General features: G+C 32.3%; 13 protein-coding genes across 22 annotated transcripts in view; 3 read left to right on the top strand and 10 right to left on the bottom strand.

Moving 5' to 3' along the window:
* LOC133669722 (tubulin-folding cofactor A) overlaps positions 1-1,272 on the bottom strand; it is a 6,811-nt gene extending 5,539 nt beyond the window's left edge. For both annotated transcript variants that reach the window (XM_062089960.1, XM_062089959.1), the window contains exon 1: positions 1,113-1,272. The gene's annotated coding sequence lies outside the window, so the exon portion shown is untranslated. The remainder of the gene's footprint in view (positions 1-1,112) is intronic.
* Positions 1,273-6,782: 5,510 nt separating this feature from the next.
* LOC133669948 (uncharacterized) lies at positions 6,783-11,216 on the bottom strand. Its single transcript, XM_062090280.1, has 3 exons — positions 10,771-11,216; positions 8,052-8,719; positions 6,783-7,627 (listed from the first exon to the last, which is right to left on the bottom strand). The coding sequence occupies exons 2-3, from the start codon at positions 8,657-8,659 to the stop codon at positions 6,946-6,948; spliced, it is 1,290 nt and encodes a 429-aa protein (XP_061946264.1). The 5' UTR covers positions 8,660-8,719; positions 10,771-11,216; the 3' UTR covers positions 6,783-6,945.
* Positions 11,217-20,991: 9,775 nt separating this feature from the next.
* LOC133670094 (glycine-rich protein A3) lies at positions 20,992-24,029 on the bottom strand. Its single transcript, XM_062090551.1, has 3 exons — positions 23,870-24,029; positions 22,268-22,607; positions 20,992-21,452 (listed from the first exon to the last, which is right to left on the bottom strand). The coding sequence occupies exons 2-3, from the start codon at positions 22,596-22,598 to the stop codon at positions 21,205-21,207; spliced, it is 579 nt and encodes a 192-aa protein (XP_061946535.1). The 5' UTR covers positions 22,599-22,607; positions 23,870-24,029; the 3' UTR covers positions 20,992-21,204.
* Positions 24,030-35,984: 11,955 nt separating this feature from the next.
* Positions 35,985-47,593, bottom strand: LOC133669111 (uncharacterized). Its single transcript, XM_062089136.1, has 8 exons — positions 47,302-47,593; positions 47,170-47,226; positions 46,984-47,059; positions 40,769-40,848; positions 40,576-40,625; positions 40,410-40,494; positions 40,215-40,313; positions 35,985-36,419 (listed from the first exon to the last, which is right to left on the bottom strand). The coding sequence occupies exons 1-8, from the start codon at positions 47,539-47,541 to the stop codon at positions 36,195-36,197; spliced, it is 912 nt and encodes a 303-aa protein (XP_061945120.1). The 5' UTR covers positions 47,542-47,593; the 3' UTR covers positions 35,985-36,194.
* Positions 47,594-48,019: 426 nt separating this feature from the next.
* On the top strand, positions 48,020-52,478 carry LOC133669110 (uncharacterized). 4 transcript variants are annotated; one of them, XR_009833843.1, is made up of 8 exons: positions 48,020-48,233; positions 48,319-48,491; positions 48,605-48,657; positions 49,400-49,496; positions 49,664-49,825; positions 51,331-51,502; positions 51,691-51,966; positions 52,073-52,478. XR_009833843.1 is itself a non-coding variant. In XM_062089132.1 (7 exons), the coding sequence occupies exons 1-7, from the start codon at positions 48,123-48,125 to the stop codon at positions 51,874-51,876; spliced, it is 954 nt and encodes a 317-aa protein (XP_061945116.1). In that variant the 5' UTR covers positions 48,020-48,122; the 3' UTR covers positions 51,877-52,478. The 4 variants fall into 4 exon arrangements, 3 of the variants coding, with proteins under 3 accessions (XP_061945116.1, XP_061945119.1, XP_061945117.1); XM_062089132.1 differs by having other exon boundaries at positions 51,691-52,478; XM_062089135.1 differs by having other exon boundaries at positions 48,021-48,233; positions 49,703-49,825; positions 51,691-52,478.
* A 100-nt stretch (positions 52,479-52,578) lies between these two features.
* LOC133669112 (upstream activation factor subunit UAF30) lies at positions 52,579-54,171 on the bottom strand. The gene is made up of 2 exons (XM_062089137.1): positions 53,815-54,171; positions 52,579-52,922 (listed from the first exon to the last, which is right to left on the bottom strand). Exons 1-2 carry the CDS (start codon positions 54,088-54,090, stop codon positions 52,797-52,799), a joined length of 402 nt encoding a protein of 133 aa, XP_061945121.1. The 5' UTR covers positions 54,091-54,171; the 3' UTR covers positions 52,579-52,796.
* Positions 54,172-57,147: 2,976 nt separating this feature from the next.
* On the top strand, positions 57,148-61,852 carry LOC133670152 (RNA polymerase sigma factor sigB-like). Its single transcript, XM_062090643.1, has 7 exons — positions 57,148-57,523; positions 58,596-58,741; positions 59,210-59,815; positions 60,153-60,383; positions 60,690-60,830; positions 61,009-61,209; positions 61,330-61,852. Exons 1-7 carry the CDS (start codon positions 57,427-57,429, stop codon positions 61,609-61,611), a joined length of 1,704 nt encoding a protein of 567 aa, XP_061946627.1. The 5' UTR covers positions 57,148-57,426; the 3' UTR covers positions 61,612-61,852.
* A 5,425-nt stretch (positions 61,853-67,277) lies between these two features.
* LOC133670123 (chromo domain-containing protein LHP1) lies at positions 67,278-74,825 on the top strand. Of its 5 annotated transcripts, none has more exons than XM_062090593.1 (6): positions 67,278-67,763; positions 68,009-68,034; positions 68,207-68,293; positions 69,658-70,440; positions 74,157-74,255; positions 74,392-74,825. In XM_062090593.1, exons 1-5 carry the CDS (start codon positions 67,446-67,448, stop codon positions 74,212-74,214), a joined length of 1,272 nt encoding a protein of 423 aa, XP_061946577.1. In that variant the 5' UTR covers positions 67,278-67,445; the 3' UTR covers positions 74,215-74,255; positions 74,392-74,825. The 5 variants fall into 5 exon arrangements, with proteins under 5 accessions (XP_061946577.1, XP_061946576.1, XP_061946575.1 ...); XM_062090592.1 differs by having other exon boundaries at positions 74,154-74,255; XM_062090591.1 differs by having other exon boundaries at positions 67,279-67,763; positions 69,673-70,440; positions 74,195-74,255.
* A 5,535-nt stretch (positions 74,826-80,360) lies between these two features.
* On the bottom strand, positions 80,361-81,919 carry LOC133669175 (probable aspartic proteinase GIP1). The gene has a single exon (XM_062089223.1). It carries the CDS (start codon positions 81,842-81,844, stop codon positions 80,471-80,473), a length of 1,374 nt encoding a protein of 457 aa, XP_061945207.1. The 5' UTR covers positions 81,845-81,919; the 3' UTR covers positions 80,361-80,470.
* A 733-nt stretch (positions 81,920-82,652) lies between these two features.
* LOC133669174 (5'-3' exoribonuclease 4-like) lies at positions 82,653-97,338 on the bottom strand. The gene is made up of 23 exons (XM_062089222.1): positions 96,983-97,338; positions 96,787-96,889; positions 96,612-96,688; positions 96,322-96,507; positions 96,115-96,234; positions 95,961-96,023; positions 95,709-95,852; positions 95,041-95,205; positions 92,891-92,968; positions 91,063-91,140; positions 89,413-89,565; positions 89,229-89,294; positions 89,044-89,139; positions 88,496-88,566; positions 87,632-87,760; positions 87,474-87,550; positions 87,338-87,378; positions 87,132-87,206; positions 86,398-86,552; positions 85,416-85,520; positions 85,255-85,330; positions 85,045-85,124; positions 82,653-84,866 (listed from the first exon to the last, which is right to left on the bottom strand). The coding sequence occupies exons 1-23, from the start codon at positions 97,184-97,186 to the stop codon at positions 83,069-83,071; spliced, it is 4,140 nt and encodes a 1,379-aa protein (XP_061945206.1). The 5' UTR covers positions 97,187-97,338; the 3' UTR covers positions 82,653-83,068.
* Positions 97,339-101,401: 4,063 nt separating this feature from the next.
* Positions 101,402-104,636, bottom strand: LOC133670058 (large ribosomal subunit protein uL3c). Its single transcript, XM_062090482.1, has 2 exons — positions 103,912-104,636; positions 101,402-101,862 (listed from the first exon to the last, which is right to left on the bottom strand). The coding sequence occupies exons 1-2, from the start codon at positions 104,462-104,464 to the stop codon at positions 101,573-101,575; spliced, it is 843 nt and encodes a 280-aa protein (XP_061946466.1). The 5' UTR covers positions 104,465-104,636; the 3' UTR covers positions 101,402-101,572.
* Positions 104,637-113,282: 8,646 nt separating this feature from the next.
* On the bottom strand, positions 113,283-121,279 carry LOC133670037 (UTP--glucose-1-phosphate uridylyltransferase-like). 2 transcript variants are annotated; one of them, XM_062090436.1, is made up of 21 exons: positions 120,711-121,279; positions 120,133-120,434; positions 118,655-118,761; positions 118,435-118,525; positions 118,266-118,326; positions 118,110-118,187; positions 117,982-118,032; positions 117,826-117,878; positions 116,875-116,950; positions 116,341-116,410; positions 116,117-116,163; positions 115,977-116,042; positions 115,322-115,354; positions 115,054-115,091; positions 114,894-114,969; positions 114,759-114,815; positions 114,570-114,653; positions 114,380-114,478; positions 114,199-114,303; positions 113,714-113,785; positions 113,283-113,565 (listed from the first exon to the last, which is right to left on the bottom strand). In XM_062090436.1, exons 1-21 carry the CDS (start codon positions 121,068-121,070, stop codon positions 113,539-113,541), a joined length of 1,953 nt encoding a protein of 650 aa, XP_061946420.1. In that variant the 5' UTR covers positions 121,071-121,279; the 3' UTR covers positions 113,283-113,538. The 2 variants fall into 2 exon arrangements, with proteins under 2 accessions (XP_061946420.1, XP_061946421.1); XM_062090437.1 differs by having other exon boundaries at positions 116,353-116,410.
* Positions 121,280-123,639: 2,360 nt separating this feature from the next.
* On the bottom strand, positions 123,640-135,470 carry LOC133669753 (MLO-like protein 1). Its single transcript, XM_062090018.1, has 13 exons — positions 135,066-135,470; positions 134,433-134,692; positions 129,099-129,215; positions 128,924-128,984; positions 128,524-128,618; positions 127,354-127,428; positions 127,157-127,245; positions 126,982-127,031; positions 126,129-126,169; positions 124,576-124,785; positions 124,418-124,485; positions 124,263-124,323; positions 123,640-124,183 (listed from the first exon to the last, which is right to left on the bottom strand). The coding sequence occupies exons 1-13, from the start codon at positions 135,244-135,246 to the stop codon at positions 123,908-123,910; spliced, it is 1,584 nt and encodes a 527-aa protein (XP_061946002.1). The 5' UTR covers positions 135,247-135,470; the 3' UTR covers positions 123,640-123,907.
* Positions 135,471-143,731: the final 8,261 nt, after the last annotated feature.

The following is a 143,731-nucleotide window of genomic DNA, read 5'->3' as shown; positions in this document are numbered from 1 at the left end:
TATATGAAAACAAGTCAGGAGACTCCACATAAAATTTCAGCCCGATCCAACAGTCGGATTGAGAATTATGACTGTTGCTGTAAAACTGGACAGTTACGTATTTTACATCAGAATCCGAATCTAATTGTTTTTTCATTGCCCCAATCGTATCACCCTTGCTAGTTTTCACCATTGCTAGTTTTCAAAGGATGAAAAGCAGAGGAGCTAGGACTTTGTTCTATCAATTTTCTCCTTCTGCTTAGATAGAAGACAGGATAACGTTTTTAGACCATAGAGAGAAGATTTATGAAAAACCAAACACATAAAGATAACCATCAGAAGGGTTTACATGGTTTTAACTAAAGTGGTTTGCCTCCTCAATTACTTTCTTTTCCTTTTAACTGTTTTCCTAATTTTGAAACTCTAGATTTTGTATATATAGAAAGGAGGTCCTAAGCCCAAACTAAACTGGACAAGAACAAGAACGTTGTTCAAAGAAAGAACACTAGACATGAAGAAGAGCAATAGTCACCTAAAAAGAAAAAAAATGTAAAAGATTAATAAACAAGAATCCTGGTGGAGCGTGAGCAAACAATGAAACTATACAACATCATCCGAACATTACATAGCTGAACCAAAAAGTTATCAATAGCCAGGCATTTCGCAACCATCCTAAAGCGGACAACCTAAGCTGTTCCGTGAAGCAATAATCGAACAAAAAGTTTACTCATTTCACAGTAATTCTTCTCTTTTCACATACTAAAGTTTTGTCTTTGTTTACCTGCAATTCAGATCAAAGAAATCTAAACAAAAAGAGAAATCATTCTGTTTACTCATTTCATTTGTTTTAAAATGCAAGTCTGTATAATCATTTCATCTGATGAAGCTCAAACGATTAAACCCCAGTTGTTAAATTAGGAAGCTCAATAATCATGTACGACGTCAAAATGATGAGTTGTGGATCGAATTTTCCATGAGAATAGTATACTATAGCATTAGACTTGTCACGTCCATTAATTAATCTTTGGGTCAAGCTCTGTCCATTCAAAATACATCTCAGCAGCAGAAAGTTCCCAATACTCAATAAACAAAAAGAAAGCAATGCAGAATTCAACAGCACAGAATAAACCAACCTTAGGTGCAGACTTGCTGGTGGTGTTGCTGAATTGCTTCCGCCGGCAGATCTGCTGCTACCGGAGATTGGAAAAGACTGAACACTGAAGAGAGCGAGAGGGGTAGAGAAAGAAGGGAAGATTGCCCGCAGAGTTAACTGAGATACCCTATTTTTTGCTCCAAATATTTAGGGGGCATAAATGTAATTATCTTAATCGGTACTCGGGTACGGTAAAGTAATATCCATACCATATCCGAATCTGATTTTTTCATTTCTGGTATTACCCGAGTCTGAATAGGCGAAAAAACTAATATCCATTTAGGCAAATTCGGATTAGAATACATTGAGTTTGGGTGAAATTGTCATCCCCAGCTAGAATGCTAACGACAAAATCTAGGGTTTAGAAAGCATATTTTTTAAATTTATAGTATCTTTATTTTTTTTTTTATTAAAACCGGTTTGGGTATTTGAGTTTCAGCCTTATGAAATGAAACTAAACTGATTTTTTTTAGAAATTATTAATTAATTTTTTATCATAGTTTTGTTTTTTTAATTTAATTAATTTTTCAATTTTTTTTAATTTAATCGGTTTTTTGATATTTTCCTCGTCACATGAAAAATTCATCTCATAAACTTAGCATAACATAGAAGTTTTATGGGTGATAATATCTTTTTTTTAGCGTACCTAGTTTCTTGTCATAAAATCTCTAAAGATCAGTTAAGGTTTCTAGTGACTATAATATCTATAAGATCAGTTCAGGGTCATGTCTATACTTTAGGACGGGTTTGAGGTTGGGTAGAGAAATATTCACACCTACCCAAACTTGACTTTTTCATTCAAGTAAATTCAAGTCAATATTTATCGAATTCGAGTAAAATTATCATCTCTAATTAAAATTTTAGGGACGGGACCGGGGTTTAGAAAGCAAATTTTTTTAATTTATAATACCCATAGTTCTTTCTTTTTATTTGAACCAGTTTGGATATTTTAGTTTCTGACTTATAAAATTGAAATTGAACCAAATTTTTTAAAAAAAATTATAATCAATGTTTTTTTTATCACTGTTTAAATTTTTCTGTTTAATCAATTTTCTAATTTTTTCAATTTAATCGTTTTCTTGATATTTTCCATTCCCATTGAAGATGCTGGAAAATGCATCTCATACGATTTTAAGTCTTGTACAGGCTCTTGTAGAGAACATGTGCTCTTGTAGAGAACATGTGCTCTTGTAGAGAACATGTTATCATCTGGATCGTCTGAAAACAAGTACTGTGATTCTTGGCAAGGTTGCCAAAAACTTTTTTTTTTACACGACATGAAATATACGTAAACTCAAATCGTAAAATCGCAAGAAAAATATTTTAACTAATTATATGTTGACAATTTCAGTCAAGTAGTAAATAATAATATAACACAATTAAAATAAAAAAAAATAAACAATACAAATGTCCAAACACCTTAAAATACATAATTCAAATAAAAATTCATACACGGTTTAAATAACTTAAAAATACAAAAAGAAAAAAAATAAGATTGAACAACTATGTTTTATTGATAGAGTTTCAGAACATTTTCTAGAAGATAGGTCTTGAAACACAGTGCAGGCAACTAGTGAGATGATACAACATTCTAAGGTATATCACCAACTTAAAAAAAAATTAATAGAGACCAATATAGTGAACCTGTGACAACGAGAACAAAAACATACAAAATGACATCAATTTAATCTCATGCCACCTCACCTTCCATCTTTTTTATGTCAGTAACAAATCTTAGAAATAATGTTCAAATATCCCACCAAGCAAGACATGTATTTCAAGCTCTCTCTGAGTCTTTATCGTCTCTCTTTATAGTTAACAAATGGTTAGTCTAAAACACAGTATTTCTCTCTATATAAGTATTCCTATATCTTATTTTACTCATTTGATTCATCACCATTGTCGCACCCTCGCGATCGGGTCGCGGCGTCGCGGCAATCCTCGATTGGTTTCGGGGTCTTTGTTTTGTTTGTAAAGGAGTAAAGGGAGTCGCCACCTAGTATTATGGTCACTAGGAAACCTAACTGGTCTTTCAGAGATTCTAAGGCAAGGGACTAATTGCGTAAAGGGAAGGTATTAGCACCCCTAGTACGCCCTACCTAAGGTAAGCTGCTTGGTGTTAATTTGGTTTGTCTTATAATTGCTATGGTGTTGGTGTTTTCTAATCCCATCAATTTTCCTAGGTTTGATTCAAACTAAATTTATTAAGATAGAAATCCAAGGAGATTCCATGTGCTTTAAAAGCTCATTTTCCCCTTAGTATTTCAAGAGTTTACGACTCGTAAATCGCAAGGAGGATAGACAAAAATCTAAGGATCCCATCAGTTTTTGGATATTCATCCCTTTGGGGTTTCTTTATCCAAACATTAACGGTGAATAATAACAAGTTATTCCCAATAATATTTTGGATATTCATCCCTTTGGGGTTTCTTTATCCAAACATTAACGGTGAATAATAGATTAATTCCCCCCAAAATAAGATTTTTATATTTTTTGGAATATTGGCCAATACCCTTTGGAGTTTTACAAACATGTTGTAAAATCCAGAAATGCAAGAAAATAATTTTTTATTGTGTTTAAGAAATTCATGCGAAAACACATTTTCAAAACTTCCAATATTTTTTTTTATATAAAAAGAACGTTCAAAACATGTTAGAGTATTAGCCGTATGCAACATACAAGAAAACATTTTTTTGTTTTTTCAGACATATATACATACATATATTTGCAATATTTCATAGAAAAAATCGGGTATTTTAATACCAGATTTGTATTTTCACAATATAAAAAAAATAACAAACCATAAACTAAATACACGAGAAAAACCAACGATATTATTATTATTTTTTTGGACTGGGTCCGGCTCGGCCCATGTGGCTGGGCTGAACCCAGCAAGCCTAGCCGGGTCACTGGCCCAAACCAATGACCCGGTTGGGCACTGTTGCATATTGCATGCGTGAATTACTCACGCATGCACTGCACAGTGCGAAGGTAATTAATTTACCTTCGCACAGTGCCCAGATGCTTTAGTAAATGCAAAACAAGAACAGGGAAAGAAAGACTTACCTGGAGAGGCAGCGGCTGGAGGCGAAGTGGAGGAAGACGACTGGTTGTTGCTCACGAAGGACGCCCCTACTCGCTGTTCACGGTGGAGCCAGGCTTGCAGGCTGTTGTCGCTGCTTGTTTCAGGCGCGGTTGCAGACGAAACGGGAAATGGTGGCCCGTTGGCTGGTCGATATTTCTCCTCTGTTTCTCGTGTTAGTACTGGAAGGGGATGGCTTCTGCTGATTCTGCTACTGCAGCTGAGGAAAGGTGTGGCTTCTGCTGGTTCCATCTGGTTTTGAATGTTATCAGGCGCACGGGGCTGAGCTGAGGGAGAAAAAAAAATGAATGGAGAGCCGTTTCTAGGGGGGCTGTGTGGGCTGTGTTGACAGAGAGGGAAGGCCTGTAAATGGTGTTTACGATGGTTGCAGGCTGGGGGAGTGAGGTCTGGCGAAGGGGCTGCAACCGATAGAGAGAGATGAGGAGGTGGTGACCGGATGCTCTAAGTCGGCTAAAACAGGGGAAGAGAGGCTTGTGTCCGGGTGTCTATGGAGAATAGCAGGTGAGTGAGGAAGAAGAAGGTGAAGGGCGAAAAGCTGGGGCGTCAGTTTTGGTTTTTTTTCCAAGGGAAGGGGGGGTCTGCTTTGTTTTCAAAAAAGATGAGAGTGGGGGAAGGGCTCGGTTTCGGCCGGTAGAAAAAAATAGGTTTAGGGTTTTGTTTTTTTTTCCTGGTTGCCCTAAAATTTTCTCTTTAAAAATTGTACTATGTAAATTTTCTCCTCCTCTCAGCATATGGCTGGATGTTCACTTATATAGAAAATCTCTACACGTTTTATTTAAGGAAATATTGCAATAATTATTGTAGAGATTGTCTTCTATAACCAGCACCAACAAATCTTATATATATGGTATTTTTTTTTATTGCAGTGATTATTTTCCATAACCATCACGAATCAAATCATATATCTATGGTATTTTATATTGCATTAATTATATATGATTCAGTAATTATCTCCTTGACATATTGCTTCTTTAATATTAGCCCTGATGTTCTATGTTGTCGCCACATGTAAACCCTTATTTTTTTATTTTTAAAAATTATTAAAACATGGGTCAAAAATTGGGTAGCAACAACCATCTACCTCTGTCTTCCTATGGTTTTGATCTTCTGATCATGCCTTCCCAGTCTAAAATACATTATAAGGATTCCCTATATCCAAGATCCTCTAATATTGATGTTAGTCTGCTAAGATTGAGAATTTGAGATTTGGGCAACGGGAAAGGGGAGACTGGGGAGTGGGAACTATGTAATGGAGAGTCAGGGGACTCGAATAAAGAGGCAGTAAATTTTTTAATTAAAACTCGAAATCAGTCAAAATCGGTCAAATTCGTAAAATCGGTCCATCAAACTCATAAAATCGGTCTGATTTTACCGATTTTAATCGAGTTTGACCAATTTTAAGTTTTAACTCGATTTGACACGTTATATACATGTTGACTCGTAAAATCATAAAATAAAAATTTTATAATTTTACGAGTTAACTCGCGATTTTAACAATTGTGACTTTTTTTCCCCGCAAGTAGCCCGTTTGTGATGCAATTTTCAAGTTCTATTAATTGCTTCAATGCTTGCTCTGAAGAAGCCTCCTTAGTATGATCAAGTATCAGTACAAAGAGGCTTCCTTGGATTGGAACTCAGTTTCAAAACCCAAGAATTCAATGGTAGGAGGTTCCGATCAAATTTTGAAGTTGCCCGGTGCTGTTTCAAGAACAGAACCCGGATCAAATTTTAAAACCATAGAATCTGTTCACTTTATTCTAGCATTCTTTAGATGCGCCACCATAGGGGGAATATAGGCTTGATGCGAAAATAGTTTGAATTGGAAAAGGGCTCCAATCCCGCAATGGTGGTAATCTATTGGATAATTAAACAAGCTCATATTTACCACCAATTTGTTTCGAAAGTCATCAATGATTTTCCCAGGCATCTATGTATGCTGATTGCTAGTTGCGCAAGGCAGGTTAGATCATATGGATGAAGATTGTGCCTTAACTCTGCCGTTAAACACGACATAGTTCATCTTGGGTCCACAATCTGTGAGACATTTGAGATTTAGCATTACTTGTTCACTTAGACTCGTTACAAGCATTGGAAAATTGAAGCCATAATTCAGTTTGGTTGAGAAAATAGGCAGCTGACTTTTCTTCATTTTGTTTTACTGAAAAGAAAAGGGCTTCCAGGTAGTTGGTGGAGTCCACCACCCTACAGACATTGCTCTACGCCACCTGCTGATTCGGCTACAACTATGGCTACTAAAACGGCAGAGCAACCAATCGGTGGTGATATTTGTGGACAGTCGGCATAAAGATTTTCTACATCTGCAAACCTGCGTTTCCCTTGTCTAGAGCCACAATGTGATGCCCCCTAAAAACTAATCCCTTTTCTGAGGTCAAGCTGGGAATGCATTTGACAATTTTCCTGAAAGAAAGATGGTGTCAAGCTAACCTGAAAAAAGGTTTTCAATGGCGAAGACGCCACAGAGTTGAAAACCCATAAAGCAAGTTATTTTCATAAGCATTAAGTCCCGAAAATGAAGCCTGGGCACAGTTTTCATGTGGCTGAACTTGTACCATATGATTGAGTTGACAATTTCAGGAAAAGGTAAATAAGAGTTCCTGTACATTTCCAATTTTACAACAATGAAAGAAAAAAGAGAGTAAAATAGAGCCATTCTTTGTTCATGAAAACCAATCCCCTTAGTTTGTGTTTTTCAAAAAGAATGGCGAAACCCTTTTCTGAGCTTTCTACGGAAAGGCCTGCAAGCTACAATGCTAAGATCAACTGCAGCTGCAAGTGCCATAAAGATTGCAGCATCCTCCACACATGTTACATGTCGCATGGCCAACTGAACCAATGGCTTGTTGTGCTTCCCTTCCCCCTGCACTCGACAGCTCATAATAAAACCACCAACAATGGGACTAAGTCCTGAAAAATCTCCACTACTTTGTGGGCTTGGTATTGGAGTTGCTGCAGTTCGCAACTGCCTGTCAGTGTCTATGAAAAATTCCCCACCCTTTTCAGCACTGATGAGGATCTCAGACATGAGAACCTCACCACCTTCCTGGCCTTCAGACAGGAGGTGAAATCTGCAGCAAATGGAGTCTCTGATGCCACGTTCACGCCATGCCTCAAGCTTTCCCCATGGCTGCCAGCTGTCAGGCCTGCAAGCATCTGGACGAACAATCAACCAAGCTCCTGGGTTGGACCTAGCAACCCAATCACAACCTGTTGCTGGCACAAAGGGAGTTGTTATGAAGGTTGCCGCAACAGCCGAGCCAGAAAGATCATGTATCTTCACCTTCCACCCCTTCCGTTCTCTTCTTTCTGTTTCAACATCAGCACCATCATCGGAAGTTGACCAATAGGTACTCAAGGGATCTACCTGGGTTACCCTGTCAATTCATAACCATCAAAAGTTTCATTAACGATGACCTAATAATTAGAACAATGGCAGGTGCATCATGTTAAGTTGTTGGACCACTAAACTACAAAGAAACTAATACCAAACCAGAGTGCAAAATGAGACGGTTATCATGGAAAAGAACTGCTCCCTAAATGCTTCACGGGAATCAAATAGGGTACAAGAGAAACTGCAGTTACTTCTGTTTTTTTTTCCCTCTCTTTTTCCCTCTCAAGTTCTTTATAGTGCACATGGACTCTGCACATACAAAGTTGTACTGGCTGGAGATATTCAATTGAGAATCAGCTCCAAAAATCATTGTAGCCAAAGGAATGTGGAAATCTTAGCAATCTAGGAAATGCAAGATAAGCAATTGACAAACATTATGTAAGAAGAGACCACATAATTCATATCACCTGTCTCGACTAAATTTGCAACTGAATATGGGCTGCTTGATTGAGCCCTGCAGCTGAACAATCTGAGGACTCGATGTGGTCACATCTTCAAACTGGAACACATATCTTGGATCAGGATCCAGTTTCACTCTCAAATGAAGTTCAGCTCCAGGTTTTCCACTCTCCTTCTTGTTTTTGCCAATACCTATCCAGCCACTAAAAAGAATCACCGGTTTCCCCTCACCCCATTCAGGGCCTACTTCCAGCTTAAATGTTCCTATCTGCTGCCTTTTGATGCCAACACCACAATGCGATCCCTTTCTCCCTGTGAAAACAGAAATCTCAAGACATGCCTGATTAGCATAAAAACAGCCAGGTGTCAGTAATGCTTTCAGATCCGATTCTTCAAGATAAAAAATTGAGGCAATGCTGTGAATTTCAGGTGCCACTTCAGGTGAGGATAACAAAGGGATCGCTATTGTTTGCACAGGGAAACCTCGAAGTCGTATCTCACATGAACACGGAGAAGAGAATGCCTGGAGTCCAGATTGTGCAGAATTTAAAGTTGTTCCAGAAATTCTCAGCCCAAGGGAGCCTATTGACAACCTGATGAAAGCCTGAGGATCCATTATGGTCACAAATTTTTCTCCATTGGATCAAAAGCTCTATGCATGGCCAGTTCAGGTATTCTGTCACAGTAGACAAGTAACAATCAATCTCATTCTGAGAATAAAATGCAGTTAGTCAATTCTGGAGATAATTGAATGTTATCATTTTATTAAAGAACAGTTTAGTTCTACTGTGCTGCATTTTATATTATCAGCCATGCACAAAGATATCTTATTACAAGCTCAATACGGCTACTCAAAAAGAATTTTTCAATATTCTGGAATTTGTCAATTGTTGATGTTCAATGAGCAGGACAACAATCCATATGCTACATGGAATACAGTCTTAACACGTCACAAAAAAAAGAATGGGCACTCATCATTTGGGATTACCAAGCCTAAGCTAAAATGCATGGAAAAGGATAGACAATTCAAGAAGACAAAAAAATTATTACTTCAAAACCAGGGACGGAAGATCCCAAATGCATAAAGGAACCAAAAGATCAAACCATGATAGATCTGAAATATCAAATATTCAGATTGAAGCAGATTTTAAATTTGCGAGTAAATGAATATTCAAGTCTTCTGGTTAATGCAATTCTTCTCATATTTTAATGTTCATTCTATTAGTCCAGAAAGAGCAACCACGAGAAGCTATCCTGAAGCTTGATTTTCATCAGAAAGGCCTAAGGAGCTCAGGAAAGAAACATAATGAATGTAGGCCAAAAAAATAAAAAAAACATTTACAAACAAACAAGACTAATCCAAAACATCCAAAAAAGTTAGGATTTCCATCTACTATCACATGTACTTTTAAATTGTCAAAACTAGATTAATTCGGCAAAAAAAAAAAGAACAGACAAGGTAAAGCAACATGCCGGCCCTACATTGGAAGTTTCAAGCTTAAATCAACAAATACAAACATATGGAAGAACACCATGTATGGTGTGACCCATTATCTGCTTTATTTTGTGCTCTTATCTGATTCACATAAAGACTTGAGAAAGATGACAAGCATATAAATGGCAATGATCCAGTTGGAATCCAAATCATTCCCCAGGGAATTGATATAATCCAATCACACTTGTAAAACAAAAACTGAGAGAAGAGCTGCCAATTGCTGGTGCCACATTAGATTTTCTTAAACTTGGTGAAATATTGACTAAGATTTAGCTTCAATGGGAAGATCACAAAATCTTCCGATCATTAAAGAGTTCTCAACATTTTACCCTGCTAAGCTCCAAGACTCATATTCCAGCTATTGTATGCAGAATCAGCAAGCTAAAATCTGCTTCCTCAAAATCTACCATCACATGATCATAGTAGTTTCAGAGACAATAAAAACGTCAAATCTAAATGCCAAAAGTTGGAGCGAAAGACTTGCAAGCTTATCCTGCATAACATTTGTCATCTGTTTTTACGGTATGCAAATAGCCTCTTGAAGAATGAGGTAGGATTTTATTCTAGACAAAACATGTCTGACGAGTTGCATGGGATAGCTGAACTCATAATACATACAATTGACACACTTTGTCATAATGTTTTGGTGCAAATAGTGATCCTGAGGTATTTCTAAGGTTTATTTCACAAATCATGATCGAACTTCTAAAGCAGAGCATCCTCAGCACCTAATCTCATTTGAACATTAAATTCAATTTGCTACGCTCTCCTCATCTGCCTCCTTGAAAACAGGAGGGAGGGAGCGAGCAGAAACCAGGATTTGCAACTTCATGATTCAGGGTCTTCAAAATTTAAAAATAAACCTCAACCAAAACCATGAAAAGCTGAGTTCACACATTCAAATCTTGGCATGTAAACCTTAACTCAATTCCTTTACTGCTGTAATTCTAACCCATTAGATTATATCAACAGTAAACTTATACATAGAAAACTCGAGACAAATATGAGTGGAAAATTGGGTAACCCACCAACATAATCCCAACTAACCTGGCCAAAATTTGCACCATCACATAAGTACTTAAGCAAAGTAAAACACACAAGATCATGGAAAGATAGAAAAGCTGAGCTACCCTAACTAAAAACACACAAACAAAGCACAAACCATAACAACATGTATATAGCAAGTAGCACAGCAGATAGTACATGCAACAAAGAAAAGAAGAAAGACCCACCTGAACATTCTTACTTGAAACAGCTCCAGTTGAGCAAGAAACCTGTATATGAAAACGGGATTAGCAGAGACGCACAAAAAAAACAATTTTCAAAGGAATCCCACAATACCCTGTATCCAAAAAGACCAAATTTTTATGAAAAAAAAGAAGCTCCCTTTCTCTCTCTATTTCCAAAAGGCTTCTCCTCTTTTTTCCTCTCTCACTCGAAAAAGCCAACAAGAATGTAACTTTTTTTATATTACTATTATTAGACCAAGTCCAGTTGATAAAAAGAAAAAGAAAAAAACAATAACAACTAGGATGGGAATGGGACAAAGAACAACAACAATAATAAGGCAGTCTGGGATTTCACAAAGACTTTGCACGGATCACGAGGTAACAGACCATGTACAACTCTCATTTCCTTGCCCCCTCTCCTCCCTCTCTCTCTCTCTCTCTGTATATATATATATATATATATATCCAAAGAAAGAGAGAGATTTGCAAAATGGGGTTTCTATTTTTGTTTGCATTAATTTTTTTTTGTTTGCATTAATATGTCCTTATCAAGTGAAGGGGGGAGGTCAAGTGTGAGTTTTGAGATTAATTTGATTTATATCCAGTTTTTTAATTGATACGAAAATAGCACAGATTTGTCCTCAACTGTTTATCCATTTCTCAATTGTATTCCTATACAAAAACATTTTCCAATTAGGTCCCATCCACCAAAAGAAATATTAAAATACTAAAAAAAAATTTATTGTCTTGTTCAAATTCACTTAAAGCCGCTTTAATATGTTTCATAATAATTAATATCTTGAAATTTTGAATATAAAACTTGATTTAATCAAGTTTGAAAACTTATTTTTTTCTAATCGATACTACCTAGTGCAGAAGAAAATAAGAGAAAATAATGTGTAACCTAAAGATACAGACAAATTATTTATATTAAATAATGGGAAAATAACTAAAAATATGGACAATTTATGATAAAAGTTATTTCGGCAGATGCTTTATAGATAAGAAATTAAATCGGGAATTGTTTTTGGTTAGGGGACTCAATTGAGAATCAGGTGAAAGTTCGGGACTAATGTGTACATAAATTAATATGGTTTTTTTATTAATAAAAAAATAAAAGAAAGAAAGGGGGGGTCGTGAATATAGCTGGAAGCAACAGTAGTTATTAGAAGGAAACATTTTCTAATAAGTTATTACTGTAGAAGGCATTTGATTTATTTAAAATGTTTTAGAATAGTACCATAAAACATTTTATATATATTTTTTATTATGTTGTTTGGTAAGTTAAAATATAAAAAATAAAGCATAATGAAATAAAAAAAATTGAATTAGCATGTCGAGCTCGACTAATCCCAAGAATGCATAAGCTCTTAGCAAGGAGTTTTTTATGAGTTTTTCACGAGTATATCATAGTTAATTCAGGGACTCTTCCCATATCTAATGGCCCTCTCCACTTGGCCAGCTATAAAATAATAATGATATATGGTAATGATAAAATTGTAATGATGGTGATTATGATAATAGTGATGATAGAATAAGGTGAGGATATAGTTCTAGTTGAGTGATGGGGTTGCGAGTAGTTGTAACCATACTTATTAAACCCGATCCGAGGGTAATCCGGTCAAGGAGTCAGGTTCTGGGTTTCATGGGTTAACCAGAAAAAATTAAAAAAAAAGTCTTAATATTTCATATGAAAAAATCCATATAAATATAGGTTATATATATTGTAAACAAGGAAGTTTAAAAGAATATTTTAAAAAGTTTTTTATCCCACATTAAAAAGATATTATATAAGCTTTTAAGTTGAAGTATTTAAACAAAAAAAGTTTTTTTATCCCACATTGAAAAAACATAACTTCTTTCTTGGGAACATAGAGTATATATACTAATAAGTTTCAAATCCCACATTGAAAAAACATAACGTTTTTCATGGGAACAGAGAGTATATATGCGAAAGGACTTCAAATCCCACATTGAAAAGATAATGTGTTATCCTTTTAAGTTAAAGTATTTAAACCAAAAATATTTTTTATCCATATTGAAAAAACATAACTTATATATTAATAGGTTTCAAATCCTACATTGAAAAAACATAACTTTTTTCTTAAAAACATAGAGTATATATATTAATAAGTTTCAAATCCCACATTGAAAAAACATAACGTTTTTCATGGGAACATAGAGTATATATACGAAAAGGCTTCAAATCCCACATTGAAAAGATACTATATTATCCTTTTAAATTGAAGTATTTAAATCAAAAAAGTTTCAAATCCCACATTAAAAAAACATAACTTTTTTCATGGGAACATAGATTATATATACAAAAGGGTTTCAAATCCCACATTGAAAAGATACCATGTTATCATTTTAAGTTGAAGTATTTAAACCAAAAGGTTTTTTATCCCACATTGAAAAAATATAACTTTTTTCTTGGAAACATAGAGTATATATACTAATAGGTTTTAAATCTCACATTTAAAAAAAAAAACACTGAGTCTCACCCAGGTTCGCCCTGGTCATGGGTCGACTCGCCGGGTCGTCTGGGTTTGGTTGGGTTGTTGCCCCAGCCAGTCTTTTATTAAACCTGGACCGGTCCAGCCACCGGGTTGACCGGGAGCCGCGTTTAATAACAATGGTTGTAATACTAGTAGTGTAATGATGATAGTAATAGGAGCGACAATATTAGAAGAAACAAATCATACACCATGACTAGAAAGAATGAGATTATTTAAACTAAGAGATTAACTAATTATTCAACACATGAATTTTATTTCTAAGCATCTTATATTTTAGAACCTCATTAATGATAATTTCATATGAACAACAGTAATGAAAACTTCCAAAAGCAAGCAGGATTAATATAAATGAGGAAAAATATTATTACTTATTCTTATATTTTTACATGATTATTGAGATCTAAGTTAACTACATAATTATGTGTGTATATCAATATTTGTGAAATAAAAATCTTATTAAGAATAATATAATAATGTTATTTGGAATTTAACTTGTGTAGTTTTTTTTTTTTTTTTGATGTTTGTCACTAATTGAAAATCTAGTTTTGCCGAAATCTTGTGTGGTTAACTTATTAGGGGAAAACAAACAATAAAGTGTAGTTAGAAACTTATTAGAATCCCGAGCTTCTTGTGTGATAGATGATGTTCCATGAAATACGAAAAGCCTCAGTTTGTATTGTTACTGAAAGTATTGTTTTGCTATTATCTTAGAACATAAAAGACAAAGATATGAAGAATATATTTCATTGAATTTCTTGTCTTGTTTTGAAAGTATAATATTTACTCTAAAATTATTTAAAAAATAGATTTATTTTATATCTCATTTTTATTTTTACAATCAAATATATTTTTGTATATATTTATTTTGTCATGAGATACTAACTAAACACAATCAAATATATAGTCGAGTGATATTTAGCTATAATCTAATTAAATTTACTAATAAGAGTTTTAGCTCCTCATATTTCGGTTTATATACATATATATATATATATATATATATATATATATATATATATATATTAATGGTCCTCTAATTAAAAGCAAAATCATTGAATTTGTGCTTCTCCTTTGTAATTTGACTAAAAAATCCAATAGTATTTATAATTAGACTCATCATTTTTTTCTCACAAAAACTATAATACGAAGACTACACATATCATCTAAAATTTGAAAATATTATATAATACCTTTTATATCCAAAATATGAGATTTTAAAAATATTAAGGCGTTTTTGGTACAATAGAAATTTCTAATATTTAGTAATTTTGTTGATTAATATGAAAAAAAATGTGTTAAATCTTTCCAAAAAAATTTGTGGTTACTATATCATCGCAAGGGACATGTTGATGAGCTAATTAGGATTGATAGGGTGAATTTGAAGAAGAAAAAAATCGTCACCTGACAATTAAAAACCTTAACTAGTTTTTAAAATTTCTAGATAAAAAGCTAGTTATGTATTAGAGGGAATGACAATCATCCTATATATTATACCTAAAATAAGCTGTTTTGTGTTCATTTTAAATGATAATGGATTTTTATTGTGCTTATATGATAAGAGTTTACCTAAACTAATATATACATGAATTTGCTAGTGATGGCAAAATACTATATAACCTAAGGTAGTGATTTGGGACCTGAGCCTGATTATAGGGTCTAATCCTTACTTTTGAAGTACGAGTGTTGAATCCAAGAAGATAACAATTATTAATTAGGCTTTGGCCTATTATTATTATGTTCAAAATGGACCTTGAGGTCGTTCTCACTCTTGATGGCCTATGTGGAATTGCATCAGTCCAATCCAAATTCACTTATTATGTCCAGATGTGCTACTAACACAAAAACAAATTTATGCATAACAATCATGGATATAAACTCGCTTACATTTAATGTGATATCTAAGAAAAAACTTGATTAGAATTTACAATTCCTACATCGATTTTGACTTGCGAGGAATATACAATTCAATAACAGAAAAAAAAAGGAATACAAAAATAAATATAATGAAAAATGGCAACACAAAAATAAATGATACGTTAATATCTACAATACAAAATCATTTATCTTTAATGCGATATTTAAAGAAAAACCTAAATATGATTTTATTTTTGAGTGGTAAGAAAAAAATATAGGTCATCACAAAAAAAAAAAATATATACTAACTTTAATATTCACAATACAAAATAATCTACTCTTAATATGATATCTAAGAAAAGATCTAATTAGAATTTACAATTCCTATCTCAATTTTGAGTTATAAAAGAAATACAAATCAATCATCATGCCAAAGAAAAGACAAATTCACACACGTCAATTAAATGAACAAAAACATATATGTCACATCAAGATTAAATCATTACATTTTAAGTAAGTAATTTTATTTTACCTCAAAAGGTAAATCTTTGATGGCTTTTTACTTTTAGGGTTGCCTCACATCAATGTGGATCCCAACATCTCAAGATATTATAAAAATCAAGCAAAAGCGTAAATGCACATATATATAGACACATATATAAATAAAAATATTGTTTTTACCATTGAAATATCATTTCAGAGCTACTTAGAGGTGATTGAGAGTGTAGTTACAGTTGATTTTCAAAATGTTTTTCACTCGTAAATGCATCAAAATAATATTTTTTTAAAAAAATTATTTTTGACATTAAAATGATTTGAAAACACTAAAAAAATATTAATTTGAAGAAAAAAAATTAATTTTTTTCAAAAACACTTTTAAAACGTAAAAAAAACAAACAAGGTCTAAAATTGAACAAAAATTACCGGGACTTAAATTCAGTGGTGGTACATGCGGTCAATGTGCTAACACATTCGGTCGAATGAAGTGGAGTAAGGAAGAGGGGTGTGTGTGTCTCTAGGTTTATTTTCATGTGCCTTCTAGGTTTGGCTAATGTTAGTATTCTCTGGGGTTGGTTCATATATTATTATTTTGTTTATCTCATGTCCTAATATATAGTGTTGGGGTATTTTCAAATTGAAAAAAATAAAATATAAGAATATTTTACATTCCTTTATTAGAGAATGAGGATCTCTAATTTGAAAAATTTGTGGTGAAAGATTAATTATTATTTTTTTATTTTCTTTAATATACAAAATCTCTTTCTATGATTTTTTTTAATTTTGTTTGAATCTCTAATTCATGAAAAAATAATGCATATTTATTATTTTATTTATTTATATGATCTTTCATTATATTATTTGATCTTTTTTTTTCCTTGCTCGTTAGTTTGCTTCCTCGTCTTTTTTCTTTTTTCTTTATTATTTATTATAAAAAAATAAAATAAATATAAATGCTATGAAATGATTATCTAATTTGAAGGGTAAAACTAATGCAAAAGTTTTAATAATGGTTGATTATCTAGATTTTAGCAAATGGCTACTTACTTAACTAGTGTAATTGTTTAATAGTAAATATATTTTTGGATAAACTTCATGCATCAAGACTAAATCGTTATTCGATGGAGTTTTGTGTAGGCTACCAATACTACAATATTAGATGTAGAAGCGCAGGTATGAACTTGGATTTTGATTTTCCAAAACCATCAACGTTGGAAAAAATGAAGATAACTTTTTCCATATCGATATATAATTTGTTTTTACGTTTAAGATATGTATTTAAAAATAAATAAATTTATTTATTTATTTTTAAATTAATATTTTTTATGTTTATAGATTATTTTGATGTGTTGATGTTAAAAATAATTTTTTTAAAATAAAAAAAATATTATTTTAATATATTTTTAAATACAAAACAATCGTTATCATACTTTTAAATATTCTTGAAATTGTTACTATGAAAAAAGCAAAAGAATCTGCTTTTTCTTTGAAAAATAAAACAATAAAAGAAGACAAAAGAATGTTGTCTAAAGCCACCCAACCCACGACACAAAAGCATGCATGCCTCTGTTTTTTCATGATCCAGTGTACGAAGGAAATGACTTTGGCGGTTTATAGTTTTTTTTTTTTTTAATGTGGGTGTCCGAGTCAGCTTGAACGCACCTAGATTAATTCCACAGGCCCTGAAGTTAACGATCATGTAAGCTTCCAGTGACCATCATATGAGCAACTACAGGGCTTGAACTTAAAACAACAAAGAGAACAAACCTTTTAATCCCAAGTTTTTATCATTAGACCACCATCTAGATGGTTGGTTTATAGCTTTTTATTTCATCGTTCGTGAAGAAATAGGAACTCAAGATCTGATATTTTTCTATGGATGGGAATTTAAAGATTTTATTTTAATCCAATTTGCAGCCTTACTAGTTCGTATTCGGTCAATAACAAGAAGCTTAATTTTAAGAATCAAAATAGATGAGAAAGGAAGGGAGGGACCCATCATTTTCATATTTATTTTAAGTTTATTTTAGCGTTTCAAGAATGTATTTAAAAGAAAATTAAATTTTTTTATACTTTAAATTAATTTTTTAATGGGTTTAGATGTTAATATAAAAAATAAATTTTAAAAAATTATTATCTTAATATATTTTTAAATAAAAAATATTTTAAAAATAACTATTATCATAAACAATAATTTCTTTAATGCGTATTTCGTTCCGTAATAAAATAAAAAATATTCGAATCCATTGAATTTTGTTCAATCATGTCATTAGAGCCTCCATCTAGGAGAGTTGGTTATAGAAATACAAATTCTATTGAAATGTTATTGAGAGATTAATTAATAAATAATCTATAAGGAAATCAAATCCCAATTATCTCATGCAAGCTAGAATTGACTGTAATATTTATAAGGTACATTTTCCAGTTCATAATGGTAATAAATTATAAATAAAACGTAGCCCATATGAAGTGAGTCAACACGGCAGTATTGGCATTTCGTGTACGGTATATATTATTCGATCAGCTACTCTTGTAACCTTTCCCACTGCACAACTAAAAAAACAGTTCTTAAATCTGAGGAGAAAAAACAGTTCTTAAATATGAGGAGAAGTAGTTTTTACTCGTTAGGTTTTGAGTCTGTTTTTTTAAAAATTATTAATTTAAATTTTATAAAATTCAGAATCATCAGAGTTTTATATAATCATTAACTTTAAAGTCTGTAAAATTAATAAAGATACACAGAAGTTAGCTCGAATACTCACGTTAATAAAAAAAACAAATTCTTTTAGAAATCTTTGCCCAGCCATATTATCATGGATATATATATATATATATATAAAAGACATTAAAACAATGTTGTTATTTTTAATTAGAACAATATTAATTTTACGTAGGTCTAGGCATTTCTTTTTGTTTATGCTTCACAATAAGACTGGTATTTTAAAGATGCATCCATCTTAGTATTTTTATTTTTATTTCTTTGATGTTGGTTTCAGAATTTAAGTTCAGAAAACCGAAGAAGGAAACAATTTTTTTATTTTTATATGATATAAATATCCCTCAACCTAAAATAAAAGTATGATTCCTCACCTATATATAAAAATCCATTTATTTCACCAAGAATAAATCCTAATAATTAATCATGGATCAATGATTCTTGCAAACTAAGAAGGATGGAAGTCTCAATTTTGAATTTTATCTTTTCAATTCATTCATATTGTTGTTAAAATATAGTTTTTATATATACACGCATAACACTTGGCATTATGTAACATAAATAATAATAATAATAATAATAATTGAAATTAATTGATTTATGTTAATTAATTTTTCAGAATTAATTAATTTAATAATTATACATGACACCTCCTATCCAATTGTTCAAATAATTTGAATAAAAAATTGTTTTTTAAACTCTTAATTTGAAAAGATGTTATCTTATTTATAAATACCAGTTTGATACTGAAAGAAATTAATTAGAAACAATCTTCTTTTCTCTCTAATTTCTTTTTACAAGCTTTATGTTTATCAGAAATAAAACATAACTTCTTAATAAATTTATAGAAGTTGTTGTTTATAAGTTTTAATATTTTGTTATATTCTGAAAATATATCGCTTTAACTTTGCAATAAACATAATAGTAGCAATTAATACCTTAAAAATGATAATTTTTACGTCTTGATCATCCCTTATGTATAATTATAAATATCTTATACTAATGAAGAGAGATGGCAAATGCAAATGAAAAAAAGAAAAAGAAGAAGAATGAAAAGATTGGACGAGATTGTTGGTGGAGAAAATGTGAGTGAAAAAAAAGCCCTAATTGAAGGAACAGGTGATGACTGGATTGAAGGCCAAATCATGGATCCAAAGAAGAGAAGACATGGAAAATGTTGGAGGTCAAAAATGGCCGCAAATTTCAAGCGATGTGGACAGCCTTCAATTTGCATGTGGATGCATGAGCTTATGGGCCCCATCTATTAAACCACTCTTCCCGTGAGAACATGCAACCACGTCATCTCATCTATCACTACTTTTGTACACTAGCATCGTCACCGGGCCTCTTTTTTTTTTTTGTCCCTTTTCTTTTCATTCAAGTAAATAAATAAATACCTAAGCCATTCCGATGCATTTTTGGATATAAAAATATTCCCAATTTCAAATCCACGTGATTGGGATAAAATCATCGAAGTAGTAATTGAAAGTGAAATGAAACTCAATCATAAAATAATTCAATGTTAAATGAAAAAACTAAAAAAAAAAAATGAATCAACATGCATGAATACATTAGCCCTGTGATTATGAGCACATGATTAGGATAACATCATAGAAGAAAAAAAAAAGCATAAAGTTTAATTATGTAAAAAAAAATTGTTGAATGCTAAAATTGATAAAATCATAAAACATTAAAATATTTGATCTCGTGAGAGTACTAAGTTGTGTTTAATAACTATATTTCTTAGAATATATTTTTGATTATTTAATCAAATGATTAGTTATGGCAATAAAAAGGTAAAAAAACCACAAACAAAAACGAACTAAATCAAACTATGAAGATTAATTATAAAATAATCATATGTTGAATGTTCAAATTAAAACTTTTATTGTTGTTAAAAACAAATCTTTTATCCTTAAAATTTTTTTTGTGGAACTAGAATATCTGTAATAATATCATTTAGATAGATTTCTAAATAAAATCTCATGAGATAGAGATATAGCCATACATGAACATCATTTTCATATTCATATCCATTTGTGATACACACACAATCTAGTGGCAAGAAATTATCTATCTTTGAATTAATGGTTATCTTATTTAGTGGTAATAATTTATGAGTAGTAGAAATTCCTCCTACCAAAGCTTTCAAGCTATCATATATATATATATATATATATATATATATTAAGGAGGGCGTTTGATTGGAGAAAGCATCCAGCAGGTATTTTATTTTCCTTGACCTTCTCTTGTTTGGTCAACCAAACCATGCCATGCACATTAGGGTTGGTGGACAACTTTTGAGGGAGGAACACTGTCCTCCTACAGCTCTCACATGGAATGGAGGAGGCACCATCTTCACCTCTGCACAATCCATTTGATCTTGTTTTCATATTCAACTTGGTCTTGGATTCTCATCTCTTTTGTGTTATTCCAAACAGATAGAATACTGATAGGAAATTCTTCTATATAAAAAGGGAAGACAAAAAATCCAACGAATAGAATTGTCGGATTGCATGAGGTGTTCAAGATTTTTCCTGCTTGTTGCACATCCCATTTATGATTGGCTGTCATTTTATTTCTCCAATTACAGTATGTCCTTTTATTCTAGGCAGAGAAGAAGATGAACATGAAATAGAAACGGGGAATGAAGGTCAGGCTAATTTTTATATACACAGAAACACCATACAGAGCAATTATTATATAATAGGAGTGAGACAGAACTGTATTAACACCCGAACTGAGGGTAAATTCTTTACGAGAATAATAGATCAGTCTCAAAGAGCCAAATCAGTTATGCCAGAAAGCTGAAGCCAGTGTAATATGACAGACTGGTTGCTTTGGAAGAAATCACTTCCATCTCTTGAAGAATTTGCCCTTGTGCTTTCCAAATCCGCCATGCTTCCAGCGCTTGCCAAACTTGCCATGCTTAAACTTTCCATGACCATAGCCATGCTTAAACTTTCCATGACCATAGCCATGGTAACCTCCGTGACCATAGCCATGGGAACCTCCATGGGACATCTGGTGGGCCCCGTAAGCAACTGCAGCAGCAGCAGCACCTCCAGCTAACAATGTCCCCATTCCAGGTCCATGCCCTGTTATAGTTACTTGTTAGCCAAAATGAAAATAAACAGAGTGGCAAGTAAGCACACATTATATAAAAAGCCACATCATTACTTATTCTGAGGTTTGAGGGGGTAAAAATGATTCAATCAATCTAACATTCAAACCAATAGTTGACAAGGACCTGGCAAGTACAAGACATGTTGCAACTACTGTCAATACATGCTCTTTCTAATAAAATACAGAATTTCTTTCAATTGGTAGCAAATCCAACTAGAGAAAATCCTAAAAGGCTATTGAATCAGAGAACTCTTTAGTCGACCCATAGACTTTTCTTTATATATAGAATTATCAACCTCTGTAGAGATGCATTATAAACTACGCTTACGACAAAGAAATTGAGCAACCACAAACACCCCAGTCAAGCTGTCCCTCGATTATTCAGGCATTTCTATTACACATAATTATATAGCTTCCATCTAAGATAACAGGAAAAGTCTAATTAATTAAACAGATGCACTTGCAAATGCAGGTGTAAACAGCGCGCACATGCACATAACTCTTAATGTGTTTACAAGGAAGATATATTCACCACGAGATATATTGGTGGTTGTAAAGATGAAATTTAGGATAAAAGACATAGAGTAAAGACAGAATCTCTCAACCATTCCCCCTTCACTCATACAGCAAGGAGCCTAGGACCATAAAGATCCTCCATGAGTAAAGGTAAGAAACCATAAATTCCTATCAACATTAGACTCAACTACCATGTCATTAACACACCAATTTTTTTTTTAAAAAAAAAAACTGCCTCGAGGAAATTAAGTATAAAGATCACCAAAGATACCTGAATAATGTGAAGCAGATGGGCCAGGGTAACCAGCTGGAGGGTAAGCACCAGGAGGAGGGTAGCCGCCAGGGGGTGGGTAACCGCCAGGGGGAGGGTAACCGCCAGGGGGAGGGTAACCTGCTGGTGGGTATCCTCCTGGGGGAGGGTAGCCTGAAGGTGGGTAGCCGCCAGGGGGAGGGTAGCCTGAAGGTGGGTAGCCCTGTTGTGGATAACCATGTGGAGGGTATGGTGCGCTTGGAGGGTAATGTCCACCAGCATAGCCAGCAAGATTTGAAAACAGTCCCTTGTCTGTAGACTCTTTGTCAGAATTGTCCTTGCCACCTCCCATTTTCTAGTGCTACAGAAATTAAAAGGAATAGTCTGTCAAGACACTTCTAAAAAAGGAATTGCTATGAATGAATCAACAAAACTCCTCAAGAAGGGAGGAAAATGTAGAAATTTAATCACTCAATTCAAAACGCTGGAGGTCCTAAGCCTTTCCTTAAGTTTCTCAACCTTTGACAAATTTCACCGTTCTTACATCCCAATGTTCATACACACAATTAGAGCATACAGGACAAAAAAAAGAGTAAAGGCCCATTCTTTTCCATCTCCTGGAGGTCCTAAGCCTTTCCTTAATTTTCTCAACCATTGACAAATTTCACCGTTCTAACATCTCAATGTTCATACACACAATTAGAGCATAAAGGACAAAAAAGCAGTAAAGGCCCATCCTGTTCCCTCTCCCTCAAGGCAAGTTGTCAAACTGAAAGAGATTAGGTTTAACCAGTTGCCCTTTATGCTCTTTCCACCCACTTTCACTAAAGTTTGCTGAAATCTGAGTCAAGGAACTGAAATTTCAGGTCTAGTTTCAGACCTTGAAACTGTAGTCATTCAATCATGTTAAGAATGGTATATTAGAACCATAACTCAAACCTATATAATTAAAACACGAAAATGCTTACAAAAACACATTCAAGCCAGACATAATGAATTGGAAATAAGATTGTTAACTGGCGAATAACTTCAAAGATGAAAGCTCTCCAATATCATTATTCAATAGGTGGCATGCTATTTAAATTAGTAAAATAATTAGATCCAAGGAGTATGAACAAACGAAAGGGGTCCATCTATGTTATACAAACAGATCATGCATGTTCTAAGCTAAGGTGATATCTCTAACCATTCTAATTAATCTTTGCTCACGCTTCGCATATCAGGCTTGCCAAATATCATCATCTGTTTGTATGCATGGCAAGAAAATCAACAATAACAGGAATACAGTCACATCTCCCAGATGATATTCTTTTCTTTAAAAGAAAAGATATTCCCTTGTAATCACAAGCACATGCATGGCCATGAAATCACAATTCACGACAAGATCATCACCCAAGCACAGTAAAAAGTGCAAAAAGAGAGAAAATTGGACCGAACCCATCAAAGAAAATTGTAAACTCTACCAATTAAACGTAATATAATAAAGAAAATCACAATTCAAGAAAACAAACAAAAAAGAGGAAAGAAAATCCAAGAAACATATCATGAACTTTAAGCAACTGAAAATAAACCAAAAAAATAGCAAATCACAAAAAGAAAGGAGAAACAATAAAGGGTACTCACCAGATATTTGTTTTCCTTTCTCTTCTCTTTGCAGTTTATGAGATGAGAAAGCCCGGGATTTTTTTCTCTTCTGTTTATAGATTGAGCTGCATTGTCATTTACGAGGTGTCTATATCCTGTTTCTGAGTACATCGAAGCGCGTTCCTCATCACAGATCAGGATAAACTTTGCCTCAACTTTCATTCCTATTGTTTTCTACATTTTTCAATTTGATCCCTTTGTAAATATTTGATCAATCCAATCCCTTCTTTTCGCTTACATTCTATTGAGTCCAATACCCGAATTTCATCGAATCAGTGTAGTAAGCCGAGGTGGGATTCTTTAATTTTTCATGTGGAGATGGGAGAGCAAACTAATTGTCAGAGCGATTATTTTTTAGAATTTTAAAATAAATATTTTTGTTTATCAGGGTGAACTTGATTTTTTATGTATTTATTTATCTGAATGGGTTCAATTGATCAAATTATTTAAAAAGGGGGCAAATTAACAAATTTGTTTTTAAAAAAAGAGTGGAAATAAATGAGATATATCTTATCGGTTAAGTATAATTATTAATTAAATAGTACTCGTTGCTTGGCTCCTACGCGTCTACTCGGTGTCTCCGTCTATGCTTTCGTATTTTATTTTCTTATGATGGATAGAAACACACAACCATATATATAACCGACACGCATACGAAGTGGACACTCCACGTTTAATGCGTGTTTGGCGGTGGGTTTAAATTTATTTATTTATTTTTATATATTTTAATATTATTTGAATGTGCTCTTATAAAAATAATTTTAAAAAAAATAAAAATATATTATTTTAATATATTTTTTAATAAAAAATATTTTAAAAAACAAAATTTAAAAATAAAATCAGGGCAAATCTCGTATGGTCCCCACATAGTGATTTCTCAACCACCAAATTTATTAATTGGGTCTCCTATTAAGACACCCTTCCTCGACCATATCTTTCTATTAATTAAAGTAATTAGAGGAGTTGGTATTTGGCTTATTTAATTCACTAGCTTAATTGCCTTCTCTGATTATTTTTATTTCAGTCAGTCAATAAATAGTGTTTACCTAATTATTTTTTTATCCATAACTCTTCTTAATAAAAAGTATGCACTTAATGTGAAAACAAAAAATAATTAATCTGAGAGAAAATTGTATAAACACTTCACGATAAAAAAAAATAAAATATTTTATTCTCATTGAATAATCATGAGAAATCTTAAATAAAACAAGCATATTAAATTTATATATAATTATTTATAAAATAATTGCTAATGTTACCATTAAAAACGTTGAATTTTACTTGGATAGTATAATGTCAAGATATAACTTTTACATTATTGTTATAATTATTTTATTTTAAAAATATATTTATTTTAAAATATTGAAAAATTAAAAAATGGACCAACATAGTCAAGCTCTGGTGAAAACAAATCTAGAAACTTCAATAACCAACCCTAACGCACTTTAATAAGTTTAAAAATTCAAAAATAAATTAAATCAAAATAAATTTTATGAATTATGATATATTATTTTCTAGCATGATTAAAGAACCAAACCATCTTTATCGAATTTTTCTTTGCAAGATAAATCTATTAATATCAACATCCTATTCATTATAGTTATAATATGATTGAATATAAGTTTACTCTCTTTGTTTTTTTTTTATTATTATTTTCAATGACTTTATCTTTTTTTTCTAAATTTTTATATGCTGAAACATGAGAAAATAAATTTTTGTAATTGAAATTTAAACATAAAAATCTATAGGGGTAAAAAATATAAGAATAAAAATTAATACACTTTGTACTAGTAAAAATTACAAAATTATTTTTAATATTAACATAATTTAAAAAATAATTTTTTAAAATTTTAAATAATTATAATTTAAACTATATTTTTAAACACATGAAAAATTAGACGGTAGTATAATCATACACTCATCTCAGTTGTTACGTGATTTCGTACAAGTTAGGACAAATCAAGGTATAATTAAGCAATTTTAACTTCCCGCACGTGTTATCGCACATGCTAAATGAAGAAATTTGAGCGCTTCTACGTTCAAGATTTGGAGAAATTACGATTAGTTAGAAAACAAATGACTATCACGTGCAACAATTAATTTCTTTTCCAATTATTATAAAAAACAACTAAAAGGTCAAGTTAAATATTCATAGATTAATAAATTTTGTTAATATATCTGTTTCCTAGCTGAATTGGTACACCGATTGACATGTTCAAGGTTAGGCAATATTTTATTTTATGTGACAAACGACATGTTGTTTGTGTTTCTTTTCTAAAGAAGGAACTAGATGAATAAAAAAAATTAATGTGTTGGCATGCCCATGTGCTCAATACTTTTTTTTTAATTTTATGGTTAAATGTTGAGTTTTTATTAAATTTTATTATTTATTATTTAATTGATAATTTTTAATTTTTTTATCACATAATAAAAATAAAAAAAAATTAATTAAATCCAATAAAGTCTAAAATCTAAATCATGGGTTTGACGAGTCGACTGGAGTTAACCTAACATTTTTTATCCTTTATTTTTTTTTTAGACCTACTTAGTTGATAAAGTCATCTCAGAGCAATTCACAAATAATTTAATTTATAAATTTAAATTATTTTATGATATTTAATGACAACAATAAAAAGTTTATGATGATATAGATATTATCTTATTACATTAAAAAAATATTAGGTCGAAGCCGCAGCGATAGCTAAGGCAACAACCTAGTTGTAACAACAGGATCTGGTTGAGCAAAGATACGGAGGACCAGATTGATAAAGTTGGTAGTTGGGTGACTCAATTGAGAAACTGTAAATACTTTGGGGACTAGCATGAGGTCTGTCCTGAAATAAAATTAGGGCGTCGTAAACTAGCCGGTAAAGCCACGTGCTTGGTGGGAGATGGTCGCCCACGCTTGACCATGAGTTCTTTTCCTTTTTTTATTTATTTATTGGAGGGGATCGAATCAACTTTTATAAAAGCCATAGTCGTAAAGTACTAAAATTGGATTTCTTTTTTATATAAAATAAATAGCAGTAGTTAAAAAAAAACATCATTTACACTAAATATATCTTTTTACTGTAAAGGATTAATCATTATAATTACACCCATAAAAATATTATTAATTAGAATAGTGTCATGTTTTTTTTGTTTTTTTTTTAATTTTACCCTTTATCAATTTAATTTTTTTAGCTTGTCATTTGAGTAGTTTTTTCTACATTAAAAAAATAATATAATCTAGTTTTTTTAATTAAATGTTGAGAATATTATTATTATATATTATAAGAAGAGAGAGAGAGAGAGAGCTCCGTGCTCCACCTTTCCTTTATTTTATCTTTTTTATTTTTTATTTTTGATAATGATGAAAAATGATTCCACTTGAAGGTTTTTAATTTTTCTTGTGGAGCCTCATGGGTACGTGTACGGTCTGTATGAGCAGACTTTCCAAAGGAATATACTTTACTTTTCTTTTACGTGGCCATGCTGTCTTGTCTTGTCTATCTAATCAAGAAATATACAAGTCCACTGCCGTTCGGATTAAGACTTTTTTTTGTTTATGTAAGAAAAAATAATAATGTAACTTTTGTCTACATATTTTATAGTAGTAAAAAATTGGAAGGGTAAGAAAGGCATGCAAAAAATTTAAACTTTTTATTTTTTTCTTATCAACGCTTTTTTTTTTTACTTGGCTTTTTTTTTAAGAATTTTAGGTTTTTTAGAAAAATTATACTAATTTTGACACGAATGTTTTAAAAATTTTAAAAACAATATATCACTAATTTTTTTGATAACAAGAATAAATCCAACCCAACTCAACCCACTAGTCTAACGTGAATAGCTCAGTAATTCTATTTATTAAAACACTTTAAATAAACAAAAATTTTGTTACCGTCTTGTGAAAAAAAATTCAATAACAACAACAATAATAATATAGATTAATTGTAAAAGAGTTTTTTAACATTTTAAAATTTATATTATAATTTAACTTTTTCCATTTAATTTGCTATATTCTCAATTTAATTTTAATTCTATATGCTTTAATCTATAATTTTTTGGTTTTTTTATAATGTCCCCCCTTCTTTTATTTAATTTTAGAATGTGGCTATATTCTTTATTTTAAAGTTATAGTTTATATTCTAAAATTATTTTTCATACTTCAATAATTATATGGTCGGTTACTATTCTTATATATGTTAATGTTCATATATATAGAAAATTACTGCAATAAATAGAAACAATCTAGAAAATTATATCCAAGGAGATTGAGTTTTAAATGGAATCGTTTGTGACCCCTCCAATCTTTTTAAGAAACTTACTTAATGAAAGTATTATTCACATGATATGATTTTTACATATAATACAATTCACATTGAAATAGTGATTTTTGAATAAATCATAATGAAAAAAAATAAGGTTCGACTTAGTAACCCAATAAAAGGGAATGATTGTTGGTTTTATCTTGCATGGTTTAAATATTTTTATTTATTAAGTTGTTTTATTACAAGTTTTTTTTATTACTTATTGTGGAGCCAAAATATTTATTTATAAATATTATTGGCTATTTTTTTTATGTAGATCATATCATGTCTTCTACTTCTTTTACTTAAGATTTAGTTTTGTCAACCAGTTTTACTTTAATAGTGAGGATCCCACCATCATTTTTTATGTTGCATGGAAATAAACCTACAAAAGTTCAATGAATTGAATTTTAAGAGGTGGAAGCAAAAGATATTTTTCTATTTAGTCACCTTGAACTTGGAAAAGTTCTTGACTAAGGAAGCGCTAAAATTATCAAAAAATAAATCTAACCATACTACCGTGGTGGTTGTGGATGTATGAAATCATACTGATTTTATGTGTAAGAACTACATCTTGAATGAGTTGGATAATACATTTTATGATGTGTATAGTCAAATCAAGAGTGAAAAAGCATTATGAAAAGCTTTAGATAAAAATTACAAAGCTGAAGATGCCGGTGTGAAGAAATTTATAGCAACTAAATTTCTATATTTAAAATGGCTGATTCAAGGATTGTAATGAGCCAAGTTCAAGAGTTTCAGCTCATCTTGTATGATATATATGTTGAAGCTATATCTCTAAGTGAGTCATTCCAAGTGGCTACAATCATTGAAAAATTGTTACCATCTTAGAAAAACTTCAAGAACTATCTCACGCATAAGCGCAAAGAGATGGGAATTAAAGACCTCATTTTGAGGTTAAGAATAAAAGATGACAATAAGTTGTCCAAAAGGAAAGGTAACTCTTTTGGTGCCCTAAAAGAAAATTTTATGGAACAAGCGGTAAAGTCTCACAACAAAAATCAAAAGAAGAAGTTTGTTATGAAAAGGAAAAGATTTGTCAAGAAATTCAATAACAAATGCTTTATTTATGAAAAAACTAAGCATCTAGCTAAAGATTGCAGAAATATGAGTTAGTTTGGAAACCCTAAAAGAAAGATTGCTCAAGTTAATATCATTGAGGTTGATCACCTCACTAATGAAATTTTAGAATTGAGCTTGTCTTATATTGTTATTGAAGTCAACCTGATCAACAATTCTAAGCAATGACGGGTTTTTATTTTTTCTACAAGACATGTATGCACTAAAAAGATGATATTTTCCACTTACAAAGAAGTAGATGGATAAAACATATATATGGAGAACTGATTAACCTCTAAGGCACTAGGTGTTGGAAATGTCATACTAAAAATGACATTTGAAAAGCTTCTCACCCTTAATAATGTGCTGCATGTTGCTGACATTAAGAAAAACTTGGTGTCTAGCTCATAGTTGAGCAAAAATAGTTTTAAGATGGTTTTTAAGAGTAATAAATTTGTATTCACTAAAAGTGATATGTTTGTAGAAAAGAGGTATCTATATGACGACTTCTTTTAAAATAAATCTAATGAACATTATAACTATTGATGAGAATAATAATAAGATTGTCTCTTTTTATTTGCTTGAGTCTTGTGATGTGTGACATGGTAGGTTAAGCCATGTAAATTATAATTTTATGCAAATGTTTATAAAACATTAATTATTACCAGAAATGATTTTTGAAATTTATGTAGAATCAAAATTTATAAAATCTTATTTTCAAACAATTAAAAGAAGTTGTGAACCTTTAGACTTAATTCACTCATATATTGGTGATTTAAAAGTTTGTGCAAACAAGAGTTGGAAAAAAAAGTATTATAATACTTTTATAAATAATTACACAAGACATTGTTAAATTTATTTGATTATAAGCAAAGATGAAGCTCTTGAAATGTTTAAACATTATAAGAATGAAGTTGAAAATCAACTTAATATAAAGATAAAGGTAATAAAAAATGATAGAGGTGAAGAATACGAAGCACTACCTTATGAATTCAATTTTTAAAATGGTATTATCCACCAAACTATTGCTTCTTATTCACCATAATAAAAATATAAAAACCAAACATTAAAAAAAATGATGAATGTTATGTTGATAAGTTCAAAAACATCTCAAAACTTGTGGAGTGGATTTTAACTGCCAATTATATACTTAAAAAAATACCGTATAAAAAATATAAAAAAAATACACCATATGAATTATAGAAAGGTAGAAAACCTTCATACAAATACCTCAAAGTGTGGGAGTATTTTACGAAGATAGCAATACCTGATCATAAAAAGGTCAAGATAAGACCTAAAATATGGATTATGTATTATCAAATATGAATACAATAATAGTGCATGTTGATTTCTTGTACACAAAGCAAGTATTGAAGATACTCATTTTAATGCTATTATGGAATCAAGAAATACTACATTCTTTGAAAATGTGTTTCCATAGAAGGAAGTATGAGAAAATCGTTCACTTGTAATTGAGGTTAGCTCAAGTAATCATCATTAATCAGAAGATGATGAAGTTGAGTTTTGAATGAGTAAAAGAGAAAAAATAACCAAAAAACTTGGTCATGACTTTTTAACATACTTGTTAGAAAATAAAACTCGAACCTACTCCAAAATAATTTCTTGTCTGAAATTTTTATATTGGAAAGAGGCAGTTAATAGTGAACTTGAATCCATTATGAATAATTGAAACCAGTAGATCTTCCTCCCAGACATAAATCATTAGACAATAAGTTGATCTTTAAAAGAAAGAAGTTGATGGAACTATCGATAAATATAAAGTTAGACTTATTGTTAAAGGTTTTAGACAACAAGAAGGTGTGAACTACTTTGACACATATTTATTTGTGCCAAGAATAACTTCCATATTAATTCTAATAGTCATTACAACTATTATTATACATCAAATGGATGTAAAAATAACTTTATTAAATGTTAACCTTGATAAGGAGGTTTACATGAAACAATCAGATAAGTTTGTTATCAATGGACAAGAAAAGTTTGTAAGCTTGTCAAATCATTATATAGTTTGAAACAAGTACATAAACAATGACATAAAAAATTGACAAGGTTATGTTATCAAATGAGTTTAAAATCAACGAAGTTGATAAATGTGTTTAGGTGAAAAACATAGATAAATGTTATGTCATTGTATATCTTTATTTGAATGATACACTAATTTTAAGTACCAATAATCACATGATTAAGTATACTAAAAAAATATTAACTAACAAGTTTGACATGAAAAACTTGAGTGTTACATATGTCATACTAAGAATATAAATTTCAATAACATCTGATGGATTTATATTGTCCCACCAATACTAGAAGGATATAATAATGTTAATTGGATATCTGACACTAAGAATTCAAAATCTATAAGTGGATATGTCTTCATACTTGGTGGAGTAGTTGTGTCATGGAAATCCTGTAAACAAATGTATATCGCTAAATCTACGATGGAATAAGAGTTTATTGCTCTTGATAAAGCTGAAAAGAAAGTTGAATGAATTCAGAATTTCTTAGAGGATATTCAATGTTAGCCAAATCAATGTTAACTATTCGTGTCAATGTTAGCCAAAATCAATGTCAACTATCCGTGTTTATAACGATAGTCAATCAACAATTACAGAGCACAAAGTAGTATATATAATGAGAAGTCTAGGTATATATGTCATAGACATAATATTGTTAAACACTTGCTCTCGAATGAAATTATTTTAATTGACGATGTAAAGGTAAAGAAAAATATTACAGATCCACCACTCAAAGGTTTCTCGAGAGAGATTATGTATAATTCATCAAAAAAATTAGGTTTAAGCCTTTAAAATATGAATGAATGTAATGATGGTAACCATACTTAGTTGATTGGAGCATAGTTTTTAAACCCGACCCGGGGAGTGACCCGGTCAAGAGACCGGGTTCCGGGTTTGCCCTGGTCAACCCCGGGCGGGTCTGTGTAGTTAAACATAAAAAATGAAAAAGGAAGGCAATAATGAAAGGGTGAAGTGGAACCGACAGGGCGTGGGAGAGGGATAAATATGACGTTGTCGGTTGTTTTGTGCAGAGAAAGGGCACTTAATCTCATCGCCATCTCCTCACAAAGTTGATCTTCCATTTTTGGCTTCATCACAAGCAACCAGCTGTCTCTCTTTTTTGAACCATTTGTTTTGTGCAGGGATGAACACGATCTATTGAAAGCCCAGAAGCACAGTCCTTGCTCCTTGACGCCTCCATGAACACGATCTGGTTTCTACATGCTTTAAAACATTAGCTAGAAAGAGAGAGAGAGAGATGTTAAAGACTTGATGGTGCTGGTACTACCTGTTGCCTCTCTCTCTCTCTTGAAACTATGAGTTTCATCACTGTTGCCTCTCTTTCTCTCTTGAAACTTGAGTTTGGTCCCATTTAAGTTACAATTACCAGCTAGAAGGAACAAATGGGAACAGTAGCAGATGAGCAGTGAGTGGAGTTGCCACTTTCTTCAGCAGTAATAGAAAGTCCAAAGTAATAAAGCGAGAGCGCAACAAGGATTCGAAGTTTTTCATAGATCGCCAACGCCTACCCTCGAGATCTCCAAACTCAGATCGCGGACCCAACTTCAAAACACCGGGTCTCGTCCGGGTTTGCCCGGGTCGCCCGGGTCATGGGTCGACCCGCCGGGTCGATCGGGTTTTGCCGGGTTGTTGCCCCAGACGGTTTTTTAGTAAACCCGGACCGGTCTAGCCACTGGGTCGACCGGGTCCCGGGTCGACCAGCCGGTCCGGGTTTAAAAACTATGGATTGGAGATCTTAAAATTTAGGTTTAAATGGAAGACTAAGTCATATAGCATTCTTGGTAGCATTAAAAAATTATTATTTCTTACTTATTTCTATGATGAAATAATTGTTAGCTGCAGTGCGATAAAAGATGATTTGAGCTTTTCATGATTTTCATATCTTGGTACAGTAAGTGGAATATAGTAGAATACTTTTAATGAAAATTACTTATATGAGTGAGAAACGTGACAATTTCTTTTAGAATTTTGATAAAGGCTAAATTCTTTAAAGCACTTATAAATCCAAGGGTTATTCAAGGCCGAAATAAACACAGCAATGAGAACTAAAGAAACCTCTAGTAAAGAACTATATGAGTACCACTGTTTTGGTTTACGTAAAAAATTAAATATTTCAAGACATCGCATTCACTATTTAGCCGAGTAAATTCGATAGTATTTTACCAAGTAAGATTCAAAATCAAAAGCTACTTATTTTGATATAGTAATCTACCAAATCAATATCTCTCGAAGAGTTTACAAGTCATTTTTAAACTATTGAGACAATTTCCATTAATGTGAGGGATTTTTGAAAATTTATTTAGTTAATATAATTTAAACAAATTATAGGTGAATGAAAAGTTAATCTCAATAAACCCTTTGTTTTCTTAATCAAAGAACCCTTGGTTTTATAGATTTAATTCTTGATTTATATTGGCTAATCAAATGTTGATAATTATAGAAATTAATTATTCAACCTTTTAGCTTCTAAAATTCACTATAAGAAGAAGGGTGAATGAAGAGTTTCTAACTTAAGGATTTTAAATTTCTTCACACCTTTTCTCACCTTATTTTTAGTGTTTTTATTTTTTTTATGCTTTGTTTTTTCCCTCAAATCTAGAGCTTAGGTTGATACTTTATTGAGAGATATTTTTTTTTCCTTATTTGGTTCAAAAACTTTGTTCAGAAGTGCATCTAAATTAAATTGGTATTGTTAGAATCTTGTGAGAAATATTGCAAATATCATAATTGCATAAGTGAGAAACAATAAAGCTTTAAAGACAAATGATTCATCATTGACAACAAAAGTTTCATTCCTTTAAAATGCTTCAACAAGTATCATATTTTGTTTTAATTTAAGCATTATTATTTTTATTATCAGCATGCATGCTAGAACTTTGCAAGTTTGGATATATTCTTAGTATGTATGCTAAGATTCTTTTTATTATATGCATGTTTGTTTTGAGTTTTATTTTGCATGTTCACTTTAAGATTACCTTGAACAATCTTTTATGTTTTTTTTTTATAATAAACTAATCATCCTTGCTCACTAGTCTAATATAATACAATATATTTTGACAACAAAAACCTAATTTCTTTTTGTTTTAAGACACTAAACTATATAATCCAACCCACAATTCCCTTTTTTCTATGTATATGAACAAAAAGGAAAAATAGTTATATGGAGTTTAGTCGGTTTTTACTATGAAATCTCTTGTTCGGTGTGGGACAGATTTGCTTAGATGATCTTCTTCTATGGATAAACTTTTTCCCTTTTTCTTCCCAATTCCTTAGAAAAGGAATTGGCCTAGCAAACTTGTTGTCACGTCACATGATACCATACTACACAGTTGATGCCAAGCAAGCTTTAAAAAATCCCACCAAGCCAATAAAAACCTTGTTAACTGGTAGTGTATATCTCTTATAGTTAATTAATTGGTTATACTTGGTTATACGTGACATTGATTTCGTTTATATTAATATATTTAATTTTTAATAAAAATTTTATTTATCTTTAATATTTATCTAATATTTGATTAATGAATGTAAAGTAAAGATAAAATCATTGGGACAACAATATTTTGCAAATGAAATTATAAGGTTATTATAATTATGAGATTCACATTGCATCAAAGTATTGTTCCTAAATGTTTTTAGTTCATGCTCTTTCATAAATTAAGGTACGAGAGATATCTAGAATTAATATGTAGGTGTCTATTAGATGACAAATACACTAAACTAACCAGCATAAGAGTTTCATACGGAGAAATCATCTGTATCTATGGAAAGGTTCACGTGACAATTGTGTAAATGATCCTTAAATTTGACATCACTAAGTTATCTTATATAGATAATGTTACGCTTTGATCCCACTACACTTTATCATGATGAAAGGTAACAAACAAGCATATACCAAGTATACCATGAACTATATAAAAATATTTGAGCAATCAACAGAGGGTTTATCACCCTATATAAATTAGAAAAAAAATATATTTTATATGCTCTTAAATAGTATTGATTTTATTGCGCAAGGTGAAATGAGATTTGAAAATAATTTCAAATCTTATTCATATAATCAATGACTATGGTGCTAAGAACAAACATGATTTGACAAAGCAGACATACTCCATGCTATAATGTCTAAATCAGGACATTGTTGATGAAGAAATAATAATTACACTAAGAAACTAGTTATTGAAAAGTTAAATTAAGTCACTTATGATTTTCTTAAAATTTAGGGGATCATGACACGTTGCTAGACATTATACTTGATCTTTAACTATAAATCAATAATTGATAATAGATTAATTTATTTAATCCTATTTTATTTAAGACTATGATTTATATTTGAGTCAACTTATCAAAAAACTTAATAGTTACGTACATAAGAATAATTGGTTAGAAATCAAACTACGATTATTAATCAAGTGTAACTTGTTTGTAAAAAAAATTTAGAAATCAAGGACTAGAATGTAATTAATACAATTCTAAACCTGAAAAATAATCAAGTAGGGACTTGATTGAATAAATTTTAAAAATTATCCTAAATAATACATGTAATATTATTCATGAGGCAAATTAATACTTTGTTATTTATAGAGTTTTTTTAGGTTTTTCTATAAATAAAATATTATACCTCTTATTTTATGTACTACACGGACAAAAAAGACATGATACTCTGATAACTTATAGTTTGCGATAATTCAACTTTGAAATAATTATTCAAAGTCGTTAAAAAATTTGATCTTTATATAATTTTACTCAAACTCTAAATAACTCTAAATTATTTAACAAAATCTTAGAACTCACAGAAAAATTTTAAATTTATCGTTTCCTTGTGTTTATGGGTTTATGGGTTGAACATTAACTAGTTTGTCAAAACAGCATGCTTCTTAATTATGTCCTCTTCTGGTACAACCTTCTGTAAATTTTCGCTCCTTCAAATTCAGCATGGATTTCTCTTTCACTCCTTATTCCTATTGGATTATCCAGTAGCCATCCATCACTGTCACAGGGTACACTCGGGTCAAGTTCATCGATGTGCAGAAGCGCATCCGACTCCGCATCAAATTGGCTTCTCATGTGCAGAGCCACATCGAGCACATCAGACTGCAAGAAAACCTGTTCAATCATAAAAGCAAATGCAACCCCATCACATGACTAGAACTTAGATATTTGTGGAGTTTTTATAAGAATAAAAACTGGAATGCTGCTAGCATGGTAGACTTTCTTTACTTGGACAAGGTTACTGTAAATCTATGGACAGATGCAGCAACATTTCCACTTACTTCCTAATCTTATATGCTCAGGAAGTTCAACTTTCAATAACTAAGAAGAGGAAAGCTCCAGTATAAGAACAAGAAATTAGGATCACTTTAAATGGTCAATAGCAGAATGTACATGCTTCATCAGAAACCTTGGCCGTGGAACTGAGACTTAAGCAGCACCTGTGTAAAGCAGCAAATTGTTTTTTTAATAGAAATCGTGTTCTTCATCTCATTAATCAATTCCTTGTTGCCCACATAATTACTCTTTATCAATCACTCAATTCTATAATTGCAATTATTCCATTAAGTGTGATAAGATCTTAGTTTATAGTTTATATAAAAAACCTTATATAAAAAAAAATCAAAACTATAATAACCTTTGGGTAGTGGATCACACCATAATAACCTTATATAAAAAAAATCAAAACAAATTATGAATTATAATTCTCAATCAACCCGTGTTGAATGATGAAATTGAAAAAAAAATCAATTAAAAAATAACAAAAAATTAACCAGAGTCAACTCAGGTTATTCCGCTAAACCTACGACTCGAGTCATGAAACCAAAATAACCTTGTAGAAAATAAATCGAAACAAATTATGAAGTTCAATTTCTAATCAACTCAATATTGAAGAATTAAATTGAAGAAAAAACAACTTGAGTCAACCAGAATTAACCTTGTAAACCTAAAACTTGAGTCATAAGACCGTAATAATTTTATAAAAAGTAAATAAAAATATATTATGAAGTTCAATTTCCAATCAACACAACGCTAAAAGATAAAATTAAAAAATAATTGAAAAAATATTGTTGTTAACCCAAATTAACTTATCATACTCCCTACCTGTATCATAAAATTAGAATAATCTCATTGAAAAAAAAACAAAGCCTAATTCACACTAAACTCAAATATTAAATGATAATATATATATATATATATATATATATATATATATATATAAACAAATCACTGTTTCAGGAAACTACAAGTCAATTGCTCGCACGCTACAACAGAAATTTTTTTATTAATGCTATTAAACTCGGTAAGTCTATTGATATATCTTGGTGACCCATTCACCCGATCACCAGGTCTCGTCAAGTCTTAAAGCAAATTTTATGGGAGCTAGCGCAGATGACTCAGCTTAACTTTTTTTTAAGAAAAATTATTTTAAAAACGATATAATTTAACATTTTTTTTATAAAAATGCTGAAATAAAAATATTTTAATTAACCTAGTTAAATTGGATGAACCTACCCATTTAGTGGCCTAGGTCATGATTATAATTGGGTTTTATAACCTTATTTTTTAGAACATATTTTTTAATTAATTAAACTATTATCAAATATATATTTGCAAGAAATGTAATAAAATTATATAGAAAAAATGTATTTTTTTAATCTAATTGTCTTTTCATATTCATGTAAAAATAAATTTACAACAAAAGTTTTTTTTTAATAGCAATATAGTTCATTTAATAAAAACAACAATAAAAAAAGTTCAGAAAAACTATATAGATTTAAAATAAAAAGGAAAAGGCATGTATTTTTAATAAAAAAACTAAAATTTTCAATTCATGCATTTTTTTTTTAATTTTGATGAAAACATATCTTTTTAGGAGTAATATTGTTTTTTAAACAAAAACATGTTATGATCGTGAAAACAAGCTTTAATGAGTGACTCGGCTTAATGTTTTTTAAGAAAAAATATTTTAATATAATTATTTTTTAAGCAAAAACTTATTATGATTGTGAAAACAAGCTTTAATATAAAAACAAAATTATAAATCAATTATTTTTCCGCAACCAGAAAAAAATAAGAACAATAAATTTGAAAAAACTATATAAAAATTTTATAATGAAAAAATAAAGAAAAAGATATTCTATTTGCATTCAAAATTAATGAGAAAATTATTATAAAAACTATGTATATCAGACTGATATATAATTATCCATCAAATAATCTATAGTATTATCGTAAAAAAATCATAATCTTTTTAACAACAATGTCATAATTTTTCTATTAGGAGTACTTTTTTTTCTCATAAAATACAGCAACAACAAAAATAAAGATTTAAAAAAAAAATTCTAGGCATTTGAAATATGTAGACGACATGTATTACTTTAATCTAAACTTTATTTTTTATTTATTAATGCATCTCTCAATTGTTTCAATGAAAATGTTTTTTGAATTGCAAACATGATTTTCTAAACAAAAATCTATCATAATATTAAAAGTGAATTAAAAAAATATTAAAATATTGTCTAAGTATTTTGTATGTGATTGAAGACAAAAGGAATTTAATAAAATATGATAAAATTATGTTAAAAATCTATTAATTTTTTTTAAAAAATAAATTTTATTTTTATTGAATATTCATGGGCTTTTTTTATATTAGGTACATAATAATTTAGAAAAATTGTTAACATTTCCATAAAAATCTACAATAGTATTTGAGAACCATAAAAAAAATTGAATAATAATTGAAATACATTTTAATTTTTTTTAATGTGCATTTAAATGTAAATAAAAAAAATGAAAAATAAATAGAAAGGAAATAGAAAGAAGGCTAGATATTGGTGGGCTTGTCGATTGTTTTTTTTAAGTGACATCCATCTTTCATTATTTTTTTGAAAATAATAATAATATCTACTTGCCCAAATTCCAGTCATAGGTTAGGTGATTGAAAAGAAAAATAATTCAATGACATAACCTTTTTTTTTATATTAAAATAACCATATAAAAAGAAAATTAAAACAAATTATTAAGTTTAATTTCATGTGAACATAACATAGAATAACAAAATTAAAAAAAAAAATCAATTGCAATCATCAATGTTTCTCCTCCTAATACTCCTAGTATACAGTAAAAATACCTTTAGATTTTTTGTTAATAATTGCATGAATGATCGTACAATATGCACAGAAGAAACCAAGAAAAACAAACCTGGATTCAGGTGCACAATCTAGCATGTGCGTGCATACATACATAGACACACAGTCATAACAATACAATTTGCTAAGATAGAAGGTGCAAACAACTCTCTCTCTCTCTCGTTTCCTTCACTCTCCCTTATTTTCCCTACTTGCTCCCCAAACAAACAAACAACTTTCTTCAAGATCATAAGACAAGAATGGACACACACACATACAAACAAACAATATTTGTTGACATTTTGATCTTGTGATCGCATAATTCATTTTCATTACTAAATACGCAGTACTGCCTTGGCTGTTTCATCTACCACCTAAAAAATTATGTCAGAATCGTTAAGACCAAAGTCCTACCAATTTCAAGGATATCATTTCACATCAGCAAAAATGATCAAAAGATGTCCTCATAAATGGCTTATAAATTCAAATCAATACTTTCTCTGAGCAATTTTGGCTTCTATGTCACCCAAGAGAAGAGCAGTACAGTATTTGATTTGTTTTCAGAAATCAGGGTGTTCTACTCTTGTGAGTGTAGTAGATAAATAATATTCTAATTTTATACATCATTGAGGGGAAGGACATATTGTCAAGTTCTCCTTAAAGGAAACAAAGAAACAGTTTCCCTTTTAAAGGAAAAACCATTGATGTTGAAAACTACATGTCAAGCAATTAAGATGTTAACCTTTCATGTAAATGAGTGAATATTTAGAACAAATACCTTCCCTCCAGGAACTAAATGACTGATGACGTTATCTACTAATGTTTTCTGCACAACCCTTCTTTTATGGTGCCTTTTCTTGAAATGAGGGTCTGGACACTGTATAAAATTATTGGTCAGTTACTGTTTTGGCGTAACTCTGAACTAAGTCATCTAGCACGGTATTGAATGGTCCGGTGCCAAGATTTCACTCACCAAAATTGAGACTAGCATCAAGGGTCCAGGATATGAGAGAACCAGTTGTCTGAAAGAAATTGTAGCATTTGCAAACAGGAAATGTCTGCAATAAGTTCAAATTATCCATCATTAATGGCCAACAAAATATGAAGCATGAAGTCCGTTTCAACTTCAAAAGACTTACACGTTAGTAAGAGCCAGCTCTTTTACCCAAAATTCCGCACGCTTGACCAGCTGAAAAGGGATAAAAGCATTACCAGATAAGAACAAGCAGCCATACTTGGAGGAAAAAAGAAAATAGAACGAGTAAATATACATCAAATAATCAGAAGAATTCTGGAGTGAATTACAAGTCATCAAGGAGTTCATTCACATACTTTCTGCCTTATTTCAAGTCCCAAGTAGTTTCCTGAATCAGGATTTCTTTTCGCAAGCCAAATGAGAAATCTGCCACTCCCTGGGAATTTTACTTAGTTGTTAGGTATATACATATTCAAACAGATGTATTCTACTTGTCTTTTGTATTATGACTACCAGTATTATGACTAACAGTAAGAACAAATACAAATACTAATGATAATACATCCACCATATTCTGAAGCCAAGACTATCATTTAAAAACAGGAGCAAGTACTAGAAAATAGCCACTAATGTAATCTAGAGATTCTCAAGGAAGTTATAGACTTAACTTAGAGAAATCTAGAGAAAATTCTCTGGTATTTTATTAAATCTAAATAATAATCTTTTATCTCTATAAAGTAATCTAGACATCCATAATTAAAACTAAAATCCTTTACAGGAAAGGATTCTTAATTAAAACTTACCTAATTAATAGAATCTATTTAGTATTGGAATTCCTAAATAGTAAAATACTAATTAAATTAAAAGTTCTAAACTGAGTAGGAAACAAATAATTAAAATCCAAAATTAATTTAAAAAATAATTAAAACAGGAAAAAAATAACTTCAAACTTCATATGAGATGCTTACGAGTATGGGATGCTTTTGAGTTTCTTTGCGACCTTCTTTTCAAGCTTGTCCTTGTCAATCTAATTCATAAACTTCGGGAATAATTGTTTTACCTCAGTTTCCCTCACTTGAGAAAAACTCATCCTCGAATTATCTATAAAAAATTGAACTCTTCCACCTCAAATGAACAAATACTTGGAATATAATATTGTAGCTAACTTCACGAAGTAGCATGTCTTTGACTATGAACTTTAAAATTTAATTTATGGTACATGTATAACAAAAAAAAACTCATATTTGATGTTATACTTTATATTCTAATGAAATCAACTTGTTGTTCATTCCCACTTGTCTCATGGTCTCCATCAAGTTCATCTTAACCAACACCCTTCACATAGATATATGGTTGTCTAAATGTAATTTTAGGAATAGATCTAACGTAAGGTTGATATTGAGGTAAGTCTCCAAACATGTTTTTCTTCTCTCTACAATTCATGTCTGTGCCTCTCATCAGCGAAAATCGATCTTCTTCATCAGATGAATACCCGTGGTGATACTGACCACGAGGATTTGTATAAACTGGTTTAAAGATAGGGCGGGCATCATCCCCAGCGCATGCCTCTCTTCTTTCTCAGTTCTTGTTTGCAAGCAACCCTAGTACCTTAAACATAGTTGTAAAGTCATCAAATTTGACGTTGATGTCGCCAAACTCAATTTGCACTCTACCCTCTAAAGTTGTTATCACTACTAAATGACAATCTAGCTAATCTCAAGCAACCTCCATCCCCTGATCATTGTCATGAAGATAGTTGTCATCAACTACTCCACGATTCTCTTCACAGTTCGCCAACAATCTGGATGTTATCCTGCTTTGATACCACCTGATGCAGCGTATAAAGAAGATAAAACTAGAATTCTCAAGCTCTAAAGTTACAGACCTAACTGTAGAGAAATCTAGAGAAAATTCTATGGCATTTTATTAAATCTGAATGATTGTTTTTCATCTCCATAAAATAAATTAGACATCCTGCTTAGTGTTATAACATATACTAAAACTGCTTAGTGTTTCACTGTGCAGTTCCACAGTGAAATGCTGAGCTATCTTTTTTTTCCTGTTTTTTTTTTATTTTTTTTAGTTTTTTATGCCTTTATGGTTTTTTTTTGTTTTTTTTTTGTCCTTTTCTTTTAATGAATTTTTTTTTGTTTAATTTATTTTGTTAATGTTATTATTATTTTTTTTAGTTATCAGACTTTCATGACAAGGATCCCGGGTTAACCTGGTTTGACGAGTTAAACCGGAAATTATTTTTTTTTTGCTTTTTTTCTTTTTAATTAATTTTTTTCTTTTAATTTAGTTTGTTAATGTTAAATTTCTTTCTATTTAATTATCACGTTGAGATGTCTTTTTTTTCTGTTTTTTTTCCTGTTTTTTTTTTCGTTTTTTATGCCTTTATGGGTTTTTTCTTTTTGCTTTTTTATGTGTTTTTTTCTTTTAATGAATTTTTTTTGTTTAATTTAGTTTGTTAATGTTAATTTTTTTTATTTAGTTATCAGACTTTCATGACACGGATCCCGGGTTTGACGAGTTAACCCGTAATTTTTTATTTTTTGCTTTTTTTATTTTTAATTAATTTTTTTCGTTTAGTTTAGTTTGTTAATGTTAAATTTCTTTCTATTTAATTATCAGACTTTCATGACACGTATCCCGGGCTTGACAGGTTAACCTGGTTTGACGGGTTAACCCAGTTAATTCTAGGTTAACCCGTCAAATTTTTTTTTCTATTTAGTTATCAAACTTTCATGACGCGAATCCCAGGTTTGACGGGTTAACCTGGGTTGAAGGGTTAACCCAGTTAATTCAGATTTTTTTCTTTTTCTTCCTGTTGGTTTTTTTTCTTTGTTTTTTTCTTTTTAATTAATTTATTTAATTATCACACTTTTATGACATGACTTTGCAGCCAGACCCATATCCAAGGCTCTTGGGTCCGATATTGCAGCCAGACGCACTTAAACTTGAGTCATGAAAGTTTAATATTATCATTAATATTATAAATATTACTCTTGAGTCAAGCGTTGCAGCTAGACCAAAGGCTTTTGGGTATATCTTTACAGAAAGACCCAACACTCTTATATCTTAGCCTTTTTTTGATATTTTTTATGCAAGAAAAAAAAATTAACTCGTGAAGTATGCCTTTGTTTTTTTTTTTTTTCCTTTTTAAGCCTTTTACCGTGGACTACACAATGCAGTCCACGGTGAAAAAACTGATGCCTTTAGTTTCTTTTTTTGTCTTTTTTCTTTTTTAATTATTTTTTTTATTTAGTTTCTTAATAATAAATTTTTTATGTTTAATTATCAGACTTTCATGACACGGATCCCAGATTTGATGGGTTAACCTATTTTGACGGGTTAACCCAGTTGATTCAATTTTTTTTTCTTTTTCTTCATTAGTTTTTTTCTTCCTGTAGGTTTTTTTCTCTTTCCCTTTTCCTTTGTAAATAATCTTTTTTTTTAATTTAGTTCATTAATATTAATTTTTTTTTCTATTTAGTTATCACACTTTCATGACATGAATCTCAGGTTTAACGAATTAACCTGATTTGACGGGTTAACCCAGTTGATTCAGATTTTTTTTTCTTTTTCCTCATTAGTTTTGTTCTTCCGATTTTATCTTTTAATATCGTATGCAGCCCACAGTGAAAAGGTTGATGCCTTTAGTTTTTTTTTGCTTTTTTTTTCTTTTTATGTCTTTCACTGTGGACTGCACAGTGCAGTCAACGGTGATAAGGCTTATGCCTTCTCTTTCTTTTTTTTTTTAATTAATTTTTTTATTTAATTTGTTGATATTAAATTTTTTTTATTTAGTTATCAAACTTTCATGACACGGATCTCAGGTTTGACGGGTTAACCCAATTAATTTAGATTTTTTTTTCTTTTTCTTCATTAGTTTTTTTCTTCTTATAAGTTTTTTTTTCTTTTTATTTAATATTTTTTTATTTAATTTAATTCATCAATATTAAATATTTTTTTCTATTTAGTTATCGGTTGATGCCTTTAGTTTTTTTTTTTTTGCTTTTTTACTGTTTTATACCTTTAACTGTGGACTGCACAGTGCAGTCCACAATGAAAAGGCTGATGCCTTTTGTTTATTTTTTTTCCTGTTTAATTATTTTTTTTCTATTTAGTTACCAAACTTTCATGACACGGATCCTGAGTTTGACGGGTTAGCCCGGTTAATTCTGGGTTAACCCGTCAATTTTTTTTTCTATTTAGTTATCAAACTTTCATGACACGAATCCAATGTTTGACAAGTTAACCTAATTTGAAGGGTTAACCCGGTTAATTCAGATTTTTTTTTCTTTTTCTTCAATAGTTTTTTTCTTCCTGTTGGTTTTTTTTCCATTTTAATTGATTTATTTAATTATCACACTTTTATTATACGACCTTGTAGTCAGACACACATCCAAGACTATTGGGTCTGGTATTGCAGCCATACCCACTTAAATTTGGGTCATGCAAGTTTAATGTTATTTTTAATATTCTAAATATTATTCTTGGGTAAGGCGTTGCAGCTAAACCCAAGACTCTTGAGTATAACTTTGCAAAAAGACCTAACATTTTTAGATATTAGCTTTTTTTGATATTTTTATGCAAAAAAAATTGACCCGCGGCATCGCACAAGTCATGTAACTAGTTCCTAATTAAAACTAAAATCTTTTATAGAAAATGATTTCTGATTAATAGAATTCATCTAACATTAGGATTTATAAATAATAAAATATAAATTAAATTAAAAGTTCTATATTAAATAGGAAACAAATAATTAAAATTCAAAATTAACTAGAAAAATAATTTAAACAAGAAAACAGTAACTCCAGGCTTCATATGAGATGCTTTCAAGTTTCTTTGCAGATTTTTTTTTAAGCTTGGCCTTGTCAATCAGGTCCATAAACTCCTAGGATAATTATTCTATTGTTGTAGGCATATCCTGATCACATTCCTTTATATTTATACTGTATAGGAAGGGGACCACATGGCCCTGCTAATCCTATCAGAATTTCTTTTTCTTCGTTACAATCTTTTTGTTCTTATTCTTATCTTTAAACTCCAGAAGCATCTAATCTACCTCCATCAAACCAATTCTTATAACTAAATGACTGCCAAAAGAATGAATTGAAGAATTGAACATTCAGAAATAAAAGTTTCACAGGGGTTAAAAAATCTAGGAAAAATGTGATTGCTTTTCAGAAGCAAGAAGGCTGCGTTATAAAGGCAGAACAAGTTTTCACCTGGTCCAAAGTGACCTACAAGCTAAAAAAGCATTACCTTGATTAGATTTCATACAATTCTGGTAAAGTTGTTTCCCAATTGAAACAATCTGGATATTGCATAGTGTAACCTGCAGTCTAAGTCAATCTTTGAAAAGACATGGTATCAACTAACTACTGTGGGATGCCATCTCAGAGAACTATTGAGTGGTTCTTTTCTTATTAAGGTACTGAATACACCGGGGTGTTAAAATGTGATTATAAGGGTCACATATACCCAACCTGATGTTGAATAGAGAGGAAGGAAGGAATGAAGCTAAAAGTATACAGCCAGCTTCATCTGGACCTAACAACACAAGTACAGGACCACCCATATGTCCACAATGAAGCATTTAAAATATCATCAAGATTAACTTAGATTTGATGTTCCTAAAAAGTTCTAAATAGTTTCACAAACTAGGACACTACCTTCCAAGTTTTATGCTATCAAAGTCTGAGCCAGGTAAGAAGATTAAATTTCAAAGAGAAAGGGAAAAGTGCATGGTTTCACCTAAAGTTATTTATTTAAGAGTTCTTTCGCATGCTTCCCTAGAGCCTCACACTTTCATCAATCGACCAAAAAATTTGACCTTTTTATTGACTCACAACATAGGGGAGGAAAAGGAGCAGAAAGAAAACCCCAACTACCAAAGTCTACTCTTACACCCAGACATTTTCCACCATCAGATTATGTCTTCCTCCACAGTTTTGAACTCTTGTGAAATTACTCAGTTTTATCATTTATGTACTCCAAATGGCTTTAAGACTCATTTCCGCAACAAGTCAGATAAAATTGGCAAATCAAGATTAGAATAGCAGAGAATCAACAATATGAATGGTAAATGGACTTGCATGAGCCTTCATAATATATATATATAACCATTGTAGCCTACCAAAGGCCTTATTTTCCAAATAATTTCCATGCCTGTCTAATGTTCTTGCATCCAAATTGAATTTTTACCATTTCAAAAATAGAATTCACGGAAGTATGAGACAAATTGCATTTTTCACCATTTCATAACAGCAGAATGAACATATATTCTCTTCCATGAATACCCCAGTGTTCCAGCCACACCATATATCCCATTGACTTTTTCACACCAATTATGATTCATATGGTTTAATACTTAATACACTAATGTTCTGCAACTGAAGATAAGGACCACTAAATGATAACTCTTGTTCCTTCTCTTAGGACCAAGAAAATATCCATTTTAAAAAATTGTCATTGCTTAGATTAGCCAATGAAAAATTAAGTTACAATGCCAATGCTAATTAGCAATAATTACCAGCACATTACAAGATAAAGGGGGACATACCACTTCCAATATCAACCATGAGTGGCAATGTTGGGTCCCTGAAAACATCCTTCCAATCAGGCACTTGTGCAGGCACCTACCAAAATCATATATCCAGCAGTAGTAATTATAAAGAGAGAATACCCAAAGGGTGATTTACAAGAATTAAAGCCAAAACATAAAAATAAACAAGCTCAAATTACTCACAGAGAAAGAGGAACTCAAAGGATTTACATGTTGCCTGATTCTTACATGACCCAATTCCTGCTATAACAACTCCTTAAACAGCATATTCTGGTATGTGAGCGTTAAAGGGTAAAAGAAGAATGTTTTTCTTACCCCAGAAATTTTATCAGAAAGATTAAGGTCAGCATACTCCAAAGCAACCAAGTCAGGGCTTCTAATTTCTTTGGCACCAACACTATCACTATTATAGCAACAACTATGGTGATGATGAGGCTTTGAAGATTTCAGTATTAGACAAGATAGAGCTTGCTTTGCGGCTTTGCGTAGTGGATTAGCTGCTGCTGCTGCTGCAACATGGTAGTGGTGGCAGTGCAAACCAAGTGAAGCCGCCATTTTGCCTGCTTTAGTTACAACACTGACTATCTTTTATATGGCCGGACTCGGGCCTATATTTTAAGATCCAGATCAACTCAGCCCCTAAGAATTTTAATTTCTCTTTGCCTTTTTGATATTATTATTTTAGAAAAATTAATTCTTTTTTTTTTTGTCTTCATGATTTTAAAAATTACATTTTATATTCTTGATGAAACTAAAATTCCAAACTATATGAAATGGCATTACCACTTTCATATCAAGAAATCTCAAAGTGATTTGTTGATAAATAGATGTTGATGCCCAATTATCCTCTTCAGTCTTCATTAGGAAGAAGGACATCCCTAGCCAGTGCAAAGATGTCCCAGCCCACAACTAGAAAACAAGAGGTCCAACCAGCCAAACAAAGCGCCATTGGTTAGTTTTTGGAGACAAAAGCCACACACAAAAAAAAAAAAAAAAGACAGGATCCCATTGGTTATAAATGGTAGAGGATTACTGGTGTTGAGAGTGTGCACATAATCATGCTTGGGCATCACCATTCAACTGTCAAAAAAAACAGCAGTTAAGTAAGTAGTGACCATAATAAACTGTAAGAGGATATGGTTATGGCTTTGGCTTTGTCACCATCCTTTTTCAAACCCCATTGCTCCCCTTCTCCTATCAACCCCATTTCTACCGTTACCACCATCCGGCCTGCTGTCATTCTTCCAGTTACTCTCTCTTTCTGTCTCTATGTATGTATGTATGCACGTGTTTGGAATATAGAGTGCACTAAGTAGTATTCGATTGTTTCAGGGCTTAGGGAACAATACAGGGGACTATCAGAAGTTGGAGGTGACATTGCAAGAGTATGGGGTACCCACAGTTGTAGCTAAGGTGTCAAGGTTTGATTGGCTGAGGAATGCTGCTGGTTTGGTGGATCCAAACTACTGGAGTGGCACTCTTAGGCCTCGGCCCGTTCTTGATTGGTAAGTGAAGTGAATTGAATTACTGGACTTTTGGGGTTTTGAACTGATGCACTGCAATCCAGATTGGATTTTAGAAGTGCCCTTTATTTGTTTCTTTCATATGATGCGTCTAGGTATCTGAAGAGGATTGATGAGGCTGTCCAAGAAGCAAAGGAGCTGGCACAAGGTATTGTCTTTGCCTAGCTCTAATTGGCTACTGCTTGCAATATTGCGATATTTGGTGTTTATGTTGTGCTATAGACGACTTAAATTATTATGTTTTAGTTAATAAGCTTTCTTCTAATTGGCTATTTCTTTTTCTGTTTTAGTTAATAAGCTCTCTTCTAATTATGATCTTCAGCAATCATGGTTGAACATATTGCTTTGACTAATTAAGCAGTGAAATCTTGAGCCCCTAAACATGCATGCACTAATTTACTTGCTGGTCGACCTCAACCATTTTTATAAATAATGTCCTGGGCAGTCCAGGTTGAAAGGTTTCTCTAGAACAGTTGATAAAACCTGCTATCTGAAAGGAAAATTAAGATCAGTGTCCACTAGAAAAACTTCTTGAATATGTTGTCTTGGACGTAGTTACAGAGTGAAAGTTCAACTTCAAAGCAGCATCTGATTGTAATCATCCTTGCTTTTATCAGAAACATTTTACAAAACTGTTAGTATTTAGAAGAGTTTTCAGAGAATCTTGGCCAGATAAACACTTAGAATTATCACGCAAACTACCTGCCGTTAAACCATTGAAGGTTTCTACAGATGGAGAATTTCATTGGGTATTCCCTTTACACTTTGTGTCTCCAATCCCTTTCCTATGTCATTTTCGGCTATAATTCTCCATCAGACTTGCCATTAGATGATGATGCCTCAAGGGTAACTTCATGTAAAACACATTAAAACATCTTATTTCAGGTCAGACTTTGTCCTTGATTGGTCACTCAGCAGGAGGATGGCTTGCACGTGTCTACATGGAAGAATTCGGGCAGTTAGATGTCTCCTTGTTATTGACTCTTGGTACTCCCCACTTGTAGGTTATCAGTTTCATATTTTTATGTTCCTCCTAATGGCTCTTGGATGTGCTCAGTTCAATATCTTGTTAATGTTTTCTGTGCTTAGTTGAGAGATACTTTGTTGATGAATAACTCAATCCATTCTCTTCGCAAGAGCTTAACTTCACTTAGTGTGCTCTTGGTTCGTGTTTTATTTATCTTTCATTTCAGGCCACCTCCAAAAGGCGTGCCAGGGGTCATTGATCAAACAAGGGGTCTCCTTGATTATGTTGAAAAACATTGCATGAAAGCTGTGTATACTCCTGAATTGAGATATGTATGCATCGCAGGGAGGTAAAATCACAAACCAGAACTTTTTTATAGTTTTCCCAAATTACTTGTCTTTTCAAGATTTTCATGGATCACTTTTCTGCATCAGGAGTCTAATTGTTTCCTTATAGTTCACAATAGAAAGAGATATTTCTGTCAGTGCTTGATGTGTCCCTTTTCCATTAAAGAATATAAGCTGTAATATGTCATTATTACCAAGTAACATGAATATTTATTTTCCTGCTGCGGAACCAGGCCTTGAGATTTCACATTTTGCTATGCGGACAAAATGATTAATCTTTCATAAGCCGGGTTCATCTTCTCAAGGAAATGCCGATCCAAAAGTAATATACAAAGAAATTCATCTTATGAGTCAAAATCTGAAAACTTCATCTGTACTTCTCCTCGTTTAAGTCCTTCCACCCATTCTCAAAAGTCAAAAATAACCTATCTCCATTAACTCAGTCTTCAAATTGTGTGTTGAAAGTGGTCTATTAGGAAGCAATTTAACACCAGGAAGCCAAAGAGAGAATTGGAACATTCTTCGTTTTGTATTAAGATCACGATAATATCCTTTCCATCCTCATTATGGGGAACATGAATTTATAGTGCATGGACTACGATGACGATCAAAGAGCCTGTACAAGCTGAAGATGAATTAGATCCTATTTAAAATATGCATTTCTTCGCGCCGCCATTTCTGCTATGCTTTCAGGTCTTTCTTCCAACATATTTCACTCTCAAATAATGAAGAGAAAACATCTTTCTATCACACACCTTGCAATTGGCAGTTGGCACTGTCATTTCATTTTCAAGTGCTTATTGTTCGCCACTTCTGCAATTACTCAAACAACAAGTTCTTGTTATTTCAGTGTCAAATCATGATTTTGAATATCTTCAGTGCCTTGAATAGCAGTTTTTGTGGAATCAGTGAAATCTAATAAGGTACATATTTGATAGAACTCATGAAAGATGAAACACCAAATCTTTTGAGTGGTTACAGGGCAGATGAAAATTTGTGTTTCTTCTGACAGAAAGAATCGCTGATATCTCAATGAGCAGGGCAATGTTAAGAGCATAAAAATCACAACAAATAAAGTGGAAGCTTTGCTTAGATAATCCCTCTTTTCCTTTGAAAGATAAAAGTATTTCTTTCTAATTATCTAATTGATTTTAATTTCATATCATGGCAAAGCTAGTGTAATGTGATTCTGCAGAGTAAGGTAAGCAAAAATTTCTGGTTTACTTCATTTCATGGACAGTTTGAAGGAGTCACATTTACCTAGTTATAGGTGAATCTTACTTGCCATGGCACTTGAGATGGGCATTAGCTCCAAAACATCTGCTTAAATAGCCACTTACGAATACACACACCAAGAAGCTTTCAAGGCAGCGTTTGTCAACGAGACTGTTGGTAACATCAAGGCAGAAATCATTCTATAGAATTTTCCATAATTATGAAACAACCAAACGATATACGCAGTCAAGACAGACGTGTAAAGTTCCTTGAACCTGTGATAAAACTGCAGGTATATTCAAGGGGCCCGCTTCTTGGGGGACTCAAATGTGGAAGCTAAAACGATGGTTCCTGTTGAGAACGATCAACCAACTGCAGAGGCTGTACTTGTAAATGATATGGGCAATTCAACTTCTACTGCACCCAGATTTCGTGCTCGTTTTGTTGGGCAAGGGTATAAGCAGGTAAACTCAATTGCATGGATGGCATATCAACAAATCATTTAGCAAACCAGAGATTCTGTTGCAACTATGTATCTTCTGTAACCTGAGCTGGAAACTACATTTTCCTCGTACTAGCTCTCATCTTGTAATAAGCGAGGAGCAGAATTTTGACTTGGAAGTGCTGATATTGACATGTTGCACTTTGTCAGGTATGTGGGCAGGCAGATGTATGGGGTGATGGAGTGGTGCCAGAAGTGTCAGCCCATCTGGATGGCGCGCTCAACATTAGCTTGGACGGAGTTTACCACTCACCGGTTGGTTCAGATGATGATCTGAGACCATGGTATGGTTCCCCCGCCGTTGTGGAGCAATGGATACATCATCTCCTCAACTAAACTTGAAAGGGAAGACAATGGCCAGTTGAACGCGTAATAAATATCAAGTCATCAACAAACTTGCTAGTACAAAAATTCTTTCGGAGTCTGGTTAGTCGACATAACATTCAATCTGTTTTAACTCTAGCTTTTCTCCTCCTTTTTGTGGTCTCAATCTCCCCTGTTGAACTTGGATTCAATTGCTCCTCTATCTTAGGACATGGATTTATCCTCAGTAAAAGCGAGTGTTGGTCCTCTTCTAGTTTATTTTGATTACTTGACAGCATTTACGGCCCATGCTCTAAACTGCCCGACATCCAGATCCAGTGAGATTACATCTCGTCTGTCCAACCAATCCATATTAATGGGTGGCTTATTGCAGCTCTTGTTGAAGATTTGCAGATTCACGTTTTTCTTACAAACATATCTCGAAGTTGATGTCATTGCCAAACTGACAAGACAACCTGAAGTGTTTCACAAGGAACGAACTTCTTTTACACTTGCTTCAGTCTACTAGATTTTACTTGCAATATAAACATGGCTAGTCTTGTTTGTAGATTTGTGGTATCCTGCCCCACTTTTGCCTGTCATTGCTTCATCAATGGTCTCCCTTCATGAACAAATTTATCCACTGTCAGCATGAGTTGCGTGATTGTTTGTTTGTATTTCTTTGACATCGAGCACGTTATCAGAGTTATAAGCTAAAATTGAAACAAATTGATATTATAAGAAATGAGGAGATATAATAAAACCATGATTGCTAGCCAATTTTACACCATGTCCAGCTAAGAACTAGTTAAGTTGCAATTCAACAAAGATTTTGGCTCTTAACAGAAAGGCCAAATATCAAACATAAAACAAGCAAATGATTCAACAATAAAGTCATCAAGAGCATGCTCCATGAAGAGTCAAACCACCCTCCTAAACCCTAACTCCTGAAGTTAACCAGCCTTTGGAAAATGAGCAGACAGCAACTTCCCTATATCCAAGAATCCAACCTTGTCTCTCCCATCAAATAGGACCTTTAGCTTTGCATCACAAATTATCTCCTTCTTGTTAGTGGGGTTCTGCAGGAAAAAGCAAATTCACATATTTCAATATTTACCTATCAAAGCATCCAATTACATGCATGTACTAGATAAAGCCATTTGTCATATCTATTTTGATTTGAACACTACATGAATAAAAAGTTCATAAAACAAATCCTGAAAAACATATTCCAACAATTCACACAAAGGTACAAGTCCTGATGTTGAATTCATGAGTTCAATTACAGACACACATATACAATCACAAAACACAAGGAGAAAAGGAGACGGTAGGAAGGAGAAGCTTGGTGATAATCCCTTTTAAAAAACAAATGCCAGAAACCACAAGAATCTAGCAAGTTCACAGAGCCACAAATGAATTTCAATCCAAATTGCAATGCCAACAACACCAACAATTAAAAACAATAAGAGTGAAAAGGTCTTGTCTACAAATGCCCCTGATTTTTCAAAACATGCTAGACATCACAAAAGAAATTATTAATCTAATTTTCCTTAAACCGTCACACCATCCACAACGAATTTCACAGGCAGGTAACAAGCATGAGTGCTTTCTTTAAAACAAAAACGATTATAAACCCTAAAACAAAGAATAAACAAACGAAGCAAGGTACCACTAGGGTTTTAAAGATTAAAAAAAGAAAGTGACCCTAGGGTTTACACGATACAACATAAAAAAAAGAACAAAAATCAAAGCTAATCTAATTAGGGTTTAAGAAACACAAAAACACAGACATTAAAAACCCTAATCAGCAAGACCTTTATAGCGAGTAATAAAAGCTCAGGGTTTAACAAAAATACAAAAGAAAAAGGATTTAAAAGGAACGTGAGTAAAACCCTAACCAAAAAAAAAACTTATAAACTGCAATGCTAGGCTCTTAACAAAGATTTAAGAAATGATCAAGAGGGAGACCTGGAGATTGTGGAGCTTGATGTGGGCCCAGATCTTCTTCACAGCCTCAGCTCGAGAAGACTCAGGGACCCCACCTAAGAAGTCACCGAGAACAGGAGAGACAGGGTTTGGCTTGAGTATTCCACGGGGTGTTCCTGGAGTAGTAGAAGTTGCCTTTGCCTTTGGCTTAGGCTTAGGCTTTGGCTTCGCTACCGTGGTCTTGGAAGCAGTAGCAGGTTTGGCTGGAGCCAAGAGTGCCCTACAGGCCTTGAAAACCCTAGATGCTGCAAACGACATTGTCTCTCTCTCTCTCTCTCTCTCTCTCTCTACAGCTCTGTTTTTGAGAGAAGTAAATATAGAGTGTGATTTTCCAAGGACGGTAGCCGGTAGGGGTTGTATAATTAACAGCGACACCTAATTTAGTCCCAAGCCAATATACACTTAAGTACCAATCCTGTTAAATTTATCAATTAGGTCCCAATTGTCTCTTCTTTTTTTAATGTTCATCGACAAATCGATGCCATTTCAGTGCATAAATATGCACACCATCGTGTTCTTTAACTTTTCCATCGGTTTTTATCTAAATCGACACTGTCTTAGTGCATATGTTACCCAAAATTAGACTTTAAAAAAAAAGATTCAATTGCGAAATGAAGGAAATATTTGGGATCTAATTGATAATACGCATAGATTAGGGATGCAAATGATAACGATTATATTTCCTTGGGACTACATTTGAGGTTTCTCACTTTCTCTATTAACAAATACACAGTCCACGAGACGTCGCTGCATCATAGCAACTCTTGATTTTGGATTTATTGGGCTTACCTTTGGGCCGGGTTACTCTGCTTTGTTTTAGTGGGCCCCTTGAATCCAGTCTCAGGTGGAACACAATTAGGCCCATACTAGTGAGACATTAGAGATAAATACAGGGACTTTTTATAACTTTCGCTATTATTGACAAATAATTTATTATTAAGATTACGTGTTTTCTTTAATTTGAAAATATTATTAGGTTTTTTTTTATTTAATTTGAAAATAAATAAACATAAAAAAATAAAATTCATTATCCGATAAAAAAATAAAAATCTATTTACGTATATTTTCTCTATCTTACCCACACTTACTAATTTTACCAAGCATGATAATACTAGTAATAAAATTAGTTGTGAAATTTTTCACAAGTAAAAAATAATAATAAAATTTTGCCATTTTTTACTACATAAGATATTAAGAAAGTAATTATTCAATAGGTACTAAGCTGTACTTCTCTCTTTTATATATATAAAAAAAATCATGAATTATTTTCATGATAAATTCTGTATTTATGTGAAAAACAGGTGTGTGATTTTGATATATTTTGACATACGTATTTTTTTTTAATTAGTTTTCATGGAAAGTAAATTATTTTTTAATATTTAAAAAAGTCATAAAAAATAAATTGAATAATATTTTTTAATGTTTGGCTATGCTATGAAAAATAAGTTAGAAAATAACTTCTTAATATTTTTTTTCAAATTTATCGAACATGTATAAAATATTAAATTTAATTATTTAACTACTTACAATAGAAAAATAGGATATAAAAACTGCAATGCTAAAAAACAAATATTATATTATATTTATTTTATAAAATGTAACTATATAAATATTTTTAATATTATATTATAGACATGTGGTCTCGTTGAATATCTCTTTAAGTAAAATTTATTAATATTTTTTTATTTTAAAACCTCAAAATATTTTTTTTTCACATTGAGAAAGCCAAAATTAGTTAATGGTAAATAATATAAAAATATTTTAATGATTTTTTTTAGATATTTTTTCATTCTGAAAGAGAGGTGTTTTAATAAAGTTACCAATAAGATGAGAGTGAGGAGTCTGAAAGGTTATATATATATAAAAAGAAAAGAAAAACAATTTCATTTTGTAAGGCTATTTTTAAATGAGAAACTATTTTTCTAAAGTTTACCATATATAAAAAAGTAAGGAAAATAATTTTTAAAAAAATATATTTCTATAAACAAACAAAGATTTTATATAAAAAAATAAATTACGTGTAGGCAAGACACGCTATTTATCTAAAAAACATCTTAAAGATTTCATTAACTTTATTTTCAACTCCAAAGCATCATTTAACCAATTTTAGTAATCAAACCCAATCTAAATAAAACTTTATGGGTTTTGATCTAGCTTTTTTTAATGATTAAAGGCTCAAACCACCTCAAATTCTTAATTTCATGATAAATTTGTTGATATTAAAATTGAAGTTTTTGATGGATAAAATATGATCAATAATTTTTTTTCTCTATCCTTTTTATTTTTAATGACTTTATTTGGTCTCTCAACTTTTAAAAACTAAAATACAAGATAAATGAAGTTTTAAAGATAGAATATTAAAATTCAAAACTACAAGAATGGAAAATAAAACAATATTAAGAACCAAACCAAACATTCTGAACAATTAAAAAAAAATTCCAAAGCATTACACATTCCTGCTCAGGTGAGATGATATACATTAAATGAAACAATAAAACTTCTAGTTATTTTAGTTTGTTTTTTTGTTTTAAATTTAAATTTAATTTTAATATGTTATCCATATCAACTATTATCATCCAATGTACAATATATTATTAATCTCAATATGAGCATATTAAAAAAAATATATAAAAACAACACATCACTCCAGTGTAAAAATTCTTGTAATATTTTTTTGAAGGCATATAAAAAAGAGACAAGAATTTTTTTTGAAGGCATATAAAAAAAAGACGTCTAATAAAAAAATTTTAAAAAATAAAAGGATATATAAAAAGAGTGCTTGTTGATATAGTAAAATAAATCCAGTAAAATTTTATTTTATCAAATCAAATATTAATCGAGTTTTTTTTAACATTGCAAGAATCTAATATTAAATTAATCAAAATAAATTATCAAGTTCAAACACAAATCAACTTATTAATATGAAAGAATCAAATTAAAAAAAAATTAAACAGTGAAAAAACTAAAAAAATTAAAAAGAAAAAGAAAGAACACCGTGAAGATCTATTATAATCCACAATGTTTTTTTTTTTTTCTACAGTAAAACCACGAGACGTTTTAGTTTCTTTTCATCAATTTTTACATTGCTGAAACTGGAGAGAGCTGTCTGTAATTGCAGTTGTTTGTCTCTTTTCTTCCACTGGTATGATATAAATTTATCCCCAAGCTTTTAATTTTTTGATATATTAATCAAGTAAGGCTAATTAATATGTTATTAAGGCTAATTAAGGGAATTAAGCATAGACTTTCTTTTTCAAAAAATAAAAATGCCTTCGGAAAGTACAAGTATAAATATATAAAATTGGACTGGTTCATTTTGTCCATGTCTCGCCAGCAGGCAAAGGCAGGAAGCCGCTCTCCCCTTATCCTTTCATGTTATCACCACACTACCAGCAAATAACACCACACCTCACTCTTCGTCTCTCCCTCTCACTCTCTCCATGTTTTAAAGTCCAAAATTTCGAAATAAAGCAGATAAGAAGACAGTTCTTTCATGGACTGTTTCTTTATAGAAAAAACACTGAGTTGAATGATACAAGAAACAGACAGTTGTAATAGTTGTAGCAGGTGGCGGTAGAGTAGTAGAAGCAGAGGATGTCTTGTTTACTGCCACAGTTCAAGTGCCAACCAGACACTTTCTCTATACATTTTAGAAATCCCCAACATCACGGCACCAACCATATCCAACTCCGTGAGTTGCTTTGTTGCATTTCTTCTTCTTCATTGCTTACTTACCAATGCCTTTGTTTCAGTTAGAATTCAAATGGGTTTTGTTTGTTTGCTTTATTATTTTCATTGCTTGATATTTTATCACAAATGCCTTTGTTTTGACCATACTTGGACTGGGTATTTCTTTGTTTTGACCACGAAGCAATTCTGAATGCTTTTATTTCAATCAGAACTGAAATGGATATTTGTTTTGTTTTATGTTTTTTGAATGCCACCGAGTAATGAAAGTCTTGGTTTTCAGTAATATTTTTGGAAGATTATATTTTTTTTTCCTTTTTGTTCACAACTTATGACAAATGCTATGTTTGATACCAGAACTGAAATGGGCGGGTTTTAATTTTATGTTGCTCGACATTTTTGTTTCAATAAGAATTGTGGTGGTTTTTTTTTTTTTGTGTTATAAGTAGCTTGATAGGTATCCTCAATACATGTCTTTGCTTCAGCTAGAACTGAGATGGGTGTTTTCTGGTTTTCTTTGGAATTATTTATAGTTATTTTGTTTCACCATTGCTGCTCTCACCATTGTGTATTCACATTAAGGAATAGCGATATGGATTCTATTCTCAAGAACTCCAGATTAGAAAATCCAATCCAATGCAAAATTGACACATTCTAGTAGTATTCCTATGGCCACATGAAGTCACCAAATATTTATAATTTATGCTTATCGTTTGAGAAAAACTTAGTGTGCTTTCTTTTTAATTTCCTTGCTGACTGTTTTGCAAGTTTAGCGAGCATCTACTTGATATTTTCTCGCTTAACTTTTTGCAACTGTAGTTTGTATGGGGGTGGTATTACCATTTGTTTGAATCTGTGTTCCTAGTTTTATTACCATTTGTTTGAATCTGTGTTCCTGGTTTTAGTTTGATGTTGTTGCATCCATTTAGAATATTTACTCGAGGGCTGTTGTTAAGTTGCTATACTTTTATACACAATTACCTAACTTAACAGCTTAAATTCGTCGAGATTATCTGGAACATGATTATTGTATGGAGTGCAGTCATTTCTAAGACTATATTGATTTTTTTTCCTAGCACAATGCGTTTTGTCCTCTGCATCACCATCAACCGCGGTGCTTGATCTGGAGAAGCTGAGATTGCCTTCTTTAGAACCTCATTCAGATTCAATTTCTGCAAACAGACCGTGGATGTATATAGGGGGAATCGGTCCACAGAAGAAGGTGAGCTGCTTATTAAACTTGTTTACTTATTCCACGACAAAACCATAATAGTTATTTGTTATATTTGGTAATTAAGCTGGGAGACAGGCTTCTCAGAACGTGGTGGTGCATTGTTTTAGCCTTTGCATAGAGTTTTCATTTCATTAAATAAATGACCTTAATTTCTCAAATTTCGGTCTACTAAGTTAATAGTAAGCTCCCTAGATGCCATGTGTTTTTTTGTTCTATTGCTAATCAAACCACTGTCAGAAAATTTTCAACTGTTCATCTAGGGCCTTGCTAATCAGATTTTCAAATTATATTGATTTCTTTTCTTTTTAAAGCTATTGATGATCTTCTCTTTTGGTTGATCTTGCTATCATGGTTACAATACTGTAGTTGCTGCAGTCAGTTTGTTTCTGATATATTCTATTGATGACCCGTGTTATATGGTAATTTAATCTATTTTCTACTTTGATATGTGTGCAGCCACCCTTTGGAACTAGTTTAGCCGCAGAAACACTTATCGCAAATGATGAGGCTGTAATTGCTGCTGCTGCTGCTGAAGCAGTTGCTCTTGCAAGAGCTGCTGTCAAGGTTGCGAAAGATGCAGCTGAAATGGCTAAGAATTACTCTTCTATGAAGAAAGAAACAAAAATTCCAATAGCATCTACAACAGATTCCTTCTCATCAATGTGGTCTCTGCTTACTGAAAAAGAACGAGCTGATATAATAGGAGATTCTGTGTCAGCTGAAACTAGATTAAGAGAAGAATATTCTGTGCAATACCCGACCGAAGAATATGATTGTTTAGAACCAACACAGGAAGAACTTGCACTTTTGCAAAAACAGCTTTCGGAGGGTATAGCTGTGCGATCAAAGCGCCAAACAGAAAGAAAAGCTAGACGAGCAAGAGCAGCTGAAAAGGCTGCTGCAAATGTTGTAACCGTGAAGTCCGGTTCTACCAGCAAGAAAAAGCGTGTGCCCTTGCAAGAAGTAGACCAGTCTGATCCATTGCGCTTTTTTAGAGGAGCCAGCAGCTCTTCCAGGCTTCTCAGCGCTACTGAAGAAGTGGAGTTGTCAGAAGGAATACAGGTCTGATTATGAATAAACCACTAACAACGTTATTTGAAGAACAATTTTTTTTTTTTTTTTTTTTTTTGAGAATTCGAGGTCATGTGGGGGGATTAAGGAACCTTCCAACATGAGTTTTTATGCCACTGATAATGAGAAAAACTTGTTTACTTATTAAAGAAAAAAAGAATTATGTGACCTTTTGTGAGAAAGTGGAGACTTAAATGTTGAAAATTGTATAATCAGAGATAAATAGGGTAGGTAGTGTCTGTCAACTCAATTCTTTATGCATATGTATACTTTTTATTCAATCTTGTCAGATTTCTGATGTCTCATTTTTTTTATTAATGTCATTTAGGACCTGCTAAAACTTGAAAGGATTGAGGAGGAGCTGAAGGAGCGATTTGGAGGCGAGCCCAGCTTTGCACAGTGGGCTTCTGCGGCTGGAGTTGATCAGTTAACTTTGAGGAAGCGCTTAAACTATGGCATCCTTTGCAAAGATAAAATGATAAAATCCAATGTCCGGCTTGTTATTTCAATTGCCAAAAACTATCAGGGAACTGGGATGAATCTCCAAGATCTTGTTCAGGTGTGTGTACTGCCTTGTATAAAAACAAACGGGGTTAGAGGGTTTTCCTGTACATTCAACAAAATATTTCTATATCCCAATACACCCAATGTCAGACGCCAAGAAGCACAAGCAAGAAAACACACAGATTGTTATATTTCCTTCTGTAATAACTCCAAATACCCAGCTTGTTATATTTCCTTCTGTAATACTCCAATAAGGTCCCAATCAATAGAGCTAATCAAGAAAGAAGAAAAAGGGAAATTGAAACTCGTGATATTCCTGGCTTTTTGCAGTAATGACTAAAACTTGTTCGTTTACTTGCAGGAAGGATGCCGTGGCCTAGTACGAGGCGCAGAGAAGTTTGATGCATCAAAAGGTTTCAAATTCTCAACATATGCTCACTGGTGGATTAAACAGGCAGTACGCAAGTCACTCTCAGATCGGTCTAGAACAATCCGCTTACCAGTAAGTTCTACTTCAACTCTAAGTTGTCCTTTCTCTGACTTAGCTTAAACAATTTGCCTTTAATGTGATTTAAACATGAGGTAGTAGGTGTATGCTTTTTGGGAACAACTCACTAGCTCTTGTCTGTACTAAACATTTCTTGATCTAACATTTTGGTTTCAATATTTTGAGTTTACAGTTTCACATGGTGGATGCAACTTATAGAGTGAAGGAGGCTAGAAAACAATTGTATAGTGAAAATGGAAGGCATCCTGATGATAAAGAAGTTGCAGAGGCAGCTGGGCTCTCGATGAAGAGACTCAGTGCTGTACTACTAACTCCAAAAGCCCCAAGATCTCTTGACCAGAAGATGGGGTTTAACATGGATCTTAAACTTTCGGTCCGTATCATTCCTTTCCTAATGCCTTGGCCTTGCGCCTTTTGTCAAGACTTTTGCAGTTGTCATTGCATCTTTTAGATTGCATGTTTTGCTGAGAATTCTATGCATCTTATTCCCCAGGAAGTGACTGCAGATCCTGAAGCAGAAACAGCAGAAGATCTGCTGATGAAGGAATTTATGAAAAAGGACCTGGAGAAAGTTCTGGGAAGTCTCAGTCCAAGGGAGAATCAGGTCGTCAGATGGAGATTTGGAATGGAGGATGGAAGGATGAAAACGTTGCAGGAGATTGGGGAGTTGATGGGTGTCAGTAGAGAAAGAGTTCGGCAAATCGAGCTGAGTGCATTTCGAAAGCTAAAGAACAAGAACAGAACCAAACAGTTGAGGCAGTACATGGTTTCATAAACCACATCATCCATAAACTGCATTGCCACAGAACCTCCTAACCTGCCACAGGATCAAAAGGGCTTGTCTTTCGTGTATACTTATGTCTTGATTCTCTTCCGCAATGAAAATCTTGTGTTTCAGAATCTTAGAGAATAGTTGTGCATAGAAACAAAAATTTTGAACCAAGCATCTTCCCTCTTTCTATATATTTTATTTACAATGTACCTTACATATGATATTAAATCCATCTTTCTAGCCATTACCATCTTGAAATTCAATTTGCTATTTCATACCCATGGTGGCTGCCCTGGTTTTCAATAGCCTGGTCACTTTACAATGCAAAGTAACGAGTTTAAAAACAGTCAATCATTGATCGTAGAACGTCTACCTTTCTCCGGTAACGGCAACCCACCACCCACATGACACCTTAAAGGGTACCCACTGCCCACCCAGCCACCAATGAGATACTGTGGCGCTGAAACAAATGACAAGCAATAACATCAGCTATCTTCTCCGCTTACCATCTGCTATCTTGCAAGTATTTTTCATGATTATCCTACTTTTCACAAGATAAACTGATGTGATAAAAATTTATAAATATTTTAGATTATTATATAAATTTATTTAAGTTTATACAATAAAAACAACATAATATAAAACAAACCACACTGGGCCACCCACATTCTGTACTCCTGCTTCCTCCACACATTTTTTTGTTGCTCCATATCCTATTTTTTTCACTCAACATTCTCTTTTTTATTTAATAACTTAAATACAGAGTTTTTTATTTTGATATAAATCTTATTTTAAGGAAAAGCTTGGAAATCACCTCATTAACTCGTTAAACTAGTGATCAAGCTCAATTACTTCACTGATCTTAAATCATAACTGTGAAAAATCCAATTTAATTCATTCATCAATAAATAAAATCATTAATTTGTTATAGATATAGACAAATATACAATGAATGTTAATTCAGTATAGTTTTGGCATTTAAATTAATGGATAGAAAAATATAATTTTTTGATAGATTTGAGAAAAATATAAAATGCACAGTATTACTAATATTTTTTATTTTTGCGTTTTAAAAGCGCTTTTGAAAAAATTTAAATTTTTTTATTTTTTTCTTTGCTTCAAATTAATATTTTTTTTGTTGTTTTTAGATCATTTTGACGTGCTGATGTCAAAAATATTTTTTTTAAAAAAAAAATACTATTTTGATATATTTCTAAATTAAAAACACTTTGAAAAGCAATCGCATTAACATGTTAACCTACCAAACTTATAACTTGGGTCATGCGGTCGTGATAACTCTATAGAAAGTAAGTAAAAAAAACTATGAAACTCAATTTCTAATTGATCCAATATTAATGATGAAATTATAAAAAAAAATCTAAGTCAACCCAAGCTAATATGTTAAATTCATCACTTGCGTCATGAGATGGTGATAACTTCATATAAAGCAAGTAAAAAATATTACGAAGCTTCATTTCTAATAGATCCAATATTGAAGGTTGCAATCGATTAAAAAAAAAACTAAACTCATGAGACCATAATAACATAATAAAAAGCTAGTTGAAAAAAATTATGAATCTCTATTTCTAAACAACTTAATATTGAAGTTAATTTTGAAAAGAAACTAAATACCAAAAAGAAGATTGAGTTGTTAGAGAGTGACATTGAAAAAAAAAAATTCAATTAAAAATGATAAAAAAAATAAACCAAGTAAACCTGGGTCAACTTGTCAAACTCGCGACGTAGTTCAACCCAATTGAAATAACTCTATGGAAAGTAAATTGAAAAAAAATTAAAAAAACCCAATTAAAAAGGTACCCAAAAAATGAATAGAGTCAATCTGCCAAACCCGCAACTCGGGTCATAAGATCATAATAATCTAATAAAAACAAATAAAAAACATTTATGAAGCTCAATTTCCAACCAACCCAATGTTGAAGGATGATATAAAAAAATCAATTAAAAAAAGCAATCCAAAAAAAAAACTCGATTCCACCCAAGTTAACCTGTTAAATCCACAACTTGGGTAATGAGATTGAGATAAATTCATAAAAAGTAAATCGAAAAAATTATGAAGCTCCACTTCCAACAAATCTAATATGAAGGTTGACAAAAAAAACTCGTAAGATTAGTATATAACTCAATAGAAAGAAAATAAAAAAAAATTATGAAGTATAATTCTCAAAACAACCTAATATTGAAAGATAAAATTAAAAAAAAATAAATATTAAATTGTTAAAGAATTAAATTAAAAAGAAAACTATTACAATAAATGGTATTTTTATGGAAACTTTTATTGTTTTGTTAGCAAATAAAACATATAGGGAATGTACAAGTCAAAAAAGGCAACATCAAAATCAAGTTTATAAGAATTGTTTTATTTACAAGATTTCATGAAATATTCGACTTGTTAATTAAGAATTATTTTTTGTTAAAGGAAAAATAAATATTTAAAAAAAACACTAAGAGGGCTCACAAATCTTTAATTAATTAATTGTTTTAATTTTTTTTTGTAATTCTTTCACATTTACTTAATTTAAGGTTAGAATTGGTAATTTCTCTTGGCTAACTTGGAAATGATTTTTCACAATGTTTAAAAACTATTTTAACATTAAATTGATAATTAATTTAGAAAAATTAAATTTAACTTTCTTGAATAAACATAATTAAGACTCTAAGGACCAAAATTAATAGATAAACAAATTCTTCAACTCTTCTTCTTCTTCTTCCTTTTACTATGGTTGGGGAATGCTTATAACATTTTTAATCTTTAAGGATTTTCATATTTTTTTCATGTTTTTGAAATTCTTACATTTTGATTTAGAATTTTATTTTCTTTCATGTTTTAGTTTTTAAGCTGAGAAATGAGAGAGAAAGTCATGGTAAGAAGGTGAAAGGGAGAAAGAGATTAGTTGGTTCGATTTAGTTGAAAAAAATTATCAAAATTGATGTCAAAGTGTTCTTTTTAATGAGAGAAGTGCTATTGAGATGTATTTAACCTTTTATATTACCTGCAAAAATATACTAGGGTTGAGAGATTTTTTTTGTTTTCAGTTTGATTTTATGTTTTTGAACCAATTATAAGATTTTTTTAGTTGAAGAATTAGTTTCTTGTGGTTATTAGAGTGTTTTTGATGTGTCTGTAAATGAAAATGAGATGAAAATCGAGTTTTTGAGTAAAAAAAAGACTAGATTTTCTAGTAACCTATGTGGTTGCTAAAATCTAGATTCATAGATCACGTTGTCTATTCTTAAAAAAAAAAAACTAAATGGACGACACATCATTCATTCAATTTGAGAAAAAAAGTTAAAGACTCAAGCACATATGTCTACATACCTATACTTATTTTTAAAAGTTCAAGATATTATTTTATTAAAGTCTATTTAATAAAATAATTATTTTTTTATTTGGTTGTTCTATTATGGTTGTTGATTTTTGTTATCTTATAATTAAATAAACAATAGTTTCAGAAAAAATACAGAGTCATTATACCCAATCAGGACAATGAATTAGGTTGGGGGTTTGATGAACGGATCTGATATGTCGCTGCTCTAATATTAAAAAAAAAATTATGTTCTCTTTATTTTTTTTTTAAAGTCAAACCGTGTTTCACAAATCTTTTGGGTGTTTTTTAAACTCATAAAATCAACTAGATTATATCATGTCAACACCCACATGATTTATTTTAAGACTCGAGCTAACTAATAATTCAAGACGGAGGGTTTCAAGGATGATGAATCGAGCCATGTTTAATAAAGTTTCTTATAACAATATGTGATCATTATATTATTATTTTTATTATGTCTTTTAATATATTCACATTAAAATTATAAATAGTGTTATGTTTTAGAACTGGAATTTGGAACATGCTTGAATATTATCTAAGAAATAAATATCGTGATGAAAAGTTTTTTTATAAAAAAAAGAGCACGTTCATGAGAAAGAAGTTTTAGTTATTGCTCTATTTTTTTTTCCTTAGCTTTTGTTTTTTATCAAACAATTAGCATAGCATATAAAAATGTTATAGTTTTTTTTAAAAAAGTTAAAGATATTAATAAGACAAAGGAGATTTTTACTAACAAATAATTTTGTTTCATGGAATTTGAAGTATTACTCTTTTTATAAAAGAATATTTGTTTTATATAATTAAGTTAAAAAAAATTAAAGGGCTTTTCCCAGCACATGATTAGACAAATTTATCTGCACAAATTTGTCAATGGTTAATGTTAAAATATCTATTTAGTATTTATTGGCTTATGTGATCCTCAACCTGTTTTATTAAACGTATGTATTATATTTTGAGTTAAAGACTTAGAAAATATTTTATTACTGAAAATCATGTTAACAACATTTATATATTTTTTTATTTATAAAAATTGAATACTTTTTTAATTTAAAAAAATGTGGTTGCAATGCACTTACTTTACTATATGAAAAGCAATTATCTTTGAATTATTCAGGCTAATTTGTCACACATAACTAACTCTTTTATATTTTAATTTTAAATCCAGGCTAGATAAAAAATTGATTGAGAATGTTATTTTTTTAATCAATTTTATACTTTTTTTAATTTTCTTTTTATATTTATTTTACTAGTTAACCGAGTCGCTTTTAAATTGGTTAAGTCAACTAGATCACAATAAAATAATTTTCACCACATAATTTAATTTTAAACTTAGTTTATGCAAGGAGTTCGATCAAAATATTTTTTTTCCTATAAATTTCATCCTTAAATTTTTTTTTTGCTGATTCTCTGAGTTTGTATCGTCTGACCAAATTGATTAGTTCAAATTAAGACAACTATCATTTGATTTAATTTTAAATCTGAGTAAGATTAATAATTGGGTCAAGAGGTTATAAAATTGACTCATTAAGCCAAATTTAATAGCCAATTTTTTTTTGTTATATTTAATTTTTTTATCCGATCCATATAGTAAATGGTAATTACATTTATTTATTCTATTTTATAAACATAAAAGTAAAATTTGGTAATAAATATACCTATAAATGGTAATACATTATAATTTGAAAGAATTTCTTTCTTTTGAAAAGAGAAAGAACAAGGGATGATATTGGATAGGTTTGTTGGCAGGGGTAGAGTAAATTATAAATTAATCTCTATAGTTTTGAGAAATAAAATAAATATTTACGAGAAAATAAGACATTTGTTTATAATAGAGTAATATGAAGTGCAAAAAAACAAATTAATTCATTGACTAATTTATAATTTACTCGATTGGATTAAGATTTTAAAATCTCAAAAAGAAAAAAAATGTAGAAGAAAATCTTGAAATGAAAAAAAAAATTTAGTTTTTGAAGAGGGAAATGCGTACAAACCATGTTTTCATAAAATTTTTAAATTTTTTTTTAAAAATTTATATTTTTTTATATTTTGGATCGTTTTTAAGTATTAATCTCAAAAATAATTTTTAAAAAATAAAAAAATATTATTTTTATATATTTTAACATAAAAAATTATTTAAAAAATAACTATAACTACCCTCAAAATAAAAGAATCAATTAATTTATTTCTTAAAATTAGAGAGATTAATTTATAATTTAATGGATATGGTAAAAATTTTGAATTCTCAAAAAGAAAAGAAAATCTAATCTTAGAAAAAGAACACTCGAAGCAGGCAAAAGGACCTCTGTTTTGTTGTCAGGTCAGGTCCTTCTCCCACTTTCACATTCATTTTCACACACACACGCACACACACAGGTGACACAGCGGTAGGTATAGAGCTCTGGCATCCATATTTCCAAGCCAAACTCCAAATACAAAATCACCTTTCTCCCCTCCATTTCCCTCCAAAAAGGATCAAACTTTTTTGAAAAAATGAAGGGAAAGAGGAAGGCAACAGCAAATCCAGTGTTGGCTGATACTGCAGAGGGCAGTAGTAACAGTTTAATTGAGACCCAAGTGAGGGAAGGGAATATTGGTGAAGAAAAGGAGATTAACTGGGTTGATAATGGGGAGAATCGAGAGGAAACTGAAGGAGAAGAAGAAGAGGAAGAGGATAATGATGATGAAGAGGAAGAGGAAGAGGACCCCAAAGGAAAAGATGAGAAAGGCAATTTATTTGATGAAGAAAGGACTAAACTTGATGAGGGTTTCTTCGAAATCGAGGCTATTCGTCGAAAACGAGTACGAAAGGTCTGATTCACATCTTTCTTATGTTTTTGTATTGTAAATTATGATACACCCATTTTTTAGAATCTTGTGTTTAATTCTTTTGTTTGGACTTCTTGCTTTCTAGTGGGGAGGCTTAGAATGGAAGTCAATTGTTTGTTTGGTTTTTTTTTTTGTTGATAATTTTTCTGATTATGTGTGTGTGTGTTTGTGCTGCTAACTGTGGCTGATGATGATGGCAAATGACTCTTCAATTGTTGCAAAAATAGGGTCAGTTGCAGTATCTTATTAAATGGTGAGTGTCTCTCTTATATCCCATCAAGGTTTTACATTTTTCTGCTTCCAATTTTGTATATTACTGGTTCCTACCTTGTATGACATGATGGTAGGACTAATATAAGGAGCAACTAATCCACTTTATTGATTCTAGGTAATTTCTTGACTGATATGCTTTATTTGTTATAAAGGCGTGGATGGCCTGAAACAGCAAACACCTGGGAGCCCTTGGAGAATTTGCAGTCGTGTTCTGACGTCATTGATGCATTTGAAGAGAGGTAGATTTGCTTTCTTTTCCTTATTTTCTTAAGTTTGTTTGGTTGCTGTGAATATCAAAGCAAATGATAAGTATCTTTTAGGCAGCGTTTAGTTATTGTTTTGGAATCAAAGAGACAAAGATAGCTGGGATAGAAATGAGTTTGGGTATCTCAAGGACGTTTTTGAGTCAATTTTATGTCCCTCTAAAAAGGAAGGATAAAAACAGAGACAAAACCAAATTTTTTTTTTTTGTTTTTTTTTTTTACACAAATGTCTTTTTTAATCATTTCGTGATTTCAATTTATATCCTTACATTCATATCTGAACCATTTATTTTAATTAACTGAATTTCCATCATTAGACTAAAAACTGGAAAATAATAAATAAAAAATCATAAGAAATATGAGAAATATAAATTAGAGAGAGAAGAGAGAGATTAACATCAGCATTGTTGTAAAAAACTAATATCATTATGAAAAAAATAATATAATAATTAAAACATATATAATGTAGAGAAATGAAAATTAGTTATGTTCTCTAACAAATTGGATTTAATGATGAAAAGTTGGAGATTGAATGAGAAATTGAGAACAAAAAATGTGCATTTGTGATGAAATTATTATCTTGCATTTTCAACCAAGTTAGATTTTAATTTTATGTTGGTGCATGTATTTTATTTGATATATGATTTGCTTAATTGTTTATTTTATTGTTAAATATATTTGGAGAAATGATTTAATGATTGATTAAATTATAATGTAATTGTATTGTTTTCTTAGCAATGAATTGTTTTTTATGATATTTACAAATCCTTTTTTAACATGACTTTGATGGGTGGAGAAATTACCGTTTTAAGTTAGTTAATAAAATTAATGCGTATTATAGAATAAAGTGAAAATAATGCTATCTATTTATTGTTCTAAACATTGCAAGTTAGATGACAATATATATCAAGGATAAAACAAACATTTTTTGTTTTGTCTTGACCTGCATCAATCAAAAAGAATAAAGAGACATTTACTCTGTCTTGAATACCACTACCAAACACAAGTTTTGTCTCGTCCCTTTTGTTCTAGCCATCTCCGTCTTTTTTATTCCGAAATAGTGACCAAATGCTACCTTTTCTAGGTGACATTCATTCAAATAATCTAAGTGATAAATGAGTTGTTGGCTTGGCTAACCTTCAACTTTGTTTTTTATTTGTGGCAAATAAGAAGCAAAGAGCATAAGTATAGTGTCAAATTACTTTTATTTGAGTTTTTGTTTTTTGGCAGTCAAAATGACCAGAGTATATATTTACTTAATGCAATTCCCTATTTACTAACAATTGTATTTTTTTTTCTTTTGCCAACCCTTTTCTGTTGTTTGTCTGATGGATTTGAAGCTTGCGGTCAGGCAGGTCTTCACGAAAGCGGAAACGCAAGCATGGGGCTCCGCATACTCCCTCCAAGAAGAAGCAGCCACGTTCCTCTGCTGTCTACAATGTAATGGATGTTGAAGTAAGTATTGCGGATAAACATCTCCCTTCTGCTCCTCTCAATAAGTCATTGCTTGCCGATCTACCTTCACCCTCTCAATTTATCGGCTTAGGTCATGGAGGAGAGAGTAATGGAGATGTAAATAACATCAAAACATCCAAGCAAACTGATGAGAATGGGTCCATAAACGGTTCAAAGCATATTTTTGAAAGGAAAGAGGATAATGAATACGATCCAAAGCTTAGCGAGCTTATTGGAACAATTCCTAACATTGATGTAAACACAAATAAGTTCACAATACATTTCCAAGAAGAAAAGGCTTCAGAAGGTAATGGGATTGCAAATGGGCTTCCCAAGGTTGATTATGCGGACCTTGTTCAGAACAGTCGATGCACAGGTGCTAAGAAAAGAAAGTCTGGTTCTGTGAAGAGGTTCAAAAAAGACTCTGTCATGTGCGAACAAGTTTTCTTACCGAATTCATCTGGGAATTTCTCAGTTGGCTCTACCGGTGCAGCTGCACAACCAGGGATTGAAAATCCTAGTTTAACTTGGGGTAATTCAAGTCACATGCCAATGACTGAAAATTCCATAAATGCATTTGCTATCACCAAGATCCTCAAGCCTATAGGCTTTTCAGCCTCTGTGTTTGACAATGTCCAGGATGTGCTGATAACCTTTCGTGCATTAAGGTATGTCATTTTACTCCAACTTCAAGATCTCTCCCATGTGAAATTTAATGATAACTTTTTCTTCTTATGCTTCTGTTGGTGGAACTAACATTTTGAGAGTAGCTGGAGTTTCATTATTTATTCTGACCATCATTTATTGAGAAAATACATGCCTTTTAAGAAGTTCATAGCCTATTATCGATTATAACATCTCTTCCTGGCCACATTGCATTAATGGGAGACCTTCCTGTAAAAGAGTGAAATGAAGGCCTGCTCAATAGAAAACCACAGAGCCTCAGTATCTCAGAAATGCCACAAAATTTAATGGATCTCGTACTCAACTCAAGAAATCAAGCGTTGCTGTAATCCCAGGATTGGGAGGGTAATGCTTATTTGCAATGGTTGTTATAGTGTAGAGTCGGTGTTTGTGGTTAGTGCCATAGTGCGGAAAGGTTTGAGGGACTAAAAAAATCTTTAATTGAGCTGGATGTAGCAAAACGTTTCATGGAAGTGCAGGGCAGTTAACAGGAAAGAGAACAAGAAGTGAGAATAGCCAGTATCACTAAAGCCTCTTTTAGATGGGCTGTTGATGATGTGGTTGGATCCTCTGGAATTATAATTGTGTCACTTGCTTTGCAGGTTCTTTTCGGCTATGATAACCAATGTTTCTCCTTTTGTTTTCATGTTAACTAACACCCTAGTTTTATCATGGCTAGTCTGCATGGAACTGATTTGAAAGGAGAGGACTGAAATAGCTTGTTGAGGCACAATTACCTTTTTAACAAATAATGACGGTCAACTTGGATTTTTGTCCCACAAAGTGTTCATGATGAGCCAGGTTTAGAAAATTAGGCTTAGGGTTTGTTGTATGTAGAATTGAGATTGATTAAGGATGTGTTTAGTAGGGTTTGGGATTCTTACTATAGTTGTGAATACTCCAAGATTGCTGTTGCAGTAAGAGATGGAAGAAGGGTGCTTAGATAAAAGAGAAGAGGAAGACAGAACACACGGTAGTTGAAGTGGACATGGGGCAAGTAGACTAAAAATCCTTGGATTCCGAGGGTGCGCAACCCTCAAATTAAATCAAATACTCACAATTCCATATTCAAAGTCCTGTAGTTTTGCAGAATAAGTGCTGCTTTTATAGGAACCAAAAGCCCTTCTAGTCCTAAACTAAGAGTGAAATAGAAAATTTCTAGCTCCTAAATAAGCTAAGATTTCTAAATAGTATTAATATTCCTAAGCAAGAAAAAAATCCAAAAATAGACTAGATTTACAGGAAATATCAAAATATACAAAATCAAAGATTAAATGCTAAAGTCTCTAAGCTTGTTTCTCATTGAGTGCATCGCAAAATCTTTGTGGGAGGACTACAACAAGAGGGCTTTTGAGGAAAATGTTTTCTTGGTCATCTGTAACCTTATGTTGTCATTCCTTCTTTCCCTTTTCTCCTGGAAATGGTTAAATGGTTTTAAACTTTCATTCTTTTTGGTTCTATGGTAAACTTGTAAGTTACCTTGGGTTGCACACTTCTTATGCTTTTATTTTATTTTTTTCACTTATTATAAAAAATATTTAAGTATAGGGATGTATTCGTGCTAGAGATCAGTGAAACAATTTATTATAGACAAGATAGAGAGGAAATTTAAAAACAGTTGGACTGGGGCTCAAGAGAGAGCAAAGAGCCGACAGATGAAAAGAAGCAGCCAATGCCAATAGTACTTTAGGTAATGTTGATAATGATCGTGAAGGTTCTTGAATGTTAAAGAAGTTATTTTTGGAGGATACAAGATACATTTCACCTATTAGCTTTTAATTAAGGTTTTCTTAGTTATTTGATTTTAAAAAAGGTTTCTTTGCTAACAGAGTAGCTATTTTATGTCAGTTGGTGGGTCGATAATTGAACACGAGGATTGCTTGTTCTCATCATTAAGTCTACCTAAACTCTGTATTTTTCAACTCTTCCTCCCCTAACTAAACCACTCATATTCAATCTTAACATGCTATCCAAATATTGTTGCATTCACATTATTTTTCCTCAAACTATTTATTCCCAACTCAGATTCAAATAATTCAGAGAATTCTTGTCACTTATTTTTGTAGTTGAAGTTTCATACTTTGGAATCGGCTTCTTCTTCTTCTTCTTCTTTTATATATATTTCTTATCTTAGTGAATACTTCATTAAAGGTTATGAATTGTGTTTATTGTGAAATGAAGTATACACATCATATGAGTGGCTATCATGTTCCTCGTAAAACATAATAATAATAACCTAACATTCCGTTATAAAAAAAAACATAAAAATCTTCCCTTTTCAAAATTGCCCCCCTCACCTGCCAACCTCACCACTACCCATAACCTGCCTCGTTGTCAATGCTTGCTTTAAATTTCTCCTACAATGTCTTGAACCACTTAAATGTCAGGCACAGTATCATCTCTTGGTCTTTGATTCTGTCCACGAACAAATCAAAGTGTCAAACTGGTGAAGTTTGGGAATTTTAGTTGAGGAATTGGTTTCAAATGAGTTCAGGGTTTATTTTATGTTTAAGTCAAGGGTGATGTTTCCTACTCCAATTGTTAATTCTATGTCACAGAATTACTGAGTGACTAAACTAACCTTACTCCATAATTTTCTTCTAGTACAATTGAAATTCAATAATATCAATTATAAAAATCCTCTTAAACCTAATGTAAAAGGAAATAATAGAAAATATATCTTGAAATTTAAAATTTATAAATAAAATTTTGATATTGTAGAATATTATGAAAAGTAAATTGTGATTTTATGACAAATAAGTTTTACATTGCTAATTTTGATTGTAAAACTAACTTGCAATTTTAGCTATAATTTTCTAGCAATGTGACACTTTGTTGTAGTTGAATAAAAGCTAAACCAGCATAGTATTATAAAAATATTTTCATGTAATTCTTTTTTTATATTAAGTATTTTAATCACAAAAAAATTATTTTAGGTAATTATGAACTCTAAACCATATATTTACTTCTAAATTTAGAAAATCTTAAAAACTTATTAAAATGAGTTCCAAAAATAACTTAATTAAAATATAGTGTCAAATATTGTTAGAAGACACTACATGTATCGCAAACAAATTATGCTGGGCTTCTTTGGAAGAAATTATGTTGGCCTTACTATGTTTAGAGTTGATAAGGATGAAATCTGACCATTTAATAGAAAAAGTGGCACGTTGAAATGAAGGCTAAATTTGGTTATTAAATACTGGAGTGGGATCAACGATTGGTGGAGTAGGAAAAACACCATTGCATCAAGTCAAAAGAAAGAAATGAAATCCTATACTTAACTTTGTTGTGAACGTGTAAAATGGATCTCTTGTGTTAATAATGTTGGCCTAAATCATAATTTATGGGACAAAATATTAAATCAACCCCTGAATTGTATCACTTTTTACAAATGATTCTCAACTTTATAATTTTATCACTTTTTACAAATGTATCATTGAGAGTTATAAGTACCAATCATCAATGCTTTGTCTCTGAATGATTAAATAATAGTTAAAATACAGCAATCTGCTCTTAGCTGCCTGTAAAATCATCCACACACACAGCTTTATAGGTCAAATCTTACTTCAGTAAATCCTTGTTCTTATTCTCATATAAACAGAGTTTAGAAGGCCAGAGCATATGAGCTCTCTTATTATGTATAGATTGTGTTTCCTGCAATTTTGGCTTTATGTTTGTTTAATGTTTTTTCCAGCAGCATAGTGTCATCTTTTCAAGTGGGTGCATACTTTGCAGGTCTGATGGACAAGAAGTAACAGTGGATAACAAGTTTCTCAAGGCTAATAATCCACATCTGGTAATTGATTATCATGTTGCTGATTATGTATAGTTTCTTCCCTGTCCACGTTGCACTACTTCAAACTCATGAATTTTTCACATGTATTTTTATGATTTTGTTGTTGTATTTACTATTCCTCTTTCTTTCATTGCAGTTAATCAACTTTTATGAGCAACATCTCAAATACAGTACATGATTGGATTGGAATTTTGGACAGAAGTTTGTATATGAAGATCTGCACCATAGTATGCTCTTGTCTGTGTACAGTGTTGTAATTCTGTAGTTGCAGGAGATAGTGCAGGACGATCAGTGTTGTCTTAGTTCAGGAATGTAAAACTAATTGATATACCTACAGTGCATCGTTTTTCAACCTTTTCCCCACATATGATTAGGTTTTTGTATATCATCTAACTACGGTTATCTAAATATTTTACATGACAATGACTAGAACAATAGAAGTTCACATAGTTTGTAATCATGCTGTCATCAGTCTCTCTCTACATGTCTGTTTCTTCCACAACAAACTTTATGTATTGCTTTTGGACATGAATCAGTGGATGATGTTTCTGAACATCATTATCATTATCATTCCATTTCTTATCATTATTGGTTTAGCTTGATCTCACTGGAAGCATCGAAGATAACTGTGTCATTGCCGAAAACTATTCTATTTATTACCACTGAACTAAACTAAGGAAATGGTCCATTGGTTTTTTCTCCCCTTGTCGGATGACTATGATGTACTTGAAGAAGTTTAATTAATTTGTATTGGGATTAGTTGGGTTGGTTGGCCTTGAATGTAACGTTTATTATACAAAATAAACTTGATTAGAGGTCTTTTTAGGCAAGGAGGTTGCCATAGGTCAACTAATCATACTGAACCAAAGAAAAGAATCGGATTGTCATCTCCAACCACAACAAACAGTTCCTCTGTCAACCATTAAGAAGGTCGTTCCTGTGCATCCGCTGAAGCAGGAGAATCCAAAAGACTAAAGACCAATGGGGCCATCACCAATAGTACCCTCTCTAATGGTGGGAGTCCTGGGTCTGGTCATCTTTGGCCCTATGATAATGTCACTTGCGGATTATATACTGCCACTATTTCAAGCAGGTGATGAAGATGTGGCGTTCAACTTCTGGACGGTGCTTCCTCTTTTACTGTTACTGCTCATACACACGATTTCTTCATGCTTTCCGTCCCGTGGCAGCAGGTATTTTGGTACAAAACAGGGAAGTAGTAGCTCTAGCAATGATGATGGATATGGTTTGGGATCATTACTTCTTCTTGTGCTCTTTTTCGTCCTGTATAATGTTTGGTAGTAGGATTACTACTCTCCTTTTCTACGTTTTATGCGTGTGTGGCTTGCTCTTTGTGCTCATAAGACTTGAAGTTCTGATTTGCCCATGAATGTAAACCCTGGCACACTCTTGATCTTTTCTACAAGATTGGAGAACAGAGTACTGTAAAAGAGGCAAAGAAGGAAACTCACCCTTAGCTTCTGCTTTCTGCTGGTTCTTGTGCTTTGCTTTGTTCTGCATGTATAATGTTTCGGTGTCAAGATTAGTCCAGGCAAGTTGTTCTTGCTCTTGCTGTGTTTCCTCTAGCAGCAGAGGGCCGAAGCTTCAGCAGCAAGAAAATAGGAGAATGTTATGTCATGCACCTTGCCTCTTGTAATTTGTACATGTATAAGACCAAAGTTTCATTGATTTGCTCTCGATGGGGAAAGATATTGCCATGATGTTTTGTACGTGCCTCTGTCCATAGGCATTCCAAATTATTCTTTCTGGGTCCTAATTAAAGCGACCACGGCAGAATCCCAACGAACAGATTCAAGTGAATTAATCACTTGTTAGTACACCTTCCATATTACAAGGCTTTCTACTAGTAATTTATATAATAATAATAATAATAATAATAATTTTATTTTGAACGTGATAAAGGAATTCAATATATATAGAAATATTTAGTAATGATATTAAACACAAGTAAGTTTATTTTAAAATCTTACTTGATTTATTGTTTAGCCTGTGTTAACAATTAATGTGCATAAAATTTTTTCTGACATTGTCTAATTGACTTGATGAATTCAAATTAATCCAGATAAATAATAGAAAACATGATTTGATTTAAAAACTCAAGATGATGTATTTTTTATTTTAATATTAAGACAACAATATATTTAATTGACTTTGCAATTAAACCTGCTAAACTTGCGATGTAATTATGGTCTCCATTGAGTTCAATAATTTTTTTTTAAAAAAATTATATTTTACTTAATGATATGATTAATAAAAATAGATACTTGTAAAATTAAATATCAATGATCAAATACCGAGATATTTTTTTTGAGATCGCAATAACCTTATAGAAAACAAATCAAAATAAATTATAAAGATCAATTTAAAATCAACTAAATATTAAAAAATAAAATTAAAAAAAATTAGAAGATGATTAAAAAAAAGGGGGGGAAAAAGCTGACGCCAATTGCTGTAGTAGAACAGGTAAAACATCATAGTCAGTAGATCTAAGCTATGCTCCTTTTATGATCACAAGATAACATACAGACAAGCCATGGCTGAGTGGGAGAACAAATCGAGAAATCCCAGACAAAAAAAAGCTAACCATTGAAGCATTAAGATTGATTCTGTAACACTGAACTTGACTATATACAAATAAATTTGAAGATAAAATCATACCTAAAAGAAGCGCCTTAATCTATAACCTAGCAACCAGCATTAAGATTCAATCGATCGAAAAGAAAGACCTGGGTAGGCCACAACCACCAATTCCGGCACCTTCAAAATCGTTGTGGCGGCTCAGTTGATATTTTCCGGCACATTTTATAGGCCAACCAAGCACATAGAGCGTCCAGTTGTAGGCTGCGGCTGCCATTGCAAAGCACAGAACATTGAGAAAAGAAGAGCTATACTTTGCACTCTAGACTGGACAAAGCAAACAATCTAACTCAAACAACAAAAGAATTCCACTCCATTTTCTGCACTCTGTCAGCATCGCCACAACAACAGTTGATGTTCTAGGGACCCCCAACGTGGATCTTAGGATCTAGCTTAGAAATAAACCACAAACCCTTGTGCCGATTAATTGAGCATCATGCATTTCAGGAAGGGATGTGAATCCCATCTCTTTATTGGGTTAAAGAGGCAGGGTTTGATTCGACTCTAATCCAAGAACATTCAATCTCTTATCGCAGTACTAATCATCTCAATCAACCCAGATGCTCAAGTTCATATGTGTTTTAATCTCTTAAACTCATTTCCATGCCCGAATTTATTTAGTTAAATTCTCTATATATTATCTCTTTCAAGTTTATTTAAACTTATCTCATGTAAGAAGAGTCCGAGATGAATAACAAGAAAGTTATGATCTACCCATTCAATACTCCAATCAAGTCTTTATATAATTTCAAGATCCATCTGCAAATTCACAAACAGCTAAAAAGATAAATACTTCTCTTATAGATACATGAATCAATACTAGCATGAATCCAATATGTAAAAATGAACAAAAAAGCAAGGCATATTGAAAATGAATTTGTGACATCTACCACGAAAACAAGAAGTTTATATCCAAGCACACATTAAGTTCTCTAGTGCCTTATTTGTTCGTTTACCATTGTCAATAAGTTTTGTTCACATTATACCCAAATAAAAATCAAAGTGGTTTACCTATGAAGAAAATGTATTGTTTATATAAAACCCACATATTTAAATTCATTTAATTTATATTTTTTTTAAGCTATGCATTCCAATGTGTCTTAATTTAATATTAGGTTAGTGAAGAAAAAGATTGCATTTAAAAGAAATTCAAGATTATCCATTCTTATTTCAACATTGTTTGGAACAATTAAAGAGGCAACCTAAATGGATGATTGAAAATTCAAAAAAAAAGTAAAAAAATGTTAGAAATACAACTCCCACAACTCATTCTCCTCTTATTCGAGGTTCAATCAATTTAAATGATGATAGTGTTATATTTGGTGAGAACAACAATATGGAGAGATTAATAAGTAGAAAGGTGGTAAATAAAAAAGCTAAAAAGAATAATGGACGCACAAATTCTTATGTTGGATTGATTTTAAAGGATTATAAAGAACATAAAATAAAAATGAACATAAAAAGATGAATTTTTTTGAAAAATCATTGAGCTAAAGGAAGAGAAAACAAAGCCAAAACATGAAAAGGCAAAGATAGAATGTTACATGATTATTATTATGCAAGAAGAACTTTTATTTGAACAACAATGAAAAAAATAAAGAATAATGTTGATAGATACGACAAACATGTCTCGGCATTTGGTTGAATATTATGGGATGAATAAAATGAAAATATTAGCCAAACAAGGTAGTATTGTTTTAATTAATATACATTGATTAAAATTTTATTATTTCTTTAAGTGTATGCATTTTCTTTTTATTATTTTTTATTCATATTATAATAAAATAATTATTTCTAAAGTGTTATTAAATAATTAGAAAATTCATTAACATAATTTAAAGCAATCAACAACATAAAATAACATACACTTGGATATTCATCTCACATATAATTTGAATAATATAAAGATATTCATGATTTTCTATTTTAAAAGGCATGGATGTGATCATATATGTTAAAATGACTCTTTAGCTAAAATTCAGCTACAAAATAAGGAGCATGGACTTAATCTGGATTTTGCAAAGTTTACAAGGATTAAAAGAGGAAAAGAACCGAAAATTCCAGCATGGCATGGAGGGGTTAGTTGGAAGATAGTGAGACAGCTGGCAGTAGAAAATATATTTTAATTTTATTTGTTAAAATACAAATCTTTGAGTACTGTAGCGTTTCAAATTCCCACCGTTGTAAGAACGTGTTTGGCTGTGTGGTTGCGGGTACTTTTTAAATAACTTTTCATGCCAAAATACATGCCAACGATGTTTTTTTATTTTTTAAAAATCATTTTTAACATCAGCACATCAAAACGATTCAAAACGTACAAACCATATTAAATTTTAACAAAAAAAAATTTCAAATTTTTTAGGAACGCCGCCGCAGCCACGTTCCCAAACGGTGCCTGAGTAACCCTATCTTATTTTTGTGTTTTTACTTTGTGATATTAAACTTGGGTTGGTTAAGAGAGTTAATCCGATAATTTATTATAATCTGTGATATAGTCAAAACTTAATTTGATTTTTGTTTTAAACAACATGGTTTTAATTTTTTTTTAAATGAATTTTAGAAATGAACAGATTAATCTACCCTACTAGTATAGGAAATTTTGTTACACTTTAAATGGATCAAATAGTTTTAAACAACAGGTTTTATTACACTTTAGAAAAAAATAAGTTAGAAGAAATAAAATTTTAGAAATATCTAGTTTTAATATAATATTGACTAGGAATATTTAGAAACGATAATTTAATGCAAAAGAAATCCTATAGAAATTTTATAATATTGTTTGTAAAATATTTTTATTCCAAAATCTTTATTTTATTCTAAATTCATTAATCAAATATTAAAAATAAATAAATTTTTATGAATAAATTAAATATATTTACATGAACAAAGTCAATATTATATATAATTAACCGATTAACTATAAAGAATATACACTAACAATCATAACCCAATTTTAACCTTGAAGTTTATGAGATATATCGGAGAAATCTGAAATAATAATAAATGCATCTTTGCGAGATTTCTACAATTTTTCAAGCTTTTCATGGTTCTAAGCATACCGCATCGTTTCTTTAATTCGGGCTAACAAAGAAAGAGAGAAGAGAAGACTAGACAAAGTTGGCAAAAGGGCCGAAGTAGCAAAGAAAAAAGAGAGGGAGAAAAGATTCTAATACGTGCACTGGAACGAAGCTCTGTTAAAAATATTATAAATAGCTTCAAATCATGTGAAATTCATAATCTTGACTTGACTTCTTTGGTAGTTATTATCAGATCGTCACTTTCACACTGTCATTGTTAATTAATAATTATTGTTTTTCCCATTGTTTTAGTTCGAGTCTCAATTTTTTATTATGTTATGTGAGTGGGGCCTTTTCGTTCTCTCGAGAGCCATCGTTGAAAAAAAAAGGGGACGAAGGAAACTGAGTGATGAACATGAAGCTGCACAAGTTTCCGAACAAAGTTGCGGATCGGAAGTATTATTCTGCCTTTACTCCTGGCTTTTTCATACATAATTAAGTAGAAAAAATCGAAGAGGAGCACATGCTGGTGTCGACCTTTCAGCCCGTCTTGGCAGCAAATCTAAAGCTGGCACAACTGGTTCCTCTGGACAGAACTGAGGAGCTAAATCCTAATCTCATGGACTCCAAATCAAACTGCAGGAAATTATCCTCCATTTGATGACCACCGATTACTATCGATGGATCGCCGGCAAAAACTGATGTTTTTGGTCTGACCCCGGCATCCACAAAACCCAAGCACCACACATCAGCACCAACCCTGACCATGGAATTCGATCCTAAGATCTTCCAAACCACGTCATTCCTGTGCATTACAAGATCAATGGCTGGCACGGTCGGTCCGGCACGCGTACTCCTTACATTACTGGCTGGGTAGCACACACTGAATGGCTGAACTGGTTTTGTTGTTGTAAGATTGAAAGGAGAAGAAGCTGCTGCCTTCACGAATGCCTCGGTAACAGCCTTGTAAATAGAGGTCTCTAATTGTGTGTACGGAACAACAGTGCTGAGCTTTGTCCCACCAGAACCATTACCACTGTCAATGGCCAAGAGTGATTGATTCAAAGCCACCGCCTTTCCATTAACTTTGATCGAAGTCACCCCTATGAAATATTCACTCGAGGGTTTTTTCAGATCAGGATAGGAGTATTTTCCAACAGGGTTCAAAAGGAGTGGTGTATAAGCAAGTGGTTTTGAGAGATCAATTCTACGTCCGAACTTGTAAGGCCCTTTGGTGCCGATAAAAGCCGCTCCCGGCCGAGTTTTGGAGCCCGACAAACAAAGTGCAAAATAACGGGGATAGTGGAAGATTGCACTAGCCTGTACTGGGATTGAAATGCTTGAACGTCCGAGCCCTGCCGAGCCTGTGACACCTCTTGCCAGGCCCTCGAGATTTTCCTTATAACCACAGGAGAAGATAAATGTGAACGGAGAAGAGGAGGAAGGTCCTCCAATGGACCCTGTATTATCTAAGGTGAGCATAGAGAAATAGTCTACAAGGGCGGGGGCATACTGCTCGTTTCCAGAAAAGCTGGGCTGGAAGGGGTTCTCTGGTTTCAATACGCAAACGCTGTCACCACAATTGGGATTGGAGTCTCTGCAGTTCATCAAGCAAGCAAAGCAGCCGACAAATTCATCCAGCAAGGTGGTGCATGGGATGTGTCTGTACGAGGAGGAATTGTAGTCATCACAGTTAATCCAGATGTAACTAGCTCCAAGGTCCAGGAGTAATTTTGTTTCCTGAGGGCTTTGTAGGTATGCTGTGATGATGTATTGAAGAGTAGAAGCATCTTTCTGGATAGGGCTGACAAGCGGTGGCCCAAAAGTTTCAGCTCGAGAGGGGGTAAGAGCCAAGAAGAAGAAGAAGAAGAAGGAGAGGAAGAGAAGAGGGGCTTCTAGCTTTGGCATCGCCATTTGGTTGCTGTGCTGAGGGTGGTGTGCGAGCTTAGAGTGACGAGAAAATGGCTCGGATTATATAGCAAGGGAAGCAAGCAAACACGCGGTAGAAGGCATGTGCTGAATCTCATCTTTGACGAAGGGGACACAGAATTCTTTTGATGAATCCGTGTAGTTGAACGCGAAACTTCGTCCTGCCAATAGAATATTGGAGGAGTGGATAACTCCTTGATGCCAATTGATCATTAAAAAAACAAACAAAGCACCCACATTTGTTGACTGGATTCTTAAAGAATGTCAACTCTCATACTGATTGATGGATATTTTAATTTAATATAAATAGTCTATCTCTTCTTAGATTCAAATGAATATTTTTAATATAAAAAACTGATATAAAAATATTTTGTAATAAAATTAAAGTAATGAAGTAATATAATCAGGGAGATGTGGATGGGGACAACCTTAGCACATCCCAGTACTCCTTCAGCCCACCCAAGTTCTTAGCTCCCACAACATCAAATCTAGCAGCACTGCTTCAGCATCACCACCCTGCTGTTGCTATGGTAGAAAAAGATTCAAGACTGTTTCAACTTTCCATTCCTGTGCAGGTATTTGCACGCTGTTTCAATGGTTGTTGCCTTGCTTGTCCTGTCGAGATGTCGAAGATAAGTTACAAATGGTTGGGTGCTCCTCTGCTTTTAATGGGTTGTTCAAATCTAGTTTTAGAACAAGGGGTTTCTTCTCTAAACCTTTTGACTTAGCAAATGACACGCTTCGAGACTCCTGAGGTCTTCGAAGCATGCAGGAAAATCACTAGAGAGCTTACTTGTTTAATGTATTTTTAAATAAAAAATATTTTAAAAAACAATTGCAAGGACTCTCTCAAAGAATTACAAGGCTACTTTGAACAACAAAGTTGTAGATATAATTTGAACGAGATATTAATGTTGCAACTTTGAAATGAGGCCACCCTTCTCTTCTTTATTTCCTTCAAAGCCTACAGAGGTTTGCCTTGCCATGAAGACGCAAAATCGAATATCTCAATTTCTCCGACCTGTTCCTCGGAACAATACTGTTCAATTACAGAAAGTAATATTTGGGGCACCACACCTGCACCTCCATGATCACCATCTCTTCCTTGTTTACCAAGAAAAAGACGATCCAAGTTCTCAACGCCATAATTTGAGACAATATCACCTGCTCTGTCTCCCTATTTTCTGGTCTGCATTTCCTCTTCCTGGGTTAGACTTCTGTTTTCATTTCCAACCCACCCACACCTATATGGTTGCTGTCAAAAGTTCCCTGTTTTCCAGGAAGACCAGACTGCGAATTTGGAGGATCATTAGGTGGGACAATAAGCTCTATCTGCCGCTTTTTCTTAGACCTCCGTTTCTTCCTTTTGGATTTGACTTCTGGTTTTATTTCCACCTCATTTGCACCTGAATGGTCAAAGTGTTCTATCTGTTCCTGAAGACCAGAACCCTCCAATTCCTGATTGATTTTATCAGGGACAGGGCATCTGGTTGGGTCCAATCCATCAGCATTTGTGAGTTTACTGTCACCTCCTCTTTGTTCCATGGGAGAACTCCCCAATTTTTCAACATTGTTAATTAAGACGCCATCAGCTTCAATCTTTCTGCTTTTCTTAGATCTTCGTTTCTTTTTCTTGGATTTCAACTCCTTTTTCAATTCCAATGCCCCATCCTCCAATTCCTGATGATTGTTATTTGGGACAGGGTTACTGGTTGCGTCCAATCCATCAGCATTTGTGAGTTTACTGTCACCTCCTCTTTGTTCCATGGGAGAACTCCCCAATTTTTCAACATTGTTAATTAAGACGCCATCAGCTTCAATCTTTCTCCTTTTCTTAGATCTTCGTTTCTTTTTCTTGGATTTCAACTCCTTTTTCAATTCCAATCCCCCATCCTCCAATTCCTGATGATTGTTATTTGGGACAGGGTTACTGGTTGCGTCCAATCCATCAGCATTTGTGAGTTTACTGTCACCTCCTCTTTGTTCCATGGGAGAACTCCCCAATTTTTCAACATTGTTAATTAAGACGCCATCAGCTTCAATCTTTCTCCTTTTCCTAGATCTTCGTTTCTTTTTCTTGGATTTCAACTCCTTTTTCAATTCCAATGCCCCATCCTCCAATTCCTGATGATTGTTATTTGGGACAGGGTTACTGGTTGCGTCCAATCCATCAGCATTTGTGAGTTTACTGTCACCTCCTCTTTGTTCCATGGGAGAACAACTCTCCAATTTTTCAACATTGTTAATTAGGAAGCCATCAGCTTCGATCTTTCTCCTTTTCTTGGATTCCACCTCTGTTTTCAACTCCAATGCCACATCTCCACCTGCATGAACATCCCCTCCGCTCTGCTCCTGAAGAATGCAACTTTGTAGTTCGCTGATGTGGTGGTTACAGCACCCCAATTTCTCAGCATTTTTGTTTTGGACAGCATCACCATCATTCTGATTCCCTTTCTTATTTCTTTTTCTGGATTTTCTTTTCCTAGATTTTTCTTCTTTGTAATCATTTTCTCCATCTGCACCTCCAGAAGTATGATCACTGTTTCTCTGCTCTTGAATGCTTATTTCCAGCTTCTGAACACCATCGGGTATACCAGCACTTTCCGCACCTTCCTTACATTTTCTGTTCTTAGAACTCCTTTTCCTCTTTTTAGATTTTTCTATTTTAATTTCATCCACTCCAGCACTGACATAACCACCACAGCTTTCCCCCTGTTGCCTGAGAGTAGAACTCTCCATATTCTTGACATTGTTGATAGGGACAAAATCACCTTTACCCACTTGACTTTCTTTAGATCTACCATCAAGGCAGTTTTTATTGCGTTGACCTCGTTTCCTTTTCCTGGGCTGGACTTGTGTTCTCGTTTCTCCCATTCTAGCAGCATCCAGAGGTAACCCACGTTCAGCACATCTGTGGAAGTCCAGGTGCTTTGAAGAACTATATTCTGACACAAGTCGATGAGCCAATTCTGCCAGTTGAGGGCCTGAGATAGACTTGGGGATTTGTCTACAAACAATTTTACAATATTTAGCAAACCAATTAGCATCATTAAGGAGGCCTCTAAACTTTTATCCAGATACAAAATTTTCAATTTGGACTACACTAAGATCATAATTGATCATTTCGTGAAACACTTGAGAACTAGAGTTGGCACTGATGTTTATGGCATGGATGGAAAGTTTACCTTTTAGAAGATATAGAACCAGGAATAGCTGGCTCATGCCATAAATGATGTGCATGCAAAATATTGCACTTGGTCACAGACTGAGAACAGGAAAAAAAAAAAAAATTAAGCATCCACAGTGTAGTAACAATCACCCGGGTAAAGAAATTAGGGCAGACCACCTTATTTCAATTTTTCATAACAGAAAATATCAAAAAGAAAAACTGTTACCTTGTTAGGCAAGATAACTCCTTCTGGTAGCCTTGGAATATGGGAATGAAATGGAGGGTATTCATAGAACACTGATCTGCAATAAAGAAAAGAAATAACTTTTGCAAGAGATGACAAACAGTTTGTGAGCAAAGCAAACATCATGTTGTTCAGAAACTTACATCACTTGTTCACTCGCTATCATCAGCATGCCATCAATTGGTGAAAATATCCCAAGAGGCCATTCAGGTTTCTCAGAAATGTAAATGTATCCATTCATTCCACCACTACATAATTAATGAGAAAATACCTTGCCGTAAGCAAAACAATTTCATAAGGGACCTTGGAAAGAGTAAATAATCACTTCTCTATAAGGACCTCAAAAAACAAGCAAATAATCACTAGCTATATGCTCCAGTGATACGAAACAAAGTACAGCAAAAGAAATACATACTGCAGAAAAAATAATCACAAAAATCAGAACCAAACTGACAGGATCAATAAATTCCAGCAATGGATAGAAAACAAGTGAGCTGGATATGGGGAGTTATTTGGTTCAACAAGAAAATTTCAATGCACTTACTGTGTATATCAAACAGTCTGAAGTACTTGAGACAATTAATTTATCTCTCGTTTAATTAGTAAGGGAGCTGTTGGCGAGGAGATGAAAAGTTAGGAATAAAAAAACCAAGTTTCCTTGCCAGCAATTTAGTAATGTTATCTCTTCTATCTATTCAATACATTTCATGAAACCAACTTCTCGCATGTTTTTTCAATGTTCCTATGGATCCGATTGCACAGCTCCCATACTCCCATACTGAAAAGGCTGGAAACATATAGAACCAAAAAACTGAGCTTGAAGATAATAAAATTTTATGCATCTATTTTAACTATCAGCTGTTATTACTTCATGGAAAATCTCAAAGATACTGAGTTCATGAGTTCATTTTTATATTATTCGCCGAATATTTCTATTCCACATAAGCATGGACTTCTATGGGAGGAAATGAGATAGAAATTGATGATGACATAAAACTAATTGAGAAGACAATGCCCAAGCAACAACAAAAATTTAATAGTTCAAAATAGCAGAGACTTGATAATTAAAAAAAAAGGCCGCCTCTAATTTTTCAATCAGATTTCAGGGAGGCCTCATTTACACACCTGATTTTTGGATCAATTTTCAATTTGCCATTAGCTGTTGGCAGAGCTGACTGATCTTTGCACTCGAACAGAGAAATTACCTTAACTGCCAAAGGATGTGAAACATGAACACACAGGACATCATAACCCAAACGGTTTCTCCGTCTCTCCTCATCCTGAATATAAATATCATCAGTAAGAACTTTTCAGAAATGTGGAAAATTGGAATTTAGCAACCAAAAATCATATTTTCTCTAATAAAAGCAATGTTAGAAGAGCAATGAATTTGCAACATCATTGCTCGAGATAAATTGACAACAGAAAGGACAATAAAAATCTGACATGCCTATCCATCAAATTGCCACTGAATGAGTATCTCCAGCCAAAAAGTGGAGATTTATATTGTTATTTTACCACATACGACACATCTTCAGGCTATCTTTTTTCTTTTGCTGCATTGACGTCAGAAGGAAGTCGGACTAGCCACATTGAACACTCAATATATCAGTCTTGCACCCCTCATTTCTAAAATTTCTGATTCTAGTAGGTGTACAAACTTATTACTGGTATACGAGAGCAAAATAGGCAATACAGGCTTCTGTCAGGGGCAACAAAGGTACATCTAAAGTGACATGGCAAATTGAATTATCAAATGATACCCATGAGTCATAAAAATCAGAAATATATGACACCAACCAACACACTGATACATCTAGCACCTGTGACTAGTGCTAACTTATAGAAAAAGGAATTACTGTCAATGTGTGCTCCACTTTTGTGATCTCTGAAACAAGGCGGGACTCTTCGATGAATGGTAATTTGCAAATAGCCTGGAAATTTCAAAGAAATAGATGTAACATAAGCATGCAAAAGTTCTGCATCAACATATGCACTTTGATCATCAGAGAACAAAATCTATATCAACTCAAAGTTCAAAGAAGAATCCAGAAATAACAAATACCTGCCAGGAAAAACGCTTCCCATTATTATCAAGCTCAAAATCTGCAAAGAACTTTTAAGATTAATAACCTGTAATAATTTTGGGATTGACTGATGATGTTGATGTAAGAAAGAGAAGTCTTGAGCAATGGTTATACCAGTAGGGTAAAAATCCAATATTGGTGATGATGCATCTATCATCAATTTCCTGTAAAACAAAGGAAGAGCATGTGCACTTCGAGCACAGTAATTGTGTCAAATACTGACTATGTAAACCAAATGCACAAGAGAAACGAAAATGGTTAAGATTGAAAACCTCGCAGCAGGCAACACTGCCATTAATTGATCAAATGGCTTGAAAGGTTCCCCAAGTGTGAAGTGAATTTCTAACTGATCACAGCCATAGAAATCCGAGGCAAATGGTGCATAATGATAAGGGTAGAACCTTCACATAAAAATGTTGAGACCATCAAAATTCAACTTTGAGTGTTCTTGGAAAAGGAATACAATGCTGTGTCATAAGAAATTAAGACAGAGATCCTAAAAACAGTGAATTTAGGTATTGGTCAAAGATAAAGCATTCGTATCCTACAACTATCCAGAGCCAAGCTACTTGAGCCCAAGAGATCCATGTTAGTTATGGAGGCAGGGAACAAAAAAGTTAGCACCAGTTAGTGTCATGATAGGTGCAATCCACTCTATCAATATACCTAGATGAGGTTCCAAGTTCAAGAACCATGGGCATTTTATTTTTAAAAGGACCATTTTGACTGTCATCTTTTAAAATAAAATAAAATAAATCAGTAAGTGGTAGTGAAATCTTCTGAAGCTAAATGAACACACATTTACCTGGAGACACAAAACATTTTAGATATGAATCCATATAACTGAAACTACTTTCAGCTGATGTCTCTCAGTCCCTACTTCTAATGTGCTTACTTAGCTATTACAAGGATTAGGCTATTTCTGGTTTTTTGTAACTCAGGAAAAAAGGGAGGTATGACTTCATGATGTCATAGTTCTTTGATGACTGACTTGGCAAGTAAAACATCAACCCTAAGCTAGGGCCCCTTGACTGATCCAGCTTTCAACATTTGAACTCTTTGAAGACAACAAGTCAATAAAAAGAGAGGTAATTATCACTTAAATTTACAATAGCATAAGAGAATGCACCACATACCATTGCCAGGAGCAGACTCCTTCATAGTAGTAACGCATGACCCAACAAATCCCTTCTACATATTTGAAAACCTGCAGGAATTGCAACACTGTATAATTAAACCCAGCCTAATTAGAACAAATTTAAAAGTTATGCAGGATAGAAACACAATGTACAAGTGGAGGGGAAAAGGGAGTGAGAAGAAGCCAGTAAGTTGGCAATAATGATAGAAGAATCATTTCCTTGTAGTAAAAACAAGAATGAAACCTAAAGGCATTTATGTGATATCGAGTCTTGTTTGCATTTCTTTCCAAAACCATGGTTTGGAAAAAGCCCGTAGTTGTTTCTCCAAAACTCTGGCATTGGGTGTGTTTGGTTTCCAAATCTGTCTATGGCATCAAATTGGTGACCATGTATTTTGGGGCCTCATGGTTCTGGGTTGGCATCGTCTTGTCGAACCCAAAACATTGCATCTTTCAAAGGGCAGTCACAACAGAGACCAGTTTTTACATGTGAAGTACTGCACATACCACTCCTACAATAGAAAACAGTAACATTAAACCATGTACCGCATTTCTCCTAATGGTATCACGCTCATCTTCACTCTTTGCCTCAAACTTTTCTGCGTAGTATCTTTCCTTCCAACCCTCATCTCCCAATTTAATCTGTAAGAACCACGAATAAATCAGAAAAACCAGGAAACCTAAATTACTTCGCATAGCTCAAGGCAAGATATACAAACTTAACCACAGACCTTGTCAACTACAGCACTTGTGCCATTGGAGAAGTGATTTGATTCCTTAATGGCCACGCTTCGGGGCTGCAATAATGATAATAAAAATATATTAAACTCCCAGTTGCTTATCAAGAAAAAAATATCCCATGAGACGTGAAATGAAACTGCAACAATAATTAAATTATGTAAACAAAGTACTCACATTTTGTCGATTTTGACTGAGAGGAGCCGTTTCCAGCTTCACAGAAGATTTGGAACTTTCAGATACACCATCTTCAAACAATGATTTTGATGAATGAAATGCTTGCTGACGTTTTGATATGCGTTGGAAACGTATCTCTCTTTCTTTTTGCATCTGACAATGGATGTTGCTTAGAATTACTATCTCAAGATCCTAGCTATTGGGCAAAACACATATCATGTGAAATACAGACACGGTAGGATTTATTAATCCAGGGTACCAACATAATAGGGATATTGATTCTGTATGCATTTCCTAAAACACTATGACTGAATACCAGAAAGAAACATAGTTAAGAAGTAGGAAAAGGTACAGTAGACATTAAAAAGCAACACATTTATGATGAATAATGCATATATAATTGCAATAGGCAAATCAGTAAGGAAACAAAAATGATATGAACGGATCCATTATATTGTAAGAGTACATTCAGAACATCAAATTACTTTTATTGACCATGCAATTTTATAACACAAAATACAATTTGGTTTTAAAGTCTAAAAACTATATCATCAAGTTGCTAGGTAGCATGATTACCAAAATGTCGATGCTGTTGTCCTCTAAAGGACAATCAAATAAATTTTAGTGGCTATTCAACACAAAACCTAGTGATAAAGGAAGCAACACAAAGAACCAAGGAAGAACTCATCACCAGATTTAATTTATTTGATCAATTAAATAGTCGTAGCTCAACTTGAATCTCTAACTAGGGTACTATACAAAGGCTCCAAAGCAAATAGAAAGTAGCAAACTCAAATCCAATAGGAATGGGAAAAATAAAACTTAGAAGAACCATGCAAAAAGGAAACTGAACCAAATTCCCAATAAAAGCAACTTTGACTACTTAACTAAAAAATATAAAAACCTTAAAAAGTAACAAAAATATTGAACACTCAAATTTTAATCCTAGAATTCGTTCTAAATCCTCCACTGATTAGTCATTAGGAATGTACAGGACATGTATGTCAATTGTACCAATAAAATAGTTATCCACAAAAATCAATCAACAAAGGGAATATTTTCAATAAAAACTCAGGTTCTTAAGATTTTAACCTAAAAAATTATATAATTGCATATATGTCATTGTAAAAATGTAAATCTGACTCTGATAGCGTTGCCAAGTGTACCCTCATTTAGCCTAAACACATCCTTTTGTGTTTATGTCACTATCCCCCCACATCAAGAATGTGTAGAAAGCTAAGCCTATTTTTTATGGCATGTTTAATACAATATTGAACAGTAACTATATTAGATATAAGCTTAATACTGATATGGAGGATATTTAAAAATATCTGTGATTTGTATCTCTATGGGCTTTTGTTGTGATTTGAATGCAAGAACACTATGAACAAATCACTAATATACTAGTAAATTAGCAAACAATAAATGACTACTTGCATGAAGAAAAATGCTGAAATGGAGACAAAAAAAAAGCAAGAACTAGGAATGGCAGCCCTCCCAATCCCTTGATTTTTTTCACGAACAAATTTTCACGAACAAATTAGAATTGCAATATTGTAGTTTGAACCCATTGCTTCTATTTTGCATATGAGAAACTTTAGAAAAAGTATGCCACAAAAAAAGGAAAAGAAACAAGTCATTTAATGATACCTGGTTGCGTCTTCTAAAGATTGCGCTTTCATGAGAACCTAGAGCTTGTACAAAGTGCTCCACACGAATCAGGTTTATCTACCAAATAAATAAGAGAACAAATTGAGACACGAAAACAAAGATGTCAAGTGAATTTGAAGGCTACAATTTTCAGATTAGATCTTCAACAATCTACAACAATTAATTAATAAACAAACTATATCAATTATTTTAATGGCAGTTGACATTTTTGAAGCAATTGCAGTGATAGACCATAAATAGCAGAGTGCCTTCAGCAGTTTCATTCATCTTCACTTCAATTAAGATGAATCTACCAATTAAATAAGAAAACAATGACAATTAAAAAGGTCAAGTGAATTGAAAGACCACAATTTTCATAACAGTTCTTCAACAGCCTAAAACAATATAAACAGCAAAGAATATAAAAAAAATTGTATATTGTTAAATAGTACTGAAGAAATTAGAGCAAGAAACCCTAAATAACAGTGTCTTCTGTACTGAGCTTTACTTCCATTAAAAATTACCAAGCCCTCTAAAAAAAATTGGAAGCTTCTTTCCAATGGTCTCTCATCCTAACTTTTTCTTAAAGAAAACTGACTGAATAATGGGTGTCCTGTACAAAAATCACATTGCTCTTGCTCCATATCATTCTATTAAGAAATAATCCAAGAATAATGCTTGAGATGCTAGCTACCTTTTTAACTGATTTGATATATTTATGATAAGTGCTCTACTAACTTGTTTATTTCATTAAGGGTAGGTCACATGAGTGCTAAGAGCCACATCACCTTGACCTAAAAACTTTCTTGTATTATATATGCCAAATTTGTTAGTTAATCAGCTAGTACAAAAAGTGTTTTATACTTTGCATTACTATCTCAATATTTGAGGCTTCCAGACCAATTAAAGTTAGAAATAAAAGAAAACATCTGAAAGGTAGTAAAAGATAATTGTAATAAGTTAGCAAGAAATAGCGGAGGAAGAAATATATTTATGCGCTCAATATCTCAAGTATGGGTTAAGAAGCCACATCATAGAAAGACTAAGCATCTGCATCAGCAAATATGATCTATACAAGCATTAAAGTTGGATATAGGAGGTTTATGTTGCCTCTTCTCTCTCCACGCATCAGCTAATGATGCCTTCTCCTTTTCTTTTCTTGTTTGGTTGAGACAGTATATAGAAAAAATTACGCCTTAATCACTGTTATTTGGAATTGGTCTGCAGAATGAGGCTGGATGACTGTCACTTGACACATCAAGGAGAGTTATATTTTAGGTGTGCAAGAAGAAGAAGTCAGTTCTTCAATTTAGGTTTGGTTAGTTAGCTCTTCGACTTTAGCCTTCAACATAATTGAGCTTTTAAGGACAAATTTCAATTAGATCATAAAATTTTATATAATATTTAATAACTTCTTTAATTGCATCCATTGTATGGGCTCCATTCATTAGTTCATTAAATTTATCAACTTTAACAATGTCTTCTATTTTCTCATTTAAATGTAATCATGTAAGCAACATCTAGCTCATTATATTACATTGACAACAAAAAGATTTATACTACACATGAATGTAAGTGAAAGTGAAATTTTTGTGGCGAGTGAAAATTGAAATTGGTGACAATTATTATTAATTATTTAAATTGAACTGATAATTTTAAAAGTTTTGAAATTTTAATTTGCAATGCCGCAAGCTGGAAACTAATATCCCATAAAAACTGAATTTTTGTTGTAGCTTAGATTCAAAAATAAAGTAAACAACAAATCATCCATTCTCTGTGACAACATGTTTCCACAAATTGAAAAACACAGAAGTGTCTAGTTCTTCACCTCAAAAGAATTTGTTAGGTAACCACCCATCTGAGCAAATTCCTTTTTGTAAACTGTCATGAGCAAATCGATAGCCCCCTATCAAAGTTGGAAAACATTAGTTAAACAATGAATAAAGCCACAAAAATACAAATATGGGATTCAGCATGAGAATAGAAATTTAATGATTGGCATCAACTTAAAATGGGCAGAGCATGTGAAGCAAATTCATAAACTTCAGGCTTCTGTTTGATGGGAGGGTGAAACTAGTTCCATTAAGCTACTTTCAATGTTGATTTGGGCTACATATTGTTAGTAAAGTTGATTCTGTAATAGGTGAATTATTTTTATTTCCTTAGATTTATGAATACACAGGAATAATTACGTTTTATTATTACAAAACCAAGTCTCATAAGCATAGAACTATTTTCAAGTCTAAAAATAGGCTTCTAGTCTCCAAATTCCAAAGCAAATTTTATGAATGATGTTGGAGCCATTTGCTTGAATTGAAAGCAATGTCAGAGGGGTGGACAAATTTTCTTATATATATAGGGGGGTTGCAAGTTATAGAATGAGCGAGGAATTAAATAGAATACACATGATTTTGAGTGGCCAATATATGATTTGATTAAAAATATACTAAAGTTTAAGTTCTATGCTGTGAAATGGGTAAAATTAGGGGGGGGGGGGGGGGGTCTTTATTTACACGCCACCCTTATAGCATGAGGCTTCCTTAAAGAGTTATTTTTCATCAATACCAGTGCAAGGCTAGTAGTTTCCTACACCTTTTCCCTTTAATTTCAACCACAAATCAAATCTACAGTTAGCTCTAGCTCCTGAAATCACCAAAGATCCTACAAGCCTAACACTCAATAAATTCATTTCAAAACTTTCCCATACTATCTTCTAGCACCTAATCTCTTTTATTTAACTGCATTAAACAAGGATTAAGCTCAAAAGTCATATTCAATGATATTATACAGATTAGCTAAAAGCTCTATAAAAATGAATGTGTTGGCTCTCCAACATGGTAATATGTCAAACACATGATTCTCCAGTGTCAATAATTGATGCCATTAACCACTACTTAACTTTGCAATATTTGAAAGAGAACAATCGGACAAGAATGATTCTAATCTTAAGTGTTGCAGGATAGCTTATGGCTGTTCTGAAGGGCTGTTTACAGTTACATGAATAGGGATTTTGGGGAAATGGTTGATATTTTAGTGGCTAATAGTTGTAGGATTGACTTGTGAATGTGTGGATGTTTAGGAAGTCAATGAAGGTTGTTTGATGGTTACAATAAGGACGATTGATTGCTGGAATTGTAAAAGGATGTAAAGAAAGTTTCAAGGAGTTACACTAACATAGGATAAAAATGCAAAAGATATCAAACACACCCAAAGGCTGGTTATCTGTACTGCATGGCAAGAAAGAAATGAGACTTTCTTCTAAACGTCTCAAAAAATCAAATCATAATTTATTGGAGCAGTAGCAGCCCTTAAATACTAAAAGCAAAGCCCGAAATAAATTCAAGTCCTAGCCTTTAAAAAAATAAACCTTATAGGATTTTCTCTACATCAGACACCTAGTAGTCACACTTTGGAGATTGTATCACACAATCACAAAGCACAATTGCTAGAAATTCTTCAACAATATTGCATTATCAAAATAAAGCATTAGAAGCCCAATTAATTTTACACTTAACACACTCCTAAAGCTTTACTTGAATGGATTCATAATCCAACAAGGGCTTAGACTCTAAAATAAGAAAAGAAAAATTCCTATATTAAACTCAATTAATTAAAGAATATTCATTAAAAAAAATATTAGAGACCAATACCTCATTAAAATGTAAAACAAGAGCCTAGACCTAGATAATTTACAGAATATGGAAATTACAAAAATACCCTGGTCTACAAAATCACATTATAAAAACAATGAACCTTCTGCTTTTTTTTTGGTCTGCATCATTAAAGATAGATTCAATAGCAACACCATTGCCTGTCTTTTTGGCATATATACAGAAATCATAAAGGTTCAATGCACTACTTACGTATCAGTGAGACGCAGATACATGATCAAGGGTACCAATAAAGGAATAAAAGTAACAACTCCAAAGCAAAAATCTTGTTTTCTAAAAGAACAAAAGGGTTGTTAAATTCCTCAACCTCGGATATCTCCAGTGATGGTATGTGTGGCAGAAAATCATTTCCAACAAACAAACACATGAAGACAAAATCATCAATCACACGCTCCAGGTCTACTTTCAATGTTGTGTCTGGTATTCTCAAATCATATGCTAAATACTCCCTCAAGATCCAAACATTGAGAAACTGTAATAGAATGAAGTCAAGAATTTGGTGAGAAACTTAAAAGAATAAAAATTAGAATACTGATTACAACAATATCACAATACACCATTCATATAAAGCAAAACTGAAATAAAAGATTTAACTCAAAATAAGTTCTCCTTCAAACATTATGTTTCTAAATCAACAGTTTCTGTTCTAGGTAAACCTAACTCATGCTCTAATTTACCTATTGTTAGGTACTTGCATAATGACTGTTTTCGTGACATCTGGTTAATGATTCCATGCTCTAAAACCACCAGTTGCTTATCTAACCTGCACAGGTAATATGTGACCAACTACATAGGCTTTTCATTTCTATAAACCCCTTGGTGTGTTTCTCATTCACTAGGGAAAGAAATAAATGAAAAAAGTAGCCTCATTTTTGCAGTTCATTTTGCTAAACCGTGAGGCAAGAGCAATTCTAAGGGTTAAACTCGAGACATTAGGTCATGAAGAAAGTCAAACAACAGTAGAGAAATAATGACCTGAAACTTCATCCCCGAGATATGGTTTTCTATATTCTCAGCAAACTTTCCTACTTGATCTGAATCCCCATTTAATTTTCGGCGCTTCATTAGTCTATGTTTTTCTTTTGAAGATTTACCGCCTGTGCTTGCATTTCCAAGATCCTGTCCAGCAAAGAGGTAAGATACAGCCAGAATGTGTTCTTCCACATCATTGTGAGAACATCTAATAGCATGTATAATACAATTTAATCAAGAAGTTCAGTTCAAAACCTCTCTTAGAATCGAGAAATGAATTTCATGAGAAGCCAACGCGAGCATAATCAAATCCGCATCCTAAAATAACACATATGATATGAAGGAATTATAGGACCAGCCAGGAATCAAGTCAAACTCATTTTAAACATAGACAAACAAAGGAATTTACCAATCCATATAAACAATGCCGTGTATTTGGATCAAAACCCGGTAGATTCCTTTGCAAGCGGATGTATGACATTATCTTATGCTCTCCTTCACCGGCCACATTAGCATCAGAAAGAATGACCTAACAAGAATCACATGCTCTCACTTGTAAGGTAAGTGAGAGAAAGGGAGATAGGGAGGGGACCCATGCTCATAAATTTTCATTTACCTTTATTCCTCGCCATCCCAAATCCTCTTTCATCCTCAAGCGTATGTAATAATGAAGAGCTGACGACAACAAATCCATAAACTCAGTTCCAGGTGTAATTACATTCGAGTCAAGTTTCTTCACCTGCTCCAAGTTCCCTTCCTCTGATTCAGGGACAATCCCACCATCCGTCTCTATAGATAAGGCCTGAGCGCAAACAAAACCTCAATTTTCATTTTTCTCCAAAAGAAAAGGACAAAACCCTAAGTATCTTAAAATGCTGAACAACTAATTTACAAAGACTCTCTCACTTGATCAGCAGCATCTCTAGCAGCCCTAAAACGCCTCGACCGCTGCTGATTCATCTTAGCTCGCGGAGCAACACCATCTGTGTTTAAAGTATTCAATATTATTACAACAAATAAATTTAAGAACATCATGACGACAACAACAACAATCTGTATGTATCCGATTCCAAAGAATTACCAATAGCCATGAAAAGGAGTTTTCGAGGCCTGACAATGGAGAAGATCCTATCAATGTACTTGAAAACCGCAGCGAAAACCTCCTCGTATGTAGTCGGAGGCGGCTGTTGTTAATTACACACAAAAAATAAATAATTAATTAAAATAAAAGAGCTTGTAATTAATGAAAAAAGGAATGAAGAAAAAAAGAAAAATACCAGTCCTTCGGGATGGAAACAAGGGTGAATGATTCCATTCATGTCAAGATAGAGATTGTCGAACTCGATACCGTTAGGGTTAGGGCAGGAAGTGTCGAGTGGGACAGAAACGCCGTTGATTAAAAGCGGCGTTTCTTCCATGACGTCGGCAGTTATAAGCGGATACTTCTCCGTTAACCATCTATAGAATGCTGGTATTCCCATTCTTCAGTGCATTACAATTTTCGAATAAATCAGTAGTGCGGCGGCGAGGTGAGTGCACGCCTACACTGTGTGTGTGTTCTTTCAGTTGCTTAGCGAATCCGCGAAAACAGTGAGTTAACTGTGTCTGTGTGTGATGGAGCCAGGCGGCGGCTTCTGTATTTAAAAAAGAAAAGAAAAGTGGAGAGCCTAATGGTAGATGGACGAGTTTGACCTGGGCTATTTTTTAGAACTTTTCTACTCATATGTCAAAAACGCTTTGTTATTGCAATATCTCCATAAACATTTTATTTTTAAATTTAGTTTTCTTCAGAGTTTTTTAATATTTTAATGTATTAATATTAAAATTAATTTTTAAAAAATATATTATTTTAATATATTTTTAAATTAAAAATACTTTAAAAATTAACATTTTAGATACTTCTAAACATACCCTAAATAAACTAGGATTATTTGTGAATTTCTTTCAACAGTTAACTCCATTTTTTTTTTCCAATTCAACTTTCTTTATAATTTTTTTTAAAATTTTATTATTTTTTAATAAATTTTTATTTGTTATGAAGCTTTATTTTTCAATTCAATTCTCCTTTTATTTTTCTTTTGATTTTATTTTAAAAAAAAAATCTTCCTCAAACTTTTTTTAACAGTTATTCGGGTTATCTATGAACTGACCAAATTGACTAAATTATATCGAGATAAATTTCACATGATTTAATTTTAAAAACAAACTACACAAAGAGTCGGGTCATGAATTGTTTTTATCGATTTTTTTAATATTTTTTCTCAATTTCAAACTTAAATTTTTTTTCAAGTAAGTCAAGTTGTTTTTGAACTACTCAAATCGACTGAGTCATGTCGGGATAACTCCTACATAGTCTGATATTAAATCTGAGTTAGATGAGGAGTCAAATCAAGAGATTTTAAGATTGATCCGATATGTCATATTTAATAATAATGCAAAATAATTATCTATAGCCTAAATATTTATGTTACATATTCTTTACTCTAAAATTCAATTTTAGATTACAAAAACTTGCAAGTACATTTTGGTTATTATATTTTCTAATTATGCAAACAAATCTTTAAATAAACATTAAATTTTACTATCTTATGTTTTTTCCCTTGCAGCTAAGATTGCAAATGAATCACCGGTTAAATGAATCATTGGTCAGGTCATAAATTTATTTTATAAAAATCACTAATTTGAATCTTACAAATCTTAAAGTCACTGAAAATTTACATAGTCATTAATTTAAGGGTCAATAAAATTAATTAAGGTACACGCAAGTTGATCTAAACACCCATGTTAATCAAAAATAAAAAATAAAAAGTTGCAAATGAATCTAATTGAGTTTTAATGTATTTATAATTTTAATAAGAGTAATGTACTCATACGATCACATATATTTATCACACACAAAATTATTAGTACATTTCAATCCAAATATTTTACTAATTTTGTATTAGACAACAAATTTTACTTTTTTATTTTTTTTCCCTGTAAGTTTCAAAGGAATACTTAAATTCATAGAGAAAAATTAGTGTACAATAGGCTCCATTGAAACAATGAATTTATGTTTTTTCCATTAAAAAGAACCACAAATAATTATCTTTTTAGGGTAGAATAATATTTTCACAAAGTACAATTGTCATTTTATAATTATTTAGGGGAATCTTTGTCATTCCATAATTTTTTCATGATTAAATTATTTAATCGCCTTTAAAAAAATGCTTAACTATAAGCTTTTTAGGTATTTTATTTTTGACTTCATTTCCTTTAAAATTGTTTATTCGTTATTTCACAATAGTTTATTTTATAATAATTATTTCATCCTACATGAAATAATAAATAAATAAATAAAATCATAAATGTTATTGATATGTGTGTACACTCATTAGTTACTTTCATGTCTTTGAATGACACATACAACTATTTCATATCATTCATTTTGTTTCAACATCTTCTTCCTTACTAGGAAGCGTATGTGGTTAACAAATCTATGATTTGATGCCAACAACATTCTTTTCTTCTTCTTTTTTTCCCCTCCTCCTATAAATCTGTATTTAGCCCTCTAAATATGCAAATTAGCTCTTAAAGTTTATTTCTTTTGATTTGGTTCCTTCTTTTCTTATTCCTATTTTTTTCATTGTGATTAATTTTAAAAATTGAATTTTTTTCTCAATTTCATTATTATTTAACTTTTTTAGTTTCTCAGATTTGATCATCATTATTTTGATTGCTATTTTTTTTATTTAAGATAGTTTTTTTATTTAATTTTTTTAATTTCACCCTCCATTTTTTTTCTTTCTGATTTGATACTAAATCTTTTAGATTAAGAGTTTTATTTATTTATTTCATCTTTCGATATTAAATTAGTTTAGAATTACACTTCTTAATTGAATTCAGGTTTATGATTTCATGGATTGCAAATTTGAAAGATTAACTCAATTTAGAATATTTGTTCAGGATTGCTTGGTTTTTCATGTTATTAAATTTGAGTTATTATATATATATTATTAAATTAACCAAACTTATTAAATCTAGTCGATTCAATGATATAAGTCTCAAATGTTTTTTACTTCTTAGAAAATCTTAGCATCACCTGAACTATTTTCTTCTGACATTTGGGAAAATCTTGCCCGATCTAGAGCGTTGCATCATCTTTTTTTGGCTTTTTTAAAAAAAAAATTCAATTTTTTTCTTTGCTTACAACCTTTGATATTTGGTTATTAAGTTTTTTAATTTATTTTGGTATGGATTCGATAGTTTTATCATGATCTTATATATCAAATCATAAGTTTTACAAGTCCACCATAATTTATCTAGCTAGATTTAATATATTTTCGTCTTAATTTTTTTTTAAAAAAATTAATTGTCTAACATGTTACTATTTAAATATTTTAAAAATGTTTCGATCATTATAGAATTTTTTACTTTCTAACTTCTTTAATTTTTTTTTTAAAAAAGTTTACCTGTAACATAGCAAGTGTAAAAAACTAGTAATAAGTAATCTTTGATTCTTTAATCTCAAAAATTACAATCACATCACTATTTATTCAGATTTGAAATAAGATGTTGCTATTATTCAAACAACTTCATTAGTGACAAGAAACAAATGATATGGATGGATCAACCGTACAAGATTTGGATTAAATTTTTCTAATGACGAGGGACATTGTGAAGACAATTTTAAAGAACATCCAGATTCATTAACCCATAAAAAACATGTAATAAATAATATTTTTTGAAATATCTCAATAACTAGAATTAAAAAAAGAGAAATAAATAAGGTTAGCCATTATATTTTGATCATAATTTCACAAACTCTTTATATTCCTTTATCTTATGTTTGGTTATTTTCTTAAAACAAATATATATATCCAAAAGAAACATAAATATATTTGGTTAAATAAAATAAAATAAATAAGTATATAGAATAGTTTTGATGTAAATTTATGTTATAATCACTTGATTATCCTTTTTTTTTTTAATGTTAAAACCAATTCGGTATGAGTTGTAGCATAGTACAAGTCACCAATCTAGGTTTGTTTGAGTATTTTTTTTTATATGAGTTTTTATTTAAAGCCTTAAATATTTAATTAATTAAAATTGAACTTTATAATTTATTTCATTTAAATTATATAAAGATTTGAATTATATAAAGTTATCATGAGCTCCCGGCACCATATCACAAATTAATATATAACTGATCCGAGTCAATCTAGTCTATTAACTTTTTAATATTTTTTTTAAAATAAAACATCTCCTCTAATATTTTAAAAAGATTTTTTCTATTACATATCAAATTCTTAACGTTCTAACATCTCTATGGTTTTTTTTTAAGGTTCCTGCCTGCCGGCGTAACGCGGGTTAAAAAGTGTTAAAAAAACCTAGTATTACCTGGAGGGAAGGGACAGAATTCTTCATTTCCCTCCTACACAATAGAGGCAGAAAATAACAAACCTACCGCACCCCGTTGATCTTAAAGATTCCCCTTCGGCTGGCGCGACATCACAGTTGAAACCAGGCTTTCCTGTAAACTACCTGTCTCTAAATTGTTGATGATCAGTAGGAATGAAGAGTGGCCTTTCTTCCTAAATGTAAACATTTTTGTCATTCCAATCCTCCATGTGCAGTTATAAAAAAAAATGTTGGCAAGACTATAATTTTGAATTTAGGTAACTTGATTACCTTCACATGATAGTAGAAACAAGGGGTTATCATCTCAAAATAGCGTTGATAGTCAGGAAACATCCTTCCCTGAGGCGTTTCAAAATTGTGAATTCAAAGCACATACCCAAGGAAGCACCGAATGATGTTAACAGGCAAAAGAAAGTTGCATTGGCTTCTGTCATTGGCAATGCATTAACGAAAAATTACAGGGAGAGCTAACTCTTTGGTATGTTTTTACCAACAATCTTAGCTGGTGCAATTCGTAGAAGGTTCCCTGGCTTACCAGGGAGGGCACCTTTGATCATCACAACACGAAGATCATTATCAATCTTTACAATCTTGAGCTTTCTGATCTTTGTCTTGGTCCCACCCATCCTGCCAGGCATCTTCTTCCCCTTGTATACACGACCTGGTGTTGTTCCGGCACCAATGGATCCCAAAGCTCTATGACTCTTGGAACCATGGGACATCGGACCCCTTTTGAAATTGTGACGCTTAATACCACCTGAGTGAAATTGGGAAAAAGAAGGAAACGGATATTAGCTTGAAAGGAATTTTAAATTATCAGTACATCAGAAACACACTGCTCAAATGAATGAAAAAGAGAATGGAAAACAAAACTAAAATTGATCACTAACCATACAAACATGATACAATAAAAGATGGCAACCACAGTATTATGGACAGTGCAAAAAGTAACAGCAGCCAGCACCAATCTTAAGCAGAGGCCTAACAGATTGTGTATCATACATCACAAACCATGAGCTCGTTATAAGTTATAACATTGTAAGTTTAGGACAACAATTTACTATGACTGCTACCATTTACAAAAGACTGTCACATTTTCCCAACAAACCTGCATTACTACACCAAGCAAGGACGCGTATGCACATTCTTGTAAGTACTGATTCAAGGGGGGAAATGCTTCATTTAGAGGTTTTTTTTTTTATTATTATTATTAAAGATCAAACTACTTAAGCCTTGGTTAACTCGAATTCACTACAGCTGGGGTTAATTTAGTGGATATCATAATAAACCACATTAGCAAGCAGGGAAACTTTCAAGAATCCCATTAATAAAAGCTGGCCCCACTCCAAGAAAGCCTTGGTAGAACCAGGAAATGAGCTGATGAAAAGTTTACTCCCCAAACCAGTTAACATTCTACAAGTTGTCAATAGTTTTGATACCAACACGCTTGTAAGCTTCAAATCTGCCTTCTGAGGGACACTTTTATCTCATGAGGTTCTTGAAATTAAATGAAAGGCATAGCAAATTAATCTTGAAACACTCAAGCAGCAGAAGCAAGTGAAGACTTTTAAAAATGCCCCCATATAATACACTGAAGAATGTTCAGTGGGTAACTATGATTATCTCGCATATCTAAGAATACTGGAGATGATCATTTCAGGGTGCATAAGAACTGTGTCCAACCACCCATATAAAGTAGAAAAAAACTACTTTAAAGGTACCCATTTAAGCAAGTTAAATCAACAGAAAGACAAATGAAAGATGCATTGGTGAATTCAAGCGACTGGATGTGATCTTTCTAATCGATGCGGGTTAACAAATGAACTCAAGGAGTCTGAAACAGTCACGATCAGTTGACAAAAATCCAACAGCAGGAGGTAGAAGCTGATGACATATCTCCCAACTGCCCTACTGTTCATCAAACTTTTTGGTATCATACATGAGGTTAATACACCCACTACGATATGAACATCTTTACAATCTAGAATCAAATAACCGACATCTATTATTCTATCTATCCGTGTGTGCGCGCGCATTTAGAAGGCGAGAAACAAATTAGCTTCCTTGTATTCACATTGTCATCTAAAAATTATAGTCAAAATTTTACATTTATCTCTTAGAATTATCCCGTTATAACACCATAAAGTCCCCAGTTCTCCTCCTGATTCACAATCACTCTGATGACAGAAGGAATATGCACTTTTCTGACAGATTAATGAAGAATGAGAAATTATTGGATAGGGACAAAGATACCATCACGAATATGTGACATTGGCATGATGCAGCAGTCTGACTGCACAGAATTATCAGTTTGGTGTGCAAAATTGATCAAGGGTGACATAGCTGTTGTGGCTAGAGAAAAAAATCTTGGCGTTAAATCACATTTACTTGTTCCAGAAAACAAAAATCCAAACTATAACTTCTTAGCACCGCATGTCATCCCTCATCACATAACACGCAACATTTATCTACAGTGGCATCGATTACCCCATTAAACTGCAACTCATCAGTATTTCAGGATTTCCTGAAATCACAATACTCTATGTAGTTTCTCAATCTCCACAGTCCATTAACTCAATATTTCAAACAAAAGTATGACGGAACATCCCATCAAATCATTTTTAAAATTGTTGTCTAAACATAACCAAAAGCCCGCCATTTGAGTTCTCTTCCAACTTATATATTAAATTAATCAGTATGTCAGAGCACACAATCAAACACCAAAGAGACCATTAAAATTTCAACATCAAGAACGAAATAAACCCAAACCAAAAAAGAGAAAAAAGGGGGGAACCAGAAAACAAACCTTGAAAACCCTTGCCAATGGTTGTCCCGGAGACATCAACAAGATCACCCTCCTTGAAGAGCTCCTCAAACAACAACTTCTGTCCAACCTCAAACCCATCAAGACCTTGTAGCCTAAACTCCTGCAAATGCCTCATAGGTATAACTCCAGCCTTCTCCAAATGACCCATTTCAGGCTTAGTCAGCTTTTTATCCCTAACCCTCCTATACCCAACTTGAACTGCATCATACCCATCAGTAGCATCAGTCTTAATTTGGGTCACGATATTTCCTTCTCTAAAACCAACCACGGTAACTGGAACCACTTTCCCATTAGGATCAAAGTAAGTCATCATTCCAAGTTTAGTTCCCATAACACCAACCCCAGCTTCCATGCTCATTGCCACAATGGAAAGGCTGAACTTTTGGTTTCTGTTGAGGGTTAAAGGGGTTGTTTTTGTGAGGGGAAAAGGTGGGCTTTTTGAGAGGAAACTGCATTTTAAAGAAGTGGGGGTTTTGGTCTTGACAAGCGATGGGGTGGGATAGCAAAATTGATTTATAGCAGAGAGTGGCATATCTCTTGTGTTTTTGTAATTCAATGTTCGAAAGGAGATTTCTTGGTCATTCAGTGAAGAAGAAAATGGAGAAAGACCTAAGGAGAGGGAAATACGATGGATAACAAAAGGAAGGAAGGAAAGCACTTTTCTTATCCTTGTTTAAAAAAAGTGTGGAAGGAGAGGTGGGAATCTTGTGTGCTCTAGACTATAGGAATACCACCATGACCTCTCTCTCTCGTATATATCTTACTCTCTTAAATTAAATACAATATTTCTAGCTCTTATTTTATTTATTAAGCAAAAAAAAACTCATATTTTATTTATCCTTGTACGATTGTAAAATAATTGTTTTGATGAGTTTATTTTTCATATTATATTTATTATCTGGGGCTTGAATTATGCTTAAAAAAATAATTTTTTAAATGCATTAACATAGGTAAAATGATTCAAGACATTTTTGAAGATGAAAATAGTCTTGTTACACTAAATTATAACCGATGAATCAACATATTTTACATAAACGTTGTTTCCTTGAAAGAGCTATGAACGAAAATGATCAGAGATAAAATGAGAACCTTAAACCCTTGAAATCAGTCATGTTTTGAGCTCAAACACTTGTAGGTTAGAAATACCAGACCCAGCTTCATTGGACTAAGATACGCGTTTAGCCCAAACACCTAAGGATATGGTTAGATGTCAAACCTAACTTCATTGGGCTCGACTATGAGCTAAGCTCAAGTGTTTGTGGGTCTAGTGAGATATTAGACCCAACTCCATTGAGCTTGGCTACATACTGAGCCCAAGTGCTTGTGAATCTAGTAAGTTACTAGACCCAATTTTCTTGGGCTCGGTCACGTGTTAAGCCCAAGCACTTGTAGGCTTGATATGATGTCAAACTCAGTTTTTTTAGACCCGACTATATGTTGAGCCCAAGGACGCCTAGCGAGACACTGACTCAACATCTTTGATTAAGGATAATTCTAGATCCAAACATGAAGTTGATGGTCTTTGTTAGCCTTATGGTGGGTCGCAAGGTTATCCATAAGACTCTTAACGCTAAAAGTTTAAGGTAGTCATTTCCCTACACCCCTAGGTGTATGAAAATCATTTAAGAGTCGGTTGTATTTCAATCAACATTAATGCTATGAGATGGATATTCCCATTAACATTAATATTGCATGCCAAATAAGATATAAAAGTCTTATATAACTCTATTGTTTATCCATCAGCACCATTGATGTGAAAAGATAATTTTCATCAACATTAATGTTATGTAAGAGACATTTTCATCAACATTAATGATGATGTAAATGATTTTTTCCTTACTAAAATATTTAGGAGGAAAAAACTTTCAGGCCTTTTGAGAGAAGGGACACGATACAAGGGCTAAAGTACCCTCTAAACTATCTAGGTAAATGGATCACGATCTTTATTTCTTATCATATATTCTCAAAGCTTTTATCATAAAAAGACCAAGAGAAAACATTTGTTCTTTTATAGTTAAATGCTTATTTCTTCATTTATTACAATCTCTTGCTATAGAGTCACTAACTTAATCATTACAGAGTTCTAAAACTCCATAAAGGACTGTTTTGTAAAAACTGAGACCTCAACCACCAACCCTCTGTTCTTTCAATTTGTAGGAATGAAATATTGTTGTGAATGCATGATCATCTACTATCCAAACACAAAAACCTTATTCTTGAGCATATTGGATTTTTAGAGATCGTTAATTGACGTTGTCTATGAGAAACTAATCAAAAGCCATTAACTACTTTTGAAAGCTAGTTTTTTACACCCTAAACCAATATTAATGACAAGTAATTAAAAAATCCATGGGATGGGACATGTTATGGACCTTTCTGAAGCAGTTGGCATGTATGCTCCACCAACTCCTTCAGAGTTTTAGAAACTTATCAATCAGGTGGAAGCCCTTATCCAAGCTATCTTTGCATCCTAGGGGCAATGCCAAAACTTGTTACCTCAGTATGCCTTAGCACATGATTTGGCTTATTTTTTATACTATTTTCTCAACCACGAGTTGCCCACTTTGCTAAAAGACAATTGTTTTTTCCAGAAAAGGCATGGAAAAATAACATAGAGAGCATTCCACTTAGCCGATCCCCTAACCTCCTTAGGGGTTGTTCACATTGATATGAAACTCTCCCAATAAGTAATCACTCTAAACATAATCCATTTGGCCATCGTGGGAAATAAATTAGCCATCAGTCTCACCATTCCTTGCCAAAATCCTCTAGCTCCCTAGAGTCCATTAGGCAAAAGTCTGAAAGTAGTATAGCTAGTTAACACCATCAAAATGAGACCAACAATACTCATGAGATAAAGGGATCTTTTTTATCCAAACGAGTCTTATATACCCATATGCTAAAGGAGTTATATCTCCACAAAGATAACCTTGGATAATTATAATGACCTTATAGATCCTAGTGAGCATGTCTAAAATGTATATAACAATTTTAAGCTCAGGACAATGATGCTATGTGAAAGATCCTGCCTATGATCTTCAAGGGCCAAGTCAGAGTGTGATATAACAACTTAGAGCCAGGCTCTGTCACAGGTTTCATTAACCTCTTTACAAAACTCGTGTCATGTTTAGCACCAGCATACCCGTCAAAAAGAGCTTTACTAAACTTTTTGGTGTTACTCAGGTAGAAAAGGAGTTCACTCGAGTGTATTTAAAGAGGTTCAATAAAGAAATGCTTAAATTGGAAGGATTGATTGAGTCAGTAGCCTCAAAGGCCTTGATAATAGGGGTAAGAGAACATTTCCTATGAAAGGACTTGTATGCCCTATTGGAAATAAGCTTTATGAAAGTAAAACATGTCCTGGAAAATAACATCCGGATAAAGAAAACAAATATACTACGGTATGGACCTCCTTATTTTTATTAAGAAGCATATAATAAAAAATATTTCTAACAGTGTCGATCTCCCAACAAAGATAAAAGTTTAAAAAACGATCAGAAAAGACAAGTAAGGGAACATGCAATACTTGAGAGGAGGAACGTGATTCCCTTAAACACCACCCTTATAAATTTTTTCATGAGAATCAAAGGGAAAAGACTACGTTTAATACCCATCTATGGCATTGCCTCTACACACACACATCATAAGAAATAGGGCATAACACTAAAGATTTTGCTTAATCCAAAAAGAAAAAAGGCATGACACTGAAGATTACTTTATATTGAGGAAAGAAATAGAGCGATTGATAGCCAAGGGGTATTTAAGATAATTTTTTAAAGGGAACACTAATTTGAACCAGGATCATGAGGAACTAACTCAACCCATCCAAGCTCTACCCGAGATTAACGTGATTCTAGAGGGAACCTTGGTAGGGAGGATACCTCTAATGGAATAAATAAATACGGGAAAAAGGTTTTAACAATGGCTAATCAGTAAAATCCATGACATGAGCCAATTGTTTTTACTATAGAATATAGAGAGAGGATGACTTATCCCCATGAAGATGCACTGGTTATTTTCATGGTTTCTGCTAACCATAAAGCCTATAGAGTATTGGTGGACGATGACAACTAATGTCTTGAATGAGAATTGACCTTTCAAAAATGACTCATATAAAGACCCTTTTGATTAGGATTAAAGGATTAGGTGTACCGGTACAGGGCACCTTGAAGATCATGGTTACTGTTGATACATACCCAAGATGCCTCACCCTATAACAAATCTTTATGGTGATAGACATTACTTTAACCTATAATGTTATAATATAAAGGCCTTTCATGCATCGGATCAACGTAGTCATAAACACGTGGTACTTGGTATTGAAACTCTCTACTAAAAAGAAATTGCTAATGTGAGGGGAAACTAAGAGACCTTCACACATGTAGAGGAGAAGTTCTTACTTCTGGATCATTAAAGGTTTTTGAAAGAAATGACAGAAGTTTAAATCAAAGCTATAGAGCAATTGAAAGAAGTATCCCTAAAACAAGAAAAGAGGGAAATCACCAAGATAGGCTCTACCTTAAAGCCACATCAATAGTAATTACTAATCGATTTCCTCATATAAGATAGAGTTTGATTTTAACACCTCGGGTATACTAGGAATCAACCCAGACATAGTTACTAATAGGCTCCAAATTGATCCAACCTACCTTCTCGTCTTCCAAAAGAAGATGTACTTTAACGGGGAAGATAATATGCAATAACTATAGAAATGGATGAACTATTGACTGTTGGGTTCATTTGTGAAGTCATGTAACCAAATTGACTAACTAATATGGTCATTGTGAAAAAAACACAAAAAAGTAGAAGATGTGTGTGGACTTCACCAACTTAAACAAGGCATATCCAAAGGATAATTTTATGATAAATACTTATAAATACATTTTTATTAAGGTTTTATATCATCGTATTGCACTTAAGTCTCATTAAATTCCCTAACTTAAACATGTTTTGTAATAACAAGTATGATAATATAAGATATCTTTAAATTATGGTAAATGCTTGTTTTAAATGCGGGTTTGCAAAATAGACATATCTTAAAATTTACAAGATTGATTGATGTGTTTAACTATTGAAATTGAGGAGACAAAAAGAGGGTTATGCATAAAAAAAATTTATAGTTGGGTTGATTCAATTCAAACTAGAATACCATTCAATATTTGGGTCATAACTGGAGTTGTAGAGCTTTGATTTATGTGTGGTTTATCTTGATGGAAAGCTATAACATAAGCCTAAAATATTGATGAAGAGTTTAAGATTCAATACTGCCGTTTTGAAGTTCAAATCTTAGCAACAAAAAAACATCTGAATCTGTTCTGTAGCTCGAATATTATTCAGTGTTAAACCTATATCTCGAGTTTTAGATGTTCAAATGAGCCCATTCATTTTTTGTTAGAATGATGAAACCAATACCCACAACTTTTATGAAGGCCATCTATTCCAATTCTGAGGTTAGAAATGACATTTTGTTCAACCACCTAATTAATTAGCTAGCCACCTAATTAATTAGTTAGCCACCAAATCAATAGTTCTAAATTTTACCCTATAAAAGGAGGTATTTGCTATACATTTAAACACCTTAGCTTTTGGATCAAGATTTTGCTTTTGCTTTCTTTGTTTGTATTTTTGTAATGTTCAAGTTCTATTTCATGTTATATTCTCATTAATCTCTTGTTTATGATTATCATTTCATTTACTATACTTAGTTAATTTACATTATAGCTATGTTCTTTTCTTGGTTATTTATGTTTTTATTCTTCATTATGTTTAGTTATGTTTATTTTTTCTAAGGTGAAAAGGTTACACTAAGGGTGTAAGAATAAGTATAATATAAACTCAACATGGACTTTCATGTTTATATTTAAAAAAGTTTGCTATTAACATGTTTTATAATTGTTATCTTACTCATTCTTAATACCATACTTGTTAAGTGGTGAGTCTAGATTTATGATGTACAACCCTTGACACAACAAATAATTGATTCTTTCATAGCTTAATGTATAGATAACCGACACTTGTGCTATGAAAGAAATTTGATTTGTTGTTGACATACATTAGCAACAAAATAGAAGTTTAAATCTATTTTGTAGCTCAGATACTGTTTGGTGTTCAGTTCATATCTCGAGTTCTAGAAGTCTAAATGAACTTATTCATTTTTTGTTGGAAAACTTAGACCAATACTCACAACTTTCATGAAGACCATATATTTCAATTCTAATGTTATCAATGATATTTTGTCTAACCACCTAATTAATTAGCTAGCCACCAAATCAATAGTTCTAAATTTTAGCCTATAATCATTTGTCATACATTTAGGTATCTTGGTTTTCAGATCAAAATTTTACTTTTGCTTTCTTTCTTTGTATTTTTATAATGTTCAAGTTCTATTTCATGTTATATTATCATTAATCTTTTGTTTATGATTATCATTTAATTTACTATACTTAGTTAATTTACATCATAGCCATGTTCTTATCTTGGTTATTTATATTTTTCTTCTTCATTATGTTTAGTTAAGTTTATTTTTGCCAAGGTAAAAATATTATAATAATGGTGTAAGAATAAGTATAGTATAAACTCAGTATGGACTTTAATATTTATATTCAAAAACTAAAAACCATGATAAAGTTGATTAGCTTGTCAATATTAGAGAGATAAAAGTTCTTTTGCGAGCAGACCTTGTTAAGGTTAATGAGTATACACTCACTTTCCACCTCATATTATACTTTTTAATCATCACTACATTAGCCAACCAATCATGATACATGACTTCTCTTATAAAACTTATCTCTAAGAGCTTGTCGACTTCTCTAAAAATTACTTTTTATTTATACCTCTCTGAAAATTTCTCTTCTTTTGATGGATGAGAAGGAATGATGGATTGACATTCAACCGATGACATGCCATGTCCGACTCAATTCCTAGCATATCCATCAAACTAAAGACAAAATTAGGACTTTGGATTTCGAGGACCATAAGTTATTCCTTTTATCTAGGTGCTAACATTGACTCGATCTTTGTTTGAAGTCTAGGTTGTCCACTTTTAAAGTCAAACTACGTAATTCATCGAACAATTTTGTCCATCTTGGTCTTCTTTATACTATTTGGCCCCCTAATCTTTGATCATCATGCCTTTCTTCCCTTTAGATTGAAGAAGGCATTTTTACAAAAGGCTAGTTGGTTGATTCTAACAATTGTCATGCCATCTTTCATGGGAAATTTCAAGGTTAGTTCTTTAGTGCTAATGGCATATTGATCTCATGAATGATTTTTCAAAAATAGCATTAAAGGCTAAGTTTATTTTAATAACCATAAAAATTTGAAGTGTCTGTCATTTAAGGTACTGCCTATCAACAAAAACTAATTGGGTATTGAAAAACATTATAGACACAGACCTATTTGCATAGCTTATTGAAGTAGTGTAATGACGTCATTTCCCTTCCCAAAAAAATCTAATGTCTTGGTGTTGGAAGTATTTAGGTCTTTTCTCAAGACTCATTAGTCATTAAAAGATTGATTGGGGGTATGTGTTTTTTCATAATTTTTTAAGCAAACTAAAATGGCATAATTACCCTCCAAATCACCATCTTTCAAATTAATAAGGAAGGGTATTTATATCTTTTTGCTTTTTAAAACATAGTAAAATGACAACTTTACCCTTGAAATAAAAAATAGTGTGCGTCCATGAGCTTTTTGGTCCTTTTGCAATGGTTTTTTTTTGCTATTATCGGTTTCATAAAGGGCAATTTAGTATTTTCACATAGATTTAAATATTACTTAAATAAAAGAAAAGGTTAGCATGTGTGTCAAAACGCAGGCACGTAGGAGGCACCCAAGCACTTGAGGGTGGTGCGTGGGCCACCTCTTAGTGACCAAAATTGCAATTTTATTGTGTCATTAGAAGTTACATCATGTCCCTTTTCTTTTGGTGCAATGCGTGTCAATGGTGGTTGGGTAGTTTGTTGTCGGTGGGGCTTTCTTTTTTGTCTCTCTTCTTCATTGAAAAGTATAACTTGGTTCTTTTTGTTGTTGGTATTTCAACTTCAGTCTTTAATCTTTTGATTTTTAATTTTTGTTCTTGACCCTTTTTGTAGAAGTTTTATTGGTTTTAAATTTCATTATTCAATCTCAATTTGTCATATATTATATTTTCAATTTGGTACTCATTCTTTTGATTTTGTTTTTTTCGCCTTTTGTTAAATTGATTTTTTTTTTTCAATTTCACCCTTAAATTAAATATCAAATTTTTTTGTATTTCAATTTTGATCATCGTTCTTTTAATTGTTATTTCTTTTTTAATTCTTTTGCATAATTGAATTTTTTTTTCAATTTCATCATTAACATTTAATTGATTGAGAAATGAGTTTTATGTTTTTTCTAGAAATAGTGCTTTCAGTCCAATTACCTGGGTTATGGGTTTGAAAAGTTAACTTGAGTTGACATTGTTTTTTTTTTAATAGGCTTTGTGATTTTTATTGTTTTTTTTCAATCGAGTTATTTAGATCTCATAACCAGAGTCGCAGGTTTGTAAAGATAACTAAGATTAACTCAACTTTGATTACTGAGGTTACAAGTTTGTCATGCCAACTTATGTTTACTCGAGTTGACATTTTTTTTTTTATAAAAAAAGAGCTTTATGATTTTCATTGTTTTTTTTTTCCTATCAAGTTATTCCAATCTCATAACCTAGATCGCAAATATATCAAGACAACTCATATTGAGTCAACCTTGATTACTGGGATTACAAATTTATCACACTAACTCATGTTAACTCAAACCAATTTTTTAGATTTTTTTACCCAATTTCATCATTTTGTATTTAATAGACTCAAAATTAAACTACATCGTTAATTCTCTTTTAAATTATTTTTTTATGTTATCATGATTATTTTTTAAAACTTAATCCATCCAATATTATTGTCTATTTATTTTATCATCTAATTAAAATAAAATCAAATCTACTCAATCATCTCTATAACTTGAGTCACAAATTTATTTATTTTAAAAATAACATTTGCAACATCTCAACATCATTATTTTTTTATTTTTTTTTGATAAAAAACAAAATTCAAGCCTCTATAGCATTATCTTATCAAGATAACTTAGATTAGCTCAACCTTGTTAATATATCTAAACAAGCACTATTTTCCCCTCTATCCTTACCAAGAGTCTTAACCTGGAGTAACTTGGTAACTTGAAGGCATCAATTTTCATTAGGTCAAAAACTTTCACAGAGAATGTTTATTGTGCTGCCATCATCCACAAGGACCCAATATACCTGATGGTCGGAGAGAATGATAGTGATAACAAGTGCATCCTCACTCGAGAAGGATAGTCGATAGGGCTCCTGCTTTGAATTTGCAAAAGCAAGATTGCAACCACCATTTTATTAATTGCGAAATGCCAGTGCACTGGAGCATAAATAGAGAGCTTCCCTTGAGTTTGCTGCTTTCTTTTTATATGTTAAAAGTGCAAAAATCAGAAACAAAAATGCCCTGTTATTACACATTTTGACGTTTTTTTCTTCTACCAAACAGAGAATACAAGTAATCACCCATTACAAATTTTGGTCCTCTGGTCAAAATTACGAAGTATATAGAATCCATCTCAAATGTCTGACGGGTCATTGATATCCTGGACAGCCACAAAAGAAGAGGTTAAAGAAAGAGAAGGAAGATGAACCAACCAACCCCTCACCAATCACTAATGCCTTCTTCACAGTTCTCACTCTGTTTTAATTTCTACGTTAAGAAAAGTTCTTTCAGGAGTTTAAATCATATACCTTGTTCTCAAGGACTGCACCATCAGGAATTTCCAGTTTCACCCCTGGTTTTGCAACAATACTTACTCTCCCCTACAATAACAAAACAAGCACAACATTTAGCCAAAGATGAACCGTCCATCATTCAAAACAAATTGAAGGTAATGAAGAAAGATTTGCAACTTTGATATGTACTACCATTCAAAATTAGTCTTGTAAATATTCATGGACAACAACTGTAAACACATACGACAATACAATGCAATTGATAAATGTGTAAATAAAAATTCGTATCCATATATATATGCACACACACACAAATATGTCAGCTCTCCACTACACTTCAGGATGAATCAGCGCACATGAAATGAGAGTTTGATGTCCACTTTAAACAAAAATACAAAATCCACCCTCGCACATGCAGCTTAAAAACTTTAGAAAATGAGGCAGCAAGATATAACTCCATATTACATAAATTCGAATGAAGGATTGGAAGTTGAAAATACCTTAAGAATCACGCCAGCTCCAAACCACACATCACCAGCTACCTTCAAGCTATCCAATCCAACTATGCTAGGAATGGATTTGAAACGGTGTTGGAAATCGCTGACCTGAGATAAGAACACAAGAACATTAAGTGCTGGTAACATACAAATAAAGCAATAACCTAGCAACAATTATAGTCACCTTTTCAAATTCAGGTCCCAACTCAATAGATGGATTTGCAGGGTTAGCTTGAGCTGTGTTCCGAACTAAAATGCCTTCAGAGGTGGAGTACAGATCTGACTGCAGAAATACATACATAAAAATCTCAAATTGGTAGTATTTTTATTCAGTGGGAAAATGATAACATAGCCCAGATGGTCATGTCCAAAACCTGAAGAAGAAGCAAGTCTGATGTTGCATTTAGTTGCACAGCCCGAAATTGAGGGACATTAATGCCGATGGCTTTATCAAATAACTGGATCAATAAAAAAAATCATAAGATGTAAGCAGTCATTAGTTATAGAGCACAAGAAGTTAACAAAAAATTCTCAACAATACACAAAAATATATATATGAATACCTGTATTGTCGAACCAGCTGCTGTTTCTTGCAAAACCATTTGATCACCTTCCATTTCCTAAAAATAAATCATTTCAATAATTCTTGGTTTTTATCTAATAAGTATAAGCCCTCAGTGTGTAAAATAAAGGTACACCTTTGAAATAGACAGTTTCTCTATCTTCAGGGCATTGGTATCTACAAGCCTTCTGATTGCTTTCAAATTCACCCACCTGTACAAAACAAAAAAATTTACAGGATGAAGCATCGTTGCCTGCTTTATCAAGGGAGTTTATAGGAGTATATAGGTAACTCACAAACTTCTTGTGTCGATAAACTTGAACTTCTCCGTTGACTTCATGAATGATCATGATATTGAAGTAAAAAAAAAAAAAAAGCTGTTCAATAAATGAATATAGCATTGTGCCACGAAACAAAGCTAATCATAATTATCTTACAAACTTTAGGCATCCCAATGTGATTTTAACATTAAAATAAGTGAAGAAAACAATGGGATCCACTCCTCTACCAAATACAAGTCTCAAAAAAGCAAAAGCAGAAAGGAAAACGAAAATCAGAACTCACATCTTTAGGAAGTGTTCGCGCTATTTCTGCAAGCTGCATGGCACATATATTGAATAGAAATTGTTAGCTACCACCAAACACACAAGGTACTGCCGATTGATTTAACAGAACCTCAAGGCCACCAAACAGCCTGATCACTCAATGAATACTTAATATGTTAGAAGAGTCTGTAATTCATGTACCATTTTAGGACTAACCAAATTGTGATCTTCAACAATGGTACATTATAAATGCATCCTCTAGAATTAAATGAGGTAGAAAGCTGTTGTGTCAAAACTGCTGACATTCGAGCCCTTTGCTTAAGTTAATAGAATATGTTATTGGTCAATAAGAATTACAATCAGGATGAGGATTTGACAATTGCAGCCAAAAATAATTTAGATGTGCAAGCTTAGCAGGACATGTATTCAAGATAAACATAATTTAGACGCATCTTGTATTTGCAGCCTGCATACCAATTTATTCCTTGAACATACCAATTACTAAAATTTTAGTACTTTATTTTTTTAAGGAAAAAACAGAAGAAAATGTGTTGAATCTTTTAGCATCTTCATTCATCAAAATTCTTATTATTAATTATCCAAACATACCACAATTCAAAAGTGTCTAAATAAAGAATGAAGCATTATAAAAGAAGTGGAAGTGAAGGTGACACCTCAAACATTCCTTGCCGCTGATTGTCCATTTTACTTTTTGAAAGATATGAAGTGGTTGGTGTCACCTGAAAATCATTAAGAATTAAACACAGATTTTGAGCCAAAACAGCAGTGCTAACAAAATTCATTGTTTGAGTACCTCCATACAGTATTCAATATTGTTTTGGCTCAAATGACTCATGATTCCTGAATCAACACTCAAGGAGCACAAACGGGGAAAAAAATGATTCTTAAGTATAGAAAAAGAAATGACAAAAAGGCATACAGTTAAAGAGCTAAAATAAGACTTGAAGAAATTAAATAATCAAAACTACAAGGACAAAGAGCTAAAAGCAAGACTTTAAAAGAGATAAATAAACAAACTGAAGAGGGTACTTGGATCAACAGCAGCAGCTACATTATCGGAGCTCACCACATGTACGTACTCCTTTCCCTGGAAAATAAGTTCAGAACAGCAGTTATTTGTTCCCTGCTAGCATGCACTCTTATTGCCCATTTCAGATAACTGAATTACATTCTTTTTATATATCATGTAATAAGAAGCAGGGACAACAGCAATGGCAACACATGTACTCAGCCTCAAATTCCTATTTGAGACCTATCCTTGTTTTTTGGGTTAATGTAGCCCATGAACATTTTAAACAAGGATAATTAATATTTGTCACCTGCTAATGTTGCATTTACAACGTGTTTGCAAGCTCATGCATCAATAATGCTATCTTATATGAGCTAACACAAAATGCATCAATAGCCTTTAATGAACATACACCCAAAAAACTTAATGGACAAGAAATAAAAAGATCACAGTTAAAATTGACAACAGAAATTGCAAGAGTTAAACATGAAATAAAGCAAAGCACATGAGCAAGTAGTGTAACATCCTTAAGAATTGTGTACCTGTGATAATAATACATCCAGAGTTCCGCTGCTTTTCATTAGGGAAAGGAAGGCTGCAGCATGATCAGATGGATACCTTCATATAAACCCAAAGAAAAGGAAAAATCAGAGATAGAGAGAGAACAATCATCAGGAAAGTTTTGCCCTATGGCCAAATGAAATTCAAGACAGAATTAACATATTAGAAGCTGAAAAGGTGATATTGTAGCGAAAGTTCTCTGAGGTAGTGTATTTTTCACCAAAGCACTTCCAAGAGTTTTTGATGGAAGAAATAAGACCTTTGGGTCAAATATAACAAAATTTATAAGAGAAACATTATTGAGATTGAACCCAAGATTAGCAAAAAGAATGTCCCAGTTCAGCAGATATAGAATGGTAAATGGATTGATTTGATAAACACTGCACAGTAAACTAGAAATGTCAATATTTTAGGGAAAAAAAATAATCAGGTAAAAGTTGAGGTGCAGCCAATAATTTTTAGGAGAGGAAAGTGTCATAGCTAGTAAAATTAGTCATTTAAATGTGATTCTAGCAAACGTTAAAAGCACTTTGACAAGACAACAGACCTCAGAAACCAATATGAAACTATGAGACAACCACAAACCAGGGAATGAGAAGGAAGAAATGTTTAGGAGCTGAAGTTATGAAAGTGATATAATAGAAGTACAGAAGTGCTCAAGCCAGCTATTAGTAGAAGTTGAAATCTACTAGATTCAAAAAAGCAACAATCATACTGGCTTTCTCAAGATGGATTATCTCTAGTAGTAAAGCATTGTGGGCTATTAAAAACAGCTAGCATTTTTAAGAATAGTTCTAATGCTGCAGCACTTGATACTTGACTTTCTTTGAGCTTTAAGGAACAATTTGGAAAAACTTCAAGGGTTTTTAGAGTTTATACAGGGCACTTAGAACTTCAATATGTTAAAAGAACAAAAGGTAGTGAGAGTCTACAATTCATCTGCACTGCTCTGTCCACTGGAAGATTTCTTTTGAGGATGTTGGCCCTGCATAAATGCAATCATGGTATAGGTGAGCTATAAATTATGCCTTCAACAAATTCTATTGGCATGTATAGTTAAACAAACAAACATGGGTAAAATTGCAAACCTGACTAAGAGGAAGAATATCAACATTTGATGTGGAATATTTCTCCAAAGCCTACATGAAAACTTCAATGAGTAGATTCTGATAGAATATGAGCACAGTTCCAAGAGGAGATGCTAAGGACAAATCACCTTCAGGGAATCATCATGAGTGCTGATAGTGTTCATAAGCACCAAAGGGATATGGCATCCGTATGTCAAATTGAGAGACTGCAGATGTTTAGCAGTGGGATATGTCAGAGAAAAGATAACAAAATAAAACCTATATACAAAAGAAAGACATCTTGCCTGAATTTGATTAACAATCAAGTCAAGAGATGTCAAACCATCACGAATTCCAATTAAAGACCTGCAAAAAAATGAGTACAGCCACATAAATAAAGTACAAAAGATCAAATTATATGATGCACAGAAGATAATGTAGTATGAAATATCTAGGTTTAGGATCCATGCTTACTTGGGGCCATTAAACCCTAGAGCTGTTCCCAAAGTGTCATTGAACTTCACCATGACAATCTTGTCCAAAAGGTTCTTAATTTCTGCAATATCTGCATTCAACTCAGGAAATTATTTTTATACAAGCAAAGAGGGAAAAGGAACAAAGGGACACAACATACTAAATTATTCTTTAACTTCTTAATTTAAACAAGTCACCATGTCAAGTAGAAAACCATTACCATTAGAAGCAGGTGCTAAGTTCTGATAAGGAACAACAAGCACTTCACCAATTAGAGAGCTGATATTGCTCATGTTCTTGCTTTGCACACTTTCTTGAATTTCCTTGCTTCAAAACACAATTTAATGTCATATCAACCAAAGTACCAAACCACACATAAGTAGAACGTAACAAAACCTCAAGTGAAAAGCCAATCACATAGTTCTAAAAATATTAAATTCTAGATGCCACGACCCCAATATCGATTCAAGAAGAACCCAACAGTATATTGAACACATTATACCCTACTCTGCATAGGATTAAAAAACCTTGCACTAATTTGCTTTCTGTACTTCAGATAACTAAGGGATAAAGCTTTGTATGCTCTCTTAGTCCAAGTCTCTAATGAATAGCCAGTTCGACCAATTTCAATAATAAACAAACATTTCTAGATAATCAAATTTCGGACTAATAACCTCAACAACTTGAAAAACATGATATATTAACTCCATCACACACAACCATATGGAAACAAAAAACTAAAAATAAAAACACATTAGCAAACATGATACCAGCATTATATCTTCCATAAGCAAATACCACAACTTACTCTCATCCAAAGATGATATCAATTTTCTCTTATAATGCAAAAAAGCAAGTACTTTATACATGAATCAAAATAGTAAGAACTATATCATAAGAATCTATATTGCACATCCCGAAACAGACAATAAAAGCTAAACTAGAATGACAAATGCAACATCTAGAAGAAGCCCTTCTTTGGTAACAATGTAGAGTCTTGGACTTGGAATCTAAAGGGTGTGTTCGAATCTTAACAGCAACTAGATGCTGAAGGGTAGGACTGCCCTAACTTTTTTCCTTCCAGGACCCATTTCAGTGGACCATAATTTGAGAATAGCCTTCTATCTAGAAATAAAAGATGGCAACAGAAGCACACCATAGCACAACTGAATCTTAAATGACCAGTGTCCCGCTTAACAGATATATGAGAACCTAAAGAATTCTCTGCAGTACACCATCCACAATAGATATCTGCCGAAACTTGAGTACTCATCTGAGTTTATAGCTATTTTCTACATCAGGATGGAAATTAACTTATGAGAAACACAATCATTTGACACTAAAAACAGTAGTCTTAATCAAACCAATAAAAAACATAATCCTTCACATCATAGAGCTTCTATTGCCACAGCAAAAAATCACTCAAGTATAGATTGTTATACCCATTTTCCTGCTTTAGGCTAAATAGCATCACCAGTCCAAGTTTTTCTCTACATATCAATCAGTACATGTACATCATTCACCATCCATAATTGATCCCAACAATATAATTAACTGAATCAAGGATCTTCCTATCTTTTTCAAAACGCAGCATTAGTGATTTCTATTATTCTCTTGCAATGAACATTATTTACACAACACACCTTATAAGGCACTACCCTAAACAGAGGTTAACAAATTAAGTAAATTCTATAGTACCTCGATTCTTTGGTAGAAAGATCTCGCTCTTCTTTACGAATATTTCCTTTTAGTGCTTTCAATTTTTTTTTCTCAAGCAAAAATGTCTTGGTAATTATATTGCAAAACAAGTACACAAACTGAACAGAATCATTAGCAGGCACTGGATACGCAATCTTCTTATAAATCTCCCATGGCATATTTGAATCAACCAAAGCCACAATGGGAACCTGCAATCTATCAGCCTCCAAAATCACCGAGCTCTTCCTCTCCGTATCCAACACCACTACACAATCTGGCGGTTGTATTGGCCCAAAACATACCTTAACAGCACAAATAAAAGAAATACAATCATCAAACAATTAAAAAAAAAAGCTTTAAAAGCAAAAAGAATAGAAGGGACCGTTAAATAATATTAACCCAAAACTTGAAATTTGAAAAAAATAAAAAAAGCAGCTTAACCCTCAAAATCGTTAAAAAAATAAAAACCCCATTAACCCAAAACTTGGATTCAATTAACAAAAAAGAAAAGAAAAAAGAACACTCGTATTCACAATTCAATTAAAGGAAAAGGAGCCAATTGTAAAGAAAGGGCAAACCTTTTTATTTCTTGATCTAAACTTCTTAGGACTATGACTATTAGTCAAGAAACCACCCATTCTCCACATAATGTTATCTCTTGGGCTATAAATCCCCATCTTCTTTGTCATTTGCTCCACTATCTCATCAAACAGAAGATTCGTATTCACAAACATGAACCTTGCGTTCTTATCACGCGCCAAATGAGAAATGAAACTGGCAGCATTCCGGAGACAGATGAGAGTTTTATCGGAGTCGATAATGGAGACTTGATTACGCATTCCATAAGTGTAAATTTTCAAGTGGTGGGCTGCCACTCGCCGCCCTATATGGGCGTTTGTGGTTAGTAGCTTTTGGATTATTATTGAATGGAGCGTCATTTTTAAAAAAAATTGCAGTAGCCTCCTGTGATGGTTGTGGCCGTGGCGGTGGCGGTGTTTAAACGGGAGAGGTGAGTTTCATTTAGAAGGGGGGGTTCAGCGATGGAGTCCAGTGGCGATGGTGAGACTGTAGGGTTTTGTTGTTGGGTTTTTGTTCTGCTTAGGGAAATTTTGAGAAGGAAGAGGGATTTGGTGGGTCGGGTTTGGGTCCAAGTTTAGTTGATGGACTTGGTATTTTTTTAAATTGGCCCCTTTTATTTTTATTTAAAACACCATGAGTTCCATTGTATCCATTATACTAATTAGGGCATTATTATTTTTAATTAATTAACAAAAACTAAATGAAGAAGTGTTTCGGGGAAATTTTTATTTTTTAGTGTTTTTTAAAAATGTTTTTTGCTTGAAAAAATATTGAATTTATATTGTTTTAGTGATTTTTGATAATTTTGATATGTTAATATTAAAAATTAAAAACAAATCTAAAAACATTTTGTTTTTAAATGAAAAGTTATTTTGAAAAGTACCTTACACTGTAATTCTAAACATCTCCAACCTCCACACAAAATACTATATCAAAATAGTGCTTCATTTTTTTTAGTTTTTTTTTAAATTTTATCCTTTAATATTGAGTTTCATAATTTATTTTTATTTTTTTATGAGATTATTCTGATTTCATAACCGAATTTGACGGGTTAATCTAAGCTGACTTGGGATTTTTATTCTTTTTTAATTTTATTATTCAACATTGGCTTGATTCATAATTAAACTTAATGATTTGTTTCAAATTATTTTCCATAAAATTATCATGGTTTCATGATCTAGGTCGCAAGTTTGACGAATTGGTCTAAGTTGATGAGAGTCTTTTTTTTTTGTCCTATTTTTCATTATTTTTTTTAAATTTTATCTTTCAATATTGGATTGATTGAAGAATGAACTTCATGTTTTGATTTGATTTCTATATATTCATCCCAGTTTCTTGACCTAGTTTGCAAGTTTGATAGGTTATTTCAGGTTAACTCGGGTTTTTTTTTTATCCTTTTTTAATAACACAATTTCAATTTCATCTTTTAACATTAAGTTGATTGAAAATTTAGCTTTATAATTTATTTTGATTTGCTTTTATAGAATTATAACAATCTCATAGCGGGTTGATACAAGTCAATCCAATATAATAACATCTCAACACTTAAAAGAAATATCATCTTGAAATTCTTTTGAGTCAAATTATATTTTTATCGGTCATTCGGGTACCCGTTAAGTTAACTGGATCACATCGAGTCAATCTTTATAAGGCTTAATTTTTTCCTACTAGAAAACACTAGATATTTTTATATTTTTTAAAAATTAATCTAGATATTTTTCTACTAGCAAAAGTAATGCATTATTGCTTGCAATTTCACACAAACTAGTACCATTTAACTAATATTTGATTTGATCATATTAGATAATCACAATAAATTAATATAGATATTTTTCTACTGTGAAAATAAAATATAATTGTCAAATTTAGAAATTTAGGGACCAATTTTGATTGAAATTTATCAAATCAAATAATAAAATCAAATTTCAATACCCAATTTAAAATAACTATAGATTTTAGGGACTAAATTAGAAATTGTAAAATTTACTATTATGCATGAATAGTAACCAGTAACTTTGACTGGCCTGGAGACTTTTTTCTTAGCCAGAAATGGTTACCGCGGGATCTTATCTCAAATATTTCGTCGTCTGAAATCCAAGGTACGATTCATTCATAATTTCTCTTGATTGTTGATGAGTTATGGCTGACGAAAAATCTTGGTTTTTTTTCCCTCTCTTCTCGGTTCCCATGCATTCTCTCTTCTCTGTTAATTTCTTTCTCTTTCTGTACTGCAATGTCAACTGAGAGAGGAGAAAAGCTATAAAAAGCAAGTTGACATGCAAATGGCTATAAAAAGCAAGGGCAAAGGCTTTTCTTTTGCAGGAGATTTTGCCCCAGAAACTGCTCATCCTTCCTTTGAATCTGTCTCTCCACTTGTTGAATTTCTAGTACGTACTCAAGAACACGTGAAACTGTAAATTTAAATCAAACAACATGTGATATAATACAATTTAGATCATAAATTAAACCATGATGTCTTTTAAGGAACAAAAGCAAAGCAAACCTCTGTTGGATAATTTAATAAACAACCCTAGTCCTAATAATTGAAAAGGTACCGTAAATGTTTTGGATTGGAAAGATTTGTTCACCAGAGAAGCACTGGAAGAGGAAAATTTTCTTATCTCGTTATTTAAAGAGTTGGAAGGTTGAGGCACCAAGTTTCATGAGTCTGTACTCTGTAGCATACAAATGGTGAAAGAACGTCTGCAATAATGCCATCTAAACTGATATTCGCCCATGTTCCATCGGAGAAGACAGGCAATTACCGATTTGAATCCAAAAACTGAGACCATTTCATCTGCAGCTGGAACTGGACTTTGTTATGTGGTACTGTAACCCTGCAATTGACCTACCAAGCAAATCAAAGTTCCACATGAAATTGTAAAGATACATGATGCACTCGAATCAGATTCATAGGAATGCAAAAAGGAAACTGAAAAATAATAGTTATTTATATGGTAATGAATCTTACATAACACTCATTTGAAAATACAGACATGCTAGCTGAATAGCTGAATACAAAGCCATAAGATGCTCATGATGACATGCAATTCAGTATCAATATGCCTTCGTACATAATTGCTACTAAATATTGGAAAGAAAAAAAAATAAAAATATTTATGATGCTGGAAGGCTTGCCCATAATACAACTGCAGCCATCCTAGTTGTGATTTATACAGTTCCTACCAGAAGCAACTCAAGGCTCAGCCTCCCGAGGAACAGGAGGAGCAGAAGCATCATTTCCCAAAGTAGAACCTTCATGAGAACTGGATTGAGCGGAACCTTCATTGGCTTCTTTTAACCCTTTCAGTCTCCCCAGCAGAAGCCCCCCAGCAGAAACATGGGAACTTGCTTCGCTAGATCCTTCCGTTGAACCTTTTTGCCCTCTCTTTTTCTTCACCTTTTGAGCCCAACCAACAAGGCCTGCTTGCACATGCTCCTCAAATATTGATTTCTTGAAAGTACTTCCCATCTTTTCAGGAAAAAAAAAAGTCAAGCTGAAAAGTTTCACAAGCAAAGGCACAGTTACATTTAAACACATTGTTACCCACCTGTGAGACAATGGCATAAAGGGGAAGAGTGCTGTAGCTACAGAGTACCTGAATAAACACCCTGAATTGAACAATGGTGTATATTGATTAGCAGGGAGAGTTATTCAACCAAAGTAGTACAGGATTTCAGAGGAGAAAAGGTCAGCAGTTTCTACCCTATAATTAGCCGTGGAACGATATATTTGATTTGTCCCATTATGCAGGAATCAAAACCATATTGAACCTGTGGATGGATGTAGCATACTGTTATTGATATTATCAATTCCATCTCAATGAATCCATGATGAAAACACACCACAAAAGATCAGCTTACCCAGATCCAAAAGAAAAATGCAATTTCAAAAGCATTTTGGAAGAGGATGAAATGGATCAATAAGTGGACAAAGCCAGGCCTGTGGAACCAAAAGTGATTATCTGATGGTTGAACTACTAGTTCCCCTTCTATGGCTACATGTTTCTCGGCAACCTCGTATGCCAACTGGTTAATTACATGCTCCAGCTTAGTGCCAACAGCGAGAAGAAGCTGAAAAACAATTGCTTACATGAATCTTGGAATAGGAGTAACAAGACGTAGGAAAGTGGAAAAATAACCCACACCAAGGTAATTGCAGTTTCTTATAGAAAGCCAATGAGCTAGCTCAATCAACAGGTGATCAACTTACAAGACTCGAGTTCAAGTCTCCTATGAATCCAAACTGTTTCTCATTGCAAGCCAAGTTTGCATAAACATGCCCATGCTATGCATTCATATGAAAAACTGATTACAAGAAAATACAAAAGTGCAAGGGTGCATAAATGCAAGAAATAGTTCATATACATTATATTAAAAATTAACCATACCACTATGATGACTATTTCTATGTGGATGATAGTCATTTGAAGTCTCATTTGGGTTAACTCACACTATTAATCTGACACCAAGAAGTAGCCAGGGGTTTGGTGCTCATGGAGATCTAAAATTGTTTGTGGATTCATCTACATCTCTAAATGTTGAAGGGTATGATTAACGGTTTCCACTTTGAGGAAACTCCATGCATCAACCACTGTGCTATCTAAAGATCCAAACTAGTCTTAGTTAATTGTCAATAAGAAAGGTAACAACTTTTGACAAAAAAAATCTGATAGTAAAAAAAGATGCTGTCCCTGATTCAACCACAATACAATGTCCTCCATGTTCCATTAAAGCAATAACTTGTAGTATAGAAGTAATCACAAAAGACATCTAAATTAGTTTATCTTCTTTTGTAACAATACCCCATCTCTTAAGGATTGCATTCAAGATGGAAATCAATGATGATCAAACTAGAAAAATGCTGCTGTTTCATGTGAGTGACTGAATTTATGGTAGAAGACATAGGCAGGAAGCATTAACAAAAAAACCACACTCCAATTGGAACTCAACAAACTGGACACTCGTCTAAATAATGTCAACCTTTTAGAAAATTGGGGTAGGCAGAAGCAGGTCATGTTTCAAAAACTATTGTCAATGTAACTCTCTAAAACAAAAACTATAACATTAATGACTTGGATTCAGGAATTAGAATTCTTGTATATAGACTCAAGCATGTTTATGACTTTGTATGTAAGTGATGAAAGTTTGGAAGAACTAGGGCATTGCATGTTCATTGCAAGAAGAGAGAGAGAATATTTTCTAAGCATGTTTCTGCATTTTTCCTCTAATCAATCTCCCTCCAGAACATCACAACATTTTGTGATTCAAGTGTTTCGTGAATCAGTGTGATCTTTTTTAGGGTAGCTGAAACAATAAAGTACATTAAAACACCACAAAAATTCTTAGGAGAGGACAAAGAAAGATGGCACATGTAAATTGGTAGAAATAGAATTAAAGAGTACAAGTCTACTCACAATTAAAGGAATGAATGCTATCCAGAAATATGTGTGCCAACCTGCATGAGAAAAAAGAGAAAAATCACATCTAACAGATATATCCCAAAATGAGCAGAGACAACAAAAACCATATGCAACAGTTATCAGATTTCAATTTTTCCTTTGTGTTAGGAAATCTATTTATGGCCTTAGGAATGCAGTCTAGAATTACAGGATTCATGCTACAAAACTCTGGTATTCTTCCAAAAACAGTAACTTTGGGAATTTAGAAACCTTGTTTTCAATAAATTAACTTCTTTGACCCTTACAGGGTAAAAAAGACATCGTGACTACTTAGTACATGTATAAACTTGCCTTGTTGAACCAACCTTCTAAGTTAAATATTTTATAAATTGATGACTATCACCACCTTACTAGCTATTGCCAGCAGAAATAGCGATAGATGATCCACATCAAGCAGGAGAACAATAAACGGGGACAAATCGCCATAGTCCAATTTCAAAAAACAAAGTATATGACTATTAATTCAATCCAATGGGCAGTAGGTGCATATAAATCAGTGATCCGGAATAAGAAAGCGTGGAACAGACTTATAGTATACTCTCAGGGAAATAATAATGAGGATAGATCAAAGAAATTTAACAAATGAGTACAGAATATGTTGGTTGGTAGTTTAACAATTCAAAAGAAAAAAACTCAACATGAACACCAAAAAGGTATGATTAAATTTTGCTTCGAAGAACCTAGATTGATTTTCTGTAGTGAGAACGCAAGTGTAAAATTAAAACAGGAGAGATGCAACAACACTCGACAATTGGCACAAATATCAAGTAATATGGTCTACAAATTAATCAGTGGAGGAAGAGCATACCATTGATATTCAGCAATAAGAAGATGACCACGAAAACCCAAAGATACCAACTGCAGCCATAGAATTGAGTGAATAAATGAGCAAATAAATATAAGAAATGTAATTAGACTAAGAGTATGCAAAACAAGCAATATGAGTGTCTAGCCTTAAAAAGGTATTCTTGGACATCACTTGCCTTATACCAACAACTGTCTTAAAGTCATCTTCGAGGGAACGCACCATGTATCTGTGAAAATTAAACTTTGGGTTTCCTCTGGTATGTGTCTGCAGAACAACCAACAAATACACAGAGAAACAAGTAATAAAATGCAACATAGGACGATGCAAGCTAATGATTGTAAGACAAATCTGACCTTGCATAAAATACTTTACCATGATAAATCCTAGCCGTAAAGTTATGTAATCTGACTTGGTCACAGACGCATAGAATTGCTTGAAAAAGGAATGCTGAAGAGGAACAAAAATGAGAGGAAAAAAAAAATCAAGATCAGGACATGGTTCCTTGAGTTGCCAAAAAGATACTGCTAGTTGTTCTCCTCAAATCATTTTTAGTGGTTAAAATTAAAATTATTTCCTCAGGAGGAACGTGCTTTATTTTGTTATTGATATCACAATAATGAAAAAAGGAATGATGATTAGATTTTTGGTTAAATGTCAAAGTAAGGAAGAGCTACATATTTTTTTTTTGAGAGGATATGAAAATGATAAGATCTGCAGATGATGATTGCAGCATAATCATGTAGCCAAATGACCTGCAAAATGACTTGTCTGACCAGGCAACTTTATTTGATGGCCCCAACCCGCACAAATTAAACCCGCACAAATTAGACTACCCTGAGTCCAACTTTGTTTTAGGATTCATTTCAAGTTCCAACTCAATTTTTGAATTTCCTTTTCTGGAGAATATTCTTATCTGGTGTGGATAACTTTGTTTTAGGATTCATTTCAAGTTCCAACTCAATTTTTGAATTTCCTTTTCTGGAGAATATTCTTATCTGGTGTGGATTGTCTATGTGTATTACGGGATTTCCTTACGAGTATACCTTGTACAACAAGGTTTTGGATTTGGGCTACCTCTATAAAGTAAGGGTAGAATTATTACCCAGATGACTTACCCTATAGAGAATATATATCTTGTTTTGAAATGCTTTCCATAATTATTGCCCAGTTTGGCATAACTTTCTGAAAATGAATAAACATGTCAATCCACTCCAAACTCCAAGCCGAGGCAAAGAGGTTCTTAAACCATATGATGTGATGCCTCTTAAATGTCCATGGATCCCAGTGAAAGACACGGAGACCGTTTGCAACCGCGTTCCCTCAAATTTCAAAAAAAGTTTTTGCTAAAAATTATTATTTTTTTATGTTTTCAGATCGTTTTGATATGCTAATCTCAAAAATGATTTTTAAAAAATAAAAAAACATTATTTTGATGCATTTCTAAGCGAAAAACATTTTGAACCGCAACCGCTACCACAATCCCAAACAGGCCCATATGCTGAAGAAAGCAGGATAAAATAAAAGGGGGGAAAACAGACTTACCAGCCATACTCGTAGGGCTGAATTTTTACCAATTCCCAAAAAATGCTCCTTGATAAAAGTATGTTGTTGGACATGGGTGAACTTTTTTTTCAAAACTGCAAGATCAAAGCTCACATATTAGAAGCAATGAGGAAAACTAACTACTAAAATGGTTTTCTAAGAAATTGGGAAAGGGAAACTGATTGTGTAAGCCATTTTTCCCCCTCATCCACTGGGCATGAAGTTAATCTGGAATAAGGCATTGATCAATCAACTTGCGCTCTTACTTCCAGTGACAGAACTAAAAGTTTGTGAGCAACAACGTTTTCAAGGTATCCAGAAAAATGAATGATAGATGCAGCTGCTAATTATAACGCAAATCAAAGACAAGGGTGCACAAAAATTTGCCAGATATTTTTACCTTGTTCTGGATCACAGCGATTGTCTGCAATTTCATTCTCCCAGTGTTTCCATTGACGAATCTAGATCATGGCAATTGATCACAAATGAATCATAAAACATTGAGAAAGAAAAATGAAGTACCCTGACCACCTTAAAATTTAAACAAAAACTGAAGAATCGTATTAGGTACTCACCCTTGCACCTCCAAAAAGAATGGTGAGAACACAGAAAGTTACATGGACAATGGCCAGGACAAAGATGAAGATATGTAGATGGTGTATGGCTTCCAAAGATAACAGCGGTACCTTGCCCTGAAGAAAGGAAATAAAAGAGAAAAATGATGTGGGAAATCATTGTGATTTATCAGCACAGATGCAGAAACCTAGAGTGTCAAGAAAACATGAATTGCAAAAACAAATGCATAGGATTAGACTATATCACTGTGCCACAGCGCAATCTGAAAGAAGAAACTATAAAACTGTTCTTCTTTTCCCTCCTTACATTCTTGCTTCACCTTTTATTTAAACAATTTAGTTGTTGTACTAGATTACAGAATAAGGAGTTCAATAAGACCATATTATACACATATAATTGGAACAAGAAAGTCAATCAGGAAGCAAGGAAAAAATAAACAAATTTTACCACCATTATCTTAACTTGGAATACACCTCGTTGAAAATTGATTTTTAAGAAATGAAAAACACATCACTAAAAACTCATGTCATCTTTAATCGTATGTATAGCTCAAGAGCAGTTAATATTGGCATTTGTTTTACCACTAGCATTTAAGAATGGTGATAAATAGAATGAAAAGACAAAAACAATGATTATAATCCAATTCTTTTTATAAAATTTATGAAAACTGATGTTATATAAAATTGAAATTCACGTGGTTATAGCTAAGCAGATTAGTTCAAGAATATAGCAGAAAATGGTTAATCATGTACTGAAAATAAAATGAATCTCGCTAACATAGAATTCCCTTTCAACAAACATTGATATTGAAGAACTCTTGCTGTTCTTAATTAATCCCAAGTGTGTATCAACAAAATTGGAGATAAAACTAAATCTGATTCTAATGACACAGTGGCAGCCAAGGGAACAAGAGTATCCAGTCAAAACAGAAAAGATTGTAACTGATATTTTGTTACAATTGTGATAATGTTTTTGATTTTTGAATAGCTTATGTATAGGAGGAAGTTATGGAGAGTTTGTATTTAAAAACAATACATAACATACTTCATATGTATCTCTAAAAATAATCAAACTTCTTTACTCTTCAAACCTCTCTTCCAGTTAACGTTTACATGGTATCAATGCCCCTGACTCATGTCTAAACTGATCCTCTTCAAGATGCCTGCCTCCCCAAATTCTTAAACCTCAAATGTAACCGAAACCAACCGTCCCACCTTCAACCCATCTTCCCATATCAACCTTACCAAACTCACACATTTAAATTACCCAACATGGAAAGCCACTATGTTACCCTACCTCAAAGGCCAGAAAGCTTACGGATATATTGATGGCACCATTCAGCAACCCGCAAAAACCATCACTGCCCGTGATGGCTCTACAATCCCCAACCCATTATATGATATATGGGAAACCCGGGATAACCTTATTCTTAGCTGCATAAATTCTTCTCTTTCTGATGAAGTACTTACCCAAGTTGCTCATTACAACATCTCTGCTGAAGTTTGGATGGCTCTAAGCTTTACTTTTGCATCACAATCACGTGTTAAAGCAGTAAATGTTCACTCAGAACTCTCTACCCTACAGAAAGGTAATCAATCTGCAATTGATTACTTCATGACAATCAAACATCTCACGAATAAATTGGCCATAACTAGTCAAGCTCTTAAATGTGATGAAATTATAACATATTTGCTTGTTGGGCTTGGTCCAGAACATGACTCTCTTGTCTCCATGATATCTCACCAAGATAATTCTCCGACCTTAGAAGAGCTTTATTCCATGCTTTTGACATGTGAAGCTTGCATTCAGCATAACAACAAACCTTTATCCTTGCCCATGGCTTCGGCCAATGTTGCCACCCAACAACAACATTTTTTGGGAGGCCGAGGTCATGGCACCTTATCAGCTCCTCGAGGCAAGGGGCATTATCCATTCAATGGAAACCATAGAGGTGGCCGCAACAACACTAGTGTATCGTGTCAATTGTGTGACAAACTTGGTCACATGGCGGAAGTGCTTTGATCCAAACTTCCAAACACCACCACCTCACCCAAATCCTCAAGCAAACCTAGCCTCCAAGCAATCTTAGCCGCATTCAACTGAACAAGAGTGGCATCCCGACACAAGAGCAATGCATCATTTAACCAACAACATAAGTAATCTGAATATCTGAAGTGATGATTTTCCTGGCAATGATCAAATTCACATTGGTGATGGTATTGGTTTGAAAATAACTCATGTTGGAACTGCCTCTTTATCTAACTCATCTTCATCTTTTATTCTTGATAAAATTCTTGTCGTACAACAAATTACAAAAAATCTTCTCCCTATTAAAAAATTTGCTTAAAATAACGATGTTTATTTTAAGTTTCATAGTTTTGTTTTTCTACTTGAGGATTACTCAAGGAACGTCCTACATAAAGGCTCTAGGTCTTTATTGCTTCTCTCCATCCCTTCAACGATGATCTGCCTTTGTTGGTGCTCGCATCTCTATTAAAAACTATCATCGTCGTTTTGGCCATGCCTCTTATGGTATTGTTTGACATGTGCTTAGCAATAATAATTTACCCATTGGTTCCAACAGGAGACAAAATATTTTTCTTGTGTGCAATGGCTAAAAGCCACAATTTCCCATTTTCTGCTTCAATTCCTTCTGTTTTAAGACCTCTTGAATTAATTTATTTTGAAGTCTAGGAGCTCAGCTCGGTTATTTCTAATTATGGATCTTGTTATTATGTTTGTTTTTTTGGATGCCTTTACTAAATTTATTTAGCTATTTCCATTGAAATTGAAATATGAAGTTGAAATTATTTTTATTCAATTTCAAAAATATGTTGAAAGGCACTTTGATTTACAAATTAAGGCCATTCAAACCGATTGGAAGGGGTGAGTATAGACGTTTAAATACATATTTCAAAACATGTAGAATTCAACATCATTTAGCCTGTCCGCATGAACAAATGGATTCTGTTGAACGTTAGCATCGTCAAATTGTTGACATAGGCTTAGCTTTACTAACCCACTCAAATTTGCCCAAGCCTTATTGGGAAGATGCTTTTCTAATTGCCACTTATATTATTAATCGTCTTCCTCCCAAAGCACTCAACAACAAATCACCTCTGTTTCCATACCGAAAAGAGTCCTCCACATCTAATCTTCCCATACTAGAAATGTTTTACTCACCTCCCTCCTTATGTCAACCGAATACTCAAACTAACCATGCAGGTCCAAATCAGTGTTCCACTGACCAGCAGCCAAGTGAACAAGTCACTTCACAAAATCAAGTAACTTTGGATATTCAATCTACTTTGGCATTCTCAGGTGTTGCTCGTGTACCAAAAAGGAATCTCACTCAAAATTCAATTGATGTGATGGAACTACCTCACCAACCAAATCCTCCACATTCCCAAGTTAATCAAATGCCACGCTGCATGCTTACCCACTCACAAACACAATCTCTCAAGCAAAAAGCTCCTTACATTGGTATAACCCGTTAACCACTCCCTCAATGTTTCTTCACTAATCATGTCTCATCTCTTACAAAACCTACTTGTTTCTCCGAAGTTTCTAAACATCACTACTGGCGTCAAGCTATGGACATCAAGTTTAATGCTCTTGTAAAAAATGGTACCTAGGATCTTGTACCTCCTACACTTACAATATTAATCTTGTTGGAAATAAGTGGGTGTTCTAAATTAAACGACAAGCAGATGACAGTGTTGAGCATTTTAAAGCGCGACTAGTGGCAAAAGGTTATCATCAACAACCAGGTGTGGACTTCACAAAGGCCTTTAGTCTTGTGGTTAAGGCAGGAACTATACACGGCAATGGAGCATTCGACAGATTGGTATCCAACATGTATTTCTACATGGCTAACTGCAGGAAACAATGTATATGCAACAACCTTAATGGTATGTTCACCTTGATTTTCCTACTCATGTGTGCCACTTAAAGAAGAGCTTATATGGTCTTAAACGGGCTCCACGAGCCTGGTTTTCTACATTGACTGCAACGTTACAGCAAATGGGATTCATTGGTTCAAAGGAAAATACCTCCTTATTCACACTTCATCACAATGACTTCTCTAATTTCATCCTAATATATGTTGATGATATAATCATCACTGGGTCCTCTTAAGATGAAACTGAAAAATTTATTAGCAACTTGGAGATATCTTTCCCAAGAAAGACTTAGGCAATCTATCCTATTTTCTTGGTGTAAAGGCTTTGTTCGATGATCATGATCTTTTTCTAACACAAAAGATATGCGACTGGCCTGTTACAACGAGTTAACATGCATGAAGCAAAGCCATGTTCAACTCTAATGAGTACCACATACAGGTCATGATTTTTCTGACCGACAACTTTATAGAAGCACAGTTGGTGCATTACATTACTTGTGCTTCACTCGTCTAGATATTGCTTTCACAGTTCACTGTGTTAGCAAATTCATGCATCAACCCAAAGACACTCATTGGCAAGCTGTCAAATGAATCCTTCGGTATCTAAAACATACAATGGGCTATAAACTTCATTTACAAAGTACATTAGATCATTCTCTTCAAGCATATAGTGATGCTGATTGGGCTGACGACAAAGATGACAAATGTAGTATTGGCATACAGCATTTTTCAAAGATCCAATCTTATCAGTTGGAGCTGCGAACAACAACAAACTGTTGTCCGAAGCAAGACTGAATCTGAATATAAATCCCTTTTCAACACAGCAGCAAAGTTACATTGATACTTCATGATATGCAGCTTCCCCTGATGACAAGTCCAAAATTATGGTGTGATAATATTGGTGCTACCTATTTGTCCTCTAATCCAATCTTTCATGTCAGAACTAAACATATTGAAATACACTTTCATTATGTTCGGGATCAAGTCTTAGCTAAAAAGCTTCAAGACTCCTTTCTCTCCACTACAAATCAGCTTGCTGATTTATTAACAAAACCACTGTCCTCTGTCCGTTTTCATCTCCTGAGAGCCAACCTTCATGTCCAAGATCTGCCCATTCGGTTGAGGGGGCGTATTGGAGATAAAACTGAATCTGATTCTAATGACACAGTGGCAGCCAAGGGAACAATAGTATCTAGTCGAAACAGAAAAGATTGTAACTGATATTTTGTTACGATTGTGATAATGTTTTTGATTTTTGAATAGCTTATGTATAGGAGGAAGTTATGGAGAGTTTGTATTTAAAAACCATAAATGCATACTTCATATGTATCTCTAAAAATAATAGAACTTCTTTAACTCTTCAAACCTCTCCTCCAGTTAACGTTTACAAAGAACAACAACAATAATAGTTGAGAAAATAAATAAATGTTACCTTTTTGGCACAATAACCAAGATTGGCTTCTGATGCTTCAGCCAGAAGACGCCTAACAGTGCCAGAAATGGTACCAGGAAAGAAGCTTTGAAAATGTTTAGGTGTAGTTGTAGAATTGGACCCAAGTCCTTCTTCCTTTTGCTTTTCACTAAGCCTACAAGGAAGCAAGTCGTTAACCACATTCTCTCGCACACATGTTTTAGCTATGCTGTTCTGGGAAACTGTCAGCAATAGAGATATGAAACCCAAAAGCATCAACTCTGTCAACAACAAAAAAGAAGAAAAACTCCATCAAAACACACAGGTAAACTGTTAATGATGTTTGTCTGTGCAAAACATAAACACATAACTGTCAGAAAGACAACATTAAAAGGACAGATTCGTTTGTCAGACAGTAAAATGCAAAGAGTCTCTTTTTTCCATTATTTTACCAAGATCATTTTAATCATTAAAAGAAAAAAGAACAGAAAAGGACCGACTCTCCAATTCCCCAGAAAATCCTAGTACTCAGACTTGGGGAAAAGGTGAGAAATTTAGGGTCATTCCCATATAATTAAGCGAATACGATGCAACAACGCAAAAGGGTAGAGACACGAAAGCTAAATATGAATGCATGGATAGAGAAAAAGAGACCTTCTTTAACTTTTTGAAGGGCTTCATAGAGGGGTTTCTGGTTCTTCCTCCTGAGAAAAATCCCACAATAATGAAGAAGTCTTTCAACAGCAAGAGAAAGGGCGACTATGACAGTGCACAAAGCCGCCACCACCCATGTGGGTGTGTACTCAAGCGTCTCTCCTTCGCTCTCACCACTCATCTCCCACTCACTCACTCTCTCTATAACCACTATCGGAGTTTTGTTCAATCCCAGGGAGGCAGGCTAAAAGACAAATAACTAGCACGAAGCTGTTTCAAATAGTGTAGTTCTATATTTATAATAATAAAGTTAAAAAAATCTTATCAGTTCGAAGTAGATACTTTTATGTATCTCTGTATGTAAGTCACTGACGGAGATGGAGACAGTTGTCATGACTCATGTGGTCTGTGTGGTGTGAATTTTGGAGAGAAAGATATTTAGAACACAGTAATTTTCATGGTGGGAAGTTTGAGAGTTTAAGTATGTTTTATTTAAAAATATATTGAATTATTATTTTTTATTTTTTAAAAAATTATTTTTAATATTAAAAATACAAAAATACAAAAAAAATATTAATTTTAAATAAAAAACTTTTAAGGATCTCTGCTGTGTCATAAGTGTTGGTGCGTAGAAATCTTTTTTTAATATGAAAGTATTTTTAAATCAAATTATCTATTAATTGAAATTAAGTTTTTCTAAATGATTTTAAAGATGCATTTTTATTAGATTTTGGTTATTATCTTTTAATAGAAAAAATAAAGATATGAAGATAAAAATATATTTAGTTAAAGAGATATAAATATAAATTTAAAATAAATATGTTTTTGAAATAGTTTTAAAGTGGATTTTCTATATCAAAAAAATACAATGAAATGCTCTAAATAATTTTTTTATCTTTAAATAGTCAAAACTAATAATATTCTTATTCTTAAAACAATTATTAAATTATATTGAATTTTGGTACTACAATCGAACATATTATTATTAAATGTTAAAGTCAAAAAACTTATTTAAGAGAATTGATAATTTGTTTATGCTTGAGTAATTTAATTTTATTTGTGATAAGAATATAAATATTTAAAATTTGGGATGCTTCTCTTTTTCTATCCCGAAACTTCCCATTAATTGATTTGTGAATTGAAGGAAGAAGCCCAATCAGTGTAGCTACGTGGTTTCCAGCGCCTCGCTGAGACTGCTTCACGAGACTGCTAAAAACACTAACTTGACTTGCCCCAGCTTGACGTGTTCAGTTGTTAGTGGACAGCGCTTCTCCTCGTCCCCTTTCTGCATTCGCATGACCTAAACTTCTGGTATGCTTATCGCCCTGAAGGATAAAACCCTTACCTCTTGACTTCAGTAAAAAAAAATATTTGATATTATGGTAATTTTTTTTTCCCGACCACAAAGAGAAAATCATTTGATTAGGATGTTTGAGAATATAATTATGATTGTTTTTTATATAGAAATATATTAAAATAATATTATTTTTAAAAAAATTATTTTTGATGTGAGTACATCAAAATAATCTGAAAATACAAAAAAAATAATTTCAAGCAAAATAAAAAAAAATAAAAATTTCATATTTCTTCAAAAATGTTTTTGAAATACAAAAATAAACAAGCACAACTTTTTCTTTTTATATTGGACATTATATATAATTGCATTTCGAACTTCAGTTTTGTAAAAACAAAAATAACAAGTACATCAAAATAATTTGAAAATATAAAAAAATTAATTTAAAGCAAAATAAAAAAAATAAAAATTTCATATTTCTTCAAAAATATTTTTAAAATACAAAAATAAACAAGCACAACTTTTTCTTTTTATATTGGACATTATATATAATTGCATTTCAAACTTCAGTTTTGTAAAAACAAAAATAACTTGCCTTTTATTCCTAGAAACCTACTCTTTATTTATTTTACATATAAAAATTCATCTCACACCAACTTTAACAAAAAAAACATATTTTTTATATCTAATTTTTAAAATTACAATTAAAAATATTTTTTTAAAATCTAATTTTCAAAGCAATAATAACAAAGGCTATCAAAACGTCAAACACATGCTAAAGTGAAATTCAAAAATCTTGGTGACAAGTAGAGGTGTTTAAAAAAAACTGAAAAAATTAAACTGTTAAAAAAATTGATTAAAATTTTAAAAAAACTGACCGGTTTAGTTCTGTTTTATTTTATAAGCCTGGAATTAAAAAAATCGAACTGAACCGAACCCGAAAAAACTAAGCCAAAACCGAACCAAACCGAAAAAATCAAGCCAAAACCGAGCCAAACCCAAGCCAAACTTAAAAACCGAGCCAAACCAGAAAAAACCAAGGCAAACCGGTTTGAACCGGTTTTTATTCTAAAAAACCAAACCGAACCGAAACCTGTTGGTTTGAACCGGTTCGGTTTTGGGTTTTTTTAAAAAATTTAATTTGATTAATTTTTTAAAAAAAATCAAATTGAACCGAAAATAAACACCTATAATGGCAATTACTAGGATCCATTATAAGAACAAGCAGTCTTGTTGGTATAGATCTAATTTGAAAAAAATAATCAAGCGAGAAAGGACAGTGGCAATGAATTTAAAATTTGAACGCCTCATTAATACATTCATTTTTTTTTCTAAAAATAATTAAAAATTAAATTTAAAACTTGGACGTGTAACATGTGTTGATCATATCTTCTTCTTTTTTTAATAAAAAAGAAAAGGTCTTTATTATTTTAATCAAAATTTAGCATTTCCCCATAAATGTAATGCCAAATTATTAATTATTATTATTATTATTATTATATAGAGTGTTTGTATCCTGAAATTAAAGACAAATTATTAATCTCTTTTAGTCACGGGTAGTGAAAGAATGTTTTAATAATAATTGGAGGTAGGTGAAAGGTCGGGTCCCAAATGATTTGGTTTTGGCCGAAAGCTCAAAAGACAGATAGTCAGAGAAATGAAAAATCAGTGTGTATCTATCTCATAATCTCCGCAAACCATCAAAAGATTAAATAATTTATTTAATAATACAAGTGATCTTGTAAAAAATATTTTAAAATATTCTTTTATACCAGCTTATAAAAAAATAATTTAATACTTTTTATATAAAAAATATTTTAAAAAACAAGTTAAATCACAAGTAGAATAAGAACATTTAGACACGGTTACCGCGTTCTTTAAAAATTTAATTTTTCTGTTATGTTTTGCATTGTTTTGATGCGCTGATCTTAAAATTAATTTTTTTAAAAATAAAAAAAAATCATTTTGATATATTTCAGTATAAAAAACACTTTAAAAAATAACCAAAATTATATTTTCAAACATGCTTTTAGATGCCACCACTAAAAGCTATCTGGCACGTTAAAATGGCAAGATAAATAAAAGAAAATGTGATTATTTTTATGTTCACAATAATTTCTGACCTCGTAGCATTTACTGTATGATCATACAGGGAAATATTGTGTATTATTGCTTGCAAAATAATTTAAATCTGGGCACAAAAATGAGATTGGGGTAAAAAAAAAAGGAGTTTTTCTTTTTTAATGCACTGTTTATGCTGCTCCTTTTTAACTCTCTTTTTTTTTTTTGTGTGTGTAAAACGTTGTGCAAAATTCATTTTTAGTTCCTTTTGTTGGATACTTTTTTTGTATCTGTCCCTTTAGTTTTATCATAACCTAACCTTGTAGGCCCACTTGTGTGAGCTTTTTCTTTGAATGAGTTAACCGCGTCGAGCCACCCAGGCCCAGATACTTGACTTTTTTTAACTTTATTTATTTAACTTTATTTTAATTAATTAAAATAGTTTAATTAAAGATATATACGGAATGTCTCACCTAACATTTTTTCAATTTTAATTAAAATAAATTATATATGTGTGATATTTTTAATAAAATATCTTTCATTTCTTCTAATATTAGCATGCATTGTTTTTGTTCAACCCTACATATTTGTTTTTCTTAAATTTTATTTAATCGTGTCTATTTTTATTAGGGATAATCATTTTCGATTCGATTTAGTTTTTATTAAAAAAATCAAACTGAATTTTTTTTTATTTAAAAAAATCAAAACCAAACCGAAACCGGTTCAAACTAACCAGTTTCGGTTCGGTTTTTTAGGAGAAAACCCGGTTCAAACCGGTTGGCTCGGTTTTTTCAATTTAGCTCGGTTTTGGCTTGTTTTTTTTCCGATTTGGCTTGGTTTTTCGGTTTGGTTAGGTTTTTTGCTCTGTTTGAGTTCAGTTCGGTTCTGTTCGGTTTTTTCAATTTCAGGCTTATAAAACTAAACCAAACCTGTCGGTTTTTTCAAAATTTTAATCGGTTTAATCAGGTTTTTTTCATGATTCAGTTTTTTCAGTTATTATTTTTCCAGTTTTCTCGATTTAATCGGTTTTTCAGTTTTTTTTTGCCCACCTCTAATTTTTATTATCTTTTAGTTCAATAAGTTATTAAACTCAATCAGCTTCATGGAATATATTGGGAGGTTATATATCTTAATTTATATTTTTAAATTTATTTTTAATTAGTATTAACAATTATTTTTAATATTTATTAATACTTATAATTTTCAATTATCTGTTTTCAATTTACAATTAAATTTCCTTTTTAATGCATAAACACTCATTGTAAACACCTGTAATTCAAAAGTAAGTAATTTATGGATAAAACTAAAGCTTGAGCTAAATGCATTATATTCCTTGCAGAAAAAGAGACCGATAATTAATTATAGGTCCAAATTTGAGCTAACAAAAACAGAGCATCTTTTTTTGCTTTTTTGCTTTTTTTTTGGTCTGATCTGGCAAATATTCTTAGGTGATGTGATGTCCAACCTGGCATCACACCACCTATGAATGGTGGCGTGGTGGTGGGCCAGAGAGGTCCCGTGTGGTTGACTTGTCCGCATGAGAGCTCTTATATCAATAATTACCACGTGCAGTTGTCAAGTCCTTCACCGTAGGATGGCAAGATGATGAGTTGTAATTTTACTGCACGCAGCTATTGAAAGTAATTATGATAAGGGTGGGCCCCTCCTTTAAATTATTGATATTCATAAGGTGACAAACAATTCATAAAAAATAAATAAATAATGTGATTATATTAGTTATATAAATTTAAAGTTATTCACATTTGGCTGAAATGTTGGTTAATTGTATAGAGGTACAAGTATTTTTTAAAGAAGTGAGAAAGATCTGAGATAATGGTGATTTACTTGTCTAAATCCAATCAGATGGATTGGTTTAATAACATAATAAAAAAAATAGATAGTTAATAAAATGCTTTTTTAATAATAATTAATTATAAAAAATAAGTTCATAATATCATATTCCAAAGGAAAAAAATTAAAAACTCATTTTTGCTTTATTTTTGACACGATTCCACCACTATAAAAACTCATTAAAAGAGTTTTATCACCTTAATAAAGGTTGATACTAAAATAGGTCATACAAACCGCTAGAGCAGTAATATGAAAAACAAGCCAAATAAAATATCATGAAGTAAATATCTCATATTTATATTAAATCAATTAATTAAATTAATTTTTAAAAAAATTCTCTTTGAAAAACTAAATTTAACAAAGAATGACAATATAAAACACTTGAAATAACTCGAGTCATTTTCAAAATTAGTAAAAAATTATACAGAAGGCAAAAAAAAAATAACAAAGCTTAATCTTCAATAAAATAAATGTTGAATGATGAAATTGAAAAATTATAAGCTTAAAAAAGGGAAAAAAATAAAAGTAACCCCTAGTGAATCTCTTAAACTCGCAACTCGTGAAATCTTAGACTCGAGTTCAACCAAGAAGGTCATTTCCCAACTAATTTAATGTTGAAGTTTTGAATAAAAAAATTAATTCTAAAAAAGTTGTCAAAGTAATATAAATAGCAATTAAAAGAAAAGGAACCAAATTTGATATAAAAGTAAAATAAAATTAAATGCTGAGAGATAAAATAAAAAAAATAAATTCAATTAAGAAAAGGAACTAAAATAGAACAAAAGGCAATCAAAAGAATATGCATCAAATTTGTTATATAAAAAATTTATAGGATGAAATTGAAACAAAATTCTAATTGTATAAATATTCTCATATAATATAAAAGGTAATAATAAGAACATGAACTTAACCTGAAGGAAAAATAATTAAAGGGTTGCTTTTAAATTTTGGAGGGCCAAACGTGGAAACTTAGGAGAAATGAAAAAAACAAAGGAAAAAAAGGTTGTAGGTGCAAATCCAGAGCCTCGTTGGCAACATGCATCGTCCAAGGATGGGGGTTCCGTCAAATTGATTTGATCTCCACCCTAGAAACCCGTGTTTAATTGCCAAGTGGCATCGCAAGAGCCATCTAAATAGTGTATACGAAACCATGCATGCAACGTACACATCAACCACATTTTCTTAATAATATTTGTTATCCATTAAAATACTAATTTTCCTCTCAATCTTTGTAAAGATAACAAAAAACCAAGGGGTAAAAGATGAAAAAATCCATGAACAAAAGTAGTGGAATTTCTAATTCTAAGGTCAATTTGTCAATTTACTATGCTTTTAAAAATGAAAAGTTTAAACAATCCCCAGACTCTAATTCAATACTTTTTGCTCTCTTGTAATAAAGTATGAAAAGACCTTATTATTCCTAACAATTAGGTCATATATTTTATTGTGAGAAGGGTAAAATACTAATTTCACTGTTGTAATCAACAATAAACTTGAGTTTAGGGTTAAAATATTTTGGCACCATTCAAAACACCTTTCCATTTTAGTTTTTTTTCCCTTTATATTAAGGTGAAATTAGTTTTTTTACGAGAAATGTAAATACAATAAAAAAACAAATGAAAACATGTTAGTTAAAAATAAAAAATAAAAATTAGATAACAATAAAAAATACCTATATACTAACACCAATTGAAAGTTTTTCGTACTTAGTATCATAACGTATTTTTATCTTTTTTTTAAAAAAAAAAATTTCAATTCAGTCAACTTACTTATTGATTCTGACACTTTTGTTTATTCTGTTTTATGTGACAAGTTATATAAAATAAAAGAGAAAAAAAAATTATAGACTAAAACGACAAGTAAGAGAAAGAGAACGAAAATAATCATCAAAGTTTTAGACGATCAAATAAGATAATGGAGAATCTAAAAACACAATTCAAAGATAAAAAAGTATATATAAAAAAAGAGATTATCTTTTATAAAGTAGAGATTCAAATAAAATTGAAAACATTATTGTTTTAATGAATATATTTAGAAAATCATTAATTATATATCTCATTGAAGTTAAGAAGGAAATGAAGAGATCCTTCATAATTCAAGAAAAAAAGGAAAAAAACTTAATCTTTAACCATAAAATTTTCAAAATTTGAGATCTTCACTCAAAAAGGAAAGAGTATAAAAGACTTTCAATATTTAATTTTATTTTTCACTTTAAGAATATTCTCCTAGATAAAGCCTAGAAAAAAGAGTCAAACAACAAAAAAACACATAAGAAAGACCATAAAAACACACTAGAAAAGTAAAAAAAAAAAAAACCAAGAAGAGAAAAAAGAAAGAAAGAGAGAAATACCATTGAAAAATAAGGAGAAATACAAAATAATTGAAAAGATAAAATCCTTTTCTATTGCTAAAAAAAAACCCCTTATTGTTTTCCTAATAATCTCCACTACTAAACACAACAAACCTTCCTCTTCCTCATACAAACACATAACAAATCCACCACTTCCTTCATTGGAAAAAAAAGCAGTCTCTTGACCAAACAACCAAATCATAACACTCTTCAGTCCCTCACGCCTAACAACTATAATAGCTCCCCTCTTTCACATCGCCATTTTGTGTCGCAATTCCAACCACCAAGCAACCATTATAACCCAATCTCCACCTATATTGTCACTGATTAAGCTACCATCAAATCACTCCACAATCACCAAAATCACCGAAAACCATTAAGTCTATTAGGAAATAGAAAGAAAACAATATGGTTGAAACTTGCCAAGAACTCGATATCCTACCTAGAGCAACAATTGATCCAGTGATTGATGTGACTCCCCATTTTAATGGAGTGTGAACTCAAGTTCCCCAGTCTCAATCATGTGCCCAGCTCATGCATCCCACACTCCTATACTTTTTTAGTCGGATACTTGTGGCTTTATGAGGGTGAGAATATTTTTTCCATTCAAATTTATAATTTAAACATATTTGTTTTTATGATTTTCTCAATATATTAAAGTGTTGGGGTAAACAACATTGTGTGGTACCTTAAGGATATAAAGGCATCAAGGACTTACCTTTTAAGGTTCAATAAGGTTGAATCCATACTTTGTGATAAGGTTGGGAGGATGAGTTGTAAAAAAATTATCTAAGGTGTAATTGTTTGACTTTGCTATTATAATTTTATGCGTGAATGTGTGTATTTGTTCATTGTAAAATTTATGCTAGAATCAAGGTTTTTAATGATTTTTTTAAATAAATCATTCGCTCCTTAAGCACTTTTTACCATTTGTGCCCCATTTTGATGTTGAGCATGTCTGCCTTGAATGCTACTATTATTCAATCTCTTCGACACTGACATCAAATTCAATGCACAAGCAAACTTCTAAACAATCCTTTTGCTCATCTTGTTTAATCTCATGTTGAAAATATGTTATCTTGAACAATTAAATTATTAAGAAGTGGCAGT

This window comes from Populus nigra, chromosome 12 (assembly GCF_951802175.1).
Source record: "Populus nigra chromosome 12, ddPopNigr1.1, whole genome shotgun sequence".
Lineage (NCBI taxonomy): Eukaryota > Viridiplantae > Streptophyta > Magnoliopsida > Malpighiales > Salicaceae > Populus > Populus nigra.
This window is presented reverse-complemented; position numbering and strand designations above follow the sequence as displayed.

Coding starts and splice junctions, on each gene's coding strand:
- LOC133669175 (XM_062089223.1), bottom strand. CDS start 81,844: ATGGCGATGCCAAAGCTAGAAGCCCCTCTTCTCTTCCTCTCCTTCTTC.
- LOC133670094 (XM_062090551.1), bottom strand. CDS start 22,598: ATGGGAGGTGGCAAGGACAATTCTGACAAAGAGTCTACAGACAAGGGA. Junction 21,453..22,267: donor ATCTGCTTCACATTATTCAG/GTATCTTTGGTG, acceptor TAACTATAACAG/GGCATGGACCTGGAATGGGG.
- LOC133670037 (XM_062090436.1), bottom strand. CDS start 121,070: ATGACGCTCCATTCAATAATAATCCAAAAGCTACTAACCACAAACGCC. Junction 118,188..118,265: donor TGATTGTTAATCAAATTCAG/GCAAGATGTCTT, acceptor AAACATCTGCAG/TCTCTCAATTTGACATACGG. Junction 116,951..117,825: donor CAGAGCAGTGCAGATGAATT/GTAGACTCTCAC, acceptor GTTTATATGAAG/GTATCCATCTGATCATGCTG.
- LOC133670152 (XM_062090643.1), top strand. CDS start 57,427: ATGTCTTGTTTACTGCCACAGTTCAAGTGCCAACCAGACACTTTCTCT. Junction 59,816..60,152: donor AGTTGTCAGAAGGAATACAG/GTCTGATTATGA, acceptor AATGTCATTTAG/GACCTGCTAAAACTTGAAAG. Junction 60,831..61,008: donor CTAGAACAATCCGCTTACCA/GTAAGTTCTACT, acceptor TTGAGTTTACAG/TTTCACATGGTGGATGCAAC.
- LOC133670123 (XM_062090589.1), top strand. CDS start 67,446: ATGAAGGGAAAGAGGAAGGCAACAGCAAATCCAGTGTTGGCTGATACT. Junction 68,035..68,206: donor TTGCAGTATCTTATTAAATG/GTGAGTGTCTCT, acceptor TTTGTTATAAAG/GCGTGGATGGCCTGAAACAG. Junction 68,294..69,657: donor ATTGATGCATTTGAAGAGAG/GTAGATTTGCTT, acceptor ATGGATTTGAAG/CTTGCGGTCAGGCAGGTCTT.
- LOC133669110 (XM_062089132.1), top strand. CDS start 48,123: ATGGTTATGGCTTTGGCTTTGTCACCATCCTTTTTCAAACCCCATTGC. Junction 48,492..48,604: donor CCTCGGCCCGTTCTTGATTG/GTAAGTGAAGTG, acceptor TGATGCGTCTAG/GTATCTGAAGAGGATTGATG. Junction 49,826..51,330: donor TATGTATGCATCGCAGGGAG/GTAAAATCACAA, acceptor ATAAAACTGCAG/GTATATTCAAGGGGCCCGCT.
- LOC133669111 (XM_062089136.1), bottom strand. CDS start 47,541: ATGGCGGCTTCACTTGGTTTGCACTGCCACCACTACCATGTTGCAGCA. Junction 47,060..47,169: donor CTTTGAGTTCCTCTTTCTCT/GTGAGTAATTTG, acceptor TGATTTTGGTAG/GTGCCTGCACAAGTGCCTGA. Junction 40,314..40,409: donor TGATGCTAGTCTCAATTTTG/GTGAGTGAAATC, acceptor AATTTTATACAG/TGTCCAGACCCTCATTTCAA.
- LOC133669174 (XM_062089222.1), bottom strand. CDS start 97,186: ATGGGAATACCAGCATTCTATAGATGGTTAACGGAGAAGTATCCGCTT. Junction 96,890..96,982: donor GTTTCCATCCCGAAGGACTG/GTATTTTTCTTT, acceptor AATTAACAACAG/CCGCCTCCGACTACATACGA. Junction 89,295..89,412: donor TCAGTCAAAATCGACAAAAT/GTGAGTACTTTG, acceptor TCATTATTGCAG/CCCCGAAGCGTGGCCATTAA.
- LOC133669753 (XM_062090018.1), bottom strand. CDS start 135,246: ATGAGTGGTGAGAGCGAAGGAGAGACGCTTGAGTACACACCCACATGG. Junction 127,246..127,353: donor TACGGCTAGGATTTATCATG/GTAAAGTATTTT, acceptor GTTGTTCTGCAG/ACACATACCAGAGGAAACCC. Junction 124,324..124,417: donor GTTCCACGGCTAATTATAGG/GTAGAAACTGCT, acceptor TGTTCAATTCAG/GGTGTTTATTCAGGTACTCT.
- LOC133669948 (XM_062090280.1), bottom strand. CDS start 8,659: ATGGATCCTCAGGCTTTCATCAGGTTGTCAATAGGCTCCCTTGGGCTG. Junction 7,628..8,051: donor TGCAAATTTAGTCGAGACAG/GTGATATGAATT, acceptor ATGAATTGACAG/GGTAACCCAGGTAGATCCCT.
- LOC133669112 (XM_062089137.1), bottom strand. CDS start 54,090: ATGTCGTTTGCAGCATCTAGGGTTTTCAAGGCCTGTAGGGCACTCTTG. Junction 52,923..53,814: donor TCAAGCTCCACAATCTCCAG/GTCTCCCTCTTG, acceptor TTTTTCCTGCAG/AACCCCACTAACAAGAAGGA.
- LOC133670058 (XM_062090482.1), bottom strand. CDS start 104,464: ATGCCACTCTCTGCTATAAATCAATTTTGCTATCCCACCCCATCGCTT. Junction 101,863..103,911: donor CATTGGCAAGGGTTTTCAAG/GTTTGTTTTCTG, acceptor AATTTCACTCAG/GTGGTATTAAGCGTCACAAT.